The sequence below is a fragment of the Rhinoraja longicauda genome, chromosome 1 (genome assembly GCF_053455715.1).
Source record: "Rhinoraja longicauda isolate Sanriku21f chromosome 1, sRhiLon1.1, whole genome shotgun sequence".
Lineage (NCBI taxonomy): Eukaryota > Metazoa > Chordata > Chondrichthyes > Rajiformes > Arhynchobatidae > Rhinoraja > Rhinoraja longicauda.
In genome coordinates this window covers 60,223,742-60,355,225 of record NC_135953.1, presented here as the reverse complement: position 1 = coordinate 60,355,225, position 131,484 = coordinate 60,223,742, and the positions used below count along the sequence as shown (strand labels likewise).

The 131,484-nt window shown below is 41.7% G+C and overlaps 4 protein-coding genes across 9 annotated transcripts in view; 1 reads left to right on the top strand and 3 right to left on the bottom strand.

Moving 5' to 3' along the window:
* aasdh (aminoadipate-semialdehyde dehydrogenase) overlaps positions 1–9,096 on the bottom strand; it is a 28,566-nt gene extending 19,470 nt beyond the window's left edge. The window contains exons 1-3 of the mRNA XM_078398368.1: positions 8,615–9,096; positions 5,612–5,732; positions 1,938–2,275 (exon numbers count right to left, since the gene is read on the bottom strand). Coding sequence (XP_078254494.1) covers positions 1,938–2,275; positions 5,612–5,732; positions 8,615–8,889 — 734 coding nt within the window. The 5' untranslated portion in view covers positions 8,890–9,096. The remainder of the gene's footprint in view (positions 1–1,937; positions 2,276–5,611; positions 5,733–8,614) is intronic.
* A 20,826-nt stretch (positions 9,097–29,922) lies between these two features.
* On the bottom strand, positions 29,923–83,251 carry ppat (phosphoribosyl pyrophosphate amidotransferase). Its single transcript, XM_078398255.1, has 11 exons — positions 82,989–83,251; positions 53,079–53,145; positions 50,494–50,700; positions 47,331–47,443; positions 45,291–45,436; positions 39,814–39,892; positions 38,911–39,062; positions 38,249–38,376; positions 35,299–35,520; positions 34,997–35,117; positions 29,923–31,649 (listed from the first exon to the last, which is right to left on the bottom strand). Exons 1-11 carry the CDS (start codon positions 83,114–83,116, stop codon positions 31,471–31,473), a joined length of 1,542 nt encoding a protein of 513 aa, XP_078254381.1. The 5' UTR covers positions 83,117–83,251; the 3' UTR covers positions 29,923–31,470.
* paics (phosphoribosylaminoimidazole carboxylase, phosphoribosylaminoimidazole succinocarboxamide synthetase) lies at positions 82,995–101,822 on the top strand. 6 transcript variants are annotated; one of them, XM_078398292.1, is made up of 10 exons: positions 82,995–83,028; positions 84,295–84,330; positions 84,590–84,787; positions 87,151–87,329; positions 88,280–88,459; positions 88,540–88,653; positions 89,000–89,083; positions 89,773–89,953; positions 99,856–100,014; positions 101,321–101,822. In XM_078398292.1, exons 2-10 carry the CDS (start codon positions 84,315–84,317, stop codon positions 101,479–101,481), a joined length of 1,272 nt encoding a protein of 423 aa, XP_078254418.1. In that variant the 5' UTR covers positions 82,995–83,028; positions 84,295–84,314; the 3' UTR covers positions 101,482–101,822. The 6 variants fall into 6 exon arrangements, with proteins under 6 accessions (XP_078254418.1, XP_078254439.1, XP_078254397.1 ...); XM_078398313.1 differs by lacking the exon at positions 82,995–83,028 and adding an exon at positions 83,087–83,348; XM_078398271.1 differs by lacking the exon at positions 82,995–83,028 and adding an exon at positions 83,466–83,593.
* A 6,587-nt stretch (positions 101,823–108,409) lies between these two features.
* Positions 108,410–130,157, bottom strand: LOC144592935 (LON peptidase N-terminal domain and RING finger protein 1-like). The gene is made up of 12 exons (XM_078398242.1): positions 129,477–130,157; positions 124,975–125,093; positions 121,662–121,784; positions 121,050–121,193; positions 120,624–120,849; positions 120,075–120,168; positions 116,263–116,377; positions 115,110–115,231; positions 113,829–113,987; positions 111,698–111,860; positions 110,230–110,379; positions 108,410–109,528 (listed from the first exon to the last, which is right to left on the bottom strand). The coding sequence occupies exons 1-12, from the start codon at positions 130,057–130,059 to the stop codon at positions 109,364–109,366; spliced, it is 2,163 nt and encodes a 720-aa protein (XP_078254368.1). The 5' UTR covers positions 130,060–130,157; the 3' UTR covers positions 108,410–109,363.
* Between the last annotated feature and the right edge of the window lie 1,327 nt (positions 130,158–131,484).

Sequence of the window (131,484 nt, the reverse complement as noted above, 5' to 3'; positions counted from 1 at the left end):
GACTGGGGAGGGGGACAACAGGGGTCGTTGCGGTGGGGGCTTGGTGGTGGGGGAAAGAGGGGTACTGGGAAAAGGGGAGGTCCCACTTCCCCCCTCAACCTCTTCATCCCCCCTCCTTCCCACCTCCATCCCCACTCTCTCCCCCTTCAATCCCAACCTCCATCACCACTCAGCCCCTAACTCACCCGTCCCTCTTTCCCTCCATCCGACCCTCCCCCACTCCCTCCCCCCCTCCCTCCAGCCTTCCACCCCTCTCCCCCTCCCCCCTCCTTCCACCCTCCCTCCCCCCCTCCCGGTTACAATGGAAACCCTACGGGGACGGGCCCAACGGGGAAAGAGGGGTACTGGGAAAAGGGGAGGTCCCCCTCCCTCCCCCCTCCCTCCCCCCTCCCCTCCCCCCTCCCTCCCCCTCCCCCCTACCCCCCTCCCTCCCCCTCCCCCCTACCCCCCTCCCTCCCCTCCCCCCTCCCTCCCCTCTCCCCTCCCTCCCCTCCTCCCTCCACACCTCCCTCCTCCCTCCCTCCCCCTTCCCGCCCTCCCCTCCTCCCGGTTACAATGGAAACCCTACGAGGACGGGCCCAACGGGGAAAGAGGGGTACTGGGAAAAGGGGAGGTCCCCCTCCCTCCCTCCCCCCTACCCACCTCCCTCCCCTCTCCCTCCCCCCCTACCCTCCTCCCTTCCCCCCTCCCCCCTCCCATCCCCCCCTCTCCCCCCTCCCTCACCCCTACCCCCCTCCCTCCCTCTCCCTCCCCCCTCCCCCCCTCCCCTCCCCCCTCCCTCCCCCCTCCCTCCCCTCCTCCCTCCCCCTTCCCTCCCCCAACCCTCCCCCTTTCCTCCCATCCCGGTTACAATGGAAACCCTACGAGGACGGGCCCAACGGGCCCACTCGGTCTAGTCTATATACTAAAACTCTCGTTTGTTTGTTTGTTTATTCCTGAACTACAGCCAAAACGGTACACGTTAGCGCGGAAATTTTAGGCCCACCTTATTCACTGTCGTCCCTTTGGTGCTAATGGAAGAAGTTTCATTGAAATCGGTGTTATATTTTTTAAGTTATTCACATTTTAAAGTTTAAGTAAAGTTTAAATCCTAGGGAGGGAGGGGGGTGGAGGGAGGATAAGGGGGTTTGAGGGGGATGGTGAGGGGGGAGGGGAAGGGAAGTGGGAGGGGGAGGAGGGGAGGGGAGGAGGAGGGGTTGCTGTACCAATGCAGGTTTGGGCCCAACGGGTCCACTTGGCCTAGTAAGCACTAAATAAGCCATTTTAGGATCTCCTCCAAACTGAATGTTCTAAATAGTTCCTCTTGCTCTTTCCTTCCACCAGTAAAAAGGGAGAAATTAACAGTTCCCACACCTATGTAAAAATTTCCATTGATCCCTTCAAAATACACTAGCCAAAAAGATATGCAGTAGCGTGACTGACAAGAGGCCTTCAAATATATATTTGAAAGGAATTTCTTTAACAATGCCTTTTGGACAACTTTGTGTTATATCCATGCAGCAGATTCAGGCCATGAATCGCCTTGAGTCTCTTTGCTGTTGGTCAAACGCGGTGTGAAACCTGGTATGCAACGGCTACCACAAGCGAAGAAGAATTCCCTCAAAGACCTCTTCCATTCAGTGGTAACAAATAATCCCCAATCCCGAAGGAATGCTTCAGGTGATGATCATGACTGTTGGTTCCTATTCTTGTTCACCTGTTTTCCCATATCCTTTAATACCTTTGATTAACATTAAATCTTAAATTAACAATGGACTAACATCAATTATCAACAGCAATAGATTCCATGCTTCGAAACCTATGTTGCATCAAAGCATTTGTTAACTTCTCCCAAAGGTTCACTTCCCTCTACCCAAATTACCCTGATACTCTTGATATCTCGACATTAATAGTATCTACATTTGCCAATGTTAATAATCCCTTATGATTAAACTTACATGAGATGCTGTATATTGGGAACAATACATTGATGAGGTACTCGAACAATTTTTGGAAGTCCTGTAGTACCTGAAGTTTGCAAAATGTAGGCCACGAAACCATGGCAGTCCACATGTTTAGATGCATGATTTATTTTATCTTTGTCAGTAGTCTGTAATGTCTCTTCTTTTAAAACTCCTGCTTTGGTGTAAATAACATTTTCTTTGCTTCTGGGTTCTGAAGCAAATGAATCCACATTTGTCATCAGCCACTGGATCTTCACAAGTATTACATCCAGTTTCGGTATGTCACACTCAACATCAAAGCTCAACCAGCCTGACAACGAGTCTCTGAATTTCTGTAATACAAGACATAGTACAATATTATTTATTGTCTTGTAAAAAAAACCCAAAATCTATAATTATTTGATTAATGCAGTGCTGACTTAGATGGCTGCAACCCCCCCCTCCCCCCTCTCCCCTATAAGATAGAATGTTAATAAATAAATAAGAACACAACCTGATGTGCAAACAAGAATAAAAACAGAAAATGCAGGATATGGATAAGATCTGAGGAAAGAACATTGATTCATTTTTCAGCTTAAAATAGGCTTGGTGAGAATGAAGTTGTCTATTTACTCTGCCTAGGTCACCTGATTTTAGCTCAATTAGGTCTTCTATCAACCACCACTGTTCCAAATAAATCAATCCTGTCAATTACTTTCATAAGTTCTCCAGTATAGTCACTTTTTGTTTTCTGTGCCAATTTCAGTTCCAATTTGTTACACTCTCTTGGATTGCAAATGCCTCACTGTAATGCAGTGATAAGACTGCAGTACTTGCATTGTGGGTTAACCTTGCATAGTTTCAGTAATATATCCCTGCTCATATATTCCATGCCTCAGTTAATAATGGAAAAGTCATTCCAGTAACCACATTGACCTGTCCTGCTACTTTTAAGGGTCTGCAGATGTAGAACTCTTAAGGTCCCTTTATTCTTCAACACTTCTTAATATCCTCCCATTTATTGTATTTTCCTTTGTTATCTCCAAATGAATCAACTCAACTTCTTTGGATTGCCATCCAACCGGAGCATCAGTTAGTCTGTGGCAAGTCCCGATTGGAAATGGAATCTGTCCATTCCCTCCAGATGTACTATCCTCTGACCCACTGTGTTCCTCCAGCACTATTTGTTTTGATCAAGATTACAGCATCTGCAGTTTCCTGTGTCTCCATCTTTCTCACTGATTTCCTCCTCACTGTCAGCCACATGCTTACATTAAAACTAGGTTGTTCTCCTGACACCATGACACAAGGTTCTCTATCTATTTAATATACTTTGTCTTATAGTTGTTGTTGAACTGGCCAGCAACAGTGGTATTACCAGCGAACTTAAAGACAGAGGTGATTTGAGAGGTAACCAGAGCACCCAAGGTCCTGGGGAGAATGCTTAAATTCCATATTGATGGTATTAACGGTCATGATCAAATCTACGTCTCTAAAGTTGGGAGGCAGCAGCACTACATGCTGCGTCACAATGCTGTAACAGTAACTCCTTTTTTTTTGCTATGTTTATTGCAGATTTCCAGCACTAGGCAAAGTAATCTCAGGATAAGGCAGCTATTTAGAATAGAGATGAGAAGTACTTTATATTTGCAAAACACTTTAATGTTGAGTATACAAGCAAAGAAACAAAGGAACTCATAATAGACTTCAGGAAAACCAGTGCAGAATACGACACACTCTACATCAATGGGGTCTGTGTGGAAAGGGTACCCGCTTTCAGGTTCCTGGGTACGCACATAGCAGAGGATCTTACCTGGTCTACCAACACCATCACCACAGTGAAGAAGGCACAGCAGAGACTCCACTTCCTGAGGATCCTCAGGAAGACCAACCTGCAGGAGAAGCTCATGATGTCCTTCTATCGCTGCTCCATCGAGAGTGTGCTGGCATACTGTATAACCACATGGTATGCCAGCTGCTCAGAAAAGGACAGGAAGGCCCTTCAGAGGGTCATCACGACGGCCCAGAAGATCATCGGCTGCTCACTGCCCTCCCTGGAGCACCTGTTCAGCCTACGCTGCCTCAGTAGAGCAGGCAAAATAATAAAAGATCCATCCCACCCCGGCCACCGTCTGTTTGTTCATCTGCCCTCTGGTCGACATTTCAGGTCGATCAAATCCCAAACAAACAGACTTAAGAACAGTTTTTACCCCAGGGCCATACGAGAACTGAACACTACCTTCTGCACTAGGCAACACTGTTAAAACTTTTGTACTTAATATAATTGTTTTTATTTGTTTTTGCATTTATTGCATATATGTTTTTACGCACCGTCAGGATTGGCTATTTTTTAATTTCGTTGTACTCGTTGCAATGACAATAAATGAATATTATTATTATTATTAAAGAGGTCCTTCTGCAGTTGTACAGGGCCCTAGTAAGATCACACCTGGAGTACTGTGTGCAGTTTTGGTCTCCAAATTTGAGGAAGGACATTCTTGCTATTAAGGGAGTGCAGGGTAGGTTCACTAGGTTAATTCCTGGGATGGCGGGACTGTCGTATGTTGAAAGACTGGAGCGACTGGGCCTGTATACACTGGAATTTATAAGGCTGAGAGGGGATCTTATTGAAATATATAAGATTATTAAGGGATTGGACACGCTAGAGGCAGGAAACATGTTCCCGATGTTGGGAGAGTCCAGAACCAAAGGCCACAGTTTAAGAATAAGGGGTAGGCCATTTAGAACGGAGATGAGGAAAAACTTTTTCACTCAGAGTTGTAAATCTGTGGAATTCTCTGCCTCAGAAGGCAGTGGAGGCCAATTCTCTGGATGCTTTCAAGAGAGTTAGATACTCAATGATAGCGGAGTCAGGGGGTATGGGGAGAGGGCAGGAACGGGGTACTGATTGTGAATGATCAGCCATGATCACACTGAATGGCGGTGCTGGCTCGAAGGGCCGAAGGGCCTACTCCTGCACCTATTGTCTATTGTCGATTGTCTTTGGAATTCCCAGTGGAAACTGATAGATCTCTGGATGTCCAGGGAGTCAGAAGACATCTGGATTATGATATGGATCTTGATTAAGTGAATTTGAGGTGCAAGATGATCTTACTGAAAGATGAAGCAGAGACGGGGGGGGGGGGCACACACACACGACGACATTGGTTACTGCTGTTAATCCTTGGGTCCTTAGGAAACATGTATCCAAATTTTCTCTTGAAAGATTCAGTTTCAATGATTCTCTGTGTAAGGTATTTTATATTCCAAAATTGTATGTAAGATATCTCCAGCCTTCCTCAATATCTCTCCCTGGAGCTTTAGTTACAATTTGTTGTAGATTCTCCAATTGAGTGGAAATCTTTCCTCCTGATCAAACCACTTCACAATTCAGAAAACCCGAATGAAAATGATCAACAGCTGGGATCTATGACAAAATAAACATCCATAGGCTCTAAAAGAGAAGAGGCCCATGAACATGATGTAATACATAATGGCTACATTTTTAAAAACTGATCATGCCAACTAGTAAAACTAAAAAAGATTGTTTCAATTTTACTTTGAATATGCGAGGGCAATTAGTTCCGAATTACACAAATACAGATTAGGAATGCAATTCTTAAATTAGATTACACATGCATTTCCTAATGAATATTATTACTTCATATCTTTACAGCACAGTAACTCACCTGTATTATATCTTTCTGAATAAGGATGTACTTCATTTTGCACATTTGAATAAAATAGGCTGATAAACGAGGGGAACTTTCTGGATCAACGGGACAAAAAGCTGCTCCAGCTTGAAGAATTCTGAAAGTGCACAGAGACATCAAAAACATTACTTCTGAAATACTTACTGTCAGCCATATTTTGTATCATATAAAATATGGGTAACTAAAATAGCTTTCATTTCTTGTGATGCTTATCCATGAATTGGTTCCTTTTTCTGGATACTAAGGCTACTGTGGCTCACAGGCAAGGGCAACGTGGATAAAATATCTGGATAAAGAATGGGCGGCACGGTAGCGCAGCGGTAGAGTTGCTGCTTTACAGCGAATGCAGCGCAGGAGACTCAGGTTCGATCCTGACTACGAGTGCTGCACTGTAAGGAGTTTGTACGTTCTCCCCGTGACCTGCGTGGGTTTTCTCCGAGATCTTCGGTTTCCTCCCACACTCCAAAGACGTACAGGTATGTAGGTTAATTGGCTGGGTAAATGTAAAAATTGTCCCTAGTGGGTGTAGGATAGTGTTAATGTACGGGGATCGTTGGGCGGCACGGACTTGGTGGGCCGAAAAGGCCTGTTTCCGGCTGTATATATATATGATATGATATGATGAACAGTGAAGTCCCTATTACCTGCCATGGGGATTCACTTCAGCTATCCTGACAGCTGTTTACATCTCAACCCTGCTGATGCTAAGCTTCACTGGATGAAGTATACACTGCTATCAATAGCCTCGCAGCAGGCGAGACTCCAGGATCGTGTGTTGCCTCCCTGGCGCCAGGGTCCAGGATGTCCCGGAGCAGCTGCACAGCATCCTCAAGAGCGAGAGGGAGCAGCCTTGAGGATGCTGTGCAGCTGCTCCGGGATATCCTGAACCCTGGCACCAGGTTGGCACAAACGATATAGGTAGGAAAAGGAAGGCGGTTCTGCAACACAAATTTACGGAATTGGTAGAAGTCCGAAAAGCAGTACCTGCAGGATAGTGATTTCAGGATTGCTGCCAGTACCTCGTGCTAGTGAAGGTAAGAACAGGAAGATAGGGGAAATGAATGTGTGGCTGAGGAGTTGGTGCAGGGAGCAGGGATTTACATTTCTGGATGATTGGGGCCTCTTCTGGGACAGGGGTGACCTGTACAAAAGGGACGGGTTGCATTCCAGTGAGGCTATATGGGTTGAGCTGAGGAACAAAAAAGGGATGATCACCTTGTTGGGGGTGTACTACAGACCCCCGAATAGTCAATGGGAATTAGAAGAACAAGTGTGCCGGTGAAGCCATGTGTCCCAAACATTATGGTGCCCTGAAATGGGGGGGGGAGACGATGTATAAAGACAGCTGTAATTTCTACATGGTGAAACCAAAATGTATAAAAATGGCCTTTATTAAAAACTAACAATGTGCACTTTAACTACATATGATTTTTTTTCTATTACAAATCTCAAATTGTGGAGTACAGGGCAAATAAATAAATGATGGGTCTTTGTCCCAAACATTATTGAGGGCATTGTAAATGTTTCGGTCAAACAACTTATGTCAGATGTGGAAAAGTGAGGAAACATTTTCTCTGTACATTCTGTTTGCTGTCAGCGTACGTTTGGGCGGCACGGTGGCGTATCGGTAGAGCTACTGCCTTACAGCGTCAGAAACCCAGGTTTGATCCTGACTAGGGTGCTTGGCTGTACGGAGTTTTTGTATGTTCTCCCCATGACCTGCCCGGATTTTCTCGGAGATCTTCGGTTTCCTCCCACACTCAAAGACGTACAGGTTTGTAGGTTAATTGGCTTGGTATGTCTCTAGTGTGTGTAGTGATCCCTGCACATTAAACACTCTTGACTCTTGTACTTGTTTGGTATGATTTGATGGGATAGCACAAGACGTTTTTCACTATCTCAGTACATCTCACTATCTCAGTAAATCAGATATTTCACTATCTCTGTTAATGTGCAGAGATCGCTGGTCTGTGCGGACTCGGTGGGCCAAAGGGGCAGTTCCCACGCTGCATCTCTAAATTAAACTAATTCTCTGACTGATGAAGACAGATGTACCATATCTCTGAAGATCTGTCCTGGACCCAGCTCACTGATGCAATCATAGAAAAAGCAGGACAGGCAGCATCTCTGGAGACCGCACCTGGAGTACTGTGTGCAGTTTTGGTCTCCAAATTTGAGGAAGGATATTCTTGCTATTGAGGGCATGCAGCGTAAGTTTACTAGGTTAATTCCCAGAATGGCGGGACTGTCATATGTTGAAAGACTGGAGCGACTATGCTTGTATACACTGGAATTTAGAAGGATGAGAGGGGATCTTATCGAAACATATAAGATTATTAAGGGGTTGGACACGTTAGAGGCAAGAAACATGTTCCAAATGTTGGGGGAGTCCAGAACCAGGGGCCACAGTTTAAGAATAAGGGGTAGGCCATTTAGAACGGAGATGAGGAGTTTTCACTCAGAGTTGTAAATCTGTGGAATTCTCTGCCTCAGAAGGCAGTGGAGGCCAATTTTCTGAATGCATTCAAGAGAGAGCTAGATAGAGCTCTTAAGGATAGCAGAGTCAGGGGGTATGGGAAGAAGGCAGGAACGGGGTGCTGATTGAGAATGATCAGCCATGATCACATTGAATGGCGGTGCTGGCTCGAAAGGCCGAATGGCCTCCTCCGCACCTATTGTCTAACAGTACGGGTCAGGGGTCGTGACCTCGCCTGCCGAGCAAGGGCGCCTCTGTGCATGTAAACACTGAACTTTTTATTTGTTTATTATGGGGTTTACAGAGTACTGTGTTTTGTTTAAGGACATATGAGCATAGAACACTCTTAACTTGAAAGGACTGGAAGGATATGGGCCAGGAGGAGGCTCGGTTAGGCTAAGAGTGGGCAGCATGGACACGTTGGGCCGATGAGTCTCCCTTCCATGCCGCAGAGCTCGCTGTATGACAGAGTAACAGCTGCGAAACAAAAAACACAGGATTACCCCAAGATGCAGCTGGGCATGTTGACAGAGGGCTGGCAGTACATCCCAATCGCATGGCCGTGGGTGCCCTGGCAGTGCAGTTGCAGCCGCTGTCGGAGCGCCTCTGCCCGGCCGAGCAGCTGGCGGTAGGAGCAGCACCGCCGGCCCGCGCCCCCCGAGCCCGCGCGGCCGCCGTCGTCGTCCTGGCAAACTGCCGTCCTCGCGCCGTGCCGCGCCGCCGCGCGCGCCACCAGCTCGTGCAGGCCGCCGCCAACCGCCTCCGCCGCCTCGCACATCGCTCCCGGGCGACCACCCCAACCTCTCCACCCCACTCTCACTCTCACTCTCACTCTCACTCTCACTCTCACTCTCACACTCTCTCTCTCTCTCTCTCTCACTCTCTCTCTCTCTCTCTGCGACGCTACTGCAACCCCTCGTCTACATCAAAGACGGTTCTCTGACACAAACTCTCCCCCGCCAGAGTCCCACTCGATCTTAGTCCATTGCTGGGCCAACGTCATGACGCACCACGGCACAGAGGGGTGCCGAGGCTTAAGTCACGTGACTGAAGTGAGGGGACGGGGGTTCCCACGTGGGGAGCGGCGCTTCCATTCATCTTCATGTCCCAGTCTGCAGGAGTCCACACTGGGCAGGTTGGGACTGCAGATGCTGGTTTACACGGAAAATAGAGATAAAATCTGAAGAAGGGTTTCGACCCGAAACGTCACTCATTCCCTCTCTCCGAGATGCTGCCTGGACCCGCCGAGTTACTCCAGCATTTTGTGATAAAATGCTGGAGTAACTAAGTGAAGGAATGGGTGACGTTTCTGGAGAGAAGGAATGGGTGACGTTTCTGGTGGAAAGAGGAGTTCAAAAGGGTTAATTAAGAGGGGGAAAATAGACCATGAAAGAAATAGTAGGAATAGTAGGAATTAAAAGGTCCTTTTCAGAATGGCAGGCAGTGACGAGTGGGGTGCCTTAAGGCTGTGCTGGGATGGGACCCGTTATTTACAATGTATATGTAGTATATATAATGGTAACTAACTTTAAGTAAAGACCCATACTGGTACCAGCGTGTACTGAAAACCTGTGCTTGTTTCTATATACATGCTGAAGTCGTAATATTTGACAATATATTAATGATTTAGACGAAGGAATTCAATGTAAATCTCTGTGAGAGATGGGTAAAAAGGGATAATTGATTTAGACTAAGGATCCTGAGAAATAGCTGACTCGACAATACGACTCTGAGAAATAACTGACCAGACAGTGCTCGGCTAGAAAAAAACCCGTAAGAACAAATAGTGACAGACCAAGGACAAGTGTTAGAAGATAATCAGAGAACTGGGAGGAAGGCCAAAATAATCAGAGAGCTAGGAGAAGGGGAGGGCATGAACTACTCTGTGCTGCGTTAGCCTAATGAAATAAATGAATATTACTATGATGTGGAAGGCAACAGGGGCGGTGACGGTAGATTGTGCACCTCAGTGCTCCAATTGGAAGGAGCCCGAAGGGGAGGAATTAAAGGTGTAACAATTGTAAAATGAAGTGAATAAAAAGAAGGGATTTTTCCGACCTCGGTGTGTCTCGACAGGGGAGACACCCAACTCTGCAGACTTGCAAATAAAATACTTGTTTCTCTAGATTGTCTCGAGTATCGTGATTGTGAGCACTCACATTTGCATCTCACAAACTTGGGGGCTCGTCCGGGATCGCCATTCCGGCCGGCTGACGGGAGTATACGGAAGAAGGGAAGGTGCACCCCGCTGATTTCAGCGGTCTCAGACTCCTTGCTTGCCGTCAGCGGTTTGAGCGAGTGATACCTGGACCAGAGACTCGAGAAACAAGTGGGAGGACCAGGAAATCGCGAGGAGCTAAATCGAGTGATTCTTGTGCACAGGACCCGGGTAAGAAAACTGACTATTAAGTACTACTCGGGCGATTACAGCTAAGATCGGAGGGAATAAAAAATAAAAAAAAATAAAAAATAAGGAATTCCGATCGGGATAAGATCGGAGGGGAATTTCCGATCGGGAGGATGGGCAGTGAAAACGGAAAGCCCAAAGGGGAGGGGAAGGACGGTAAGCCCGACCCCCGCATTCCGCCTGATAGTCCGTTGGGGCGAATGCTGAGCCACTGGGGGCAGGGAAAAACCCAGGGATTGGAGAAAACAAAAATTATGATATTTGGGAACAGTAAAATAAACAATCAAGCACAGGTACAGATAGAGGGTGTTAACATAGAAAGAGTAAATGAAACTAAATTCCTTGGGGTGATAATAGATGAAAAAAAATTGCTGGAAATCTCACATTAAACATATCAACAGTAAAGTATCTAGAAGCATTTCAGTTCTGGCCAAAGCAAAACATTTCCTAGATAACAAATCACTTCGCATTCTGTTCTGTTCACTAGTTTCACCTTATTTAAGTTACTGTATAGAGGTGTGGGGAAGTACATATATAAGTTCACTACAACCACTATTCATACTGCAAAAAAGAGCCATTAGAATAATTTATAATGTCGGTTTTTGTGAACACACCAACTCATTATTTATAAAGTCTAAAATAATGACATTGTGGAATATCAAACAGCTCAATTCATGTACAAAGTGAGAAACAATTTGCTACCAAGTAACTTACAGGAAATGTTTTATGAAAGAGAGGGGGGGTATAATTTAAGGGGAACATTAAATTTCAAGATTCGCAATACTCGAACAACAATGAAAAGATTTTCTATATCAATCAGTGGAGTAAAGCTATGGAACAGAATGAATGCGGAATTAAAACAATGTTCAAACATCATCCAGTTTAAAGACAAATATAAACACATGATTTTTTCTAGGTACAGTGAGGAGGGGGATTAACAGTCACCAGGGGTCTACATATAATAACACATCATTATTTAAATAAGTATATCTATATGAACATATAAGGGTGTATGAGTATTTTTGTATTAATATCTGATACTTGATAAATATTGATTAGGGAATGGGGGTAGGATTAAATAAGTTCACACTTCTTCCTACTCCTTTTCGCACATGTAAAGTAATGGATGAAATTCCTTGTATTTCTTCTGTTTTTTTTGTTTATTTTGTTTTTTAATTGATGTCTTTTAACATGTTCGAAATAAAATAAAATGAAATGAAATGAAATGAAAAAGAACTAGACGTACTTAAATTGTTTAGAATAGAAGGAGAAAGGCTGAGGAAAGCATAGCAGGAAAAGAATACCACCCCGAACAAGGGTGAAAACCCCCCAAAACAGCATGAAAGTCAGGAGCTTCAGGAGAAAAAAATCAACTCTGTACCCCAGCCTATGGGACCCTGGGTATCCCCCTCCCTATTCCGGCCAGGACGGAACAATGCAGTGCCCTTTGGTAAAAGGGAATAGTGGAGATAGAGGGAGAAGTCACAACTTGGAACGATGAGCAAGACATAAAGGAATATAGACAGAGAAGGGGGCAGCGAGAAAAGGAAAGGATGAAGCAAGCACGGGAACTAGAAGCAGACATCAAAAGGCTGCAGGACCTCAGGGACCTCAGGGACAGAAAGATTTATGGGACCCGTCAGGCAGCAAATAAGGAGTATGAGGGAGACTGCAACGCAGAAACACAGGCAAGTAATCAGCAGGCATCAGAGAGAAGGCAAAACTGTGAGAATGAAGCAGAATTAGAAAGTGATGGGGAAAGAACAAGGGAGTGTAGAAGGGAAATAGAGGCATCCATAAAGCGCTTAGAGATAGAGATAAGGGAGATGGAAAAAGATATGGAAAGAAAAGAAAGGAAAGCCAGGGGTACGCCCAGAGAAGAATGAGGTGGGAAAGTATACAGATAGAACCGCAACAGGAGATGGTGAACGAGAGACAGGAGCTGAGGGGGAGAATGATGCCATTAATAGCCTTCGGGGTAGTGACTCAAAGGAGGGGGGGGGGAACCGGCAGCCCGTGGCAGTTTTATCAAAAATTTAAACCCATCTCAGTTTCTGTACCCGCCCGAAGAAAGAGAAAACGAGACAGGGAGGCCAGAACACTGCTGTAGTGATATAATAGATTTGCAGACAAAAGGTAGAGAAGACTTGGAAGAACAACCTCTGGCTGAGGGTAGCCGGTGGTTTATAGAAGGGTCCTCCAGATGTATAGATGGAAAAAGAAGGTGAGGTAACGGTCAGTGATTGAAGGCAGTGCTGAACAGATGAGACTTCAGTGATGTTTTGAATGTGGTGAGTGAAGAGGAGTCTCTGACGGTTTGGGGTATTGAGTTCCAGAGTGTGGGAGCAGCGATGGAGAAAGCCCTGTCCCCCCAGGATCTGAGTTTGGTCCGGATGGGAGGGGGGGGGGGACAGGAGGTTAGCAGCAGCAGAGCGGAGGGTACGGGTGGGAGTGTGCCTGTGGCGGAGGTCAGTCAGGTAGGATGGGGCCAGGTTATGGAGGGCTTTGTATGTCATGAGGAGGATTTTGTACTCGATTCTCTGGGGGATGGGGAGCCAGTGGAGATTGTAAAGGACGGGGGTGATATGGTCACGGATCGGGGAGTGGGTGAGTAGACGGGCAGCGGAGTTCTGGATGTGTTGGAGTTTATTGATGATTTTTGAGGGTGAACCATAGAGGAGGCTGTTGCAGTAGTCCAGACGGGAGGTGATGAAGGCGTGGATGAGGGTTTCAGCAGCTGTGGAGGAGAGGGATGGACGGAGACGGGCGATGTTTTTTTTAGGTGGAAGAAGGCTGTCTTGGTGATGTGTTTGATGTGTTTGTCGAAGGAGAGGGTTTGATCAAGGATGATTCCAAGATTCCGGATGTGAGGGGAGGTGGATACTGGGAAACCATCAATATTGAGGGTGAAGTTGTGGGTGGATTTGGTGAGGGTTTTTGGTCCAATGATGATGATTTCAGATTTGTCGCAATTGAGTTTGAGAAAATTGAATTGAAGCCAAGATTTTATTTCAGTGATGCAGTTTGTCAGGGTCGAGTGCGTAGCGGTGGAGATAGACTTGGTGGAGATGAGGAGCTGGATATCATCGGCATAGCAGTAGAACTTGAGACCATGACGGCGGATTAATTGACCAAGGGGGAACAGGTACAGGATGAAGAGGAGGGGGCCAAGAACTGAACCTTGGGGGACACCTTGGGGGAGGGGAGCATGGCCAAACAAGTCATAGGGGGTTGTGTAATATGTCAGAGAATCAACAAGAAAATCATGAGAGCAGTCCCAGGAGGAGGACAACCATTGGCAATAAGGCCCTTCCAAAGAATACAGATAGACTTCACTGAGTTGCCCCGACTACAAAGATGGAAATACCTGTTAGTGGTAGTGGACCATTTCACTAGATGGGTAGAGGCACTCCCTACAGCAACTGCCACCTCAGTCGGTAGCCAAGGTATTATTAGAGCAAATTATACCCAGATATGGGATTGTGGAAACAATAGACTCGGATAGAGGGACCCATTTTGCCTCCAAAACACATAAAATGATATGTGAAGCATTAGGAATTGAATGGAAATTGCATACACCATGGCATCCCCAGAGTTCCGGAAAGGTGGAAAGAATGAATGGCACCTTGAAGACCCAAATCACCAAGTTAATAGAGGAAACGAGACTCTCCTAGACTGTGCCTTCCGATAGCCTTGTTAAGAATCCGAACGGCACCTCGGAAAGACATAGGGTTATCCCCATATGAAATGTTATTCGGGCTCCCGTACTTAGGAAAGATAGAAGGGGTCCCAACAATACCAGGGAACGACGTGTTCCTAAGGAACTATTTACTGGCAGTATCCCAATCTCTTGCAGAACTAAAAACTAAAGGATTACTGGCCCAGAGCCCGCCACTGGATTTTCCGATTCACTCAGTCAAGGCTGGAGACTGGGTACTAATAAAAACGTGGAAGGAAGAAAAGTTGCAACCTAGGTGGACTGGACCCTACCTTGTGTTATTAACCACCGAGACAGCAGTACGAACAAAAGAAAAAGGGTGGACACACGCAAGTCGATTTAAGGGTCCCGTGGAGGCCCCACCAGACAATATCAGCCCATGGACGGTACGTGGAGGAAAGGAGCCATTGACTTTGGTATTCACCAAAACCCCGCACGGAAAATGAAGACTTCGTGCTGGTGGATCGGGTGCTGGGTGGTTACCCAGCTTGTGAGTAATGTAACATGCATAAAAATCACTATACCACAGAATAGAAGGGCTACCACCATCCCATTTGATGTATGTAGAGGAAATTCATGGTGTGGTTATAGAATGTATGTATGCACCCATCCCTGTAAAAATTGGCGCGAGGTATTCACTTCATCCAGAGATGGGTGGCAAAAGTCCACCTATCAAACTGATAGGTGGAGAGTATATCAAAACCCAAACGAGGGATTGCCAGGACGTGTATATGTAAGCATACAGAGGGTTCAAATAAAGGAAAGTGGTAGGTATTGGATATGTGCAGACAGAACAGGGAAGGACGCATGCCTGAGGTTTGAAATAGAGGTAGAATGGGACGGATATATAGTAAAATATGAGGATAAGGGGGAAATGTTCCAGAAAGATGACAGTCAGAGTAGGGATACCTGGGCAACCCCAGCACTACCGGTAGTCAGCAATGTCACCACGGTATATGAGCCTAAGGATTTGAAGATAATGATAGTAACAGGAGAGATAGAATTAAGGCAATTATATGAGGAAGGAATACCAACAGGGGAAAAGGGAACCAACACCTGGCTTACCTGGATGATGTACACGGCCAGAAGTATGTAACAAACCAATTGTTATGCCTGCGCCGGAGCTAAGCCTCAGCTGGTCCCGGTACCATTTCCCCTGAATTGGAGTAGGACACCTGGGGCTATGTCATGTATACTACAACTATTCACGAATCCCATACCAAGGAATGAGACCTGCCAGAGCTACCATTACCTATTCCCGGCTAGCAACAACAACACGAAGGGCCAAAGGAAAGACCCTCGACCTCCCCCATTCACCATTCCCCTAGGGGACGAGGGATTTGAGTGCTTTTCAAGATATAACCCAGATGGACAGGAAATGGGGGAGGTGCTAAACTGCAATCAGACGTATAACATAACAGCTGAGGAACAGGGGTCACTGTTCAGTAGCTCCTGGCTGATAAAGCAGATAGTCAGTAGAGCCGATGTCTGGTGGTGGTGCGGAGAGGATACCCTGTGGCCCCGGCTACCAGGGTCATGGACGGGAACCTGTACCCTTACACAACTAATGATGCCCTTCACCATAGCAGTAGAGCATGCGGTCAAACTCAATGAAGGAGGCCGACGACAAAGGAGAGAGGTGAGAGCATCATTTGACACACACATCTATATCGATGCAATAGGGGTGCCAAGAGGGGTACCCGATGAATTCAAAGCCAGAAACCAGATAGCTGCTGGCTTTGAGTCCATACTCTTCTGGTGGTCCACAATTAATAAAAATGTGGACTGGATCAACTACCTATACTACAATCAACAACGCTTTATAAATTACACTCGAGATGCGGTTGAAGGATTAGCGGAACAACTGACAGCTACCAGCCTAATGGCCTGGCAAAATCGCATGGCCTTGGACATGCTACTGGCTGAGAAAGGGGGGGGGGGGTGTGCGTAATGTTTGGAGAACAATGTTGCACCTTCATCCCCAACAACACTGCTCCTGATGGGTCCGTGTCAAGGGCCCTAGCGAGTCTCACCTCCCTGTCTATCGAATTGGCCGAGAATTCTGGAGTAGACACCTCCTGGACCAAGTTTCTAGACTCCTGGTTTGGGAAATGGAAGCACATCTTTAGATCAGCCCTAACATCAGTGATAGTTATGATGGGGTTGCTATGTCTATTCGGATGTTGCATCATTCCCTGCATACGGGGGTTGTCTCAGATTGATAGAGGCAGCTCTGACAAAGAACGACATCGCCATGATGGCCTTTAGAGCACAGCATGACCAGCAGGACGAATATAGAGAGGCAAAGGCTCTGCTGCTAGCACTAGAAAAGGAGGAAATAGTATAAATCAAAGTAGCGTGGCATAAGAAAAAGGGTGGATTGTGAGAGATGGGTAAAAAGGGATAATTGATTTAGACTAAGGATCCTGAGAAATAGCTGACTCGACAATACGACCCTGAGAAATAACTGACCAGACAGTGCTCGGCTAGAAAAAAACCCGTAAGAACAAATAGTGACAGACCAAGGACAAGTGTTAGAAGATAATCAGAGAACTGGGAGGAAGGCCAAAATAATCAGAGAGCTAGGAGAAGGGGAGGGCATGAACTACTCTGTACTGCGCTAGCCTAATGAAATAAATGAATATTACTGTATGATGTGGAAGGCAACAGGGGCGGTGACGGTAGATTGTGCACCTCAGTGCTCCAATTGGAAGGAGCCCGAAGGGGAGGAATTAAAGGTGTAACAATTGTAAAATGAAGTGAATAAAAAGAAGGGATTTTTCCGACCTCGGTGTGTCTCGTCAGGGGAGACACCCAACTCTGCAGACTTGCAAATAAAATACTTGTTTCTCTAGATTGTCTCGAGTATCGTGATTGTGAGCACTCACATTTGCATCTCACAATCTCCATGTTTGCAGATGACACAAAGCTGGGTGGCAGTGTGAGCTGCAAGGATGCCTGAGGTTGCAGGGTGACTTGGATAGGTTGTGAGAGTGGGCAGATGCAGTATAATGTGGATAAATGTGAGGTTATCCACCTTGGTGGCAAGAACAGGAAGGCAGATTATTATCTGAATGATGTCAGATTAAGAAAAGGGGAGGTGAACGAGACCTGGGTGGCCTTGTATATCAGTCATTGAAAGTGTGGTGCTGGCTCAAAGGGCCAAATGGCCTCCTCCTGCACCTATTTTCTAAGCATACAGGTACAGCAGGCAATGTTCCCAATGTTGTGGGGGGGGGGGTCCAGAACTTTTTCCACCCAGAGTAGTATCTATGGAATTCTCTGCCATAGAAGGCAATGGAGGTCAATTAACTGGATGTATTCAAGAGAGTTTTTTCATATTTCATATAAACATAGCACAAAAAGTAAGGAAATTTGTGTTTGGTAGATTATTTCTTTGCTGTAACAATGCTCCTTGGCAATAAATCTTATACCGTTGGAAAGCCTGTTTATTTCCCTTTTAAATGGTGCCACATTTGTAAGGAACATGCTTTTGTGGGATGAGCAGCAGAGCTGAGTATGTGGGTTGCGCCCATGAAAAATCTGCCAAATCTTCTCTGCCAATGCCAAACAGCTTATTCTGCCATTGACTCTTGTTCGGTGTTGTTTGGTGGATTGGATGATTGAAGTCTGAAGAAACAAGACATATTGGCAATTTAACAATTTATTCATTTAATAAACAGGAGCCTCAGTAGCGTGTGGAAGAACCATACACAGCCACAACAGCCTGGCACCTCCTCCTCATGCTGGTCACCAGCCTGGTCACACACTGTTGTGGGATGGCATCCCATTCTTCAACCAGCATTTGTCGCAAGTCAGCCAACGTGGTTGTGTTGGTCACTCTGGCACGAACAGCACGCCCAAGCTGATCCCACAAGTGTTCAATAGGGTTGAGGTCAGGACTGCTGGCAGGCCATTCCATCCTCTCCACTCCCAAATTCTGGAGGTAGTCTCTGAGAAACCCTGCTCTGTGGGGGCGAGCATTGTCACCTTGGAGGATAGAGTTTGGTCCCAGACTGTGGAGATATGGGATTGCCACTGGTTGCAGAATCTCATCTCGATATCTCTCTGCATTGAGATTGCCTCCAATGATGACAAGCCTCGTTTTTCCAATGAGGGAGATGCCGCCCCACACCATCACACTGCCTCCACCAAAAGATGTTACTCTATCGGTGCAGCATTCAGCATAGCGTTCTCCGCGTCTTCTCCACACTTTGACCCTATGATCCAACTGCCGTAGGCAGAATCTGGACTCATCGCTGAACATAACGTTCCTCCACATGTTCAGGTTCCAGTGCACGTGTTGCCGACACCAGCGCAAACAGGCTTGACGGTGAAGGGCAGTCATGGCAGGCCTCCTGGCAGCCCTATGAGACCGGAGATCGGCTGCGTGCAGTCTGTTCCGAATTGTCTGGGCAGAGAGCCGTCGGCCATATCGTCCTGCAAACCTTGACTGCAAATCTGTAGAAGACAGCCTATGGTTCCTAAGTGCTGACAGGGTGAGGAAACGGTCTTCTTCGGGTGTCGTCTTCTTGGGACGCCCACTTCGCGGCCTGTCTCTGACATCCCCCGTTATATGGAACTTGGCCTTCACTTTGGAGATGGTACTAGGGCTCACTCCAAATAATGCCGCAACTTGGTTTTGCGGAACACCAGCTTGAAGTTGCCCTATCGCACGGGCCCTATCCAGATCAGTCAAACGTGGCATGCCGATTCTTGGAGCAGACACCTACTGACCACTGTAGCAGGGCCCATGCTCACAGATGCTGCCAATCAGGTGCCAATCAGGCACCTGATTGTCAGCACCTGGGGGTACCAGAAGCTCAAAACAAGAGTCAATAGCAACAGCAGAATAAGCTGTTTGGCATTGGCAGAGAAGATTTGGCAAATTTTTCATGGGCGCAACCCATATACTCAGCTCTGCTGCTCATCCCACAAATGCATGTTCCTTACAAATGTGGCACCATTTAAAAGGGAAATAAACAGGCTTTCCAACGGTATAAGATTTATTGCCAAGAAGCATTGTTACAACAAATAAATAATCTACCAAACACAAATTTCCTTACTTTTTGTGCTATGTTTATATACAGCCGGAAACAGGCCTTTTTGGCCCTCCAAGTCCGTGCCGCCCAGCGATCCCCGCACATTAACACTATCCTACACCCACTAGGGACAATTTTTATATTTACCCAGCCAATTAACCTACATACCTGTACGTCTTTGGAGTGTGGGAGGAAACCGAAGATCTCGGAGAAAACCCACGCAGGTCACGGGGAGAACGTACAAACTCCTTACAGTGCAGCACCCGTAGTCAGGATCGAACCTGAGTCTCCGGCGCTGCATTCGCTGTAAAGCAGCAACTCTACCGCTGTGCTACCGTGCCGCCCAGTTAGATATAGCTCTCAGGGCTAATGGGATCAAGGGATATGGGGAAAAAATAGGAATAGGGTACTGATTTTGGATGATCAGCCGTGATCCTATTGGATGGTGGTGCTGGCTCGAAGGGCCACGGCCTACTCTTGCACCTATGAGACCCTTTTTCAGTCTGTAGAAGTGTCTCAACCTGAAATATCACCCATTCTTTCTCTCCAGAGATGCTGCCTGTCCTGCTGAATTACACCAGAATCCTGTGTCTCTCTTCAGAGTCTACACTAGTATATGTGTGTGTGTGTGTATTTACATATATATATATATATAGGAAGGAACTGCAGATGCTGGTTTAAACCGTAGGCACAAAATGCTGGAGTAACTCAGCGGGTCAGACAGCATATCTGGATAAACGGTGACGTTTCGGGTCGTGACCCCTCATCAGAGATAAAGGCCTGATTGGTGGAGTGCTGCAGACATAGTTGTCCTGGAAGGTCCTTCCTTCTTCACAGAACTCTGGAGCTCTGTCAGAGTGACCATCGGGTTCTTAGTCACTTCTCTGACCAAGGCCCTTCTGCCCCGATTGATGAGTTTGGCCACGCAGCCAGCAGTATGAAGAGTCCTGGTGGTTCCAAAGTTCTTCCATTTAAGAAAGACAGAGGCCACTGTGCTCCTCGGGACCTGCAATGCTGCAGAAATTGGTTTAAACCCTTCCCCAGATCTGTGTCTCGACACAATCCTGTCTCGGGGGTCTACGGACAATTCCTTCATGGCTTGGTTTTTCCTCTGACATGCACCGTCAACTGTGAGACCTTATATAGACAGGTGTGTGCCTTTCCAAATCATGTCCAATCAATTTAATTTACCACTGGTGGACTCCAATCAAGTTGTAGAAACATCTCAAGGATAATCAACGGAAACAGGATGAACATAGGCTCAATTTTGAGTGTCATAGCAAAGGGTCTGAATACTTATGTAAATGTGACATTTCAGTTATTTCTTTTTAATTACTTTGCAAACATTTCTAAACATCTCTTTTTGCTTTTTTATTATGGGGTATTGTGTGTAGATTGATGGTAAAAAAAAGAATTTAATCCATTTTAAAATAAGACTAATGCTACAAAATGTGGAAGAAGTGAAGGGGTCTGAATACTTTCTGAATGCACTATATATCTAAATTTATATACTAAAACTCTTGTTTGTTTGTTTGTTCCTGAACTATAGCCAAACGGTACACGACAGCACGGCGATTTTAGACCCACCTTACTCACCATCATCTCTTTGGTGCTAATGGAAGACGTTTCATTGAAATCGATGTTGTATTTTTAAAGTTATTCACATTTTAAAGTTTAAATGTAACTCCAAGGGAGGGGGGGGGGGAAGGGAGGATAAGGGGGGTTCAGGGGATGGAGTGGGGGTGGGAAGGGGGTGAGGGGAGGGGGGAGGAGAGCGTGCTGCACCAATGCAGGAGAGGTTTGGGTCCAACGGGTCCACTTGTATATATATGTGTGTGTGTATATCATTGAGTGATAGTGTCGAAACAGGCCCTTCTACACCAACTCGCCCACACTGGCCAACCATGTCCCACCTACACTGGTCCCACTTGCCCGCGCTTGGGCCATATCCCTCCAAACCTGTCCTATCCATGTTAGATGCAAAATGCTGGTGTAACTCAGCGGGTCAGGTAGCATTTCTGGAGAGAAAGAATGGGTGACGTTTCGGGTTGAGTCCCTTCTTCAGGCTGAAGAATGGTCTCGACCTGAAACATCACCCATTCCTTCTCTCTAGAGATGCCGCCTGACCCACTGAGTTACTCCAGCATTTTGTGTCTACCATCGATTTAAACCAGCATCTGTAGTTTTTTTCCTGTCCTATCCACGTACCTGTGTTTCTTAAACAAATGGGATAGTCCCAGGCTCAACTACCTCCTCTGGCAGCTTGTTCCATACACCCACCGCCCATTGTGTGAAAAGGTTACACCTCAGATTCCTATTAAATCTTTTCCCCTTCACCTTGAACCTATGTCCTCTGGTCCTCGATTCCCCTTCTCTGGGCAAAAGATGCTGTGCATCTACCCGATCTATTCCTCTCATGATTTTGTGTACCTCTATAAGATCTCCCCTCATCCTCCTGCGCTCCATGGAATAGAGACCCATCCTACTCAACCTCTCCCTATAGCTCACACCTTCTAGTCCTGGCAACATCCTTGTAAATCTTTTCTGAACCCTTTCAAGCTTGACAATATCTTTCCTAAAACATAGTGCCCAGAACTGAACACAATATTCTAAATGCGGTCTCACCAACGTCTTATACAACTGCAACAAGACCTCCCAATGTCTACTCAATACTGACTGATCGAGGCCAAAGTGCCAAAAGCCTTTTTGATCACCTTATCTACCTGAGACTTGACCTTCAAGGGACCATGCACCTGAACTCCTAGATCCCTCTGCTCTACAACACAACCCAGAGGCCTACCATTTGCTGTGTAGGCCCTACCCTTGTTTGACGTCCCAAAATGCAACACCTCACACTTTTCTGTATTAAATTCCGTCAACCATTCCTCCGCCCACCTGGCCAATCGATCCAGATCCAACTGCAATCTTTCACAACCATCTTCACTATCTGCAAAACCACTAACTTTTGTATTATCAGCAAACTTGCTAATCTTGCCCTGTATGTTCTCATCCAGATCATTGATGTAGATGACAAATAGTAACGGACCCAGCACCGAACCCTGAAGCACACCACTAGTCACAGGCCTCCAGTCCGAGATGCAACCTTCCACCATAACGCTCTGCTTCTTTCCATGGAGCCAATTTGCTATCCATTCAGCTATCTCTCCTTGGATCCCATGTGATCTAACCTTCCAGAGCAGCCTACCATTCGGAACCTTGTCAAACGCCTTACTGAAGTCCATGTACACAACATCTACAGCTCTGCCCTCATCTACCTTTTTGGTCACGTCTTCAAAAATATCAATCAGATTTGTGAGACACGACCTCTCACGTACAATGCCATGCTGACTATCCCTAATCAGCCCTTGCCCATCCAAATGCCTGTATAACCTATCCCTCAGAATACTCTCCAGTAACTTACCAACTACAGATGTTAAGCTCACCGGCCTATAGATCCCAGCATTTCCCTGCGGCCCTTGAAAAGAGGCACAACATTTGTCACCCTCCAGTCTTCTGGCACCTCTTCTGTATTTAAGGACGACTCGTAAATTTCAACCAGGGCTCCCGCAATATCCTTGGATATATCTGATCAGGGCCTGGAGATTTGTCTGCCTTCAAACACGACAGCAACTTCAGTCCTTGGACAGTAACCCTGACTGCTCTCAAGACACTTCCAGTGACTGCTCCAATTTCCTCCGTCCTATCGTCTTTCTCCTCGGTAAATAGAGGAGAAATACTAATCCCATCCCAGAGGAGAAACACTTGCCCATCTCCTGTGGCTCCACACAGAGGGGACCTCTTTGATTCCTGAGAGGTTCCCCACTCTCTCTAGTTACCCTTTTCCCCCTTATGTATTTATAAAACCTTAATGCTACCCGCCAGAGCTATCTCCTGCCCCTTTTTGCCCTTCTGATATCCTTTTTTAGATTATTCCTTAGTTCCCGAAACTCGTCCAGGGATGCACTTGATCCCAGCTGCCTGTACCTCTCCCATGTATCCTTGTTTTTGACTAACCTCAATTTCCCTCAACATCCAATCTTTCTTACATTTGCCTGTTTTGCCCATTCTCACGGGGACGTACACCCTCTTTCTTCAGTACACTTTTAAAATCAAACCACTTGGATGGTGTTCCTTTCCCCTCAAATAACCTGCTCCATTCAACTTGAGCGAGACATTCTCTCATACTCTCAAAGTTGGCCATACCCCAGTTGAGCATTTTTAACACATGGACCTTCTCTGTCCCTATCCATAACTATCTTAAACCTAATCGAACTGCACTGGTACCAAAAGGCTGCTCCACACACACGTCATTAACTTGCCCTTCCCAATACTCGATCCAGCGTTGCCATCTCAAGTGTGGGGGCCTCAACATACTGCTTAAGAAAACTCTCCTGAACACTTTTGAGGAATTACACCCCATCTAAACCCTTAACACTATGATTTTCCAGTCTATATTGGGAAAGTTAAAATCCCCTACAACAACAATAACCTTATTTGACCTGCAGCTGTCTGCAATCTCACGGCACATTTGTTCTTCTAATTCGGGGGTCTGTAGTACACCCCCAACAAAGTGATCATCCCTTTCTTGTTCCTCAGCTCCACCCATATAGCCTCACTAGACAAACCATCCGTAACGTCACCTCTGAACACAGCCGTGACATCCTCCATAACAAACAATGCAAACCCCCTCCTCTTTTTCCCTGATCAGTCTCTCCTGAACATCCTGTATCCTGGAACATTGAGCTGCCAGTCCTGCCCCTCCCTTAACCCGGTTTCAGTCATGCTACAACATCCCAGTCGCTCGTGCCTATCCATGCCCCAAGCTCATCTGCCTTACCCGTCAGGCTCGTTGCATTAAAATACGTGCAGTTTAAACCAACCCTCCTTCCTCGCTCTCCGTCTTTCACCTGCCTATTCTGTCCACTGAGCTTTCCTACACCACCCTCCATACCAACTTCTAGCCTCTCACATGCCTCTGTCCTGTACGAGATCCCACCCCCTGCCAATCTAGTTTAAACCCTCCCGTGTAGCATTAGCAAACCTATATATGCACATATATTTTCAAACACACACACACAGTTCGAGGGTTGAGACACTGGAGATTGTAGATACTTCAATTTAAGCAAAAAATAAACCACTGAAAGATCTCTCCCGGGCCTGACCAGATATACCCGAGGACACTGGGTGGCTAGAGAAGAAATTGCAGGTGCCCTAGCAGATTTTTAAAAGTCTTTATTCAATACGGGTGAAGTGCAGGAAGACTGGGGTGTGGCAAATGTTGTGCCTCTATTCAAGACGGGCCTCAGGGAATAGCATGCGAACTACAGGCCAGTGACCCTAACATCTGCAGTTAAAAAGTTACTAAAGTATTCTGGAGGATAAAATATACATGCATTTAGATAGACAAGGACTGATTAGGGATAGTCAGCACAGTTTTGTACGTTTGAGGTAGTGTCTCAAGGCACTGACTGAGATTTTTGAAGAGGTGACCAAAAAGATTGATGAGGGCAGAGCTGCAGACACATACAGTGCCCTCCATAATGTTTGGGACACAGACCCATCATTTATTTATTTGCCTCTGTACCCCACAATTTGAGATTTGTAATGGAAAAAAAAATTACATGTGGTTAAAGTGCACATTGTCAGATTTTAATAAAGGTCATTTTTATACATGTTGGTTTCATCATATAGAAATTACAAGTGTTTATACAGTCTCCCCATTTCAGGGCACCATAATGTTTGGGACACAGCAATGTCATGTAAATAAAAGTAGTCATGCTTAGTATTTTGTTGCATATCCTTTGCATGCAATGACTGCTTGAAATCTGCGATTCATGGACATCGCCAGTTGCTGGGTGTCTTCTCTGGTGATGCTCTGCCAGGCGTGTATTGCAGCCATCTTTAGCTTATGCTTGTTTTGGGGGCTAGTCCCCTTCAGTTTTCTCTTCAACATATCAAAGGCATGCTCAATTGGGTTCAGATCAGGTGATTGATTTGGCCACTCAAGAATTGAACATTTTTTAGCTTTGAAAAACTCCTTTGTTGCTTCAGCAGTATGTTTAGGATCATTGTCTTGCTGTAGAATTAACTGCCGGCCAATGAGTTTTGAGGCATTTGTTTGAACGAGCAGATAGGATGTGTCTATACACCTCAGAATTCATTATGCTACTACCATCAGCAATTGTATCATCAATAAAGATAAGTGAGCCAGTACCTTCAGCAGCTATACATGCCCAGGCCATAACACCCCCACCACTGTGTTTCACAGATGAGGTGGTATGCTTTGGATCTTGGGCAGTTCCTTCTCTCCTCCATACTTTGCTCTTACCATCACTCTGATATAAGTTAATCTTCGTCTCATCTATCCACGAGACTTTTTCCAGAACTGTGGTTGCTCTTTTAAGGACTTAAAACTGTAACCTGGCCATCCTATTTTTGCGGCTAAGAACGTGGAGAGATTGTTTTGTCTCGACTTTATTCCCGAGAGTGGCAGCAACGAATAAAGTGTTTTTTTCTTTTACAATAATGGCAGATTTTTCCAAAAGCGGGGCACATTTCACGGATCCCTGTATGTGAGCCACCGGAATTGGTGGTTATTGATGATTTTGGTGGTAGCTTTCCCTGGCGCAGCCGGTGGCTGGCGCTGAAATTGGTGAAAGGCATTGATACTGTATGTGGAGTGGGGTCCGGGTCCTAGAGACTTGGTGTGGGTGTCGGTTAGCTCACCAACAAGACAGGCACGCTCGGCTTTAACTAGAATGAGCTCCTCGACCCGGAGTAATTCATCTCTCTCCTTATCATTCAGGATACCGTACACGAGTCTGCCACGGATGAGGTCATCGCAAATTGGCATCTGCCAGCGATGTTCTTCAGGGAACTGAGTAGGATTCGACTGGTTTGTCTTCCTTCTGGTTCCGTGAAAAGAATCTGTGGTGCTCCATGACCAAGTTGGTTCGCAGCTGGCATAGCTGTCGGAAACTTCTAAGGAGACACACTGGGTGTCGTATAGATTCGGCAGGGGTCACAACGTTTCCCGCGCCATCAAGCTCAGCTGGTGCGTAGTGGAAATCCTGTGCCCGTAGTGTGGCTTGTGCCCACCACGTTGTGGAGAATGGAAGCTTGCACATCAGCGGGTGTACCATGGTGAGCCGTGTGGATGACCACTCCATATTCTGCTTCAAAGATACGCCAATGTTCAGTGAGGTCCCAACCAAACACTAACAGGTCAGGCTTACGAAAGGCACCAGCCATGGCAGGAAGATAGTACAAACAAAAAATAAAATCAGGCAAATCAAATGGAGAGGTGGTCCAAAACTTCTGACACCATGTTTTGTAATCAATCCATTACAAAGTATTAGGTGAACCATAAAGCATGTATTGAAACCCAGTGAACAATAATGTTGCACTCCTCGAATCAGTTTACAGACTACCAAACTAAAGGGACGAGCAGGCTGTTATCAGTGGCTGCAGTCCTATTCAAATCCCGGACTGGACTACATGGCGGAATGTGTATCTAGCATAAGATATGTGGTGAAGGTTATATTGACAGAGATAAATGTGGTTGATCTACACCAGTTGTTTGCATCTTGCAGTGTAGCCTCTGTATTTCTGTTCATGAGGTCTTCTGCGGACAGTGGTCATTGGCAAATCCACACCTGACTCCTGAAGAGTGTTTCTGATCTGTCGGACAGGTGTTTGGGGATTTTTCTGTCATCAGCTGTGGAGGTCTTCCTTGGCCTGCCAATCCCTTTAGGATTAGTAAGCTCACCAGTGCTCTTTCTTCTTAATGATGTTCCAAACAGTTCATTTTGGTAAGCCTGTTTGGCTGATGTCTCTAACAGTTTTATTCTTGTTTCTCAGTCTCATAATGGCTTCTTTGACTTTCATTGGCACAACTTTGGTCCTCACCGTTGATAAACAGCAATAGAAGTTTCCAAAGGTGATGGAAAGACTAGAGGAACGACTAGGTGCTGAGAGCTCTCCTGTACCTGCATTTAGGGGGCATTTAAACACAGCTGAGCAATTACAAACACCTGTGAAGCCATGTGTCCCAAAACATTACAGTGCCCTGAAATGGAAGGACTATGTAATTACTACATGGTGAAACCAAAATGTATAAAAATACCCTTTAATAAAATCTGACAATGTGCACTTTAACCACGTGATTTTTTTCTATTACAAATCTCAAATTGTGGAGTACAGAGGCAAATAAATAAATGATGGGTCTTTGTCCCAAACATTATGGCGGGCACTGTATATGGATTTTAGAAAGGCATTTGACAAGGTTCCGCATGCCTTGGAAGGTTTGATAGCATGGGATTCAAGGAAAGATAGCTGAATAATAATAATAATAATAAACATTTATTTTTTATAGCGCTTTTCCAAATGCTCAAAGACGCTTTACAAAAACAGTCAAGACATAAAAACAAACAGACAAACTATCCTGACAGAGAAGCGGCGAACAAATAGCGCCAGCGTCCTCTCACGTCAGGGTCCGGCAGTAGACAATAAAGAACACAAGACACACAATTACAATTTTTAACACAAACAGCCATCACAATGATTGCTCCAGGCACACCCTCACTGTGATGGAAGGCAAAGAAAAGTCTTATCTCCTCATTCTTCTCCCGTGGTGCCACGAGGCGATCGAGGCTCCCGACTTTTGAAGCCCCCACCGGGCGATGGAAAGTCCCAGGGCCGAGCCGGCCGATGAAAGTCCTGAGCCCCCACCGGGCGATGGAAAGTGCCGCGGCCAGGCCACGCAGGGCGATGAGGGGCCTGCGAGCGGGTCAATCAAACCTCGCGCTTCGGGGCGGTCGAAGCTGCTACGGCTGGAGCTCCCGAATGCCGGTCGCCAGCCAGGGACCTGCGAGCTCCCGGTGTTGTGGTCTGCAGGGCCCACGGCCGAAGCCTCCGAGATGGTAAGTCCAGGCCCTGCGACCGGAGTCTTCAAGGTCGGTCCCAGCTGGAGGCCGCCGACTCCACGATGTTAGGCCGTAGCGCGAACGGAGACACAACACAGTAAAGGTCGCATCTCCGTTGAGGAGATTAGAAAAAAAGGTTTCCCCCACCCCCAACATATAGAGTTAAAAATAAATCAAAAGAAACATTTAAACGATAACAAAGACAAAAACAAAAAATAGACAGAGACTGCTGGTGAGTCGCAGCTGCAGAACGCAGCCACGCCCCCTATAGAAAATAGGATGGATAGAAAATTTGCTTCATGTAGGAAGCAGAGGTTGATGGTGGATGGTTGTTTTGCAGACTGGAGACATGCTCAGGGATTGGTGCTGGGTCCATTGTTGTTGCCATCTTAATCAATGATATGGATAAGAACGTACAAGACAAGATTAGCAAGTTTGCCGATGATACTAAAGTGGGTGGTATTGTAAATAGTGAAGATGATTGTCAAAAATTGCAGCAGGATCTTGATCGGTTCGGCCGCTGGGCTGAGGAATGATGGAATTTAATAGAGAAATGTGGTGTGTTGCATGTTGGGAAGTCTATCAAAGGCAGGACCTACACATTGAATGGCGGGCCTCTGGTGAGTGTTGTAGAGCAGAGATATCTAGGAGTGCATACCTAAGACAACCTCCCAGTTTGGATTATACGATGTTGTTAAGCTGGAAAGGACACATAAAAGAAAAGATGTTGCCAGCACTCGAGGGCCTGAGCTAAAGGAAGAGGGTGAGTAAACTAGGACTTAATTCCTTGGAGTGCAGAAGGATGAGGGATGATCATATCACAGATTATTTTACAGAGTACAGGAAATCATGAACCATAGGTTTAAGGTGAGGGGGGAAAGATTTCATAGAAACGTGAAGAATAACTTATTTTCTACTACACAGAAGGTTGTGTGTATATGGAACGAGCTGCCAGAGCAGGTAGTTGAGGCAGGTACTATCATAATATTTAAGGGACATTTGGACAGGTACATTAATAGAATAGGTTTAGAGGGTTATGGGCCAAACGCAAGCAGGTGGGACTGGTGTAGATGGGACATGTTGGTCGGCATGGGCAAGTTGGGCCGAAGAGCCTGTTTCATGCTGTAGGACTAACTCTGCATGCCAAGCAGTATCTGTGGGGGCAAAGAATGTTTGATGTTTTAGGTCGAATCCGTGCATCAGGGTTCATTATCCGAGTATTTACATTGGAAAAAAAAATCCACTAATGATGCTCAAGCAAATGCATTGTCTGACAACACACAATACCACGTTTTGAGCAGCTGGCCTACTCCTTTCCCAAGGGCAACTAGCCCTAGAGAAATGTCCCCATAACAAAAAATAATTAAAAACAGACTGGAAGGTGGATATGTCATGCCTCTGTTTAAGAAGGGCTGCATGGAAAAGTCTGGGAATTATAGACCAGTGAGCTTGATATCTGTGATCGGCAGATTACTGGAGATTATTCTGAGGGATGATATTTCTTTGAAATACAACACTGTTATTGATAGGAAAATATTGCTGTTAAATATACTAACAGCAACAGTTTAATTGTTTAAATTGCATCAAGATATTGGGGTCGAGTTTGTTGCTGTTCTTGAGTAGTACCATTTGATCATGGAACTAGACAATCTCATGGTTTCACATTTTACCTGAATAGATAGTACACCCGACAATCTACATTCTCCACCTACTGCACTGCCATCCCACATATAAAACTAAGACTGTCATACATTTGTACATCTGAAACAAATTGCTTCTCATCGATGAGATCAATAATAGACTGTCATTTCCTTTCAAAGGTGTTCTTTAATCTAGTTTTTCAAGCATTTAAATATTTTATTTAAAATCCCACATGAAACCAGAGTATTATTCATATGCAAAAATATCAAGCTTCTTAAAAAAATCACTTTCATCTTCATTCATAATATTGGACAGTATCATACACACGCATCTGAAGCTACTCGTTGTTCAGACTAAAAGGATGGAGTTAAATGTTTTACGTAACTTGTTATGCAGAACAAAAATTACAATTTACAATTTTCCACCATGGGTTCAATATATCCAATTAATGCTTAAAGCCATAATATTGAAATGCAAAGTGATTTACAGTCAGAAAATAAAATTTGATTTCATTTTGTTTTACAGATAAATATCGAAACATGATGCATTAAAACAAAAATTGGACTTCCAGGAGTTCTAAAAGTAAGAATTATTTTGTCAATTAATTATCAGTAATGATTATGGGACAAAATTAACTTAGAAAGCTTCAGCATTCCAGGGAGGCGGTTAAGCCCACGATCTACATCTTTCATATGAAAGTAATCTTCATATTAGACAAAGACAGCATTACATTCTTAATGTACAATGATTGATAACTATTTTAAAATAAAAATACAGGAAATTAAAGGTTTTACTTCACCATGTGAGGAAAATCCTTGTAATCGAGAACAAAAGGCACATTGATTTGATATTTATAGAACATCCAGTTGTACATTAAAATTAAATAGCCACTTCCACTAAGTTAACCACTTTTAAACTATGTCACAGCCTTTGGCAATTTGAGTAGATAATGAATTAGAGAGCAGTCAGTACAAGAGTATTTGGACACAAAATGTACAATAAATGTTTAACTCAACTGAATGAAGTCTTGCTCTTCAAAATAAAATTGAGTTTGTCATGAAACTTTCTTTACCCAACCTCACCATCACCTTGATCTGGTGCCATGTTAAACAACATCCTCCCATTAGTACACATGACAAGCTATATTGCAAAATGTGACCATTAAAAATTGAAACAAAACAATGAAGAAATGTAAAACATATACAAGCATTATCCAAGATCATTACAAACTTGAGTTGCTCTGTTAGTTTAATACTTTTTATACCATAATTTCAAAAATATTGAAGACAACAACTGAAAATGCAGTTCTTTGTTGATAGAATGACTTCAAATAAATCCACTCTCCTGAAACAAGCAAGATCCGTCAAAATTCTACAATGTGATGGAGGATGTAACTGAGGATACAGATTTGTGTGTGCATAATGTAAATAATTCTGGCACCACCAAGAAAAGAATGTTTGGAATTAACTGGAAGGTGAATAAAAACATTCAACTGATAGTAACAAAAGAAACATATCTGGATGTTGAGCACGTTCTTTGATGTGGATGCTGACCTGAGCACATTCTTTGAGGAAAATTTTAAAATCTGCAAAAATAAATGTACTGAATAATAACTACATAAGCAACTTTACCATTCAAGCTCCACAGGGTACTTTCCTGTGAGACAGGCTGTACAGTGACCCATTTGCCTCACTGATTTTTTGTCATTTCCAGTATTATTTAATATGGAATTTGTTTGCTTCTTAATTCCCTCTTGTATAGAAGATATCAATCCATCAACAGAGAGATAAACCACACTATTTGCACCTTCAAAACAAAAGAAAAATAACATTTTAAATGCTTATTATCCAAAAGCTTTGTGAAGTTGCAATCTGTTATGCAATTTTATTATAACTATATAAATAAAAGCTACAGCACTTTCCATGATAGAAATCATACAATATGAATGGAAGAAGTCAGCAGTAATTAAAGCATTTTACTAAAAAGTATTGTTAATTAAGAACTAATGAAAGTCTCAGATCTAATATTGTTTATATAGTATATCAGAATAAGAAATATTCAGAGAAAAATAGTATATAAAACTCCAATTAATAGAATTGTTTATTTGGATAAATTTACAAGAAAATGTATGCATGTTCACATTGACCATCATGCCCTCAGAGGATGCCCTCCCTCACATTTGCAAAAAAAAGATAATCATTAAACAACACAATATAAACAAGGCAACTTCACCACCAATAACATGGGTTATTTCTCTGTAACATAAGGCATGCAATGATTCCTTATGTTAATAAAGACTTGCAGGTATGTAGGCTAATTGGCTTGGTAATTGCAAAAATTGGGAAAATTGTCCCTGGTGTGCAGGGATCGCTGGTCGGCGCGGACCCGGTGGGCCGAATGGGCTTGTTTCCGCGCTGTATCTCTAAACTAATCTAAACTAAATTTGTCTTACTGATTTTTTAAAATAATTTTCAGTATCATTCAAAATGATATATTAAACAATAGACAATAGGTGCAGGAGTAGGCCATTCAGCCCTTCGAGCCAGCACCTCCATTCAATGCGATCATGGCTGATCACTCTCAATCAGTACCCCGTTCCTGCCTTCTCCCCATACCCCCTCACTCCGCTATCCTTAAGAGCTCTATCCAGCTCTCTCTTGAAAGCATCCAACGAACTGGCCTCCACTGCCTTCTGAGGCAGAGAATTCCACACCTTCACCACCCTCTGACTGAAAAAGTTCTTCCTCATCTCCGTTCTAAATGGCCTACCCTTTATTCTTAAACTGTGGCCCCTTGTTCTGGACTCCCCCAACATTGGGAACATGTTATCTGCCTCTAATGTGTCCAATCCCCTAATTATCTTATATGTTTCAATAAGATCCCCCCTCATCCTTCTAAATTCCAGTGTATACAAGCCCAATCGCTCCAGCCTTTCAACATACGACAGTCCCGCCATTCCGGGAATTAACCTAGTGAACCTACGCTGCACGCCCTCCATAGCAAGAATATCCTTCCTCAAATTTGGAGACCAAAACTGCACACAGTACTCCAGGTGCGGTCTCACCAGGGCCCGGTACAACTGTAGAAGGACCTCTTTGCTCCTATACTCAACTCTTGTTACGAAGGCCAACATTCCATTGGCTTTCTTCACTGCCTGCTGTACCTGCATGCTTCCTTTCATTGACTGATGCACTAGGACACCCAGATCTCGTTGAACTCCCCCTCCTCCTAACTTGACACCATTCAGATAATAATCTGCCTTTCTATTCTTACTTCCAAAGTGAATAACCTCACACTTATCTACATTAAACTGCATCTGCCATGTATCCGCCCACTCACACAACCTGTCCAAGTCACCCTGCAGCCTTATAATAATAATAATATAATATTCATTTATTGTCATTGCAACGAGTACAACGAAATTAAAAAAATAGCCAATCCTGACGGTGCGTACAAACATATATGCAATAAATGCAAAAACAAATAAATACATAAATACAATTAAATACAATTATATTAAGTACAAGATTTTTTAACGGTGTTGCCTAGTGCAAAGGTAGTGTTCAGTTCTCGTATGGCCCTGGGGTAAAAACTGTTCTTAAGTCTGTTTGTTCGGGATTTGATCGACCTGAAACGTCGACCAGAGGGCAGATGAACAAACAGACGATGGCCGGGGTGGGATGGATCTTTTATTATTTTGCCTGCTCTACTGAGGCAGCGTAGGCTGAACAGGTGCTCCTCACAATTCACACTACCCCCCAACTTAGTATCATCTGCAAATTTGCTAATGGTACTTTTAATCCCTTCGTCTAAGTCATTAATGTACATCGTAAATAGCTGGGGTCCCAGCACCGAACCTTGCGGTACCCCACTGGTCACTGCCTGCCATTCCGAAAGGGACCCATTTATCCCCACTCTTTGCTTTCTGTCTGTCAACCAATTTTCTATCCATGTCAGTACCCTACCCCCAATACCATGTGCCCTAATTTTGCCCACTAATCTCCTATGTGGGACCTTGTCGAAGGCTTTCTGAAAGTCGAGGTACACCACATCCACTGACTCTCCCTTGTCAATTTTCCTAGTTACATCCTCAAAAAATTCCAGTAGATTTGTCAAGCATGATTTCCCCTTCGTAAATCCATGCTGACTCGGAATGATCCCGTTACTGCTATCCAAATGCTCAGCAATTTCGTCTTTTATAATTGACTCCAGCATCTTCCCCACCACTGATGTCAGACTAACTGGTCTATAATTACCCGTTTTCTCTCTCCCTCCTTTCTTAAAAAGTGGGATAACATTTGCTATCCTCCAATCCACAGGAACTGATCCTGAATCTATAGAACATTGAAAAATGATCTCCAATGCTTCCACTATTTCTAGAGCCACCTCCTTAAGTACTCTGGGATGCAGACCATCAGGCCCTGGGGATTTATCAGCCTTCAGTCCCATCAGTCTACCCAAAACCATTTCCTGCCTAATGTGGATTTCCTTCAGTTCCTCCATCACCCTAGGTTCTCCGGCCCCTAGAACATTTGGGAGATTGTGTGTATCTTCCTCAGTGAAGACAGATCCAAAGTAACGGTTTAACTCGTCTGCCATTTCTTTGTTCCCCATAATAAATTCCCCTGCTTCTGTCTTCAAGGGACCCACATTTGCCTTGACTATATTTTTCCTCTTCACGTACCTAAAAAAACTTTTGCTATCCTCCTTTATATTATTGGCTAGGTAAGAAAATGGAGATTAATGTTTATTTTATTATTAATATTCCTCCATTTCCTTTCCTCCATGCAACTCTTACCATCAAAACTACCACTCCAATGTATTTTCTATGATCAAAAACTAAAATGGAATAGGAAACATACACTACTGATGCTGGAATCTGTAACAAAAATAGAATGCTTGTAGAACCCAGTAGATCAAGTAGCAGCTAAGGAAACAAAATATGTGAGTCAACGTTTCAGGTTAAGATACTGCATCAAATGTGCCGATGAAGGATTTTTCATATGCAATGCACCGGACCTAAAGAAAATTCCAGTAGAATTTCATTACTTCATACCCAATTAACTCCTGTAAAACAATGGGAATTCTGCTATGTTGTTAACAGACTGTTGAGCTATGTGCTTTGCGATGAAAAGTATAATAATTTGTCAAACCTAAATATCCTGCAAGATCTTCAAATTCTGGTTTGTTGGCAATCAGTTCTTCTTTTGTTGGAATGTTGATTCCCATGTAACAAGGGAATCTTATTGGAGGCGAAGCCACACGAATGTGTACCTATGAAAGCATTTTGATAACATTTAAAAAAGCAAGTCATCATTTTGAAAGCTAAGTAAAGCACTTAAAAGCTATTAAACATTGAGATAATTGATAAATTATTTTTGCAATTTCATATTCTGCAGGTAGTACGACCTGGACTAATTTTTTTTAAAGTAACATTTCCCAAGGCATCCTTTACCTCTTTGGCTCCTGCTTCCTTTAAGATTTTAATAATTGGAGAAATTGTATTTCCACGTACAATCGAATCATCTATTAGCACAATCCGCTTTCCAACAAAATTATCACTCAGGGTTCCAAATTTTTGTGCCACTCCAAGTTGCCGCAATCTTGTATTTGGTTGAATGAAAGTTCTGCCCACATAACGATTTTTGCACAGTACTTCTACATAAGGCAGTCCTGCCTGTAAAGAAAAGAAACAATAAGCAAACCACCCAAATTATTAATACCACTGTAAGATTTGAGAAGTTTTCCTTCATTCTGAAAGCAACACCAAACCAAAGAGCTGCAGTTTGGACATTTTAAACGGGAGACTGGGGCTGATAGCGGAGAAAGGCTGCGGTCAGTTTACCAGGGGATGTCACAATCTGTGGGTCCTAAAATGGCCGCAGGACCTCGTGACCAGCCACAAGAGCAAAAACCTTACAGCCCAGTCTCTAGGTTTCTGCAAAGCCACGGCCAGAACAATGGATGGATATTGGCCATGCAGAAACCTGCGAAACCAGGTCGAAGTCCAGACACTGGGGCACTGACATCAGCATACTCACAATGCCCCAAACCGACCTACACAGTTAATCTCGTTAAGGGGGCACAATAGCCCATAGAAAACTACCTGGTAGGTGATGGGAAACCAGTTAAACCCATCACCTCGCAACGAAATACCAATTAACACCGTCTGGCCATCCCCGGTACCCCCGGACATAAGCGCAGATCAAAGGGAAAACTCAATATATATCTTTGAAACACAGAGATCCCGAGATCTGGCGGGAGATAGGACGGGTCAGAATAGTATAACTGGCCACGACTTTTGGGTTTTAAACTCAAGAAGAAATACTTCAAGAAGAAATACTGGAAGTCAAACGGATGCAGGAGGAAGAAAAGACAGGCAAGAAGAAGCGAAGTGCAAGAGAGAGGAACCGGCACGCAACTCGAGAAGAAATACTGCAAGAAAACCTGCAAGGAACGCAAGAAACGGAAGGAAGAAACTCAGGGGACAAGCACGACCCTCACGGAAAGCAGCGGAGAAGCAGCACGAACAGCCAGTAACCCCAGTAATAGCCCCATGGTGAGCATGTACCCCGATCCTGCATATCCTGGACATAGTTTAGTGTAGAGGGGAGGGTGGTTTGAATAAACGTGGGTGTGTAAAGGAATATGTGTTGGTCAATTTTGCGATGTGTCGTACGTTCCCCATCTTACAGTCGTGTATATGTCTTGTAGAACTGTGCGTTTTAGAATTCAGAGTAAAAGGTATTCATGTATATGTCTTGTAGAACTGTGCGTTTTATGATTCATAGTCAAAAGTATTCTTATAGATATGTCTTATAGAACTGTATAAGTATTCATGGACAATAGTCCCAAGCGCTCAATAAAAGCCTTTTCCATTTAAACCCATGTCTTCAAATCTGGTCTGGTTGAATTTTTCTGCACTATAAACGCTCCTGCATCTAAGTCCAGTGTCTAGAACCGTAGGGGGTGAGTGTGTCGAACCACTCACGGGGAACCAGTGTGCGCGGCCTGGTCAAGGCACGGGGACCTTAGGTCGGGCGAAAGCTCGGCGCAGAAACCCCTTACACCACCTAATTTTTATCTCAAAAAAATTCTTGATCATTATGGTACTTGAATTAACAGCCAGGAAAGGGAGAATAATTCCTTTTTTTCTTAAGAATGTTAATTTATTATTTGAGGAAGCCTTTACAATTATTTGAGTCACTGAAGCCAACTGATACTGCACCTATGATACTGCAGTGTTACACAGTCAAAGTGAAGCAAATAAAAAATAATGAGGTATTTTAACAGAAAAGGGTTACTGAGACTTGGTAGGCTTAGATTTTTTTTAAAGTCAGAAAACATGGGAAATGCTGACTTTCAACTCACATTAAGTTTAATTTTTGTGTGCACTCCAGTAAATATAAATGATCTGAGATTTTTGCATTTTGATTACTAAAATATTCAAATGCGGTAATGCTACCAAATATACATTAATTAAGTAGAAATGATTAATTGATAAATCTTCACTTTATGTGTTGTCAGTTGTATATATAAAGTGTAAATGGCATATCACTGACAAACTATCTAGTTCACACCTAATTTACTCCAAATCCAAAAGAAAAAGCAAAGTGATGAGAAATAAATAAGACATAGTTTTACCCATTATTACTTTAAAAAAGTTAAATTCTGATAACCTATTTAAATGTTGCTGATGAGATTAAGATTAGGTGCAGTTCCTTTTAGATTATTGACCTGAATTTCAATCTACAGGGCATGACTGCATTTTGTTGGTGAAGTAATTGTGAAACATCGTGAACACTGAAGATAGTAATTGAGTCAGAATCACATCAAAAGACTAATGAAAATGGTAAAACAGATTAAATTAAATTCAAAGAGAGAAAATAAGCATTTTAGTAAGAATCAACAGTGATCATTGAAACTAAATTATACAATTTTAAAAAAGATACAGGATGAGAGAGATCATACATGTTCTTGTAAAGAGTTGGACAGTTCAAACAGGCCATTTAAAAAAACATGCAGAATTCATGGCGTTATTAATAAAAGACAGCACACGAGTAAATTGCGAAATTAGGTCTTCAGAAAACCACAATTTGAATGATGTATTCATTTCTGCACACTACTCTTTGGGAAGGAGTTAGAAGGTACAAAACAGATTCATGGAATGAATGGTATAAATGATAAGATACTAAAAATAACAAGGAGAGACTGGAGCACCCAAGGGTGTTCACTTTGAAGTCAAAATATATAATTCAGATTGCAAAATCATGAAGAGTTTTTGGTAAGATTAATAAGAGAATATTGATTCTCTAATTAACTTGAAGCCTGCTCTGATGTTTATAGTTTTATGTCTAATTGGACTTCCTTTGATGACTGGGTTGTGTCTGGAACTCTCTACATACCTCTTGTGCGTAACCAAGTGCTGCTGGAGTTGCTGATTCTGGAACTGTGCTGACTACGTCTGCATCAACAGGTGCCTCAATAGCAAGTTGCCGCCCGCAACGCTGCCTGACTGTATACACCATCTGTCCTTATGAATCAAAAGGAAAATTATATATAAATGACTACCACTCAGCTACACTGATATAATATAAAATCATGTAAAAACAAAGAGCAAAATTGTGATAATTTTTCTTTGCCTTAATAAGAATTATTATTATTTTTGTTTAAAAGGCCATTTTAAAAAGCATTTGTTAAAAAAAGGTTTTTGTGTGGTAGTTTACATTGGAAATAGAGGTTTTAGTAAGATGTCATGACAATAAATGCAAGGTGTAATGTCAACAGAGTTTTATTCACAAAACCATTGTATTAAACAGAATTATTAAAAGCAGCACGAGCTAAAATATAATTACTGCAGCAGGTAAGTGTATTCAGATTGAATTTTTGATCATTTGAAGGGCAACGCATTAATACAAGTAACATTTATTGCTAAGTTTTAAAAACATCTCATAACTACAACAATGTTGAAAATTTAGTAAATGTAAACCAGATTATATTTTATAACTGGACCCATATGAAAAATTAAGTGAAACTCCAAAGCATTCTGCTAAAAGTTCATAATTACCTTCAAAAATAGAATCAGGTCTGGCAAAATAGACATACTCAAAGATACAGAATGCAGGTGGATCTCCCCCAGCCCTTGGTACGACATCAAGTGTCTGGATTCCATTCTTAGAGATTTGTACTATTTCCCCTGGTAATATTTCACGATAATATCTCGAAAAACAAAAATAATAATACTCATGACGGTTTAATAAATATCAATATTCTGAACTTCATTTAAAAATGGCATCAAGGCAGTAATGTCAAATATAAATTAGAGGCAAATATAAAAGTATTCCTGAAGATCAGCTGCATTAATTGTTCCAATCACCTTTTCAACAGCTTTGATCATGAGATCTTATGAAAGTGGAACAAGATTGAACTTTATTGCCTTCCATCACAGTGAGGAATGTGGCATCCACTCATGTGGATGTTTATGTTAACTTTTATGTGGTTGTGTGTCTTGTTGCTTTTCACTTAGTATGGCTGTATGGTAATTCAAATTTCACCGTACCTTAACTGGTACACGTGACAATAAACTATGCTTGAAACCTTGAACCTGACGTTCCACTCTACAATTTGTGAAAATACTTTCTAGACTTTACTATGATTGTTTTTTTAAAAAATCACTACACTTCCAAGGTTTATTATCCCGAAGCACATTTAAACTATCCTGAAATGAAAAAAAAAGCTCTAAAAATATAAGGCTACCTTCCTTTACCTAGTTAGATTTGTTATTTTTATCAGGATATACAACGATGACAGAATGCAGAGGATTATTTTAAATAATCCAAACTGTAACTTAGATGTTAAGTATGCTAGGCAAGCTACAAGCCTGCAGATGCATCAGCATGATTTAAATTGTAAACAAATTAACACTTATGTATTTGTCTTAAAACCCCTGCCGCCTTTATTAATGCCTTACCTAGCTCCAATAGATTGGAAACTACACGATTCCGAAGAAACCACCCATCCTTCAGTTTCTGTTTCAATATCTGGTTCTCCTACATTCAAAAGAAAAAGCACAAAAATATCCCAAAACTTCTGACAATTGTTAAATTTCTAAATAGCTAAATTTGACATAATAAAAATAATTCAATTCAACTTCAACAGCAAGGTTTGATCTGAAATGAAAGCACTACAACTTTTAAAAGACTGTAAATCTGCCCGTCTGAGGAAATAGAAAGGGCCCTTCCTAGCCTCTTCAACCTTAACCTCTGTCAAACCTTAAATTACCTGTTGTCAAATCAATAACCACCCGGTGGCGCCAGCAATGGCTGCCTCGCCAACCATCTGTCTGTCCTTTCCTTCTTTGTGTTTAAATAGTATGTGTTAAATGTGTGTTTTTAGTATTCTTTAGCTTGTTTTACGTGGGGGGTGGGGTTGGGGGAAACTTTTTCTAATCTCTTACCTCGACGAAGATGCAATTTTTTTCTGTATTGTATCTCCGTCCGCACTGCGGCCTAACATCGAGGAGTTGGCGGCCTTTGCTGGAGACCGACTATTGAACGCTCCACCGTGGGGAGTATACGAGACTTCAACATCGCGGAGCCCACGATCCCTTTGCCAGGGATTGACCTCGGAGCTCCAACCGCGGGTACTCACAGACTTAACATCACGGAGCCCGCGGTCTCTGGTCAGAGACCGACATCGAGAACTCCAAGCCGCGGGAGTTTAGACCGCCACGGCGCAGGAGTTTCGATCGTCCTGACGCGAGTGCTTCGACTGCCAGCTGCAGGAGCTTTGATCGCCCCGATGGGAGAAATAAAGAGGAAGGGGATTGGACTTTTTTGCCTTCCATCAGTGAGGAATGTGGGGAATCCGTTGTGGTGGATGTTTATGTTAACTTCTATTTATTTGTGTCTTGTTGCTTTTGTTTTCATATGGCTGTATGGTAATTCGCATATCACTGTACCTTAATTGGCACATGTGACAATAAAAGTCCTTTGAATTGTCTGATAGCAAGTCCTCCAAGTCAAACTTTTCCCCCACTTTTTATGGACCAAGTGCAGGCAAGTGGGACTAGTCTAGCTGGGACATTGTTGGCCGGTGTGGGCGAGTTGGGCCGAAGGGCCTGTTTCCACACTGTATCACTCTATGACTCCATGACTTGGTATCTTAGACAATTTCTATCCTTTATTCCCCAAACTTCTGCCAAGGCCATCTACTTAGGCTTAACCAGGACTTTCTTCACATCCTGTTTTAACCAGAACTGAGCTTTAACTTTGCATGAGGACAACGATGAAAAGTTAGCAACCTTTAATTGTTAATTGATTCTTTCTCCACAAATGCTGTCTGACCTGTTTGAGTATATCCAGCAGTATATGTTATTTTTGGTGCCCAGGATCTGCACGATATAACTCACTATTCTTTCTGCTTGATAATTTTCACTTGAGTGGCTGAATGTTCTAAGCATCAATTCCTCCATTGTTCCTTGACACCTTACCAGTTCAATGTTATTCAATGCAAGAAAAAATGAAAAAAAATTAATAAAGTGCAATATTAATCACTGCTTCATACTGAACTTTATTTGTTAGTTTGATGACTTGTAAAATATTCCTTTTGTGATATCACTACTTGGCAATCTCAATTATTACTTTGTCTTGGAACCATCTGCTAATCTCACCAAACTGCATTAGATTTCTGAAACTACAGCTCAAAATTTTAGATGGGGAAGGGAAGGGAGCTGACAGATTACAGAAGTGGTTAACCAGATCATAACCTTTGAAAAGTGGAAGCTTGGCTGACATTAAAAATCAAGCATAATTTGTTGTAAGATCTCCTGGGTGGTGAACAGCTTATCTCCATGATGGAATCTCCGATGAGAGAGCAGACTATTAAAAGTGCTACTCCACTTTTACAGTTAAAGATTTTAGAGTAACTAAAATCACAGGTTAGTTATACTTTTTTTGTAGTGGTACTCTAATGCTGGACCAGAAAAAAGACTTGGGCAGTCCTTGTGTGCGACTCAGCCTTTTGAAACGGAAAATCGGTGTTTTCACATAGTCCTGATGTCCAAAGCTTCCAAAGAGAGGCTTTGAACTTTTATGTCAATATTTTATACCCCACTGTGACCATTACTCGCACGACTGTTCAGAGAAATTACATGAATACTTCATGAAGCTTCGTACGAGAGTAATTTGGGTTTCTTTCTCAATTTATTTGGTTATCATCCCAAGATTTCCACCATGGAAACTATATCCTGCCATTCCCTCTCTGATGAATATGACTAATCCGACACATCATACATGCAAAAGGTTATACTATTACTATGAATTGGAAATAGTCATCCAATATCATGTTGGTCAGTCACTAAATCATTACTCTCAGTCTAATCAGGATATAATTTTTATAGTATTTTTAGTATTTGAACAATTGTTCATCCCAGTTTGGCAAAAGAATAAATCAGGGAAGGTAGTGCATCCGTGGCTAACAAGGGAAATTAGGGATAGTATCAAAACAAAAGATGAAGCATACAAATTAGCAAGAAAAAGCAGCCTACCAGAGGACTGGGAGAAATTCAGAGTCCAGCAGAGGAGGACAAAGGGCTTAATTAGGAAAGGGAAAATAGATTATGAAAGAAAACTGGCAGGGGACATAAAAACTGACTGCAAAAGCTTTTATAGATATGTGAAGAGAAAAAGATTAGTTAAAACAAATGTAGGTCCCTTGCAGTCAGAAACAGATGAATTGATCATGGGGAACAAGGACATGGCAGACCAATTGAATAACTACTTTGGTTCTGTCTTCACTAAGGAAGACATAAATAATCTGCCGGAAATAGCAGGGGACCGGGGGTCAAATGAGATGGAGGAACTGAGTGAAATCCAGGTTAGTCGGGAAGTGGTGTTAGGTAAATTGAATGGATTAAAGGCCGATAAATCCCCAGGGCCAGATAGGCTGCATCCCAGAGTGCTTAAGGAGGTAGCCCCAGAAAAAGTGGATGCATTAGTGATAATTTTTCAAAACTCTTTAGATTCTGGAATAGTTCCTATGGATTGGACAGTAGCTAATGTAACCCCACTTTTCAAAAAGGGAGGGAGAGAGAAAACGGGGAATTACAGACCAGTTAGTCTAACATCGGTAGTGGGGAAAATGCTAGTCAGTTACTAAAGATGGGATAGCAGCACATTTGGAAAGTGGTGAAATCATTGGACAAAGTCAGCATGGATTTACGAAAGGTAAATCATGTCTGACGAATCTTATAGAATTTTTCGAGGATGTAACTAGTAGAGTGGATAAGGGAGAACCAGTGGATGTGTTATATCTGGACTTCCAGAAGGCTTTTGACAAGTTCTCACATAAGAGATTAGTATGCAAACTTAAAGCACACGGTATTGTGGGTTCAGTATTGATGTGGATAGAGGACTGGCTGGCAGACAGGAAGCAAAGAGTAGGAATAAACGGGTCCTTTTCAGAATGGCAGGCAGTGACTAGTGGGGTACCACAAGGCTCAGTGCTGGGACCCCAGCTATTTACAATATACATTAATGATTTGGACGAGGGAATTGAATGCAACATCTCCAAGTTTGCGGATGACACGAAGCTGGGGGGCAGTGTTAGCTGTGAGGTGGATGCTAGGAGGCTGCAACGTGACTTGGATAGGTTAGGTGAGTGGGCAAATGCATGGCAGATGCAGTATAATGTGGATAAATGTGAGGTTATCCACTTTGGTGGCAAGAACAGGAAAGCAGACTATTATCTGAATGGTGGCCGATTAGGAAAAGGGGAGATGCAACGAGACCTGGGTGTCGTGGTACACCAGTCATTGAAAGTAGGCATGCAGGTGTAGCAGGCAGTGAAGAAAGTGAATGGTATGTTGGCATTCATAGCAAGGGGATTTGAGTATAGGAGCAGGGAGGTTCTGTTGCAGTTGTACAGGGCATTGGTGAGACCACACCTGGAGTATTGCATACAGTTTTGGTCTCCTAATCTGAGGAAATACATTCTTGCCATAGAGGGAGTACAGAGAAGGTTCACCAGATTGATTCCTGGGATGGCAGGACTTTCATATGAAGAAAGACTGGATAGACTCGGCTTGTACTCGCTGGAATTTAGAAGATTGAGGGGGGATCTTATAAAAACTTACAAAATTCTTAAGGGGTTGGACAGGCTAGATGCAGGTTGTTCCCGATGTTGGGGAAGTCCAGAAAAAGGGGTCACAGTTTAAGGATAAGGGGGAAGTCTTTTAGGACCGAGATGAGAAAAAAAAATTCACACAGAGAGTGGTGAATCTGTGGAATTCTCTGCCACAGAGGGTAGTTGAGGCCAGTTCATTGGCTATATTTAAGAGGGAGTTAGATGTGGCCCTTGTGGCTAAAGGGATTAGGGGGTATGGAGAGAAGGCAGGTACAGGATACTGAGTTGGATGATCAGCCATGATCATATTGAATGGCGGCGCAGGCTCCTGCACCTATTTTCTATGTTTCTATGTTTCTATAATTTTTATAGTATTTTTAAGCTTCCTCACAGATTAGATGAACCAACCAACATTTTATAAAGTCATTCAATTCCAAATTTCCTTCAATGATGTTTGAAACAATAAAGCCCATAATGGAATGGAAAGACCAAAGGCACAAGCATCTTCTCATTAAGACTTTAAAAAATATATACATTTACCATCATGAATAGGGTTAATTTAATCCCACCAGAGTCCCAACCGGCATGCTTCAAGTAAAAGTGGGGACCCAATTGTGTCAAGTGATTCGAATACACAAAATTTGAACATCCCAACACTCCATTCTGAAAGACACTGAACTTGGTAGAAGAACTTTTTATTTCCACTCAATGCAGCAGTGGAATTGCTGCCTTTCAGCACCAGACACCTGAGTTTGATCCTGACCGCGGGTGTTGTCTGTACAGAGTTTGCACGTCCTCCCTGTGATCACATGGGTGTTCTCTGGGTGCTCCAGTTTCTTTCCATGTCCCAAAGATGTACAGGTTTGCGGGTTAATTGGCCTGTAAATAGCCCCTAGTGTGTTGGATGCCAAACTGGGATGATATAGAACTAGTGTATGGGTGATCGTTGGATGGCGCAGACTGTAATGGGCCAAAGGGCCCGTTTCCCCACTGCATCACAAAATAAAACTATAACTGATTTTCCTGCAGCTTGCGAACAGGAGTGAAGTCTGAATTTTAAAATCAAGTTTGGCATCTTTTTATAAATGAGAAAAGGACCCAAAGTGCTGGAGTAATTCAACTCATCAGGCAGTATCCCTGAAGAACATGGATAGGTGACATTTTAGGATGAGACCCTTCTTCAGACTGATTGTAGGGGATTGGATGAGGAGGGGGGGTGGGGAAGAAAGCTGGACATAAGAAATTGACATTTTCCCTTAACACATGTCATAAAAAAATTAAAACCACAGGACAAGTTTTAATTCTGAACAAAATGTATCTTACCTGAACTCTGCAGCTTTGAAACCGGCACAAGACAGCCAATGCATAAGGGACGATTTCCATAAGGATCACGAACAGCATATATTACATCTTTATGCATAAGCAGTATTGAGTAAGAGGTAGATGTTGCAGTCATCAAATTTCTAATCCTAGAAATGAAAGCCAGATTTGGTTTTAAAACTATTTTTCTCTCTTCACTAGTTCTCCCTTTTTCCCCACAGAGGAATCTGATAATTTCCCAGCATTTTTAAATTTTTATTTCAGCTTTCCAGTCTCTGCTTTTTCTTAAATTTTCATCGTTCAATCTAGATAAACCAAGAAAAGTTCATCAAATATGAAACTTTTATTGTTCCTCACTCGACAAATCCCACCTGACCTCTTGGGTATACCCACCATTTTCTGTTTTATTCTGATTTACAATTTCAGCAGCATTTACCTTTTGGCTTTTTCTTTTTTTTATTCTTGGATTTTTAAAAATATTCGCTTTCTCAATCATTCTTAGTCAAAACATTGGAGATATATTCTAAAGTGATCCCTTTTAATTTGCTAACTTGCATGCTAAATTTGCTCTTTGGCAATTACATTAAAATATATGTATGAATTTGAGTATTATGATCAATTTCATATGATTCAGGTATCTTGCGATCTGCACCCAGCATTGCTCAATATGCCAATTCACTGGATTTGCCACGGAACCTTTTACAATGTTCCAAATTATGGAATGTAAAAAAATACATGATTCCCCTTTCAAATGTCTGGAATGAAAAGGATTGTAGCCCTATTTTTAAATGAGAGTATTCTAAACATTAATTATATCAGACAGTGAAAATAAGTCCACTTTATATTGCAAGCCCTGCGCTTGTAAATCTTCTTGCTTTCTATACTACATTTATTCGCGAGTTACAAGAAATTTTGTTATCTATTTCATGGCAAACCTTCTTTGTAATTCACGAGTGCATATAATTTTTATAATCTTTGTGAACAACCAGCATGATGTTACTTCTCACTCATCAAGGCTTTGTATCAAGGATAATGTCAACAGATTACACCGTGCATCATGCCAGTTGCATGGGTTTAAACTATGGTATTGCAATACTGAAGTTCACTAGTGCGTGTGTAGCAACAGGTAAATCTGCAACTCATATCATTGTAGGGAAGGTATTTGGGTCAGTTAACAATTTTTCTACTACCTGAATGTTGAGTGAGGCATTCAGTTACATGACAAAACTTGCTTCAACAAGCATTGTCAACTAAAGAGAACTACTTTTATGCAACTTTAACAAGCTGTGTTATTTATTTTAAATGAAGATTATTCCACAATTTCTGCAAAATTCTTTTTTTCTAATAATTGCATTCAGATATTTATTGCACATGTAAAACTTAACTTACATTTTCTTTAGAGCTAGGATTGCACAAGTGTAATTAGCAAAATATAAATGTGAAAAAATCATAATGAAATGTTTATCCCTCTGCATAATCTTTCAGAATCATGGCATAAACTATGAGATATTTATGTACTTTAAAAAAGTATCAATGACTGCCAGGTTGTTACTACCCTCAGTATATTGCAATATCATGTTAAGTTGTAGTATTTACCAATCCCCTCAGGTTTTTTTGAACTGAACTTGTTAAAATATGTTTATGTTTAAAATGGCAGTGGAAAACACCAGCTGAAAAACGAAGACATGAAATTGTTTTTTTTTTTAACATTACACCATGACTTCCTATTTGAATAAAGACACTTAATGTAAATTTACTTTAAAAAAAAAAGTTATGCACATAAAGAAGGTCAATCATACATTTTAAAGCCTGGACAGAAAATCAGGAAGAGAGCATGTGATCAGTTTAATTATAAAAAATTGTTTATCCTCAAAAGCACCAAATGCATTATCACTGCCGGCACAAGCAGCTTTTCTTAACTACTGTGGGTCTTAGCCAAATTTATGTCAGCGTTATGCCAGGGTGTGTGTGTGTGTTTTTTTAAACAGATATTGCATTATTGCAAAATAAACCAAAAATGTTCTGGAAAATGGTTTCCTCTACCTGGCCACCCAGTCAGGTGTATCGGCTTCTTCCTTTGGTGGGGTCAGAGCTAGAAGTTGCATAATAAGCTCACTGTCAGAACTGGTTGATAAGCCAACCCCATGACGTAGCACCTGCAATATCAATTGAGAAGTTAGTTATTTTATTCCACTCGTAACACACACAGGCGCAAAATGTAAATTCACCATTCAATAGGAAGCCTTGAACTGATTATTACTTACACTGGGAGAACACAGAGAAAAAAGGAGCTCCAACCTTCAATGTTTTAATTTTTTCCACCCAACCCTCGTCTCTCTGAACGCCCGAATTTAAATAATTTTAACTAGAAACACCAGCACTTTTTTCTAGCATCATGCACACAAACAGAACTTACCAAGTGGAGTGACATTGTATGTATTCTGGACTAATCCAGAATCAACAGGCTGCATTATCATTGCTGCAAGATGCACATGCGTGGTAAGAAAGCTAGAAGCGAGAGGCAGGATAAAGTGTGGCAGGTAATAGGTGTATGCTAGTGAGGGAGGGATTTAGATAGGCACATGGATGGAAAAAAGGCCAGAGATAAAAACAAAAGTGGATTTCCCCCCTTATGTTAGAGATGGACTTGGCAACTGTTTTGCTGAACATTTGCACTCGGTCCGTCCGCCAAGGCCTACTGGATGTCCAGTTTGCTAATATTTTTAAACTCCCTTTCCCATTTCCACACTGACCTTTCTGTCCCATGCCTCCTCCATTGCCAAAGTGAGGCCACACACAAACTGGAGGAACAGCATCTCATATTCCACTTGGGTAGCTTACAACCGAACTGTTTGAACACTGAATTCACCAATTTTGTGTAAGCTCCTTCTAACACCCACACAATCTCTCCTCTCTTCTCCCCCACATTCCCCTTTTTCCTTCCCCCTCCCCTCCCACGTCCCACATAGACTCCCACCTATTTCTCCCTCCTGCTTTTCCTCGTCTGGATTCACAATTCTATTCCAACCAATTGCCCTTCAAAACATCACCTTTTCATGGTCTTCAGAGATGTTGCGAGATCTGCTGAGTTACTCTAGCACTTTGTGCTCTTTTGTATATTACCCAGTATCTGCAGTTCCTTGGTTCGACACTGTACCATTGCTCCATATCATCTGTACTTATTGGCACGAATCAGCAAGGAATGACCATTGCCTCGTGGAATTCCCGAGAACAAAGAGGTATTCTTATGGTGAATGGTTAAAAAGTTAGCTCTATATTCTTTAGTTTAAAAGAACAAGGGGTGATCTTATTGGAACATGACAAGTTAGATGTTAAATGTTCCATTATTGGGGGAGCGTGAATGAGACAACATAATTACATGATAAGGGTAATCAAGTTTCTGGGTTTAAATATCACCAACATAAGGTCATAAGTGATAGGAGTAGAATTAGGCAAATTAATGCTTTTTACAAAGAGGGCAGAAATTATTTAAAAGCAATCAAATTAATACTAACTTAGAACATCTCATCCGCCAAATGTCCATTCTGCAATTAATAGATTTAAATAAATCTCCTGAAACTGATGAAACCTGTGGGAAGTAGAAGCCCTCTAAACTTTTTTCTCCTTAATATTGGAACCTGAACTCCTCTTTGCGCGTCTGAGCACCATATCAGACAATCCATGGGCAAGAGATACCTTATCAACTCTGTAGTGGTAATGATGAGGATGAGACAGTATGACAGGTTTGTGATAAAGCAAGCAAAGGACAAAGTCGCAAGACTTTGAGTAAGCAATACATGGGGATGCAGGAAATATTTTTTTAATGCAGCAAATAGAATGGTAATCAACTTGAACTTGTTGTTTATGAGGTGGGTGGAAGCAGAAATAATCAATGATTTCAAAAGGAAGTTGAATAGACACAATGGAAATAAACTTGCACAACAATGGGACTGACTCCGTTACAGAGAGCCAGCATGGACTTGATGATCCAGATGGCCGCCTTCTGTTCAGTTACAATCGCAAAAAAGCATGGATCATCTTTGCACGGGCAATGCTTCAATTTGAACATTCCCAATGCAACAGTAGAAAGTTTTCTGGCTAAATTTGCAATGGAGTTGATGTCTTCTCAGAGGATTATACCATAGACAATAGGTGCAGGAGGAGGCCATTCAGCCCTTCGAGCCAGCAGCGCCATTCAATGTGATCATGGCTGATCATTCTCAATCAGTACCCCGTTCCTGCCTTCTCCCCATACCCCCTGACTCCGCTATCCTTAAGAGCTTGAATGCATTCAGAGAATTGGCCTCCACTGCCTTCTGAGGCAGAGAATTCCACAGATTCACAATTCTCAGACTGAAAAAGTATTTCCTCATCTCAGTTCTAAATGGCCAACCCCTTATTCTTAAACTGTGAGTATACAACTCAGATTGCAACGATCACAAGGGGATTGCAGGAATGTTAAAAATGAAGTTCTATTTCCCTCTGATTATAAATATCTGTACAATAATTTGCTGTCTTGGATAAATCATACATTTACTACCCACACACTAGTTCATGCGATCACGAAGCAGTGACTGACAATCACACGAGACTCTCTTCAACACGATCACAGAGCTTCTTACTTACAAGAGTCCATTAGTTACAGTGCCTCAATGAGTTCAAAGGATCCTTTATGTTCTAATTTTACAATAGACAATAGGTGCAGGAGTAGGCCATTCAGCCCTTCGAATTTTCAGTGACCATAGACACATGAATGAAGGATTAATATAACAATAAGATGTTAAATTGCACCAGGCATTACTTTATTTCCAGTACTGTACTTCAAAGCTTAGTAAAAGCGTGGCCAGACAGAAACAGTAGCTGAGGAACTGCTTTGGTCATTGCTCTCATCAGTAGCTACCACAAACGGTTGCTTTGGAATATTGCTTATTTCTCATTTGTTTGAAAATACAACAGATGTGTGTTCAGGTTTGAGAAATTTGAGGCAAGAATGCCACAAAATGAGTGTTACTTGCCAACAAACGTCAAACTTTTAAGTAATGAAGTACAGCCAAGAAATGAAGTTTGGATCTGGACCCAATTTCAATTATCCATTGCTGATCTTTTGTGTTGTGAAGAGATGACATTCAGCAAAAGGTGAATAGTTCAAAATGCAATACTTCCTTCAATCATTAAATCATTACACGTAATTAGATCAACGTTGTACCTTCATTCTTAATTGTTTTGCATTGACCAATTCTCCATTGTGAGCTACAGCAATCTTTCCATGAAGCGTTTCCACCACAAATGGTTGACAGTTCTGTAACTCAGAAATACCCGATGTAGAATATCGCGTATGTCCTATACCCAGATTTCCACTGCGAAGCTTTTGTATTTGTTCTTCATTAAAATTACTGTTTACAAGGCCCATTCCCTATGAAAAAAAAACACATTTTTAGATACTCTTGATTTCCGTAATTTTAAACTCAAAATTGTCATAGATTTGAGGAGGTATAAAACATCTCTAATTTGTGTAAATGACAATTCATTTTTTTCTCCGATTGAAAATTTATTGGAAATCTTACTTAAAATATAAGCAACTACATTTAATGCACATGAACTTCAAAGTTACATTTTTATTCCGAAAAGTACTACTCCAGGATTTAATAATACATTTGGAAATAACAGCCTGTTTCAACAATACTTTAAAAATCATGGCAATAAAAGTTATTGCTACAATTTCTTCCAACACCTAGAATTGCATTCATTTTAGAGGATGTTTTTGGGGGAGTACAATGGAGAAAACAGTACGCCATAGACGTAGCAAGTCATTACCATCTTTTAACTGACGAGGCAGAGACTAAAGTTCATCTTGGAATATTTTTGTCTTTCTTTTTAAAGTTATAGTCTTGGTGATGAAAGTATTTACTTAAATCTAACTAATCACAGTTGCACAAGTTATTGATGGAATAGTTTGGGTACTGGATTTGTCTCCAAATTTGTTTTAGCTGTATTATAAGAAAAATAAAGTTCTACAAAATTACAAGTCACCTTGGTATTTTTATTATAATTGAAACAGGCCAAGTGAATGGGCAAGGACATGGTAGAAGACATGTAATATGGAAAATTATGAACGCACACACTTTGGTTGGAAGAAAAAGGCATAGTATTTTATAAATGCTGATACCCTGAAAGATATTGGTGGTCAGAGCAACTGAGGTGTTCTTGTACATGAATCATTGAGGTTAACATATAGGCTCAGCAAGTAATTACAAAGGTAAATGGTATAATGTGGTTTCTTGCAGGAGTATCTGAGTACAAGAGTAGAGACATGTTCCAATTACACGAGTCCTGGTGACATCATACCTGGAATGTCATGCTAACTATAATTAGAATATAGTGTAGGAAGGAACTGCTGATGCTAGTTTAAACCGAAGATAGAGACACAAAATGCTGGAGTAACTCAGGTAGGCAGCATCTCTGGAGAGAAGGAATGGGTGACGTTTCGGGTCGAGACCCTTCTTCAGACTAGTCAGAGGAAAGGGAAACGAGAGATATAGACGGATGTAGAGAGATCAAATGAACGAAAAATCATTTCGCTAAATACCTTTGTTCAGTCCGCCTGGACCTACCTGATCTCCTGGTTTCCAAACACTTTAATTCCCCTTCCCACACCGACCTTTCTGTTCTCAGCTCCATTGTCAGAATGAGGGTAAACACAAATTGGAGGAACATCTCATATTTCGCTTGGGTAGCCTGCAACCCGGTAACATGAATATTAATTTCTCTAACTTCAAGTAACCCCTGCATTCTTCTTCTCTCTCTCTCTCACTCCCCACCCAAGTCGCAACAGCTTCTCGTTCACACCTAGCAAACAGCTAACTATGGCCCGTTTCCTTTATCACCGTTACTTTTTTGCATGTCTTTCATTCATTTCTTATATATCTCTCGACAACAGTCTATATTTCTCGTTTCCCTTTCCCCTGACTCTAGTCTGAAAAAGGGTCTCAACCTAAAACATCACCTATTCCTTTTCTCCAGAGATGCTGCCTGTCCAGCTGAGTTACTCCAGCATTTTGTATCTATTTTAGAATATCAATTTCAGGTTTGGTCTTCCTACATAGCTGCAATAGTAGAACAAGGAATAACAGTATGAAAATAAGGAGTCAGTCTTTGAGGGCAGTGTTAAGGAGGCATTTATTCAACCCGAGGGCAGTGATCTTTGGAAATTTTCTGCTGAAGAGGATTATTTATGGGGGCTCAATCTTAGAGTATATTCAATTCATAGATTCATCAAATTTCATACAATAAAGAAATCATGGTGCATTAGATTAGTAGAAGAAACGTAGCCAAGAGATGAAGTATGCTTTTCTTTTTTGAATGGTAGAGCAGATACGAGGGGCCGAATGGTCAACTCCTGCATCTATTACATAGCATGAAGCCTTCCAGAGATGGATAAGAAGCTATAATTCCCCCTCCCCAATAATGTGCCTTAAAAGCACATTTTACATACTGCAATAGCTTTGCAAATAATCAAAATTGGCTGGATTTAAAAATTAAGAATTGTATTCCTTAGGGAGCATTTCTTCACAGGTCAGCAACAATTTCCTTTACTTCACTGCTGACAACAAATGCTGGGCCTTGTTTACATTTTTCCTTGATTATTAGCCTGTAGGATTTTAACTCCTGGGTGATCCAGTGAAAAGAAGCTACCAACATGAAATTAGTTTGGACATTGAGCAAACTGTTAAATCCATCCAATTAAAAATTTTAAGTTGTAAAGATCAATACAATGTAACAAGAAAGACATACCTTGTGTGTCATGAATAACGGTGAGGAACTCCCATTACTTGTCACAATTCCAGCACTTTCCTGACCTCTGTAAAAAAAAAAAATCAGAAGTTTCAACAATAATAATGTACATGGCTTGGAAACGAGATCTAGCGATTTCACACTGAAATTCAGTGACCTCATAAACCTCAAATTTCAGAGTGGAATTGCATGCCATTTTAACATTATCCAATAATAATAGTGCACAACTAATATGCAGGAATGACCTTTATTCAGAGGGAATCTCGTGCAAAAAAAAGACTCCAACATGATAAAAAAATATTCTAATGATTCTGTGCACACAATGCTGCTTTCATTTTTTTTGCTATAGCTGGCATAATTGCACAATTCTATAATTTCTCCAAAACCTGTTAGTTTGAAACAATACAAAACATTGCAGCAGAGTAATAATTGCAGTACTTAAATAGATCTCTTAATAGATTATTTTTTAATATCTACTGTAGAAATTTTGGATTTCTCTGCTTAGACAATTGTATTCCTTGCTGCTGCCTGTAAAGTTGATATTCAAGATACTTTAGAGCATCTTAGAGTATACATTTCATCTATAAAATTAAGATGTAATCCTGAAAGTTACTTCAGATTACTTTAAATTAAAACCAACATTATTCCTTTAGAAAAACACAAAGTGTTGGAAGAATGAATCAGGCAGAATCTGGGGAAGGATTGGATAGGTGATATTTCGGGTCTAGAGAAAAACTGAAATAAAAACTTGGAAAAATTCTCAATAGGTCAGGCAGTATTTGTGGACATTTTTAGCATTTCAGGAATTAACCTTTTATCAAAACTAGGAAAAGCTTAAAATAACTGGTTTTGATTGGCAAAGAAAGTGAACAAAAGAGATTGTCTGTGATTTGGTGCAGACCAAGGGAGAATGCATGATGTAAATGGCGGTGTCCTTAGTGAGTGGTAAAGGCTTGTTAACTATAGCTGATCAGGCTGGAGACAATGCAAAGGTAGATGAATGAGGACAGAGAAGAGAGAAAATAAACATAGGGAGTCAGAAGATTTATTTGGTTCAGAATACAATTGTCAATGCTGACCAACCAGGATGTTGACAGAGGGGATTCACTGAAAATAATGGTGTTGGCATGGTCAGACACTCATCGTTCTACAACTGTAAAGATTATTAGAATTGTTCAACTTGAGGCAAGGCCAGTACTGGACCACATCAATATTACAGTGAGGATGTACTGAGGGCGTAACACATTTGCGCTCAAGTATTTCTCGATTACATTTGCGGTGAACTGGCTACTAAAGGAGAGCATAATGTGATTAATAGTTTGGAACACCTATTCCATACTTATAGCTGAAAATAGTGAGAAGCACAACAATTACTTTGAAAAAAGTTTTGAAATAGTAGTAAGCTCATACACATTACAGGTATTACATCAGATGTTGCCAAAATTCAGAGAGAAAGTAGGGTAGGTTTATTGTCACGTGTACCGAGGTACAGCAAAAAGTTTTGTTTTGCATGATCGCCAATCAAATCAGATAGCACAATACATAAATACAATCAAAACAAAGGGGAAGATACAGTTTGCAAAGTATAGTTCTTAGCATTTGCTGGTCGCATAGGGTGGAGAGGGCTCTGACAGGGAGTCCAATAATTTTGGAACAGACTTTGGCTGTGCTCTGCAGGCGATTTCTGTTCTGAAGGCTGATGGAGTGGAATCAGCAGGTGAAGGAGAACGTGATGACGCTCTCAATGAAGGAGTAGTAAAACGTGAGGATGTCCATGCTGACCCCAAAGAAGTTGAGGTTCCTCAGGAGATACTGCCGCTGCTGGCAATTCCTGAGGATACCCACTGTGTTGGAGACAAATTTCATCAGGTTGTCAAAGATTGTGCCCAGGTACTTATATTCCTCAACAATCTCCACAGGCTTCCCGTGGATAGTGGTGATGACTGCCGCAGCCAGTTCCGTCTGCTTGTTGGAGAAGGTCACTGCCATCTCCTTGGTCTTGTTGACATTTAGTTCAAGACAGGAGTTGTCGCACCACTCCACAAAATCATGAAGAGCTGAGCTGTGGTGCTGTGAGGGGCCTGAGAGCAGAGATAGGAGAACTGTGTCATCAGCGTACTTGACCAAATGACAGTTTGGCTGGGTGGACCTGCAGTCAGTGTACAGAATGAAGAGCAGGGGTGAAGGACACAGCCCGGCGGGGAGCCAATTGATGTGTAGGAGGTTGGAGAAGGTGTTATTGACCATAATGATCAATGTATAATGATCAGTATTTGTGAATGCTCATTCTTCATTCTACTTCCAACAGAACCAGTCTTTAGCATTGCAAGTTGATCTAATGTCATCTTGAGGAACACTGTCTCATCTTCAAACCAGGCATTTCAGAGTCTTCATGTCTCAATATATTAAAAAACATCTTGTATGAAGAGCAATTAGTGTTTGTTCCTCTCCTGGTTTGTCAATGTTCATTCTTTAACTCCTTTTTAAACCTCTTCCAGACATAGTTTGTTATAAACTGGCTTTTGCCACTCTCTTTTAGCCAGCACAGCGGCGCAGTAGTAGATTTGCTGTTTTGCAGTGCCAGAGACCTAGGTTCGATGCTGACTACTGTTGCTGTCTGGACAGATTTTGTACATTCTCCCTATAAACCCGTGGGTTTTCTCCAGGTGCTCTGGTTTCCTCCCTCATTCCAAAGACATGCAGGTTTGCACGTTAATTGGCTTCTGTAAATTGTCCATAGAGTGCAGAATAGAACGAGCATATGGGCAATTGCTGGTTGGCATGGACTTTGGTGGACGGAAGGGCCTGTTTCCACGCTGTGACTCTAAACTAAGCACCACCACTCTGATCATTCATTCGTTTTCTTCGTCTCCACCCTAATATTGATCTTCCCTTCCATTCTCTCCAAAACCATAACTATCTCTGCAACTGAAACTTTTGTCACTCCTTTGAAGTAAATCTCAAGCAATTTCCACAATGATTACTAATGTCATGTAAAATTTTGAGAAACAATCCATTAGGAAGAGAAAACCAAATATGAGATGAAGCAGCACTTCCTACTTGGCAATTATAACTAATTCCATATTTGCCTTCACCAAATCAGAGATGGTTGAATGAGGAAGATAAAAGGTCAAACACAGTCAAATGTAGTCCATATTTCACATCAGGGCAGTAGAGTCGGAGTCGTGGAGTCGGAGTCAGAGCAATTTTGGTGCTGCTAGAGTTGGAGTTGGAGTCGAATACACAAGAAATCAAGGAGTTGGAGTCGGGTGTTTTGGGTATCCACTCCACAGCCCTGCCTCACATGCACCCTTCATGAGATGCCTATGACTGCCCTGACATTCAGAAGGCAATGGAGGCCAATTCTCTGAATGCATTCAAGAGAGAGCTAGATAGAGCTCTTAAAGATAGCGGAGTCAGGGGGTATGGGGAGAAGGCAGGAATGGGGTACTGATTGAGAATGATCAGCCATGATCACATTGAATGATGGTGCTGGCTCGAAGGGCCGAATGGCCTACTCCTGCGCCTATTGTTTATTGTCTATTTGTGCTGGTATAGCTTTCAATGCCCTCATAACTTCATTGCCACATCTTGCACCGGGTTTTTTATCCGGTTTTTCGCCTCTCCCAGGAGATCACTCGGTTCTTTTGGGTGGGCAGTTGGAGCGGTTGGAGTAGCGGCCGGGCGGTAGGTTTAGTAACCGAGCGCGGGGCTTTGTTTGGAGAGTATGACTGCCAGGGCAGTTTTTTGTTCTGGGTGTCAGATGTGGGGAATCTGGGAGTCTGATAGTCTTCCAGACATCCACATCTGCGCCAGGTGTGACGAGATGGGGCTCCTAAGGGACCGTATTAGGAACCTGGAGCGGCAGATTGATGACCTCCGTCTGATCAGGGAGAGTGAGGAGGTTATAGATAGGAGTTACAGGGAGGTGGTCACTCCTAGACCACGGGAGGTAGACAAGTGGGTCACTGTTAGGGGGGGCAAGGAACAGAGGCAGGGACTAGGGAGTACCCCGGTGGCTGTACCCCTTGGAAATAAGTACTCCTGTTTAAGTACTGTTGGGGGGGACAGCCTACCTGGGGGCAACGACGGTGCCCGGGCCTCTGGCAAGGAGTCCGGCCCTGTTGCTCAGAAGGGTAGGGAAAGGAAGAGGAGAGCAGTAGTAATAGGGAACTCTATAGTGAGGGGGTCAGATAGGCGTTTCTGTGGACGCAGTCGGGAGACCCGGATGGTGGTTTGCCTCCCTGGTGCCGGTGTCCGGGATGTGTCTGAGCGTGTCCAGGATATCCTGAAAGGGGAGGGAGAGGAGCCAGAGGTCGTGGTACATATAGGTACCAACAATATAGGTAGGATAAGGGAAGAGGTCCTGAAAGGAGAATTCAGGGGGCTAGGAAGAGAGTTAAAAAAAAGGACTTCCAAAGTAATAATCTCAGGCTTACTGCCTGTGCCACGCGATAGTGAGAATAGGAATGGAGTGAGGTGGAGGATAAATACGTGGCTGAGGAACTGGTGCAGGGAGCAGGGTTTCAAGTTTCTGGATCATTGGGACCTCTTCTGGGGGAAGTATGACCTGTACAAAAAGGACGGGTTGCATCTGAACCCGAGGGGAACCAATATCCTGGCGGGGAGATTTGCTAAAATAACTGCGGAGACTTTAAACTAGTACGGTTGGGGGGAGGGACTCAAACACAGATAGCTAATAGGCAGTGTGTGAGGCAGGAGGCAGAAAAGGGAAACACTCAGACCCAATATGTAGGAGAGAAAGAAGGGAAAAGAAATAAACTGAGAATAAGAAATGATGAGTCCCTTAAATGTGTATATTTTAATGCTAGGAGCATTGTAAGAAAGGTGGATGAGCTTAGAGCCTGGATTGACATCTGGAAGTATGATGTTGTGGCGATCAGTGAAACATGGTTGCAGGAGGGTTGCGATTGGCAATTAAATATTCCAGGATTTCATTGTTTCAGATGTGATAGAATCGGAGGGGCAAGAGGTGGGGGTGTTGCATTGCTTGTCAGGGAGGATATCACAGCAGTGCTTTGGCAGGACAGACTAGAAGGCTCGATTAAGGAGGCTGTTTGGGTGGAACTCAGAAATGAGAAAGGTTTAGCAACACTTATAGGGGTGTATTATAGACCGCCAAATAGGGAACGAGAATTGGAAGAGCAAATATGTAAGGAGATAGCAGATATTAGTAGTAAGCACAGAGTGGTGATTGTGGGTGATTACAATTTTCCGTATATAGACTGGGAATCACATTCTGTTAAAGGGCTGGATGGTTTGGAGTTTGTAAAATGTGTGCAGGATAGTTTTTTGCAGCAATACGTAGAGGTGCCTACCAGAGAAGGGGCAGTGTTGGACCTCCTGTTAGGAAATGAGATGGGTCAGGTGACGGAGGTATGTGTTGAGGAGCACTTTGGGTCTAGTGATCATAATGCCATTAGTTTCAATATCATTATGGAGAAGGTCAAATCTGGACCAAGGGTTGAGATTTTGGATTGCAGAAAGGCTAATTTTGAGGAGATGAGAAAGGATTTAAAAGGAGTGAAATGGAAATTGTTGTTTTATGAAAAGGATATAATAGAGAAATGGAGGATATTTAAAGGTGAAATTTTGAGAGTACAGAGTCTTTATGTCCCTGTTCGGTGGAAAGGAAAGAATAATAATTTGAAAGAGCCGTGGTTTTCCAGGGAAATTGGACACTTGGTTCGGAAAAAGAGGGAGATATACAATAAATATAAGCGGCAGGGAGTAAATGAGGTTCTTGAGGAATATAAAGAATGTAAAAGGAATCTTAAAAAGGAAATTAGAAAAGCGAAAAAAAGATATGAGGCTGCTTTGGCAAGTAATGTAAAAGTAAACCCCAAGGGGTTCTACAGATATGTCAATAGCAAAAGGATAGTGAGGGATAAAATTGGTCCATTAGAGAGTCAGAGTGGACAGCTATGTGCTGAGCCGGAAGAAATGGGGGAGATATTAAACAATTTCTTTTCTTCGGTATTTACCGAGGAGAAGGATATTGAATTATGTGAGGTAAACGAAACAAGTAGAGTAGTGATGGAAATTAGGAGGATTAAAGAAGAGGAGGTACGGACACTTTTGAAGAATATAAAAGTGGATAAGTCTCCAGGTCCTGATAGGATATTCCCTAGGACATTGAGGGAAGTTAGTGCAGAAATAGCAGGGACTATGACGGAAATATTTCAAACGTCATTAGAAACAGGGATGGTGCCGGAAGATTGGTGCATTGCGCATGTTGTGCCTTTGTTTAAAAAAGGTTCTAAAAGTAAACCTAGCAATTATAGACCTATTAGTTTGACGTCTGTGGTGGGAAAATTAATGGAAAAGATACTTAGGGACAATATATATAATTATTTGGATAATCAAGGCCTGATTAGAAACAGTCAACATGGATTTGTGCCTGGAAGGTCATGTTTGACTAATCTTCTTGAATTTTTTGAAGAGGTTACCAGGGAAATTGATAAGGGCAAGGCTGTGGATGTTGTCTATATGGACTTCAGTAAGGCATTTGACAAGGTTCCACATGGAAGGTTGATTAAGAAGGTTAAATCGTTGGGTATTAATAGTGAGGTTGCAAGATGGATTCAACAATGGCTGAATGGGAGATACCAGAGGGTAACGGTTGACAATTGTATGTCAGGTTGGAGGCCAGTGTCTAGTGGAGTGCCCCAAGGATGTGTTGGGTCCACTGTTGTTTGTCATTTACATTAATGATCTGGATGATGGTGTGGCAAATTGGATTAGTAAATATGCAGATGATACTAAGATAGGTGGAGTAGTTGATAGTGAGGTAGATTTTCAAAGTCTACAGAGAGACTTGGGCCTTTTGGAAGGGTGGGCTGAAAGATGGCAGATGGAGTTTAATGCTGATAAGTGTGAGGTGCTGCATTTTGGTAGGACAAATCAAAATAGGACGTACAGGGTAAATGGTAGGGAATTGAGGAATGCAGTGGAACAGAGGGATCTGGGAATAACTGTGCATTGTTCCCTGAAGGTGGAATCTCATGTGGATAGGGTGGTGAAGAAGGCGTTTGGTATGCTTGCCTTTATAAATCAGAGCATCGAGGGTAGAAGTTGGGATGTAATGTTGAAATTGTACAGGGCACTGGTGAGGCCGAATCTGGAGTATGGTGTGCAGTTCTGGTCGCCAAATTATAGGAAGGATGTCGACAAAATGGAGAGGGTACAGAGGAGATTTACTAGAATGTTGCCTGGGTTTCAGCACTTAGGCTACAGAGAGAGGTTGAACAGGTTGGGTCTTTATTCTTTGGAGCGTAGAAGGTTGAGGGGGGACTTGATAGAGGTTTTTAAATTTTTGAGAGGGACGGACAGAGTTGACGTGGGTAGGCTTTTCCCTTTGAGAGTGGGGAAGATTCCAACAAGGGGACATAGCTTCAGAATTGAGGGACAAAGGTTTAGGGGTAACATGAGGGGAAACTTCTTTACTCAGAGGGTTGTGGCTGTATGGAATGGGCTTCCGGTGGAAGTGGTGGAGGCTGGCTCGATTTTATTATTTAAGAGTAAATTGGATAGGTATATGGATAGGAGGGGATTGGAGGGTTATGGTCTGAGTGCAGGTAGATGAGACTAGGTCAGGGAGAATGGTCGGCGTGGACTGGTAGGGCCGGACAGGCCTGTTTCCATGCTGTAGTTGTTATATGTTATATATGTTATATGTTATAGGAAGAGTCAATAAAGGTCTTTCATTATCAATGATATTGAAAAACAGTAAAAAAACGTTCAAATATACACCGATCAGCCAAAACATTATGACCACTGACAGGTGAAATGACTAACATTGGTTATCTTGTTACAATGGCACTGTCAAGGGGTGGGATATATTAGGCAGCAAGTGAACAGTCAGTTCTTGAAGTTGATGTGTTGGATGCAGGAGAAATGGGCAGGAGTAAAGACCTGAGCGAATTTGACAAGGGCCAAATTGTTAAGGCCAGGCGACTGGGTCAGAGCATCTCTGAAACAGCAAGGCTTGTGTGGCGAGTACCCACTGACAGTGGTCCGAGGAAGGACAAACCACAAACTGGCGATAGGGTGTTGGGCGCCCAAGGCTCATCGATGCGCGAAGGCAACGAAAGCTATTCCATCTGGTTCGAACCGACTGTGGGAAGACGTCAAGCCGGTGGAGGGAGTGTGATGCTCTGGGCGATGTTCTGCTGGGAAACCCTGGGTCTGACCATTCATGTGGACGTCAATTTGTCACCTATCTAAAAATCGTTGCAGACCAGGTACACCCCTTCATGGCAATGGTATTCCCTGATGGCAGTGGCCTCTTTCAGCAGGATAATGCGCCCTGCCACACTGCACACATTGTTCGGGAATGGTTTGTGGAACATGATGGTGTTCACGGTGTTGCCCTGGCCTCCAAATTCTCCAGATCTCACTCTAATTGAGCAACTGTGGGATATGCTGGATTGACAAGTCCGACCCACGGCGGTTCCACCTCGCAACTTACAGGACTTGAAAGATCTGCTGCTAATGTTTTGGTGCCAGATACTACAGGATACCTTCATGGGTCTTGTAGAGTCCATGCCTTAGCGGGTCGGCGCTGTTTGTCGGCACACGGAGGACCAACAGCATATTAAGCAGGTGGTCATAATGTTTCGGCTGATCGGTGCATAAGCATAACTTTAAATGCAAATAAACGGCGCTGCGCAGCAGCTGCGGCTCACCTGCAGCGTTTGTCTTTTGTGTTTTATGTTGTTTTTCGTCTTAATTGTAGTGTTTAGATGTGATGTAGTGTTTTTTGTGGCTGTGTACTATGTGTGTGGGGGGGGAGGGGAAACTGTAAAATTGTCTCTTCCGAATGGAGACGCAACTTTTTTTCTGGGTCTTGTCTCCGTTCCCGCTGCGGCCTACCATCGGCCAAACACCTGGAGCTGGCGGCCTCCACCTGGGACCACCTGGGCTCTGGTTCGCAGAGCCCGCGAACCGGACTTACCATCTGCGGAGCTGGCTGCCTTCGGAGGCTGTGGTGGCGCTGCGAGTGCTGCTGCGACTCTCCTTCGGAGGCTTCGGCCACGGGCCGCGTGGATATCGGAAGCTCACAGCCCTCTGGGTGGGGGCCGACATCGGGAGCTCCGGCAGCGGCAGCGTCTTCGCCCGCCCGAATCGCGGGACTTGGGTCGGCCCGCCGCGGAAATAGGCCACGGGAATTTTCTCCGCCCGGCGGGGGCTTCAATGTCGGGAGCCCCGACCGCCCTGACATGGCAAGTTCAACAGCCTGACCGCGGGAGAAGACGGCAGGGGAAGAGAAAATACATTCTGGCCTTCCATCACAGTGAGAAGGTGACTGGAGGAGACTCACAATGATGGATGTTTCTTTTTAAGTTTTATGTTGGTTTGTGATTGTGTGTGTAATTGCTTATTTTTATTGCTCTTATTGTTGGACTGTGGGTAACGGAATTTCGTCCAAAAGACTTATTTTTTTGGACGACAATAAAGGTTATTCCGATTCTGATTCTAAAGCTGACGTGCATTCATTTGTGTTTAAAATAATGATAGGAGATTCATTGAAAGATAATCTGATGCAGGTTTTCCCAGCTTGGGTGTTCTAGAATCAAGTCACATTCTCAGGTTATGGGGCAGGACGTTAGACATAAACAAGGGTGGCGAACTTGTAGAATTCTCTACCATCGAAGGTAATACATCTGAATATATTTATGATGGAGTGAGATTTCTCAATGCATCAAGTATGGGGAGAGAAGAGCATGTTATTGAGATAGTAGATCAACCATGGATTTAGCGGATGGTTGCTTTGCCTTAGAGATGAACGGACTCTCCTATTTTCCCCATAACAAACCACTCAGCCTTTCCATCCATGCTGGTCGCACACATTCAACTGAATAACCAGCAGACTGTTGTGTTCAGCCACTCACTCATCTTTGTGCATTATGCAACTGCCCCTGGACTTGGGCAGAAGTCCAAAACATACTGACATGTATACTGCAGCTTACTGCCTTCTACAGAACTATCATCTAGCAATTAGCATGTTCTAGCAATACACTTTATCTCACTTTTGAAATATAATTATTTTATCCAAGAATTGGTTTGGAACAGAATAGTTGAGCATTTGTAAGCAAAATAATCCCAAGTAAAAGGCTCTTGATAGCATGGCACATTGTCTTCTCCAACATCACTGATGATTGTGTATCTATTTATGATGGTAATCAGATTTGTGCTGTTTTTTTTATGGACAGGATGTACCTGAACACCATTTTCTAAACTTTGTGTTGTAGCCAAATTTACAGCTTAGCCAGAGGCACATTTAGCTCTGCATCAATTATTTAGTGTTGACTACTCTTTATTGTTTTCAACACTTTCTTGATATTGTGGAAAGAGCATGCAGCATTGGAGAATCCAGAAGAGGTTTACGAGAATGATAGTGTTAACATATGATGGCCGTTTGACAGCACTTGGCCTGCACTCACTGGCATTTAGAAGGAGGGACCTATTGAAACTTATCGAATAGTGAAAGGCCTGGATAGAGTAGCTGTGGAGAGCAAGTTTGCACTATTACTCCTGCTAACACGGTCTTGGACAAATACATCTGCAATGCACTGGTTACATTAACTGAGGTTTTGCTCTTTAGGATATGATTGTTTAGAAGAAAACATACAGCCAATTTCATACAAAGCATCCCTAGTTTCCAAACTTACAAGTTCCATATGCTGTACGTACAAACGAGTTAAAGCCATGGTGAGTTTTCAAGAGCTGGTCATTTAAAAACCAGTAACTAAATTTGTAAATTAGTTAATTGAACAGCAAATAAAAATAGGGCTTGCTCTAGGGGAAGTGGCCTTGTTGAGGTGAAGTGCCTTGGTGAGTAAAGTGTGAGTCTTTGGCTCGAGAGTGCTGAGTAAAAAGTGAGTCTTTGGCTCGAGAGTGGCGAGTAAAGTGTGAGTCTTTGGCTCAAGTCTTCGGCGAGGAGGCTACACTTGATTGAAATTTGTGATTTTTTTTGTGCACTGATGAAATGGCGGGCAAGTTGGTACAATGTGTTTCCTGCATGATGTGGCAAGCCAGGGACACTGCTGGTGCTTCGGCTAACAACACCTGCAGAAATTGTGTCCAGGTGCAGTTCCTGAATGAACGTGTTGGGGAACTGGAGCAGCAGCTGGATGACAGGGCCATCTGGGAAAATGAAAGATTCATGGACAGGACCTACAATGAGATTGTCACACCAAGGATACCGGAAGAGCGAAGGTGGGTGACTGTGAGAAAGAGGAGCAAACGTGGATTGCAGGAAACCCCGGTGGCTGTACCTAATGAAAACAGGTACACCCTCTTGGGAGCTGTCAGGGCAGAAGACGCTTCCAGTCCGAGCGCCGTACAGGTCGGTGGCTCCAATCCAGCGATGAGACTCGGCCGGCGACACTGATGTCGGGCAGAGCCATAGTGGTGAGTGACTCCATTGACCGAGGTACAGACAGGGGATTCTGTGGCGGCAGGCGAGACTCGAGGATGGTCTGTTGCCTCCCTGGGGCCAGGGATCAAGATGTCTCAGACCGACTTCAGAACATCTTCGAGAGGGAGGGTGAACAGCATGTGGGCACAAACGACGTTGGGAAGAAGAGGAAGGAGGTTCTGCAATGTGAGTTTATTGAGTTAGGAAGAAGGCTGAATAACTGGACTTCTAGGGTGATTATCTCTGGATTTGCTTCCAGTACCTTGTGCTGGTGAGGATTACACCTTAACTGGAGGGGGACCAGCATTCTGGCAGGCGTTTTTCTAGTGCTACATGGGTGGTTTTAAACTAAATGTCGGGGGGAGAGGAGTTGACAAATTGGGAGTATAAGGATGGAGTTAAAGGGGAAGAGAGTACAGGAAAGGTTATGAAGGACACCCGAATTAATGGGACGGAAAGTTCAAGATGGGAGAAGAGAGTAGGGACAGGTGAAATAGGAACCGGTGTGAGAGGGGAGGTGAATACTATATATGAATGCGTAAAGTATAAGAAATAAAGTGGAAGAGCTTGAGGCTCAGTTAGAAATTGGTAAGTATGATGTTGTGGGAATTACAGAGACATGGCTGCAAGAGGATCGGAGCTGGGAACTGAATATTCAGGGGTATACGTCCTATCGAAAAGACAGACAGGTGGGCAGAGGGGGTGGGGTGACTGTTGGTCAGGAATGAAATTCAGTCCCTTGCGAGGGGTGACCTAGAATCAGAAGATGTAGAGTTGTGGATAGAACTGACAAATTGTAAGGGTAAAAAGATCCTAATGGGAGTTATCTACAGGTCCCCAAACAGTAGCATGGAGATAGGGTGCAAGTTGCATCAGGAGTAAAAATGAGCATGTAACAAAGGTAATGCTACGGTGGTTATGGGAGATTTCAACATGCAGGTAGACTGGGAAAATCAGGTTGGTACTGGACCCCACGAAAGGGAGTTTGTTGAGTACCTCCGAGATGGATTCTTAGAGCAGCTTGTACTGGAGTCTACCAGGGAGCAGGCAATTCTGGATTTAGTGTTGTGCAATGAACCAAATTTGATAAGGGAATTCATGGTAAAGGAACCATTAGGAGATAGTGACCATAATATGATAAATTTAATCTGCAATTTGAGAGGGAGAAGGGAAATTCAGAAGTGTCAGTATTGCAGTTGAACAAAGGGGACTATGTTGGCATGAGGGAGGAGCTGGTCAAAGTTGACTGGAAGGGACCGTAGCAGGGATGACAGTGGAATGGCAATGGCAGGTGTTTCTGGGAATAATCCAGAAGATGCAGGATTATTTCATTCTAATGGGGAAGAAAGATTCTAAGGGGAGTAAGAGGTGACTGTGGCTGACAAGGGAAGTCAAGGATAGTATAAAAATAAAAGAGAAGACGCATAACATTGCAAAGATGAGCGGGAAGCCAGAGGATTGGGAAACTTTTAAAGATCGACAGAAGGTAACTAAAAAGGCAATACCGGGAGAAAAGATGAGGTATGAAGGTAAGCTCGCCAAGAATATAAAGGATAGTAAAAGCTTCTTAGGTATGTGAAGAGGATAAAATTAGTTAAGACAAATGTGGGTCCCTTGAAGACAGAAACAGGTGAATTTATTATGGGGAAGAAGGAAATGGCAAACGAGTTGAACAGGTACTTTGGTTCTGTCTTCACTAAGGAAGACACAAACAATCTCCCAAATGTATGAGGGGACAGAGGAAAGAGGGTGACGGAGGAACTGAAGGAAATTCACATTAGAAAGGAAATAGTGTTGGGTAGACTAATGGGACTGAAGGCTGATAAATCCCCAGGGCCTGATGGTCTGCATCCCAGGGTACTCAAGGAGATGGCCCTAGAAATCGTGGACACATTGGTGATCATTTTCCAATGTTCTATAGATTCTGGATCAGTTCCTGTGGATTGGAAGGTAGCTAATGTTATCCCATTTTTCAAGAAAGGAGGGAGAGAGAAAGCAGGGAATTATAGACCAGTTAGCCTGGCATCGGTGGTGGGGAAAATGCTGGAGTCGATTATCAAAGTAACAGGATCGGTCCAAGTCAGCTTGGATTTACAAAAGGGAAAATCATGCTTGACAAATCTTCTGGAATTTTTTGAGAATGTAACAAGTAAAATGGACAAGGGAGAGCAAGTGGATGTAGTGTACCTGGACTTTCAAAAAGCCTTTGATAAGGTCCCACACAGGAGATTAGTGGGCAAAATTAGAGCACATGGTATTGGGGGAAGGGTACTGACATGGATAGAAAATTAGTTGGCAGACAGGAAACAAAGAGTAGGGATTAACGGGACACTTTCAGAATGGCAGGCAGTGACTAGTGGGGTACTGCAAGGCTCGGTGCTGGGACCGCAGCTATTTACAATACACATTAATGATTTAGATGATGGAATTCAAAGTAACATTAGCAAATTTGCAGCTGACACAAAGCTGGATGGCAGTGTGAACTGTGAAGAGGTTGCTATGAGAATGCAGTGACTTGGACAGGTTGGGTGAGTAGGCAGATGCATGGCAGATGCAGTATAATGTGGATAAATGTGAGGTTATCCACTTTGGAGGCAAGAACAGGAAGGCAGAATATTATCTGAATGGTGTCAGGTTAGGAAAAGGGGAAGTACAACGAGACCTGGGTGTCCTAGTACATCAGTCACTGAATGCAAGCATACAGGTACAGCAGGCAGTGAAGAAAGCTAATGGCATGTTGGCCTTCATAACGAGAGGAGTTGAGTGGAGGAGCAAAGTGGTCCTTCTGCAGTTGTACAGGGCCCTGGTGAGACCGCATCTGGAGTATTGTGCGCAGATTTGGTCTCCTAATTTGAGGAAGGACATTCTTGCTATTGACGGAAAGCAGCGTAGATTCACAAGGTTAATTCCCGGGATGGCGTGACTGTCATATGATGAAAGAATGGAGCGACTGGGCTTGTATTCACTGGAATTTAGAAGGATGAGAGGGGATCTTTTAGAAACATAAAAAATTAGAACAAGGTGTTGAAGTGGAAGAAGAAATTACACCTCAGGGTAGTGTCTCAAGCGTTTCAACGCGAAGATCTAGATGTAAATCTGGTTCTGTAGCCAGTTCAACTACGAGGGTCTCTGCTCAAATGGAAGCTGAAGCTGAGATGGCTGCTCTCTCGCTAGAAGCTGCCGCCTTAGAGAAAAAATATGAGATTGAGGAACAAGAAGAACAGCTGAGAAGACAAGCAGAACAGCTGAAGAGACAAGAACAGCTGAAGAGAGAGGCTGAGAGACAAGAACAGCTGAGAAGACAAGCAGAACAGCTGAAGAGAGAGAAGGAATGGTTGGAAATAGCCACGAAGCTGGCAGCTGCTGGGGCAAGGAGGGACATACTGGAAGGCCAAAGATCAAAATGCAGCTCGAGAGTATCTCAGAAGAAGAGTTCCTTAATCCAAGAAGGAGCTACTAAGCTGGAAACAACAGCTAAAGTCAACCCACAGCCAGAGCCAGTCTGGTCTCGTGACGCCAAACTGGCACTGAGTAAGTGGATGGCCGACAAAATTAAACCGAAGCAACCTACCTTTGGGATGTCTGTTAAGGCTCGAAAAGAGCCAACCCAGTACTCTTCTCAGAGGCCTATTCATCAGCTACCTGCACCCAGCCAGAGACAAACAACTGATTATGGGACTCGTGACATTTATCTGGATCGACCTGCACTAAGCCAGGGATTTCAAAATGAATTCTATGAATTGGTAAGGAATCAAATGAGACTCAGCGAGCTCACGGTTCAACAAAATCTTTCTGTCACCTTACCCCCAATGGATATTCCTAAATATAATGGTGATCCTTTACAATATGAAACTTTCATAGTAGCGTTTGAAGAAGGAGTGGAAATAAAAACTACAAGTCACAGAGATCGCTTACGATTTCTGGAGCAATACACAAGCAGATATTCGAAGCAGCTTATTAAGAGTTGTCGACATTTGCCTGTGGATGTGGGCTATCAAATGGCAAGAGAGTTGCTTGAAGGACATTTTGGTAACAAACAGAAGATTGCTAACGCATACATGACAACGGCCTTTGCTTGGTCAGTTATCAAGGCGGAAGATGTGAAGGCTTTGCATGAGTTTGCGATATTTCTTAGGGCTTGTTGTAATTCAATGAGAAATAGCATCCACATGGAAGAAATGAATGTTGTTAGTAAAATGAAGGCTATCGTTCTAAAACTGCCCTATAGGCTTAGAGAAAAGTGGAGAGATAAAGCAGGCCTGATACAGGAGGTTGACGATAGAGAGGCCATGCTTCCTGACCTGGTGAATTTCATGGAAAGAGAAGTACAGTTAATGTCAAACCTACACAATGGGAATATTCAAGATCCTAAACCAGCAACTGTCAAAAGCTCTACCTTTACTAAAACAAAGGGAAGATCAGGACCTAAGGAAAACCGTTTTGCTGCTGCCGTAATACCCGTAGAAACGAAGGACGTAATAAAAAAGGATGTATCTACCGTTAAGCCACAAGGGTTTTGTTTTTCATGTAATTAAGTTGGTCACACTATAAGATGGTGTCGAAAATTCAAGAAAAAGGAATATAAAGATAAGATTGACTTCTTGAAGGAGAAAGGAATCTGTTATGGATGTCTGAAGAAAGGACACATGGTTAAAGACTGCAGGAATTGGATAACTTGTAATATATGCAAACAAGTTCATCCTGAATTGCTTCACATTGAACAGAGGAATACGGACGAGAAGCCGGAGCAAATGGAACAAAAGGAGAAGCCAGCTACGAGTGATGTTGTGCCTCACCTCAGTTAAATGCACATATTGGGGCCGGGGTAGAAACCTGTATTTTCTCCATCTTACCAGTACAGATAAGGAGCAGCGAGGGGAATACAGTGTTGCAAACATATGCATTTTTGGACAATGGAAGTTCAGCTACCTTTTGCACAGAAAGCTTGATGAATGACTTCCGGTGGCGCTATGGAGGGCTAGAGGGTAACGCCAGCCAGCTCCTCGTAAAAAACGGAGAAAAACCGGGGATAAATCGACCTACCTGCTGCCTGCTGTCGCTGCAGTGATTGCACCGATTGTTATAAGTGACGCTATCAGGCGCGCGACTTATAATGTATACACAGCACAGCCCACCCGCGGATAAAACGAAAAGTCGGGCTACCAGGCAGAATCCGCGAGAAGGCCTGACTGAAGCCTCGGCCTCAGGTAGGACGTTATCCCAAGAAGATGTGACGGGGAAAAAATTGACTAAAAAAGCAGAAGGTGAGGAACTCAAAAGCTTTATTGCAAGTGAGATTGCTGGTTTGAGGGAAGAAATAAAGCAGATGAATGTTGCTGGGGAAATAAAAAAAATTAAGGAGGAAATGAAGGACTTAAAGCTTGAGACTAAGAATATAGCAGTGGATTTGAAGAATGATTTGTCGAAAGAAATCTCTGAAATAATATTTGGACTATCAAAGGAGATGAATGAGAAAATTAAAAATGGGAAAGTTGAATTTGATGAAAGGCTGAATCCTGTGGAAAAGGCATTGAATTACCAGACGGGTGTTATAAAAGACCTTGAAGACCTAGCCGAAACAAGCGCTCACACTACAGCAAAACTCGTTACAGAAAATCAACGTCTAACTGATATGATGGTCAAAATAAATGAGAAATGTATTGAATTGGAAGGTCGCCAGAGAAGACAGAATTTAAGAATTGCAGGTATCCCAGAAGGGGAAGAGAAAGATCAAGATATCCGAGAATTCACTGCAAATTTACTGCAAAAAGTTTTATCTCTGGACCAAAAGCCTCAACTAGCCCGAGCACATAGAGTGATGAGACGCCAGACAAGAGTAGGCGCACCCCCAAGACAAATGATAATAAAATTACAAAACGACTATGTTGTGGAGGAGATAATGCAAAAAGCATCAAGAAACAGAAAGCTTGATTTTAAGGGTCACAGTATCAGCATTTACCGAGATTATCCAGCAGAGGTTGCAAGGAAACGAAAAGCATTCAACGAGACCAAAAGTATTCTGAGGGAAGTGGAGGATTTGAAATATGGTGTGAGTTATCCTGCTACCTTAAGAGTTACTTATGACAAGAAGGAATACTTTTTCTCCGACCCTGTGAAAGCATTGGACTTTGCCAAGAAGTTTAGGTCATGAGAAGATGCCTGATCCCTCATCATGAATAAATGACTTTGCAGGACTGCATGGAATTGAATTGATGACTAAAGAAGCTGAGAAAGAAGTGGATCGGAAATTCTGCCATGGATACTAATAACTGCGCTACTAATATAATTAACTAATGAATACTAAAATGATACCGCGGTATTTTTAACAATTAGAATCAATAATTATTACTAATGACTAATACTTACTTATAAAGTTACTTATAATGGAATGATTAGAGGTAAATACAGAGCTGGATCTTATATGTTATGTTTGGAAATCTGCTCTCTTTCCTTTCCTGCTAGTAATTTTCATTATCATTTTTACTTTTATTGTTCCTTTAACTCTGGGTTTTATTATTTGTATCATAACTCTTCCGACTATTGGAACTTGATATACCCCCGGTAAAATATTGCTATGGAACACAAGTTCCAAGAAACAAAGGGGCTGGATAAGTTCGAAACATCAACTACGGAAGTCGGTAGATGGGTAGCCATGCTAGTATGGCTAGCACTAACTGCACTAACATTAGATGTAGTTTTTTCCTTCTTTGTGCACAATACTAATTTCTTAATCTATTCTCTTTTTTTTTCTATTACAAACTATCATTATTATTTTCAGTTTGAACGGAGTTATAAATTGGAGCAAAGGAGATATATATGTGAGAGGCATTTAAGAGTCTTAAAATTCATCTATTCAGTGTTCGGGTACGGGGTCGGGTCTGTTGAACTGAACCATGGGCTCTATTATAGACCCCCATAGACAAAAAAATGCAAGATTTAAAAATGAATACGGGGAACGAAGGAATAACGTTTTGCAGTTGGAACGTTAAAGGTATTAATGAACCAATTAAGAGAGGTAAAGTATTAGCACATTTAAAAGCAATTAAAGCTGACGTGATTTTCATCCAAGAAACACATTTAAAAAAAGATGCTGAGCATAGGCTGAAAGCTAAATGGATAGATAAAACATATCATTCTTCTTTTACACATAAATCAAGAGGCGTAGCAATATTATTTCGGAAAGGTACTTTATTCAAACATACATCAACTATAACCGATAAGGATGGCAGATACATTATTGTAATAGGAGAATTAAATGCACAAAAAATGATTTTTGTTAATGTATATGGACCAAACTTTGATAGTCCACTGTTCTTTAAGAAAATATTTAACTGCATTCCGGAAATGGCACAACATAATTTAGTAATTGGAGGAGATTTAAATTGTACTTTAGATTCCTATTTAGACAGATCAACAAGACAAAGGAAAACCAAATCACATTCCAGTGACTTATTAAATGCATATATGGACACTAGTAATATTAAAGATGTTTGGAGAGTGGAAAACCCAACTGGACGAGAATACTCATTTTATTCACCTGTACATAAAACCTATTCAAGAATAGATTATTTTTTGGTCGACGCTAAACTTATCTCACTTACTTATAATTCAAAATACCATAATATTATAATCTCAGATCATGCACCTTTAACATTCATGATTAAATTAAATGGAATGTCCGAGAAACAAGCATATTGGAGATTTAACCCACAAATTGTGAACGAAAAGTCATGCCAGGAATATATTATTAAACAGATTCAAATATTTTTTGAGGCAAATGACAACCCTGACACACCTATTTCTCTTATGTGGGAAACGTTTAAAGCGTATGTTCGAGGTACATTAATTTCTGCTCAAGCTTTTTACAATAAAGAGAACAGGATTAAGCAACAAACATTGGAAAGTGAAATCAAACAACTAGATATAGAAAATGCGAGAATGCCATCTACTCTAAAATATAATAAAATTGCGGTATTGAAATATAAATTAAATAAAATGTATTCAGAACAAGTAATAAAACTCTATCAAAAAACAAAACAATTACATTTTGAATTTGGAGACAAACCACAAAAACTATTAGCACGTCAGTTACGAAAAATGGAAGGGGAAAAAATAATTCATAAAATTAGAACAGAGACAGGAGAATTATTAAAAATGCCCAAGGACATAAATGATAGATTTCTCCAATATTATCAGAGCCTTTATTCAACTAAAACCGTAGCACAATCAGAAGGAATAGCAGACTTTTTAAAAAAATGTAATTTAAAAGGTTTAGATTCAAACGATAGAGAAGTATTAGAAAGGGAGATTACGACAAAGGATATTGAGGAGTCTATTGGTTCTTTAAAAAATGGTAAAGCAGTAGGACCAGATGGTTTAGGCTCCGAATTTTATAAAAAATTTTATGATTTGCTTAGCCCACGTTTACATAGACTGTATGAGTATATATATACTCAACAGAAACTTCCAGACACTCTAAATGAATCTATAATAACACTCATTCCTAAAGCTGATAAAGATCCGGAAGATCCGGGATCATACAGAGCAATTGCACTTTTAAATACAGATCAAAAAATTTTAACTAAAATACTAGCGTATAGATTAAGTACAGTGATGAATAAATTAATACACCCTGACCAAACAGGCTTCATTCAGAAACGATACTCATACTATAATCTAAGAAGATTATTTAATATTATATATTCCAAGAGAATTATTAATGAAGATCTAGCAATAATCTCACTTGATGCTGAAAAAGCATTTGATCAGGTTGAATGGTCTTATTTATTTTCGGTGATGGAAAATATGCAACTAGGGGAGAAATTCTGTACATGGATAAAACTGTTATATACAAATCCCACGGCCAGAATATTTACAAACCAAAGGTTGTCATCGAAATTTAGCCTATCTAGAGGTTGTAGACAAGGATGCCCGTTATCCCCATTATTATTTGCGCTTGCTATTGAGCCACTGGCAGAAAGAGTTAGGGGGCATCCGGAAATACATGGATATAACACAAAGGACACAGTGAATAAAATTTCTCTATACGCAGATGACGTATTAATTTACATCACAAAACCAGAAATTAGTATTCCAAACCTATTAAAGCTAATAACCCAATTTGGTTCATTTTCAGGATACAGAATAAATTGGAATAAAAGCGAAATTATGCCAATAAGGGAACATAATAAACAGATAATACAACAATTTCCATTTAAAATAGTAAATGAAAAATTTAAATATTTAGGTATCTATGTAACTAAGATATATACATCATTATTTAAAGCAAATTTCCCCCCATTACTGAACAAACTACATAAGAATATTCAATATTGGAAAACACTCCCTATCTCAATGGTTGGCAAAATTAATGCCATAAAAATGATTTTTTTACCGCAAATATTATACCTTTTTCAGACAATTCCGATATATCTGACAAAAAACTTTTTTTAAAAATTGGACTCTATTGTTAATGATTTTATCTGGGATTATAAGAATCATAGGATAAACAAAAGACACTTGTGTAAATCAAAAATAAATGGAGGCCTGGCTTTACCCAATTTTTTGTTTTATTTCTGGGCAGTTAATATTAAAAATATGAATTTCTGGTTGGAAGAAATAGATCATCAACCAGACTGGTTAAAAATGGAAAAGGAAGATTGTTTACCTTTTGATATTGGTTCGATATTATTTGCTACGTCTAAATTAAACAAAAAAATTTATAGGGAAAACCCTATAATATTTAGTGCTACACGAATTTGGAAACAATTAAAAAAGACATTAAAATTAGATAATTTATCACTTTTTCTTCCAATTGTGAATAATCCTTTGTTTAAGCCTTCATGGGTAGACGGGGGTTTTACACAATGGAAGGATTATGGAATTAAAAATATGGGACAACTTTATAAGGAAGGCACCTTTCTGACATTTCAGGAGTTGCAACAGACTTATGGTCTTCGTGGAAATGATTATTTCAGATATCTTCAACTTAGAGATTATGTAAAATCGAACTCCCAAAATTTTCGAATTAGAAATTCAGAAATTCTTGATGAATGTTGGAACAAACATCCTAATACAGAAAAATTAATATCTTATATATATAATATCTTATTAGACAGTGACATTCCCTCCACGGACTTATACAGACAAAAATGGGAAAAAGAATTAAACCAAGTAATTACGAAAGATACTTGGGAAGAAAGTTTGCAACATATACATCAGTGTTCACTAAACGCCAGACATTCTCTAATACAATTTAAAGTAATACATAGGTTACACTATTCAAAAACAAAACTACATAAAATTTTCCAACATATCTCACCTAAATGTGATAAATGTCAACATTTAGAAGCTACATTATTTCATATGTTCGCAAACTGTATAAAAATTAAAAAATTCTGGGTAAATATTTTTAGCATAATATCTAAAGTAACCAGCACACAATTGGACCCAGATCCAAAATTAATTATACTCGGAATATTAGAATTAAATCAAACATTTAGAACAATACAAAGAAACTTTATGGATTATAGTTTAATAACGGGAAAAAAATTAATTCTAAAATTTTGGAAAGGCCCTACGGTCCCCACAATCAAAATGTGGATTATAGAAATGACGGAGACCTTAAACGTGGAAAGAATCAGATTTTCCCTGTTGGACAAACAGGAATTATTCATTGGAATATGGTCTCCTTTTATTGATTACTTAAAGGGTCAGAATGGTTCAGCACAGGAACCTGACTAGCACTCGGACTAAAGAATGGATGAAATGCTATACTTTGAAATGTATGTATATATCTCGAATGAAGTTTTTGTTATTTTAATAAACTTTTCCATTCTTCTTTAACTAACTTTTTCCTTATCTTTATAATTTGTTTTTGTTTTTGTTTTTATTTTGCTTCTCTCTCTTTTCTTTCTTTACTTCATCTATTTCTTTAGTTCTATCTAGTTTAAAAAAAAAAGGGGGCAAAATGTATTGGAGACAATATAATAATAATTGACAATATTATCAATTTAAAAATGTATGACTGTAAAGATGTACCTATCTCCAATAAAAAATTTATCTCAAAAAAAAAAAAAAAAAAAAGAAAGCTTGATGAGAAAACTGGACGTTACATGAGAAAAGGTTAAGCTTCTCTTGAACACCATGAATGGTCAGAAATGCTACGATAGTTATCATATCACGTATGGAAATATCTAGTCTGGAGGAAGACATTTTTATACAAATATCTGATGTATTTACACAAGAGACTATGCCCGTCTCGCATCCAAATATACCTAAGCAAGAAGACTTGAAAAAATGACCTTACTTGAAGGATGTCAAGATACCTAAAATAAATTCTGATATCGATCTACTTGCTTTGAATGCTTTGAAGGCATTAGAACCTAGAAAGGTTGTTACCAGTCAAGGAGATAGACCGTTTGCTGTGAGAACCATGCTCGGATGGGTTATCTATGACTCCCTGAGAAGGAACAACAAAGGCAGGAAAAGGAATAACTATACTGCTGCTGTCGTCAATCGAATATTTATTGTAAATCTAGAGTTGTTGACCAAGCAATATAATCACGACTTCAATGAAAGAACCAGCAAGGAACCAGAAGAAATGTCCAGAGAAGAAGTAAATTTTTTGGAAATTATGAATCACTCAGCAAAGATGATAGAAAGACACTATTGCCTAGACTTACCTTTTAAACAAGAAAGTGTTAGTCTGCCGAATAACCGTTGCATTGCAGAACGCATTCAGAATCTGAAACGCAAGTTTGGCAAGAATACGAAATTTCATGATGAAAACCGCTGAGGACAATAAAGCTCACTTTCCAGAAGAAGTGACAAACATGGTAAAGAGCAATATCTATGTGGACGGTTGTTTAAAATCCATGTCTATAGAACAAGAAGCAATTCAAATGGTAAAACATTTGACTTTCCTCTGCCACAAGGGAGGATTCATGCTATCGAAACGGATTAGCAACAGCCGTGCAGTATTGGAAATCATTCCACTAGATAACAGAGCCAAGGAGACCCGGGAGTTGGATTTGGACAAAGACAATCTGCCCATGGAGAGAGCACTGGGATTGCACTGGTGCGTTGAAACAGATGTGTTCAGGTTCAGAATCTCGATTCAGGATCGACCATGCACAAGACGGGGCATCCTGTCTGTGATTGGTTCTGTTTACGACCCTTTGGGATTTCTTGCACCATTTACACTACCAGCTAAGTTAATTTTGCAGGATCTCTGTAAGAAGAAACTTGGATGGGATGAGAGTATAATGCAAATCTTCTCTCAGCGATGGACAGTGGTTAGAAGATCTCGACAAGATCTCGTTCAGAGTGGACATATGAAGCCTACAAACTTTGGTCGAATCAAATTTGCACAGCTGCATCACTTTTGTGACGCAAGTGAAAATGGTTTACGGTACTGTTTCATATCTGAGACTGGAAAATGATAACAATGAGGTACATGCTACATTCTTAATGGGAAAGGCCAGAGTGGCACCATTGAAGCAAATGACGATTCCCAGAATGGAGCTTACAGCCGCAGCCTTAGTTGTCAGAATTGACAAATTGCTGCAAAAAGAACTGCAGCTTAAGCTGGAGGAATCTACCTTCTGGACTGATAGCATGACAGTGCTTAAGTACATCAATAATGAAAATAAACGCTTCCTAACATTTGTCGCAAACAGGATCTCTTTTGTAAGGGATGCTACTAATGTATCACAGTAGAAGTATATTAATACCAAGGAAAATCCTGCGGATGAAGCCTCTAGAGGATTAACAGCAGACCGCTTCTTAAGCAGTAAGAGATGGATCAAAGGGCCAGAGTTTCTCTGTAAAACCAGACCGAGAATGGCCAAAGTTTAACCCGGAAACTGAAATCTCTGCTAATGATCCGGAGATCAAGCAAGACATCTTAGTGAACGCCATTATTAAGGACCCATTGGATTCAACAAACTATTTAATTACCCATTTCTCATCATGGAATAAGTTGAAGACTGTGGTGGCTTGGTTTCTTAAATTAAAAACAATGCTTTTGCAGTGGACTCATAAGAGAAAGGAAACTCAGGCTGCTATGAGTAGCTTTGAAACGGATCCTGGCAAGCTGAAAGGAAAGTTGACAAAGAGATGCAAGTCTTTAAGGCATCATATCGGGGACAGTGTTTATGTCCGGATGATCTTTTTAAGGCAGAAAATGCAGTTATCTCCTTCTGTCAAAGACAGGAATATAAGGAAGAGCTATCAACATCACAAACTGGTGAACATGGTGTTAAAGGAAGTGGTTATTTATACAGGCTTGATCCCATACTGGATAAAGGACTTCTGAGAGTTGGTGGTCGCCTAAATAAACTAGCGATGCCTGAAGAAGCTAAGCATCCTATTATTCTCTTGAAGGACTTTCATATTTCAACATTGCTGTTACGACATATTCATGAACAGTCGGACATGGAGGAAGAAATCACATGTTGTCGAAACTTCGCAAAAGGATACTGGAGATCATGTCAGACGTTAAAGGTTTTGTGCATACTGTACGACGTTAGACTAAGGACAACATCTTGGTAAGACCAATAACCAAGATATGTCTGCTTCTAGAAGGTGAAGGAGAAGATTGAACAATCGCTAAAGAAGTTTGAATGCCAAAATATAATGCATATTACTTTTGTTTTTGATAAATAATAAGCTTTTATAGCTCCTTTTGGTATCTATTGGTAATTGCTTCGTTATGTACGCAGAACAATTAGGGGCCATAGGTGTGTAGGAGCCATTTACGCTTAATTTAGTTACTGTCATTGTATTATGGCTAAGTTTAATATTTCTAGTTTCTGTCTTTTTTGCATACTTGTGGGTGTGATTTGATACGTAATGGGGAGTGTCTACATGGGAGGAGGCTAGCGTAGCGACAGAGATTGTGGGTCAGTTTAGTCTCGGAGGATGGAGAGAATAGTTTTTTACCACACTCACGTCTGCCACACTCACGCCAGCTACACTCACAAGGACCACACGGTAACGACTACACGGTTTTTACTGTATTGTTTGAAGAAGAAACAATTGATAAGAACAAAAAGTTATGAATTACTCTTTGATTTGTGCTACTTTAATAAAGACCAATTAATCAAGAAACAGCGTTTGGAAGATTCGTTTTTGTTATCTCAGAGTGCGGTGTGTGCGTAAGCTATACCTCCATTCCATCCCTGAGCAGTAATGGCTATCGAAGTTGGACTGAGAAGGTATAGAAACTGCCATTCCACGGTTATTAAAATTTACAACAGGCTCCTGATCAGCTGGGCAAGTGGTCTGAAGAATACCGAACGGAGTTCAATACAGATAAGTGTGAGGTATTGCATTTTGGGAAATCAAACCAGGGCAGGACCTTTACATCTGAAGAGGTAGTTGAGGCAGGTGCAATAAGAATGCTTAAAAGACACTTGACGGATACATGTATAGGAAAGGAGGTTTAGATGGATATGGACCAAATGCGGGCAAATGTGACTACCTTAGATGAGGCATCTTCGTCGACATGGACAAGTTGGGCCGAGGGGCTTTTTTCTGTGCTACATGCCTCAGGATAGTATCCAACTTGGGGGAGAATCTGCATTCACTGGATGCACCGATTGCCATCGCCCTTTGAGGTGGCAGAGATCACAGATTTGGAGAGGTTCTGTCAGATAAACTGAAATATGTTTTATAGCATATATTGAAGTAATGAGAGACTGCATATCTGAAAAAGGGTCTCTCCCCAAAACATCACCTATTCATTTTCTCCAGTAATGCTGCCTGACCCACTGAGTTACTCCAGCATTTTGTGTGTATCTTCTGAAGGTTTAAGATGGGGATGGAAGACAACCGAGCAGGCATCTTTGTTCTGGGATGGCAAGCTTCCTGCAGGTTACTGAAGCTGTACCGTTCAAGCAAGTGAAGAAAATTGCATCATGTTCCCAATTTCTAGCTTGATGTATGATACGCTTTGCGGAATCAGGGAGCAACTAAAGGGCCAGACCCACTTAGGCGATATTGTAGGCGACTGTCAAAGTCGTAGCAGATCGCCAAAATGTTCTTTTACCCTACGACAATGCCGAGTCAGGTCGATACAAGTTACTTTTTTTGTGAAACTAGCACCTGGCTAAGAGATTACACTGTCTTCGGAAACATCGCGAAATTCCCACGCTTATCAATGCTTCTCCGGCGACCTAATTTTCGCTGAAATCACTGACAAGTCTGTAATTACTTGAGAGTTTTGAAATATAACATCTTGCCCAGGTTACTCGAAAACCAAGCTTCACGGTAACAAGGCAAAAACTGGAATGACTTTCAGTTTATTAATAGCAGTATTAAGAAATTTAATTTTAAACGTGGTTAAATGGATTTTTGTGCAGAGTGTGGGCATTCTTTGAAAATGTACGGCAGATGCATATCTGGTTTTTGGGTTACATATCTGGGTTGGGAGCCTACTTTAAAAGTAGAACGGAGATGAGGAAGAACTTTTTCAGTCAGAGAGTGGTGAAGGTGTGGAATTCTCTGCCTCAGAAGGCAGTGGAGGCCAGTTCATTGGATGCTTTCAAGAGAGAGCTGGATAGAGCTCTTAAGGATAGCGGAGTGAGGGGGTATGGGGAGAAGGCAGGAACGGGGTATTGATTGAGAGTGATCAGCCATGATCGCATTGAATGGCGGTGCTGGCTCGAAGGGCTGAATGGCCTACTCCTGCACCTATTGTCTATTGTCTGATGGCCATAAACATCGCGAAATTCCCATGCTTACCTGACTGTCAAACTGTTGCCTCCAATCTACCTGTCAAATGTCCTGACGGTAAATAAATTGGTTAAACACAAGTATTTTATGGTATCTTCAAATGACTTTAGTTAATTTAATATTACGTGCTTCTAAATGCATCTAAGACAACCTAGCAAACCTGGGGACAGCATGCGACAGCGCCCGCAATAAGCGACAATATCTGGCAACAAGCAGCTGTCGCCGAGAAATTTCTATCGACGTGCCAAGATCCACTACGATTCTTTGAAGACTCCTCACGATCATGCCCGCGACACCCCAGCTAACTGTCAGCGACAGCCTAGTCGCCGGCAGTCGCCTAAGTGGGACAGATCTTTTATTTGTCCTTCTTTTAGTTAAGGTATTTTATGTTGCTGGTCTAGTTGAGCTTTGGGATGATGGCAACATTCAGATATGAATGGTCAGGGAACTTTGAGATGGTACTTGTAAATTAAATAAAAATACAAGGAAATGGCACACAGGGATCAATATGTAGTATTTAGTCAAAGTAAGGCAAGAGAAGGTTCATGTGTCCGTGGAAATATTTGGCTCCACTGGTGCATATTTAACTCTAGATTACACAGGTGATTCTAATACACTTGGCCAGAACATTTCATCCAAGTGCATGTTTCATCCAAGTGCTCGTTTCATCCAACATAAGAATGCAACAATTTTTTCTCATTCTTAGTATATCAACTCTCTATTTCATATATTCATATATTTTAGTGCTAATACTGAATGTTATTTTACAAATGTACAGCCAAATATCCAAAAGGTATGCAAAAAGTTGATTTTAACTGCAAAATATTAAGTGAATGTTGCCATTGACCATTGCTTCCTGTTAAAAAGCCCAAAGTACAACAGTACCATTTTACTTTAATACAACTTCCATTGATGTCAAAATGGCGCTATGATAAAAAGATGGTCATCTGAAATATTAACCCTGCTTCCTCCTCCAGAGATGTTGTCTGATTTGCTTTTAGTTCAAATGTTAGCACCTGTATTATCTTGATATTGAAATACATACTGATGAATATAAATCAGTGCAGTATTTCTCCCCTTCACATGTGTCTGTTCCCATCAGCATGCAATAACACTACAAGAACAAAAAATAAGAAAAACACCAAAGCAACTCATACTGCAACTGTGGAGAGAAATAAACAAGTTTGGAGTCGGAACCCTTCAGACTCTAGAAAATGTTGTTTGACCACCATCAACACTTCGTATTCTTTTAATTTTTTTGTAAACCAGCATCTGTGGCACCTTGTGTCAACATTAAAAGAACATTATACAACACTCCCCCCACACCCCCTCCTCCACAGGCCACCTTCTGCTACCCTTATGTTGAAAGAAGGAACTGCAGATGCTGGTTTACACAAAAGGACACAACGTGCTGGAGTAAATCAGCAGGTCACGCAGCCCCTCTGGCAAACTTAAACAGGTGACATTTTGGGTCGGGACATTCTTCAGAGCGCAAAGTCAACCGATAGACACAAAAAGCTGGAGTTACCTAGCGAGTCAGACAGTATCTCTGGAGAAAATGAATAGGTGACGTTTCGAGTCGAGACCCTTCTTCAGACTGGGAGTCAGGGGAAAGCTTCGGTTTAAATTAGCAGTTCCTTCCTGCACATGTTCTCCACAGATGCTGCCTGACCCGTTGAGTTACTCCAGCACTTTGTGCCTTCTTATGCTGCTTGCCCGGCTGATTATTTCAGCAATGTCAGGTTTAATTTCAACAATGTGTACGAAGAAATTGCAGATGCTGGTTTCTACCGAAGATTGACACAATGTTGGAGTAAAAGAAGGGTCTCGACCCAAAATGTCACCCATTCCTTCTCTCCAGAGATGCTGCCTGACATGCTGAGTTACTCCAGCATTTTGTGATACCTTCGATTTGTACCAGCATCTGCAGTTATTTTCCTACCCAAAATGTTGGTCAGGCAGCATCTCTGGAGAAAGGGAATATGTGACTTTTCTGCTCAGAACCCTTCTTCGGAATGTCTATCTTAATTTCAACAATATTCCGTGTGAAGAAGGGTCTCGACCCAAAATGCCTCCAGAGATGCTTCCTGTCCAGAGATACATAGACAATAGGTGCAGTAGGCCATTTGCCCCTTCAAGCCAGCACCACCATTCAATGTGATCATGGCTGATCATCCACAATCAGTACCCCGTTCCTGCCTTCTCCCTTGATTCACTTGTACTTCATTTGTCAATCCATAAGCAAATTGATCAAATAAAATATCTTATCAACCCTCTGCAGAAGGAAATAATGTGTATAATATGTACCAGATGAGGGGGTTCCACTGCCTAGTAAATAAAAAAAGTAGCTAAAGCCCTGTGTGTTGAGGTTTCAGTTGCACCAAAAAGTAGAGCAAAAAGGGGAACCTAAAATAGATCCTGCCATGAGTTTACTTCAAGTGTGGTATAAAATGACCATTATCTGGTCTGGTCATTTTACTTGAAGTAAACACATGGCAAGATCCCCCGCTGAGTTACTCCAGCATTTTGTGTCTATCTTCTCTTTTAGGAGTTTGCGATAAGAAGAAAACAAACAAAAAAACTTCAAGCATTTCCCCACGAGATTAAAGGGCCAATTTGCACTTGCACAAAAGACCAAGGGCGAAAACATTTTGCAAGCCGCATCCGGGGATGTCGCGGTGCAGCTGCCGCGGGGCCGCGCTCTGCTGGCTCTGGCTCTGGCCGCTTACCTGTGTTGCAGCGCCACCAGTCCCAGGGTGATAACATGCGGTACGTCCAAGTGAGTGGGCCACGTGCCGGCCGCCACACAGCCGAACACGCCGCACTCCTCGCCGATACCCGCCTCTTCAAACTCCATCACTCCCGACTTCAATGATAACCAGACAGAGAAGGGAGAGGGGAAAACACAATATTCCCGCGCACTCCGCTCGCGTTCACTCTATTCTGAAGAAAACACACTGGCTGCTCCTCGCCGCGACGGCGCATGCTCGCTTACCCAGCCGGCTTGGGCCGCACCAACACCTGCAAGGGGGTTCTCGTGCAAAGGATATCTGAGTTTGTTGGAGAATTGGCGTCAATATTTTTGATCTGTAATTGAATAATGTGATTAATGTTCAGTTAAAACGTTTTTTTTAACCCCACTTCTATGAGAAGATCGCCTTTTTTTTTGTCCCCCCGAGGTCTTGCAGCTTACTTTTCCTCCTCTGCACCCCCTGCGGCGGGGTTGGTGCGGCCCTCACTTTCCTCGTGGTCGGGGACTGCGCGCGGGAGCTGACGCAGCGGGTTCGGCACATGTTTGAAGTGGGGACGGAGAACAGTTTGGTGGCGCCGCCAGGTAGTGTAGTGTCGTGTAATATAATGGCTGCAGCGCAGCGACAGGACAGGTGTGCAGCCAGGAAAGAACTGTAGTTGCTGGTTTACACCGAAGATAGATACAAAATGCTGGAGTAACTCGGCACCAGGGCGGGCAGGGTCTCTGGCGAGAAGGAATGGGTGTCGTTTCGGTCAGGCACCCAGTCCTTCTCTCCAGAGTCGCTACTGTTTGTCGCGACAGTAGCGCTGGCTGCCTGCCTGAGTTGATCTGCTCGGTGCCCCCATGGCATGCCATGCACTCCACGAGATTATGTTAGCCTGCGGCTCTCCAGGAAACCCGTAATATCTTTTTTTGTAAGTGCTGGGATAGTTCAGCGAGTCCGGCAGCATCTTTGGAGAAGGTGACTTTCGGGTCGGGACCTTTTAGGGACATGGATATCCATGTTCTCCTTCTGAGCCGCTGCCTGGCTGAGTTACTCCAACACTTCTTTGTGTCTTTGTAAACCCTTGACACCTGTCTTTTTTCTTTTAAAAAGTGCCGACCCGCTCCTTATCCAGGCCGATGACCAGCTGTGAGTGTCGGTTTTGTTTTGCCGTAGGCCAAACAAGCGACCCATTTGATTAAATGTGTGCCTACCAGAAGCCGAACGGCTGCGTGGGTTGTACACACGTGGTTGTGTGTAAGAAAGTGTAACTGAAAATTGGTTTTATTTAATATTTCAGAGTTGAAAATTTGACCAAAGATGGAGAAAATTGAAGGTAAACTCGTGCTTTCCTAATTGGTTGATAATTTCTCTCGCTTTCTGTCTATACCGTGTTTAAAGTGCTTTGGGGGAGGGGTAATTTCTCCTCGAACACCATTGCTGTTTTGGCTGCCCTCTGTTGCTCATCCTGCAGACGGAGTCCGTTCACATTTGGTCTCCCCAACAGTCCTTGTCGGTGTTACTCGGTTTGACGCGAAAGTACAGTTTCGGTATTTGTTGATCTCTTAACATCTCATCGTTGAAATATTCCTCAGGACTCAAAATAGGGAAAAAATTGAATGAAGGCAAGACCAAGGAAGTATATGAACTGCTGGATAGCCCAGGACAAGTGTTAATCAAGTCAAAGGACCAAATTACAGCTGGAAATGCAGCCAGGAAAGATCAGATGGTTGGCAAGGCTGCTATATCCACTAAAACCACGGTCTCTGTCTTCAAGTTACTGCAGGATGCTGGTAAGAACAAAGCAAACTTGTTTCCCTCCACACGCTTCACTGAAGATGGGAGCCACAGGTATAATAATCAGCCAAGGCATTGGGACAAAACACAGAAGTGCTGAAAGAACTCAGCAGGTCAGGCAGTATCCAGGGAGTGAATGGGCTATGTTATTAGATGGGGACCATTCCTCAGATTGATAAGAGAGGAAGCTGGAAAAGAGAGGCAGGGTGGGACAAAGCATGAAAAATGATAAGTGGATACAGGTTTGTAAGATATTACGGTTTCAGCAAGTGGATAGAAAAAGCACAGGTTTTCAGTACACGCTGATGCCAGTATGGGTCTTTATTTTACAAAAGTACACTGTACTCGTATAGTCACAAGACTGATAAGATATAGAATATATCACATGACAAATCATACCATTCTAGTAGTCAGTACTTAAAGTTACAGTTACCATTATATACACTACAAGGTTGGAGGGGGGTGATTGGCAGATGGGTGAGGTAAGTGTCAAAGCTAGAGGTGAAAAGGAGACTAAATGATATTGGATATGGAGAGCAGGAGTGAAATAGAAATCCAGACGGTGGAATGTGAGTGGGCAAGGGACAGGAAAAAGGGGAGATAAAAGGGAAGTGGAGTACTCGGGGATGGAAGATGCATAAAAAGGATGGGATAAGGAGCAGAATAACAGGGTGGGGTTGGAGATGGTGGAAGAAAGGGGAGCACGTGTGGGTGGTGGGCACAGGAAAAAAAGGGTAGTGGGGGGGTACTTGTTGAAGTTGGAGAATTCATTGTTAGTATATTAGGTTGTAAATCACCCAGGTGGAATATGAGGTGCTGTTCTTCCTGTTTGCATGTAGCTTCACTCGGAGGCCACAATGGAGGCCAAGGAGAGAGGGAAGAAGAATTAAAGTGGTTAGCAAATGTGAGGTCCAGCAGGGCTTGGCAGGCAAAATGGTCGCCTGGTCCATGCTTGGTCTCTTTAATGTAAAGTAGGTTACGTTACACTGAATGCCATAGATGTGGTTTGCACGAATTGGGATATGTTACTGTTGTACAAAATGCTGGTTTGGTCGCATTTGGGTTATCGTTTTCACTCTGGTCACCACACTATCGGAAGTATGTGATTAAGCTAAAGAGGGTGCAAATAAGATTCACAAGGATGTTGCCTTGATTGGAAGGCTTGAGTTATGGTGAGATTAGATCAACTGGGTCTGTCCTTCATGGAGGGATAGAGGCTGAGGTGACGAGGTATATAAACTGAGTGGGATGACATAGTGAGGGTGCTTAAAACTGGAGACCATAGGTTTAAGGTGAGAGGCAGGAGATTTTCAAAAGGAATCCGAGCAGTATTTGAACACAGCAATAGATATCAGGAATGAGCTGCCAGACGATGTGGTGGAGATAGAAACAGTGACACCATTTGGTGGTGGCAGCCTTGCCAACGTTTTCTCTCGTCCTCTTCTTTTGTTGTTTTTAGTCTGTTAAATGTATGTTTTAGTATATCTTTAGTTTTGTATTATGGGTGGGGGGAATCTCTTTTTATCTCTTCCTCAATAGAGATTTGACTTTTCCCTATCATATCTCTGTCCGCACTTGTTGGGGATCAACTTTGGGAGCCCCAACCGCGGGAGCCTGCGGACTTAACATAGTGGAGCTTACGATCCCTTTGTCATGGATCGACTTCGGGAGCTCCAACTGCCGCGGGAGGTTTGACCGCCCCAATCGCGGGAGCTTCGACTGCCCCGACGCGGGTGAAAAGGAGGGAAGAAGATAATATGTTATTGCCTTCCATCACAGTGTGCTGTGGTGGATGTTTATGTTAATTTTTATGTAGTTCTGTGTCTTGATGGGTTTTTTGTTATGACTGTATGGCAAATCAAATTCTTTTATGTTTTTACATACTTGGCTAATAAATTAATTACAACATAATACAATTTAAGCGACATCTGGCCGGATACGATTGAGAATAAAGGGATATGGAATTAATGCAGGCAAGGTGGATGAGTAGAGGTGTGCATGATGATTAGCATGGACACGGTGAGCCAAAGGGTCTATTTCTATGTTTTTGTCTGGCAATACTTTGTTGCTGGTCTTTTTGGAGAATCGCCATCTCTTCAATGTTCATATCGATAATTATTTCTAAGATAGACACAAGTAGCTGGAGTAACTCGGTGGGATAGGCAGCATCTTAGGGGAGGAATGGGTGACGTTTCGGGTCGAGGGCCTTCTTCAGTCTCGACCCGAAACACACCCATTCCTTCTCTCCAAAGATGCTGCCTGTCCCGCTGAGTTACTCCAGCTTTTTGTGTCTCTTTGGTTTAAACCAGCATTTGCAGTTCCTTCTTACACATTGATAATTATTTCTGTTGTTCAAAAGGGATAAAAACGGCATTTGAGATGCAGTGTGGAGAAACTGCATTTGTAGCAGCAAATTGTCACATGATTCCAATTGAGTGGGTTTGTCGAAGAGTTGCCACCGGCTCTTTTCTGAAAAGAAATCCTGGTGTAAAAGAAGGCTTCAAGTTTTTGCCTCCAAAGATGGAAATGTTCCTTAAGGTATTTGTAACACTTCAATCTCTTCAGCCTGACTTTTTGTTGTTGCTCTTCCTTTTATATAGGTAGTCATCATTTTATTTCCTGTAGTTGTGTATAGAAACAATGCAACAATACTCTTTCTATGCAGTTCAACACTAAATATATCACTCTAACTTCGGTAAACTAATACCATGGAGTATTTTGCATTGACTTTGAGAATTGATTTTTTTTCTTTTGTAAACTTGGAATTAACTGCTTTTTCAAACATTTTTCCTAATGTAATACTGCGAAGTAGAGGTGAAGATCGCATACTCAGTAATGCTCACTGTTTTGGTACCTTTACTTCTGGGCTGGCAGGCCATTGTTGCAAATAAGTCAATATAAAGTCTTTTGTATTATAAGACTTAAAAATAGTTGATGAAATTACAGGTGGACCCAATACATGCACATTTTGGGTGTTTAGAAATAGTGTGGAAATGGACCCTTCGGCCCACTGATTGTGATCACTGTACATTAGTTATATCCTACACACTAGGGACAATTTACAGAAGCCAATCAACCTATGAACCTGCACATCTTTGGAATGTGGGAGGAAATCGGAGCACCCTGAGAAAACCCAGGGAAAATATACAAACTCTGTACGTTTAGTGTTGTAATTGTTGAAGTGAAGTAAAGCTAAGAGCCATTATCTGTGGCTTGAGAAATTTTTGTGTACAATGAAATCATGACCCATGAGGTTGAGGGATAAATATTGAATAGGGCCAGGATCATCACAATATTCCCAGTGACCTTTTTTTGCCTAAAAAGATATTTGCCTCAGCAAATATCTGATAAACAGCATCTTCGGCAATATAGAAATCCGTCTGTTCTCCAGCCAACTTAAATTTTGTGCTTAGAGCAAGAGTTTTGGCGCCCTTGTTTTATGGTAGGAAATGCCTTATTAAATAACTAATTTGTTCAAATTCTCTTAGGATGATGCTAACAATGACCCACAGTGGTCTGAAGAACAAGTTATTGAAGCTCGGTTTAATTGTGGGGGGCTGCAAATTGAGAGATGTGAAGTGGACATCATGAATCGCACCACTTTGGCTGTGTTTGAGATATTGGAGAAGGCCTGGGCAACTCAAGACTGCACACTTGTGGATATGAAAGTTAGTAATCATCTTGCTATAAAATAAGTCGACTGAATCACTGGTTTCCCATGAATTAATTGACAACTTGTATTCCACAGGTGGAGTTTGGGGTTTGTGCTGGTACCACGGAAATTTTGCTTGCTGACGTCATTGACAATGATTCCTGGAGATTATGGCCTTTGGGGGATCGGAGCCTTCAAAAGGATAAACAGGTTTGCATTTAATCAGCAGATGTAACATTTTTAAATTAGGTTGGTGTAAAGACCCTCTATGGAGTCTCTGATTTTATCCTAAATCCCCAATCTCTAATATTTGGCAACATGGTTGAAGATTTTGTTGAAGAGACTGGGGCACCTGTCAGAGGTGAGCATGGAAATGGCAGGGAGATCTCAAGAACTGGAATACCTCAAGGTTTCCTCCTAGATCAGCAAGACTATTTCTGTCCACTTCTGCGCTCTCCTGGATAGTCTTTCATTTTATTAACATACAAACAAATGAATTGCCCTTTTTGCCTATTTGTGAAACTATTGTGTTCAGTTTGTATTTTTTGCTTGTCAGGTTTATCGTGATCTCAAGGAAGTGACTCCTGAAGCTCTGCAGATAGTCAAGAGAAACTTTGAATGGGTAGCGGACAAAGTACAGGTATGTCAAAGTTTCTTCAACTTATCAGTCATAATGAAGCTTCTATGAAAGATGTGATGTTTTCTATGGTGAAGGAGGGCCTCATGTCTGAGTCCATATTTGTCTGTCAACCCAAAGCATTGTACTTGTATATTAACTTTGGTAAGAGCTAACAGGTGTAAACAGGTGATCGATGCTTGGCATGGACTCGGTGGGCTGAATGGCCTGTTTCCATACTACATCCAAATTAAATCTTGATGTCAATATTTGACATTCCATTTACAACACTACTATCTTCTCTCTCTCAAAGTCAGTTTACTGTTGTGTATTTCAAATCTCTAGTCTCTTGCATTCTATTGTTCTACTGAATAACCTTTCAGTCTTTTTATTCTAACGTTAAGTTGATTTGAAGCTCTGCCTATAATAATCTGTGTGGGTCTATGATAGTACCCATCCTACAAATGTTCAAATTTAACATTTTGAATCTATTATTCAAATAACTCCCATGGACTCCACTTCCAGTCTTTTGCCTTTGTGAAATGCTGCTTTTCTTTTTCAGATTGTGCATTTCCTAGTTTCTTTTTGACCCACAATTGATTATATTGCCATCAACCATCCAAATCTTGTAGTGAAAATCTTAATGTTACATTTTTCAATAAATTGAAAGAAAAACTGTATTAATTTGGTAATCTATTCAAATATCTGTGCAGAACCTGCTGGTGACAAAGACCTCCGTAAGAGTGGTGGTGATCATGGGATCGCGTAGTGATCTTGGGCATAGCCAAAAAATAAAACAAGCATGTGCAAATTATGGCATACCTTGTGAACTACGCATTTCATCAGCTCACAAAGCTACTGATGAGACACTGAAGATTAAAGCAGAATATGAAGGTAAATAGAGAATAACATTTTGTCGAGATTAAATCATGGGCGTAAGGTGAAAACTCCAATAAACTTCTTTTTTTTGCTACTGTGAATAAGGCCTCTGACCTTGTAGGTGATCATGTACAATCAGAAATATAAAAAACCTTATTTGTAAATTCCTGTGCTTTTAGTAAGTGTGTATATACAACATTCATAGAGAAGGGTCTTGACCTGAATCGTCAGCTATCCATGTTATCCAGAGATGCTGCCTGACCGTCTCGAGTTACTCCAGCACTTAAATTTTTTTTTTTTTTAAATACAACATTGAATGTTGCTTATAGGTGGGAAGAAGATTATTTCATTGATCACCCCAGGATGATTTTATCTTTGGGGAAAAATAAGCTGTTTGCAGTCAACTGCTCGAGCAACCAATCTGAATTGGCTGATACCAAAAATGTTCCCGTTAGCTCTGCCAATTTTCCGACCTTGCCTCTGCTTTTCACTTCCAAAGCAAGACTATCTGTAACCTTGGCCGTGTCACTACTCCAAGCATCTGCCAATCTAATGCCCCTCATCCATATCCCTCTATCACTGGCTCGGCTTTGTCCTGCCCCACCTCTTTTCAAACTCCCCTCCTTGTTGATGATACCCTCTAATCCAGCAGCAGATTTTGGTAAATCTTTCTGTGCCCTCTCAAACCTCCACATCCTTCCTGTAATGGGGTGAGCAGGTGATACAATATTCCAAATGTGGCTTATCCAATAAGGTGCAACATGACATTCTAACCCTTGTACTCAACACCCCAGTTGATGAAGGAAAATATTACCATACACTTTCTTTACCACTCTTGCCTACTTTTGTTACCACTTTCAGGGAGCTTTGTAGTTGGAATCCAAGATCCCTCTGTACATCAATGCTGTTAAGGGTTGTGCTTGCTTTGCTTTGCTTTCGCCTTCATTCAACCTCCCAAAGTGTAGCACTTCACACTTACTCAGATAATTTCTCTGCCTGTATCTGTAATGTTCTAAATCATGCAATATCCTTTGACAGCCTTCCTCATTGTGCACAACTACACCAATTTTGGTGTTATCGACAAACTTACTCTCATCTACATTTGCTTCCAAGTTGTATCACAAGCAAGGGGTCCTAATGCCATTCACAGACTTCCCAGCCGCAATAACACCTTTCCACCATTACCCTCTGCCTTCTATGGGTAAGCCAGTTCTGAATCTGAACTATCATGTCACCGTAGATTACGTGTATTGTGATCTCTGGAGCAGCCTATCATGAGTAATGTTACCAAATGCCTTGGTAAAGTTCATGCACATCCATTTCCTCACCTTCGTGAATCATCTTCGTACCTCCTCAAAAACAACCAAGTTTAAAAGACATGTACAAAATCATGAGAGGAATAGATCGGGTAGATGCACAGAGTCTCTTTGGGCAAGAGAAGGGGAATCGAGGACCAGAGGACATAGGTTCAAGGTGGGGAAAAGGTTTAATAGGAATTCGAGGGTTAACTTTTCACCCAAAGGGTGGTGGGTATGGAACAATCTGCCAGAGGAGGTAGTAGAGGCTGGGACTATCCCATCGTTTAAGAGACAGTTAGACAGGAGTACATGGATAGGACATGTTTGGAGGGATATGGACCAAGAGCAGGCAAATGAGAGTAGTGTAGCTGGGACACTGTTGGCCGGTGTGGGCAAGTTGGGCCGAAGGGCCTATTTCTACACTATGACCTGCATGCACCTCAATGCTGACTGTCCCTAATTAGCCCAATGTCTTCCAAATGAGTAAATCTTATCTCGTAGAATCTTTTCCCAATAGCTTCCCTACCATTGACGTGAGGCTCACTGGCCGAAAACTTGCTGATAATCTCCCCCTTCCCATCTTAAACAAAGGAACAACATTGGATACTCTGATCTTCCGGGAACTCATACTAAAGAGACCTGTGCAATCACCCCTCTTACCTCTATCAATAACCTATTATAGATCCTCATAGGTACTCAGGATATAAACAATAGGTGCAGGAGTAGGCCATTCGGCCCTTCGAGCCAGCACTGCCATTCAATGTGATCATGGCTGTTCATCCACAATCAGTACCCCGTTCCTGCCCTCTCCCCATACCCCCTGACTCCGCTATCATTAAGAGCTCTATCTAACTCTCCACCTTAATGCTTTTTCAAGAAGCCCATCTTTTTGTTCACAGACTGTCCAACATATTAGTATATTCACACTGATCTTGCTGTCCTCCATGTCCTGGTGAATACAGATGCAAAGTACTCGTTTAGAACCTCACCTACTCCCTCTGGCTTCATGCATAAATTCTCTCCTTGAATGGTACATATAAAAGCTTTGGTATTTTCTTCAATCCGATTTACTAGGTTTGACCATTCCAATCATAGAAACATAGAAAATAGGTGCAGGAGTAGACCATTCGGCCCTTCGAGCCTGCACCGCCATTCAATATGATCATGGCTGATCATCCAGCTCAGTAGCCTGTACCTGCCTTCTCTCCATACCCCTTGATCCCTTTAGCAAAAAGGGCCACATCTAACTCCCTCTTAAATATAGCAAATGAACTGGCCTCAACTACCTTCTGTGGCAGAGAATTCCACAGACTCGCCACTCTCTATGAAGAAATGTTTTCTCATCTCGGTCCTAAAAGATTTCCCCCTTATCCTTAAGCTGTGACCCCTGGTTCTGGACTCCCCCAACATCGGGAACAATCTTCCCGCATCTAGCCTCTCCAACCCCTTAAGAATTTTATATGTTTCTACAAGATCCCCCCTCAGTCTTCTAAATTCCAGCGAGTACAAGCCCAGTCTATCCAGTCTTTCCTCATATGAAAGTCCCGCCATCCCAGGGATCAATCTGGTGAACCTTCTCTGTACTCCCTCTAAGGCAAGAACGTCTTTCCTCGGGTTAGGAGACCAAAACTGCACACAATACTCCAGGTGCGGTCTCACCAAGGCCCTGTACAACTGCAGCAGAACCTCCCTGCTCCTAAACTCAAATCCTCTTGCTATGAATGCCAACATACCATTCGCTTTCTTCACTGCCTGCTGCACCTGCATGCTTGCTTTCAATGACTGGTGCACCATGACACCCAGGTCATGTTGCATCTCCCCTTCTCCCAATCGGTCACCATTCAGGTAATACTCTGCTTTCCTGTTCTTGCCGCCAAAGTGGATAACCTCACATTTATCCACATTATATTGCATCTGCCATGCATTTGCCCACTCGCCTAATCTATCCAAGTCACTCTGCAGCCTCCTAACATCCTCCTCACAGCTAACACTGCCACCCAGCTTCGTGTCATCCGCAAACTTAGAGATGTTGCATTCAATTCCCTCGTCCAAATCATTAATATACACTGTAAATAACTGGGGTCCCAGCACTGAGCCTTGCGGTACCCCACTAGTCACTGCCTGCCATTCCGAAAAGGACCCGTTTATTCCTACTCTTTGCTTCCTGTCCGCCAACCAATTTTCTATCCACCTCAACACTGAACCCTCAATACCGTGTGCTTTAAGTTTGTATACCAATCTCCTATGTGGGACCTTGTCGAAGGCCTTCTGAAAGTCCAGATATAATACATCGACTGGTTCTCCCTTATCCACTCTACTAGTTACATCCTCGAAAAATTCTATAAGATTCGTCAGACATGATTTGCCTTTGGTAAATCCATGCTGACTTTGTCCGATGATTTCACCACTTTCCAAATGTGATGCTATCACATCTTTAATAACTGACTCTAGCATTTTCCCCACTACCGATGTTAGGCTAACTGGTCTATAATTCCCTGTTTTCTCTCTCCTTCCCTTTTTAAAAAGTGGGGTTACATTAGCTACCCTCCAGTCCTCAGGAACTACTCCAGAATCTAGAGTTTTGAAAAATTATCACTAATGCATCCACTATTTCTGAGGCTACTTCCTTAAGCACTCTGGGATGCAGCCTATCTGGCCCTGGGGATTTATCTGCCTTTAATCCATTTAATTTACCTAACACCACTTCCCGACTAACCTGGATTTCCCTCAGTTCCTCCATCTCATTAGACCCCCGGTCCCCTGCTATTTCCGGCAGACGGTTTATGTCTTCCTTAGTGAAGACAGAACCTAAGTATTTGTTCAATTGGTCTGCCATCTCCTTGTTCCCTATGATCAATTCACCTGTTTCCGACTGCAAGGGACCTACATTTGTCTTAACTAATCTTTTTCTCTTGACATATCTATAAAAGCTTTTGCAGTCAGTTTTTATGTTCCTTGCCAGTTTTCCCTCATAATCTATTTTCCCTTTCCTAATTAAGCCCTTTGTCCTCCTCTGCTGGACTCTGAATTTCTCCCAGTCCTCTGGTATGCTACTTTTTCTGGCTAATCTGTATGCTTCATCTTTTGTTTTAATACTATCCTTGATTTCCCTTGTTAGCCACGGATGCACTACCTTTCCTGGTTTGTTCTTTTGCCAAACTGGGATGAACACTTGTTGTAGTTCATCCATGCGACCTTTAAATGCCTTCCATTGCATGTCCACCGTCAATCCTTTCAGCATCAATCGCCAGTCTATCTTGGACAATTCACGCCTCATACCCTTAAAGTTACCTTTCTTTAAGTTCAGAACACTTGTTTCTGTATTGACTTTGTCACTCTCCATCCTAATGAAGAACTCTACCATATTATGATCACTCTTGCCCAAGGGGCCTCGCACAAGACTGCTAACTAACCCTTCCTCATTACTCAATACCCAGTCTAGAATGGCCTGTTCTCTCGTTGGTTCCTCGACATGTTGGTTTAGAAAACCATCTCTCAAACATTCCAAGAAATCCTCTTCCTCAGCACCCCAATCTATATGTAGATTGAAGTCACCCATTATAACTGCTGCACCTTTAGTGCACGCATTTCTAATTTCCTGCTTGATGCCATCCCCAACCTCACTACAGCTGTTAGGTGGCCTGTACACAACTCCCACTAGCGTTTTCTGCCCCTTAGTGTTTCGTAGCTCTACCCATATCGATTCCACTTCCTCCAAGCTAATGTCCTTCCTTTCCACTGCTTTAATCTCCTCTCTAACCAGTAACACTACCCCACCTCCTTTTCCTTTCTGTCTATCCCGCCTGAATATAGAATATCCCTGGATGTTGAGCTCCCAGCCTTGGTCACCCTGGAGCCATGTCTCCGTAATCCCAACTATATCATAATCATTAATAACTATCTCCACATTTAATTCATCCACCTTATTACGTATACTCCTTGCATTGAGACACAGCCTTCAGGCTTGTTTTTACAACTCTTACCCCTTATACGATTATGTTGAAAAGTGGCCCTTTTTGATTTTTGCCCTGGATTTGTCTGCCTGCCACTTTTACTTTTCACCTTGCTACCTGTTGCTTCTACCCTCATTTTACACCCCTCTGTCTCTCTGCTCCTGCTCCCATCCCCCTGCCACATTAGTTTAAATCCTCCCCGACAGCACTAGCAAACACTCCCCCTAGGACATTGGTTCCATTCCAGCTCGGGTGCAGACCGTCCTGTTTGTACTGGTCCCACCTCTCCCAGAACTGGTTCCAATCAGAATAATTACTTGAGAGTTTTTGCAAGTTTCACTCCTTTCAGGCCTGTAATCTTAAATATTTTTTACCGCAACGTGTAATATTGTGTTTAAAAGATTTTAAGTATTTTAGCGTACAGAGAAGTCCAAATACGCCATTGTAACTAGAAACTCAATAATAGTTTTTAATTTATTGTTGCTCGAAATTGATTAAAAATGTTAGACTGGGTGCTGATTTAAATGTTATTTTGTGATAACCCTTAATACTAGCCATCGCCATCAAAACGTTGTTTATTTCAAGTGTTAATTTTGTCATTTGATAGTTTTGTTTTGCTTTCAAAACTTAACTGTTTTATGACTGTAACAAATCACCATGCACAGTTGTGTTTATAAGTTCTTCAGATGTATTAATTGCATCGAGTGCAAAGAAACAATGCTCACAAAAGTTTTATTGTTTTTCTAAATGTATGCTTTGTGCCTTTTCTCTTTGATTTTTAAATTCTTAACATTCTGAGTCAAGTTACCCCATCTCTTTTGCAGATTTAGCAATTTCTTATCAGCTTTGTTTGCTTTTTCAGAGACTGAGTTACTCATTGAATGTGCATTAACACTAATTGTCTAGAATTCTGTCATAAATTATTGTTTGCTTGATTTCAACATTTTCTGTTTCCAGTTTCTCTTTATCAATGTTTCGCCATTAATTTGCTAATTTTAATTGTCGTACTTCTTAAGGTTCTCCTTGTTAGATTTAATGTCCTCGCCTGTTCCAAGTTATCCATCATTTTTTAACAGAAGATCACAGACACTTATATTAAGTTAGTGCCCTGACTTTTACATTCTATAAATTTTAAGCATGACGGGCCCACTTGGCCTAGTATATATATATATATATATAATATATATATATATATATATAAAACTCATCTTGTATATTTATTTATTTGTACCCGAAATACAGCCAAAATGGTGCACGATAGCGCAACAATTTTAGGCCCACCTTACTCGCCATTTACTGTGGTTCAAATGGTTGTTATATTTTATAAGTTATTCACTTTTTAAACTTTAATAAATCCCTTTTCCACTTGCCCTGCCTGTCAGCCGCACCTGCGCAGTAATACCTGTGTTCAACGTCACAATGGGAACCCAACGTGTGCACCTGTGCAGTTGGGGCCCCGTTGATCTAATACTTATGTAAGATGGCCGCCGGATCCGCGTTTGCAATCAAAGGGCGCTGGTTGTCAGCCGGGGCTTCTTCCCACTCAAAGCAGTCGCCGTCGAGTTGCCTCTGCAGGAGAGGTTTGCACCCAACGGGTCCACGGGTTGCTCTGGACACCGCGATGGCCACCTCTCCCCTTTCCTACCAGAGCCGGGGGAAGACTCCCCGGCCGGCAGCAGGTCCACGGGTCGTCAGTTGGGGGAGGGTTGCCGGGCCTGCAGGAGAGGTTTGGATGGAGGGTTGCCGGGCCTGCAGGAGAGGTTTGGACCCAACGGGGGTTTCTGGGCACGCAGGAGAGGTTTGGATCCAACGGGTCCATGCCCGTCTAGTTATATTTAGATGCTTGACCTTAAATCATTGGTCTATTTGCATTGCCATAAAATATTTATCTTGGTATTAACAATTTTTACAATACTATTCCGTTGTAGCAATAATGCTGAAACTGATGTATAAGAAACACTTCAAATTACTTTAAAATGTTGGATCATTTAAGTTAGTTCTTAGAACATTGACTCTCCAACATAATTCCACCTACCTTTCTGCAGCTTGTAATTTGAGTATTGCTGTATACTAATGCCTTTGTTATAATACAGGACTTTGCTACTTTAGACTCTTGTGTTTATAATGTCTAATTGCGATTGTTTTATTAACAATTGAAGGTAATGCAAAAAGGTAAATATTGCCTGAAACATGACAAAGTGAATGCTGCATGTAGAATTTTTTTAATTTGAGTAATTAAGGTACATAATGTAAGTATCTCAAGCTTCCAGGCAGCTTCTGTTGGGAACACCAGGCCTTTTCCAGCTATGATAAAGGAAGACTTTTCATAGTTGAAGTACTAAACAAAAAGCAGATTGTCTAGCTGTAATAGTATCACATGCCTTCCGTGAAATTATATTCTGCTTAGGCCTTTCACTCGCATGCTTTTTGATTGGTATTCACAGTTGATTATCGTACAATGAGGCAGCTGTGCTGCAAAATATTTGGCCGATAATCAGAAAAGTACATTGGGCTACATTTTATTTTGGTATTTCTTAATTTGCAACTTGATTTGAAAGCAAAATGAGTTCCATAAGAAGTTTCTACTCTTGTGATCTCAATTATGTTCATTATTTATAACTGAATACTTGTGCGTTTCACCTCCTCTCAGCTTTTATCTACCCAAGTTGGAATCCTGAACTGGTGTTTCAACATCAGAAAATGCTGGGGGGAAACCTCAAGGTCAAACAGCATCTCTGAAAAGAGAAAGTTAACTGGTTAAATAAAAGTAATTTTATCTTCAGCTTTACATCTGCAGTTTTTTCATTTACTGGTGCGCAGACAATATTTCTGAACAAAATGGTCCTGCAGTAATCCACTGACTGTCTTCGTTTGTTTCATAATCTATACTCAAATACATTTTCTGGAATTTTATCTTTTTATTTGACTTTATGAAATCTCTCAAAAGGCACGCCCTAGAATCGCATGCCAGCATCATGGCCATTTTGTTCCATTGTTAACTTGTGAAACTGATGTGACTTTTTCTATTTTGAAGACCAATTTTTCCGTCAGGAATGTGGTGCTGCCCATTCATTGATTTCATTTACTATACTGCTATCTTTCTCCCTACCCTCATTCTTTTGGCCCCTCTCTACTGCTCCCCTTAATCTCTGTCTACATCACAGGGGACAGACTTTGACTGATGTCTACTACAAATCCACAGATTTCCAATTACCTTGATTGCTACTCCCATTCTGTCTCCTGTAAAGAGGTCATCCCCTACTTTCAATTTATGTCTCTGCAGTATGTGCTCCCAAGATGAGGCTTTTCTGCTGTAGGACCTCAAACATGTCCTCTTTAGTAGAAACATAGAAAATAGGTGCAGGAGGAGGCCATTTGGCCCTTTGAGCCAGCACCGCCATTCATTGTGATCATGGCTGATCGTCCCCAATCAATAACCCGTGCCTGCCTTCTCCCAATATCCCTCGATTCCACTAGCCCCTAGAGCTCTATCTAACTCTCTCTTAAATCCATCCAGTGAACATGGATTCCCCCCCTACCCCACCCAATCACAGATGGATACCTCGCTTGCATCTTTGTGTCCTCTAGTCTTGATCCCCTGCCTCTCAGATGAAATAAGGATAGTCCTCCTGGTGCTTGCCTTTCACCCCACCAGCTTTTGCATCTAACTCGTCATTCTCCAACATTTCCGCAGCTTCATCAGGATCCCACCCTCCATCCTGACCACTTTCCACAGAAACCACTTCCCTCTGCGACTCTTTGGTTCACTCATCCCAAAGCACCCCCTTGCAGATACTTTCCCGCAACTGCGGGTAATGCAACACCTCTTCCTATACCTCCTTCCTCTCAACCATCGAGGGACCCCAGCGGCCTTTCCAGGCAAGACAGAACTTCACATGCGCCTTCTCTAACCTCGTCTACTGCATTCGGTGCTCCCAACATGGCCTCCTTTTGGTGAGAACAAGCATAGACTCGTGACAGTTTTGCCAAAGACTCGTGTTTGGTCTTCTAAGGCCTACTGGATCTTCTATCTGCTAACCATTTTAACTCCCTTCTCATTCCCATACTGACTTTTCTGTCCTAGTCTGTCTCCATTGCCGGAGTGAAGCAACATGCCTCATATTCCCCTTGGGTAGCTTACAACCTAACAGTATGAATATTAAATCTTCCAGTTTTAGGTAACTAGCCATCAACTCTCTTCCCTGTGCCCAACCTGGATGTACAACCATTTTTCTTCCTATGTGTCCCTCTTCCACCTATGGCTCTTCTAGCATCACATTTTGTACCTCTTCTCTTCTGATCTCACAGCTTTTTGTTTTCTTCCTATCTCTAACCTTTGTCCACCCACTGTCAAAGCCCCCTTGTTGGTATCCACCTAACACCTGCCTTTATCCTACCCCACCTCTCCAGTTTTCATCCCCCTACTGTTATCAGTCTGAAGTAGGGTCCAGACTCAAACCTAGATGCTGCCTGACTTGCTGAGTTATTCCGGTTTTGTTTTTTGGGAAACCAGTTCTACATTCCATGTGTTTGCATATTTTTAACTCTCATTTGTTTTTGGTTCGTTTACATTTTAAATTTGAGATGCAACATGAACTTGTGGTTAAATATGAAGGACTGAATCTCTGGTGGCATTTGAGAATCACCCTTGTTTCTTAACTTTTAGGTGATGGTGTTCATACTGTATTTGTGGCAGTTGCTGGTAGAAGTAATGGTTTGGGGCCAGTGTTGTCTGGAAACTCCACCTGTCCTGTAATAAACTGCCCCCCCATATCTGCTGATTGGGGTGCTGAAGATATTTGGTCATCGTTGCGAATGCCCAGTGGTAAGTTATTGGAGATCCTTTAGGGAGCTCCTTAAGTATTGTGTCTGGTCGCTACTTAATGTAGTATTCTTTGCACTGAGAAAGTGCACAATGAAAGGAGAAATTTCTTGATAAATTCTTTTGGCAACTTCAACATCTGCCGGTGTTTTCAGTGTCACGATTGTAGCTCTACCCAAACTGGTTATATAAACTGATCAAACATGCAAACACATAATGCGACCCTATGTCATGTGGCATTGTAAGTGGCTCTATCAGTTAACCACCGAACATATCATGTTAACCACCACATGAGGCATCAAACTAGTGAAGCTAAAATACCTGGAGCAAATTCACTGCATCCATTGCTTCTGAATTACCATGAAGCCTGTTGCAACATACTAGTTACTAGGAGAACATGAGATGGGCAACCCAATTCACAATGAACAGTTTTAAAGTTTGAAGCGATAAAATTATAATATATATATATATATATATACACACATACATATCTATATGTATATATAATATATATACACACACACATATATAAATCTAATACAAAAAGTGTCACCATCTGTTTTGACTCAAAATGGAAAGAAATATTGTGAAGAGTGGGAATTGGGCTTTAAACTGAAGAGAGGGAAAGAAACAAGCGGATATGGAACTTGAGTAATTAAAAATGGGGCTGATGTCAACCAGATGTTTTGAATGGTTGGAGAAGCTTAGCAAGTAAGAAATGGGGTTTAGATGGAAAAATTAGTTTGCATCTGAAAATTATATTGAAGAATCAGTGAATGTCATTGAGGACAAATGTTTATAAATGAAGCTTGTGTTAAGAAACATACACTGTTGAGTTTTTGTTCAGAAAATGAGAAGAGAACTAGTGGTTGTTTATTTAGATTTTCAAAGCTCATTCAACAAGATGGCACATAACAAACAAAACTGCGAGTGGGATTGGAGCTCATGTATTAACATGGATTTAGAAATGCTTCATACTTAAGCAATACATGGGTCACTCTCTGGTTGTTATTAATAATAGGGAGTATCAGAGTGCATGGGTCTTTGATATTTGCAATGTACGTCAACAGCTACCTCTTCAGATGTATCTGAAGTATTGTGTCCTATTGTTTTTTCTGCAACCTTTCCCCCGTAACAGACTGTTCATTGATGCTATGGTAAAATTAGGGAAGGCTCATTTAGTGTTCATCATTGTGGTTAGAGTGGAGAATTGAGTGGGGTGGTGGAGTGATACATAATATTTTTTTTGCTGCTGTTTTCTTTGTAGAAAAGATGAACACTTTCTAATTGTACTACATTGTTTTTCTAGGTCTTGGCTGTTCCACTGTTCTATTTCCTGACGCAGCTGCCCTTTTTGCTGCTCAGATCTTTGGTCAGTTTGATCATTTGGTGTGGGCCAAGCTACGGGCAAACATATTGAGCACTTGGATCTCATTGAAGCAAGCTGACAAACAGTTAAGAAACCAGTGATCGAAAAGTTGTACCTTCGGAGAAGTTCAGCCACATTTGGAGGATCAAGGATGCTAATTTTGAATTTTCAAATGTTTATCTTTGTGTAATTCTGATCAAGCATTATTACATTATTGAAAACACTATTTACACAAATGCTGCAATTGCTGTGAGTAGAATGGATGAGGTTTTCATTAGTTATTTGGGAAAATGATTTTCAAAACTCCATATACATCTTTTATAATTAAAATGCAATATTAGGAGTTTATTCAACTTCTTGCTTAAGTTGCTTCTAGATGATTCCAATAATGTTCAGTGATTACAGCTGTCAATTTATGAATAAAGTTAGTTGATTCCTTCAATGATTATGATCATTTTATTTCAATAACTGCTAAATAAATATCAGAAATTCTACTGTTCATGGGGAAACATTTTGAAATTATATTGTTCAAGTTAACCATCACATCGCTTTAGGTAAACTGCAAAGAAGTGAGCTCTTCAGCAGCACCTCAGCTGAAGCACATTCTACCTGTATAGTCCCTGCCCAGTTCCAGCCATAGCTAATGGTCCTTGCAACCCCCAATAAATGTAGATTTGTTTATTGTCACGTGCACTGCAGTACAGTGAAAAACTTTTGTTGCATGCTGACCAGTCATCGGAATACCATACATGATTACAATTGAGCCATCCAGTGTACCACTACATGATAGAGGGAATGATGTTTAGTGCAAGGAAATGTCAAGTAAAGTCTGATTAAAGGTAGTCCAAGGGTCTCCAGAGGTAAATGATATTACATCATGGTGAATAATGGCTTCTGTGGCTAATTTAAGAACAGTATGTGTTCTTGTGAAACACCAACTGAGCTGGAATTCCAATCAGATAAATATGGAGCAGGTTTGTGGCTAGAGCAGCAGGATGCACTGGCCGTTATAATATCAGAGTGCAAAATTGTTCAGGGACTTATTCATTGAATGATTACTATTTCTATTGCTGTAGTTTAATACATTGTGGGTACGGTGGAATTTTCCTTTGTAAATCAATTATAGAAAAAAACAAACATAGGTAATGTAAAATGTCACAATTTTTTATGGAGGTGTGACTGCTTAAGTGCAAGTAGTGGGAAAATCTTGAAAGACCTTCAATCACCTGATAACTGTTAGAAAGAGTGCTCAGTCTTTGCTTAGTGCTATCACAGTTCCTTGCTATAGGGCATAGTTGTAAGATGAAAGATTTAGAGGACCTGAGGTAGTTTTTTCACAGAGCGGTGGGTATGTGGAACTAGTTGTCAGAGGAAGTGGGAAAGGTGGTGCAATTATGACATTTGAAAGACATTTGGATAGGTACATGAACAACATGAATAGAAAAGGTTTTCAGAGATTTGGGCCGGATACAGGCCTCTATGCCAGTCTATATTGAACTTGCTCAGGAAAGCAGCTTAATTAGCATGGATGTATTGTGTGGATGGGTCTATTTCCATATTTAACTGATGACTTTGATTTGCTGTTTTCACACTCTTCCACCCCTTGGCTAACATTGTTTTCAGCTGCATGCATCCCACTCCCCACATAGTTTCCGGTTAGTAGTGTTTTTATTATACAATAATTTTCAATTACATGCTAGGCGATTGAATACAATTTCCATGGTTTACAGTACTTTTGGTACATATTTGAAAAGCTATTCGTATCAATATTCTAAAAGCTTTTATGGATCAAAGAGACATTTAAGGAGCCTCTTTTCAAGTTTTCGGGAGACCCCATGTGGCTAAACATGCTTTAATACACTACTGTCAATAGCTATTCTGTTTTTCAGACCATTCTGCATTCAGCTTGAAAACTTGGATCTCAACATAGAAAATAGGTGCAGGAGTAGGCCCTTCGAGCCTGCACCGCCATTCAGTATGATCATGGCTGATCATCCAGCTCAGTAACCTGTACCTGCCTTCTCTCCATACCCCCTGATCCCTTTAGCCACAAGGGCCACATCTAACTCCCTCTTAAATATAGCCAATGAACTGGCCTCAACTACCTTCTGGCCGACATGTGCCTCACCCCCCTCCCCTCGGGAACACAGGCTGAAGGGAGCCAGGTGGGGAGAGGGACATTAGTTTACAGGACGACCAGTTGGAGGCAACGACTGCAACAGGCCTTTGTGGCCAGTTGCAGCTGGGACTGTAAAATGGCACCTCTAGCATATGGACTCTGGGCTACTAACTGAAGGGATTGTGCTCATGTTTGGGGATAGTCTTGCTGATCTGTATGGTATTTGGTAAACATGACAATAAATAAATCATTGAACCATTCAGTTTGCTTTGTGGGGAAATGGTTCCACCCTGAAGTTATACATCAGCTCTAGAACAATACTTACTACCTATTTTTAAGAGACTGGCAAGGCTCAATAAAGTCAATTTGGACACATTGCCTAGGCTCCTTTATCCTTTTGATTTTGTGATATTCTGGGTTATTAGCTGTATGCACCAAATAGTTCTTTAGATAATCCTCTGTATCCCCCACCATCCCATTTTGTAACTCAATTCTCAGTTGTAGACAGCAGTTCACTTGTACCTGCTCCAACCTGTAAGATTTGAGAAGTTTTCCCTCATTCTGAAATCAACACAAAACCAAAGAGCTGCAGTTTGGACATTTTAAACGGGAGACTGGGGCTGATAGCGGAGAAAGGCTGCAGTCAGTTTACCAAAGGATGTCACAATCTGTGGGTCCTAAAATGGCCGCAGGACCTCGTGACCAGCCACAAAAAAGGTAAAAACCTTACATCCCAGTCTCTAGGTTTTCTGCAAAGCCATGGCCAGAACAAAGGATGGGTATTGGCCATGCAGAAACCTACGAAACCAGGTCGGAGTCCAGACACTGGGGCGCTGACATCAGCATACTCACAATGCCCCAAGCCGACTTAAACAGTTCATCTCAGTGAGGGGGCACAATAGCCCATAGAAAACTACCTGGTAGGTGATGGGAAACCAGTTAACACCCATCACCTCACAATGAAATCCCAATTTACACCTTCTGGCCATCCCCGAACGCAGATCAGAAGAAAACCTCATACATATCTTTTTGAACAAAGAGATTCCAAGATCTGGCGGGAGATAGGACGGGTCAGAAACTATAACTGGCCACTACTTTTGGGTTTTAAACTCAAGAAGACGGACAGGAGGCAAGAAGCGCAGAGAAAACCGGGTTCGAAGTCAACTGAAGTCAAGAAGAAAGTCGGAAAGAAGAACGGATGCAAGAGAGAGGAACAGGCACGCAACTCGAAAAGAAATACTGCAAAAACCGAACAGCCAGTAACCCCAGTAATAACCCCATGGTGAGCATGCACTTCAAATCCTACATATCCTGGACATAGTTTAGTGTAGAGAGGAGGGTGGTTGTGAATAAACGTTGGGGGTGTATTAAAATATGGGTTGGTCAAGGTTGCGATGCGTCGTGCGTTCCCCATCTGACAGTCGTGTATGTGTCTTGCAGAACTGTGTTTAAGAATTCATAAGTAAAAGGGTATTCGTGTATATGTTTTGTGGAACTGTGTTTCAAGAATTCAGCGAAGAAGGTATTCGGATATATGTCTCGTGGAACTGTGCTTTTAAGTTTTCAGCGAAAAGGGGTATTCGGGTATATGTCTTGTGAACTGTGCGTTTTGTGATTAATAAATAAAAGATATTCATGCATTCGGTATGTGTATTATAGATATGTCTTATCGAACTGTATAATAAGTATTCATGGACAATAGTCCCAAGTGCTGAATAAAAGCCTTTTTCATTTAAACCCTGGTTTTAAAATCTGGTCTGGTTGAATTTTTCTGCACTATAAGAGCTCCTGCATCTAAGCCCAGTGTCTAGAACCGTAAGGGGTGAGTGGGTCGAACCACTCACGGGGAACCAGTGTGCACGGCCTGGTCAAGGGATCAGAGCAAGGCACGGGGACCTTAGGTCGGGCGAAAGCTCGGCGCAGAAACCCCTTACAAACCTCATCTACTGTATCCATTGTTCAAGGTGTGGACTCATACATTGGCGAGACCAAACATCGACTGAGTGATCATTTCTCTGAACACCTTCACCTGGACCTACCTGAGCTCAGTTGCCAAACACAGCTAATAATGGCCTGTTTCCTGTATCATTGTTACTTTTTTGCATTTCATTCATTTGTTCTATGTATCTCTACACCTCCATCTGAAGAAGGGTCTCGACCCAAAACATCACCCATTCCTTTTCTCCAGAGAAGCTGTCTGACCCGTTGAGTTACTCCAGCTTTTTGTGTCTCTGGTTTTCAACCAGCATCTGCAGTTTCTTCTTACACTTTAATTCCCCTCCCCACTGACATTTCTTTCCTGGGCCACCTTCATCGTCAGTGAGGCCAAACACAAATTGGAGGAACAGCACCCAATGGTATGAATATTGATTTCTCTAACCTCAAGTAACCCTTGCATATCCTCTCCAATCCCTTCCCCACCCGAGTCGTCTTGTTGAGTCTCACTGTCTGTACTCGTTTCTACCTAGCCCACAGCCTGTTTCCTTCATCATTAATTTTTTTGCATATCTTTCATTCATTTGTTCTGTATCTATCTTATATCACCATCTATATCTTGCGTCTCCCTTTCCCCTGGCTTTGAAGAAGGGTCTTGATCCAAACGTCACCAATTCTCCAAAGATGCTTTCTGACCTGCTGTGTTACATAGAAAATAGGTGCAGGAGGAGGCCATTCGGCCCTTTGAGCCAGCACCACCATTCATTGTGATCATGACTGATCGTCCACAATCAGTAACCTGTGCCTGCCTTCTCCCCATATCCCTTGATTCCACTAGCCCACAGAGCTCTATCTAACTCTCTCTTAAATCCATGGCCCTGCAGCCCACCGAGTGCATGCTGACCATTGATAACCCGTCCTCACTGGGATATACTAGGAGTGACATACAGAGGGCAATTAACCTCCAAACCCTCATGTCTTTGGGATGTGGTAGGAAACCGGATCAACTGGAGGAAACCCATGCAGACAGGGGAAATGCACAAACTCCATGCAGACAGCAGCCGAGGTTAGACAATAGGTGCAGGAGTAGGCCATTCAATGTGATCATGGCTGATCACTCTCAATCAGTAACCCGCTCCTGCCTTCTCCCCATACCCCCTCACTCCGCTATCCTTAAGAGCTCTATCCAGCTCTCTCTTGAAAGCTGTTGTCTGTCTTTGGTTTAAACCAGCATCGGCAGTTCCTTCCTACACCTGTAGACCATCACCCCTGGCACCACAGCCAATTACATGAACTCCTACCCATATGCCACCACCTTTCCCACTGAAACTCAGTTCAAGTGGGCATTTACTTTTAAGGATATTGTGATCTCCACTGTCTACAATTGTCCTGAGGTGTCCATCAGGCTTTTTCTCTGGAAGTAAAACCACAACCATAATCCTAACTAGATCAATTTGGAGCACACTCCATATGAGGAGGAAACACAATCGGATCATTCTGCATATATACACTCTATATTGGGCAATGAGTAGGAAGCAGTTTAGTAACTTCCCCAGTAAAATTTCACATCCTGTTTTCTTCCCCTTTTCCACATAACATGTGTATTTATGGATGAATCAATTTATCAGAGCAGTTTGTGACATATTCCAGAATCTGGTTGAATTTGGTTTGACCTCCGCTCACACCTTAGTAGGCACATATGCAGGCAAGAAATAGAAAAGGTATGTGATAGTGGGGAGTCAGCAAGTTTAGACAGTCTCCTGGATTTTGCCCTAGAGCTTTTATAATATTAATGTAAAATAGCAGGTTTCAACAAATGTTTGAAATATCAGTCATCTTATCACATGGTCCCTTAGTAAATTTACAATTCTACTGCTAACTCAAACAGCAGTAACACAGCAAATCTTAATTATTCAGGGTAATGGCAGGCTTGTGGGGAAGGTGGGTTTAGCTCAAGGGTCCACTACTCTTTAGCGAGCTCAGCATACCAGTGCTGATAATATTGGTGCAGACAGTCATATAGCACAGAAACAGAACCCTTGGCCCATGCCAACCAAGGTACCCCACCCACACACCCCACCTGCCCGTATTTGGCCCATATCTCTCTAAACCGTTCCTATCCCTGTATCTGTCCAGATGTCTTTTAAATGTTGTTACTGGTATCTACCTCCTCTGGCAGCTCATTCCATATACCCACCAACTACCCTCTGTCACAAAATACTGGAGTAACTCAGCAGGTCAGGCAGCATTTAGGAGAGAGGGAATGGGTGACCTTTCAGGTCGAGACCCTTCAGATTGAAGAAGGGTCTCGACCCAAAACGTCACCCATTCCCTCTCCCCTAGATGCTGCCTGACCTGCTGAGTTACTCCAGCATTTTGTGATTCCTTCGATTTGTACCAGCATGTGCAGTTATTTTCCTACCCTCTGTCAGTCACTCTTCCCTTTGACAAAAACAGACACCAAGTGCTGGAGTATCTCATCAGGTCAGGCAGCACCTCTGAAAAACATGGATAGGTGGAGTTTCAGACTGGAGTCCTGACCCAAAGCATCACCTATTCATGTTCTACAGAAATACCCACTCAGATACTCCAGCACTTTGTCTTTTTTTTGTAAACCATCATCTGCAGTTCCTGGTTTCTATTCTTCCTGCTGATATTGTTACAATTGCTGAGGTTAAGTTTTGTAAACAGATCAAATGACATTATTCCATTTGTGAAAAGCTGAATGGGCAAATAACCATTCAACAAATGATAATAGCAAAAGTGTCAAGTAAAATAATGCATCTAGAATAGAATATCCAAAATCAAATAGTGTGTCACTACAGAATAAGATAATCAAGGCATCTCTCCTGTCATCAACATTAAGCGTTAAGTCACAGTAACATACATTAGGGTTAAACTGTAGATGTGGCAAAATGAAACTTTGATTTTATATAAATAACTTGAAAATGGTTCTCTCATTTTTTAACCTTTATTTTATTCAAAAATATACAAGCTAGATGGAATTTTGTATAAATCTTTCACAAATGAGGAAGTCAACACTTGGCACAATTACCAGCATCTGGAAAATTACAACCTCATGGAATATACAAACCATCACATGACCAAATGAACTGTGACCAGTCGATAGAATTGCTTTTTAAAACAAAAACAGCTTTATAGTTCACTTAAGCAAACAAATACATTAGCTAAATTAAGCTATATTAAATTTATAAATCCAAATCTTAAAAGCATCAAGCCGTTAAGGTTTGTTAAACAAGGATTGTAATTAAAATCTTAAGTAATGATGCACAGTTATAACTGCATAGTACAGTGGAACATTCTAACTTTTCTTATTTAGAAAATGATGTAATTGAGAATTTGGAATCCTAATGAAAAATATGCATTGTTTGCACATTGGGATGATAAACCACATATGCTGTGATTTTGGTTAATTTAGTTTGTTTACTGAAGGAGAAGCAAATCCAGACAGGGTTCATTCATTTGACCATTATACATTGAATCTTGCCTGAAAGTGGACATATGGCATCAATGGATAGGACCAATTGGGAATGGTTTTATGGTCAACGAGCCTACTGCATATCAAAAGGAAACAGTCACACATGCAGTGAAGGCTTGTCTGCACCCATGGAACCATCACTTAACAATGGAAAATACAACAAATTTGAAATATCCATTCAAATCATTCTGAATTTTCAAATTTATGATTCTCTTGCCTAGAGATCAGAACACCTACAATGAATTCACCTCATCTAGCAGAGATCAAACGATCAGTGTAATACAGAAGTCATAGAATTCTGACCATTCAAAAATGGTTTATTACAATCTTTCTTGACCAAGAATTATGTTCTCTTTCTATTTACATTTTCCTTTCTTTCGTACTCTGAACCAAATGATAGATATCACATTGTTCAAGTGAATTTGGATTGTCACTTGGGTTGATCTCTTGCACTGGAGAAATACATTAAAATGTTCTGAATTTTAATTAAGCGATTTTTCAATGATGTCATGGACAACACAGATAACTGGTATCTGGGATCCACAGGAAGAACAGCTAGAAGCCACCAACACCAAGCAGGTCCATTTGGAGGTCCCTAAACACAAGTAAAACATTTGCATTTATAAATTTTTCAAACCTGGGAATATCCCCAGAATGTTTTACATTCATCAAGTACTTTTGTTTTTGTTATAGTCACTGCTAAAATATACAGCAAATTACAAAAATCAAAAGCTCCATAAATACTTATAAGATTTAACCAAACATATCATCTGCATTGATCAAGGCATTACATTATTTTAAATGGTTATTCAAGCGTATCTACCTCAGAATGAAAGCCCACTTAATCCTGCATAACAAACTGTCCATCTCACATTACCTCACTTAAACCACACTTTCAGCCTACTATCTTTAGTTTATTTTAAATCTATCTGTCGCACAACTTTAAAACCTTTTGTCACTCAAATCTCCCTAATTCTTGACAGGTGTTTGATTTACCAATTACAGTAAAGTGCCATGGAACTTAGTTAATGGATTCAAAATTGCTTTGGAATATATTCTGCTACATAATAGTTAAATAATTGTTGGTATTATTTTGAAATAACATCTACATACAACAAGTGAATTTTACAAAAGTCTTATTTAGTTAATTTTTTAATGGCAAGTAGTATCAATATGCAAAGAATTTGATGAGCCCACATTCATTGTGACTTCCCGAGTTAAATACAATGGTGAACAAAGCACAATACAATTCATCCATATATCCATTTCAAGAAATTTACATTCTACGTATAATACCTGGATATCTTCATCCCTCTTTGGCATTGGTCCAAAATGCTGAAGGATTTGACTACGGAATCTGCTCTTCAAGTTTTGAAACCAGTTGCAAGCTTGTACATATACCTCTTCATGAAGATCAATAAGTTTACCCAACACCTTTCCTGTGACCTGTAAATACATTTAAATATTGACTTTTAAACTTTTCCAATACACATTGCCAGTCGGTGATATTAAAAATGCTGAAAATAAAGATACACCAATTATTTATATTAATTGGTGATCCATCATAGCATACACTCGTAAGCATGATCAAAATGAAGCTCACATTAATTATGTAGGACCAACTTTGCAGTTATTAGTTATTTTTGTTTATTAATATTATTACTTGTATCCTGCTGTAGTCTGGACACTATAGAGTTAATGCAATGCTTACGTAGGGGCTGGGCATAGCCAGAGTGCGGGGCTGTTTGGTACGTGCGGGAGGAGAGAGTGTGTGTGTGCCAAGGAGGTGCTGACAGAGGGTCAGCTAGAGGCTCCGCCAATAGATATTAGCCAAGACATAATCACCTGTTTTATTAACAAGAAGATTAATACAAACTGTGTCGAAGTTATATCTGGCAATTCGTATCGATCGCATAGACTGAGGTAAGATATGGAATTTTACCTAGCAAATTAATAACCAGTCGATGACAAGAGATATGCCAATATGTTTATTGCACCTTCAAATAAAGAAGACTAACTATCAAATGTCGAGGAGGATCTCTGTTATTATTTGTTCGAGTCATTACGTTTATCGCTCACCCGGTCTATGCAAGTGGCAGCTTGGGAGCTAATTGATAGACGAGAAGCTGGCCGCTATAAATTATAATGGTTGAATTTCAGCACTGCAAAAATAAGATGCATGAACAGTTGTTTTAACGTCATTGCACACAGAAAGAGGTCTAAAACACCAAACTGTTACTTAGGTTGTAAGAGGTGCAAGACATGCAAATATTAAAGGACCAGCAATTTAAAGGGATAGATGGTGTAAAAATGCTGGAACAAAATTAGACATTTTCTTGAACACCATGATTCGAATAATAAACAAATACATGTGCCTTGTCAGAGAATTTGGATGTGATCTGTATTTCCATTTCCAGTTAATGACTTGCTCTTAAGGTGGTATGGGTTGTGAAGGTGCTAATGAATTTTTGCAAATCTGTCAAACTGCATTCCATGGACTGTGCACACTTCAGCCATAATGCATTGGTGGCGAATGGGCAGATGTCTAGGCTAGTCTAGGATTAGGTTATTTTGCTTTATTTTTATAAAATACATAAAACCTCTTTAGATTTAGAAATCCAGTTACAGTTAGAAGGCTTTGTCCAATGACGTTAAAGAAAAATTCAAGGTCAGGTCAATATTTACCATACATTTAAGTTAGAGATTCCCAGCATTCCAATCTTGAATTTACAATATGTTGTTGAGAGCTAGAAATAATTATTACCTTTACATCTTTTAAGTATTCAATGTTGGCAATGTAATATCCATCTTTTTGCCCTCTTTCCAAAACCTTGAAACAATTTCCTCCAACAGTGTTCACAACTGATCGTCCATCAGGAAGGAAGTGAATGCTTCTAATGTGCAACATGCAGCCATAGTCAGAAAATCTATAAGCAAAAGGAATCAATTTCATGTAAGAACCCAGGATGCATTGCCCTTTGCTATTCCCTATAACATAGAACATGCTAGATTGTTGTCTAATCAAAAAGTCCACAAATCTCAGAGGTAATGAACCATGATGATTTTGCATGTCACTTTGTAAATCTATATGTTATAGTTATGAAATGTTCTTGTTTTGTACAGTAGCTGAACTCCACATTTTAAACCTTAAATATTTTATAAACAAGTTTGGACATCTCAACCAAGCTGTAATTTCATAATCTTATACAATTTCTCAGTGCACTGTTTGTTAAAAACAAATCCTACTGCTTAAGTCTTAAGACTACTGAGCGTGAAGGGTGCACACATGGTTCTTTACTGGTACAAACAACTACATTCAATACTTACAAAATATAACCCCACAATTTAAAAGAGATAAGATTGTATTTCAATAATTATAGGGAAATACTAGAGAATAGTAAAGCATTTGATAAATTTATAAATTATTAGTAGGATTAGACAAAATCCAAATGGCTTAGTGAGAAATACATTTTCTGGAGGATACAAGTAGAATATGTAAGAGAAAACCAATGGATATGATGCATTTAGAATTTTAGAACTTTGATAAAAGTTCCATTTGAGGTCAATATGCAAAATTAATTTGGGACTGGGAGTAATTACTGGCATAAGATGACAATTGGTTGACAGACTGAAAACAGCAGGAGTAAATGGGACTTTTTCAGATGGCAGTGGTCAATGTTTGGCTGCCAATAACTCACACAAGTGATATTTTTTTGAGGGAATTTTTTAAGTTTGCCAACATGAAACGGTGAAGATTAGTTGCATGTTGCATGGGCAAGTATCATGAAATTACAGAAAAGCAGAGTAACAATTTAAATGGTGTAGAATAGGAAATGCAAAACAACCTGGGTGATCCTGTGCACAAGATGCTGAAAGCAAGTATGTAGGTGCACAAGCAGTTAAAAACCCAAATGGCAAGTTGACATTCAATGCAAATGGTTCCGAATAGAAAAAGGAATGCTTTACCCATAATTATACAGGGCCTTCATGAAACCAGAGTTTTGTCTCCTTGCTCAAAAAGTATACTTGCCATAGAGGGTAGCAAAGGTTCACCAGATTGATTCAGTGATGAGAAGATTATAGTAGGAAGTAAGGATGGATCAACTGGGCCTATATTCATTGGTGTTTAGAACTGGGGATCTCATTGATAATTACAAAATTCTGACAAAGCTAGATAGCTAAAATGAGGGGGGTCAAAGTCTTGGAAAATAAAGGGCAGAGCCAAGGAGAAATTTCTTTAATGAGGTGTACCTGTAAAATTATTTATTACAGAAGGCGGCTAATAGCAGATCATTGAATATATTTTAAATTGATATCTAGACCCTAAACAACATCAAATGCTTACGTTTAAACAGTAATCACCAGTTCTAGATTCTCCCGGAGCAAACAATCCCTATTCTACGAAACTATTATTTCACTCGTGTTCCTATTTACTCAAACACCCTGGCATGCGCCTAACCTATCCAATCTCTAGCTGTACAGAAGCTGTAAATTCTGCAAAGCTTCCACTAACATCATTCAATACTGAGAACAGTAATGTTCATTCTATTTTGCTGTTTTGCATTTGTATTGCACTATGGCCCCTGGAGGCACTCTGTTTTGTCCCATTTGTTGCATGATCTGTAAGGAGTGGAATGACAAATAAACTAAACTAATAAACATAAGCCTCATTAGTGCTCTGTCAAACTGAAACATTGTATTCCACTGAGCAGTAAACAGCATTTTTACACTTCAGCATTGCATGCTGCAAATTTGTACCTTTAAAAAACTATACCATTGACATCTTTTGTTGGGTTCAATGTCCCAAATTTTGAATACACTATTTTGTGAAGTCATGGACAACAGATAACCAGTATCTGGGAATCACAGGAAGCCATAATTAATTTCAAACATACCCATTCTGTGGGTCACTGATGCACATTCCAAATTGTTTTGTACCCGTATCGATACATCTTCGAATCATTAGCCTATACCGCGGCTCAAAAACATGAAGTGGGCATGGCACGGTAGGATACGCCATTGTGCACACAAAAATAGGTATATTCTTGGTCAAACTGAAAAAGAAAAAGATAATTAAGATTCCACAGTTTGAATTCCAGTAAGTTACATCCCTTTATACACCAAAGCAAAATTCATGAATAAACCTCACATGCTCATAAAATTAACTACATTTAGATCTGTTCATAGTTTTAAGTGGTCACCCACAAAAAACAACATTTAAATCACAGTTCATGTTTGAAGTCTATATTGACCTGGAAGAGATCAATTACAGTTGACTGCCTGTGGCAAAGAAATATTGATGATTCTAAACTGTTTTTGAAAGAAATCAAGAACTGCAATGCAACAATGTGAAATAGGTTCCTTACTTTACATTACTGATAACAAACTATTTTTGGTTTACATTTAGTAAAATATCATACGTGTCCTAGCCTGGAGGCAAGCAGAATCAGTAAGCAGTAATCTTGCCCTAGTCAAGTTCACCAGAAATTGAAGCATGGTTGATACCCCAATGCAATGCTGTCAGGGAGCTGCAATATTGGACGCAATAGGTATTGGATCTGTCACACTGAGAGCCTATCAGCTATCCCAAATGGATACAGGAAAAACGTTTTTTTTTTATTCAGAGGCCGTGACTGTTGATTCCAAATCATCCCAGAATTAAGGAGATATTTGAGAGTCAACTGCTTTTTGCGCAGTGAATGTAATTGTTCTTTAATAATATTTTGGATGAAACCATGAAAGACACAATTCCCACCATTTCGAGTCCACTCAGAGAAATTTCAGGTCTAATTTTCCCACTTGGACAATTTTTCATTGCACACAAGCCAACTAGTACATTTGCTTGCATAATATACAAGAGTAAACTACCTCTAATGAAAAAGAATGTGCTGGAGAAACTCTAGAAGGTCAGAAGCATCAGTGCAGGGAATGGACAGAGGACATTTTTTCATTTGGAACCTTCTTCAGACTGATGGAGTAAAGGGGGGGGGGGGAGCTCAAAAAGAGGGAGGTAGGGATGGGGCAGAGCCTGGGAAGTGATAGGTGGATACCATTCCCACTAATTGCTCTATTTCTTCAATACTTGCATCATAGTGAATGTAAGCTACTTTTTTTTTTTAAGGACTTTTCTAAGACACGGTACAACAGAGTGACATTTGTAATTTACACCAACTTACCTTGCAAGTTCAGCAGTTTCTTCATCATGAACCCTTTGTCTTTCACACAATTCTTCAGGAAGGTACTTAGCAATCAATTGTTCCAAAATATAGGTGACAGTGTATTTCCTCTTTTCAAGATACTAGAAATATAAAATTTCATTAAAGAAGATCTTAAAATACTAAAGCACAAATGCAAAGGAGCATTAATTGACTTAAATTTATTCACTAGTTTATTTTTGTGTTATTTGAAAAGCAATAAAAAAGTTATCACTAAATGCTAAGTTTAGCAATCTAATCAACGACATCTGTAGTTGCTTTATGTGCAGCATTGGTGCCTCTTGTATAAATGCAGTGAGCAGTGGTTGGTTACATAGGTAATATTTAATACTTTGCATAAGGTTTGCATTTTCCATTTGTAGGGGAGATAATTTCACCTCCCATACCATCTTTAAACTTGATTAAATGCAAAACAGCCTTCTGCTCATGGGGAAGCCGGACAACTCTTCACAGGGCCTTCAATAATATAGACACAAGAGGCTGAAGAAGCTGGAATCTTGAGCAATAAAAATCAAATGGCTAGAAGAACTCAGCAACTGTGAAGGCAAAGGGATGATTGACATTTTGCGTCGAGATCCCAAAATCAGGAGCCAATCATTTGTTTGGTTAGGAAGGTACAGACTAAACAGCTAATATTCATAATACAAAAATGTTGCAATTGCAAAAGAATGATGTCTTGGTGTACGAAGAACTGTTCTGCAGTTATTTATCGAGGCTAAATGTTGGGGGAGAGTTGCGATTAGTTTACTCCGCATTTGGTGGTTTTAACCCAAATTGTGAGTGCTCAGTGTTATAATGGGCATGTTCTATTCTACAACACAAGTATATTTGATGAGAACATGATGACTGTGTGAACCAGGAATGTAAAACTTTGAATTCAATAAGTACTTTCCAAGCCTTATTGAGCAAAGATTGACAGCCCTCCATCCAAGGACTGGAAGTAATTACCAAGTTGTTAAATGGATGCATCCAACTGGTGTAAATGAATTGGAGAGACCCTTAAATTACATATAAACGTGATGGTAAACTATAAATAAAGACAATATGCATGATTTCATCTTAATTGAATCTCACTATTAAATGTAAAATAATAACCTCAATCACATAAACTTACTTCTTTTAGATTATCTTTACATAGTGGACACATGGGACTATGGTCCAAACATCGTTCCAAACAACCTTTACAGAATGTGTGGCCACATGGTGTAGTGATAGGCTTCAAAAACAATCTGCCAATGTCATAATTCACAAATAAACATTTAGAACCTCATTAAATGCAATAGCTTTTCATTCATCTGGACCTCAATGACAAGAACAGCAATTATTGTCCATTTTTATTTGCCCCTTAAAGAGGAAGTTTGGACGGCAGTGGCTTGATAAGGCATTTCAGAGGGCACTTTAAGAGTTAACCAGATTCCCATGGATCTGGAGTAGATCAAATAATTAATGGAGTTGGGGAATAATCATAAACATCACTAAAATAAGCATGCTGGATCAGCAGACGTCAAAAGATGATATTTTAAAATAATTTGCATCAGTCACGGGGGAAACGCGTCAGTCACGAGGAAACGCGTCAGTCACGAGGAAATGGCAGATGAGTTGAACAGGTACTTTGGATCTGTCTTCACAAAGGAAGACATGAACAATTTCCCAGGTGTACTGGTAGCAAGAGGACCTAGGGTGGCGGAGGAATTGAAGGTAAATTCACATTAGGCAGGAAATGGTGTTGGGTAGACTGATGGGACTTAAGGCTGAGGAATCCCCAAAGCCTAATGGTCTACATCCCAGGGTATTTAAGGAGGTGGCTCTAGAAATTGTGGATGCTTTGGTGATCATTTTCCAATGTTCTATAGATTCAGGATTAGTTCCTGTGGATTGGAATGTTATCCCACTTTTTAAGAGAGGGGGAGAGAAAACAGGGAATTATAGACCAGTTAGCCTGACATCGGTGGTGGGGAAAGATGCTGGAGTCAATTATAAAAGATGAAATAGCGGCACATTTGGATAGCAGTAACAGGATCAGTCCTAGTCAGCATGGATTTAAGAAGGAGAAGCCATGCTTGACTAATCTTCTGGAATTTTTGGGGGGATGTAACTTTGAAAATGGACAAGGGAGAGCCAGTGGATGTAGCATACCTCGACCTTTAGAAGGCCTTTGATAAGGTCCCATATAGGAGATTAGTGGGCAAAATTAGAGCACATGATATTGGGGGTAGGGTACTGACATGGATAGAAAATTGGTTGGCAGACAGGAAACAAAGAGCAGGGATTAACAGGTCCCTTTCAGAATGGCAGGCGGTGACTAGTGGGGTACCACAATGCTCAGTGCTGGGACTGCAGCTATTTACAATATACATTAATGACTTAGATGAAGGGATTAAAAGTAACATTAGCAAATTTGCAGATGACACAAAGCTGGGTGGCAGTGAAAACTGTGAGGAGGATGCTATGAGAATGTAGGGTGTCTTGGACAGGTTGGGTGAGTGGGCAGATGCATGGCAGGTGCAGTTTAATGTGGATAAATGTGAGGTTATCCAATTTGCTCCCCGTTGGATTGCAACCTTGTCATGGTCGGGGAGCTTGTGTGTCTCAGTGACCCCTAGAGCTATGCCAGCGGGAGATTCGTCTCCTGTTAGGGTTTTCCATGCTGGACAGGTCGAAGGGTAGAGACGAGATGAAGAGCGATCCACTGGTCCTCCAGGTTGGGGGTTGAGCACAGGGCTAACAACCCCGCCTCGTAAAATGAATATGTTACGGAAACAACAACTGAAGGAATCAACACTACTGAATTGACCTGGGGTAGTGTCCAGAAACTAGCCCAGAACAGACAGGAGTGGAGGACCTTCGTTGTTGCCCTACATGCCAGGAGGCATAATGGGCAGTAAGTATCCAATTTGGTTGCAAGAACAGGAAGGCAGATTATCTGAATGGTGTCAAGTTAGGAAAAGGGAGGTCGATTCTCTGGATGCTTTCAAGAGAATTAGATAAAGCTCTTAAATATACCGGAGTCAAGGGATATGGGGAGAAGGCAGGAACGGGGTCCTGAATATGGATGATCGGCCATGATCACAGTGAATGGCAGTGCTGGCTTGAAGGGCCCAATGACCTACTCCTGCACCTATTGTCTATTGACATGTACAAAGTTTTTACTATATAAAAGGCACTCAGCAGAGTCTATGAATAGACCAAGTGGCATACAGAAAATGTTGACAGTAGAAAGGAAATTGAAGAGGCTAAAACAAATAAAGACAAAAGGTCAATGTACATAAAAATAGGACAGGATTTCTGAAAAAGCATGGCTCAATTTACAGCTGAAATTTGAAACAATTTAGAGCAACCAAAAATGCCTTTTCTGCAACCCAGAAAAACGGACGAAACAAGTAAAATTAGCAAAAAACAGGATTTTAAGCATAACAACCATACCCAAAATATGAGGAAGACCCAAATGATCACTATTACCCATATTATTGTCACATGTACCAAAGTACAGCGAAAAGCTTTTGTTGTGTGCTATCCAGTCAAAAAGATATTTCCATGATTACAATCAAGCTGTCCAGAGTGAATAAAGGAAAAAGATACAACATTTGGTACAAGATAAAGTCTGATTAAGGGTCAGCCAAGACTCCAATGAGGTAGGTAGTAGCTCAGGACCGCTCTCTAATTGTTGATAGGATGGTTCAGATGCCTGATAACAGCTGTGAAGAAACTGTCCCTGAATTTGGAGGTATGCTTTTTCAAACTTCTGTACCTCTTGCCTAATGGAAGAGGGGAGCAACTGGGGTGAGATTGGTCCTTGATTATGCTGGTGACCTTGCCGAGGCAACGTGAAGTGTAGATGGAGTCAATGGAAGAGAGGTTAGTTTGTAACTGCAAATTCTTGAGTCCTTTCTTGTTTTTGTTATTTTAAGGGCGGCACGGAGTTGCTGCCTTACAGCGAATGCAGCGCCGGAGACTCAGGTTCGATCCTGACTACGGGCGCCGTCTGTATGGAGTTTGTACGTTCTCCCCGTGACCTGCGTGGGTTTTCTCAGAGATCTTCGGTTTCCTCCCACTCCAAAGACGTACAGGTTTGTAGGTTAATTGACTGGGTAAATATTAAAATTGTCCTTAGTGTGTGGTGTGTGTAGGATAGTGTTAATATGCGGGGATCGCTGGGCGGCGTGGACTCGATGGGCCGAAGGGCCTGTTTCCTGCGCTGTATCTCTAAATCTAAAAAAAATCTAAAATCTAAGATGTGTTAAAAGTATGTTTTAGTGTTCCTTGGTTTGTTTTATGTGGGGGGGGGGAGTTGGGGGAAACTTTTTTTCAATCTCTTAACTTGACGGAGATGCGATTTTTTTCCGTATCGTATCTCCGTCCCTACTGCGGCCTAACATCAAGTAGTTGGCGGCCTTTCCTGGACACCGGCCCGGCGATCATGCCGCGGGCGCAGTGCGGACTTTAACATCACGGAGCTTGCAATCCTTTGCCGAGGATCAACTGTGGAGAGCTCCAAACGTGGGGCCTGTGGACTTTAACATCGTGAAGCCCGCGGTCTCTGGTAAGAAGAGCCCGACTCGGGAGCTCCATGCCACAGAGTTTTCAACCGTCCCGACAAGGGAGTTTCGATCATCCTGACACGAGGGGATCGGACTGTCAGCTGCAGATGGTTCAACAGCCCCGACCGCGGGTGAACAAAGAGGAAGATGATGAACGTTATTACCTTCCATCACAGTGAGGAATGTGGTGAATGTATATGTTAAATTTTATTTTACGTGGCTGTGTCTCTTGTTGCTTTTCACTTAGGATGTCTGTATGGTAGCTCAAATTTCACTCAATCTTAATTGGTACATGTGACATTAAATTGATCTTGAAATCTTGAACTTAGAACAACTAACACAGAAATTGACATTTATAAGATGAATATATTCATTGAAGATTTCTTACCTCATGCAGAGGGAACATTCAAAGTCTGATACATCTACCAGATCTTTTGTTATTGTACTCTCAGAACATAATGAATGGTACAGTTCTTCAGTATCTAAATAAAGACAAATTGTAAATGAATTTTATATGAAGTGAAATTTTTCATAGATCACTTTTACAGCTCAACACAACTATTTTGTATATGGTAGTCAATAATTAAATAGTATATTAATCCATGTTTATGCAAGTCTTTGCTCATTTGCATAGCAGTACAATTCAAGTTTTCCCAGATTATTAGTGGAAGACAAAAGGTCCTGTCAAGTGCAGCATGCTTCATTTCTATTATCACGTTACTGTTTAAAACTGTAAACAGAAAAATGAAAAAACACTGTGCTATTGTTCTAAAGTAATAAATATAAAGTATTAAATATTAAAGTCACATTTATTAAGCAGTTACAGTTCAGGTACGAGAACAGCACGTGATTTGATTTCAATCTACATCTAAAATTGCCACGTTTCATAAGCAGCATGCGTTCTGTAAAATGGCAGAAAATTTAATGAACAACAAACCCTGTTTTTGGTGTTTATTCTTCCAATCAGCAATATCCTTCACTTCTTGATCACTGAAAGACAGCGTTCTTTTCATGTTAATTGTTTTCTCTTGGCCTGAAAGCAGTGGAGCTGAAGAAACACTTTTGAATCCAACATTTTTCTCCACCAAATGTGGCAATTGAACCAAATCTGACCGATTCAGGCATGCTTGCTCTTCCTTCCCAGTGTTTGATGCATTAGACATCTGATTCACAATAAGATTTTGTTAGTGAAATCGGATGATGAACATTGAATTGTTAACACAAAAAAACCCAATACAGATGAGGTGCTAAAAAATCAAGATGCAGAAGATTAAATTGTAGAAAATAATCAAGAGTAAAACTAAATTCAGCCAATGAATTAAAGTGCAATAGTTTAGTGTAAAATAAAAATCAAGAAACTCACTTCATTTTTTAACTTGGTTGAATGAGACAGAATTGGACAGCAGCCAACAGCAGTAGATAATTGCACTGTCAAATCTTTATTTCTACTGTGCAGTAATCCTTCTTTGACACTCTCAGGTCCAGGTAACAGCAAATGTGATAAAATCTATTTGTGAATAAACATAATGTTACAATACTAAAGTATTCATGCAATTTATAACACAAGAATAACATTCAATTTGTCAGCATAATCCTGTTAGTTCCATTATCCCACTCCTTATTTTCCTGTACTCCTGCAACTTATTCTCTTGCACATGCTTATCCACTTTTCTGATTCTTTTTATTGGCCATTAATCCATACGGATAGCACCCATAGTCGGGATCAAACCCGTGTCTCTGGCGCTGCAAGCGCTGTAAGGCTCTACTGCTGCACCACAGTGCCATTCCCTTTCACCATTATAAATCCATGTTTTTTTTAAAAAGAAATGTCATCCTTACCAAAATAATAATTTTATATAAATCATCCATAAATATTAGCAATATGCCTGGAGGGAATTTAGCGCCTCAACTGCATTAACTACCAAAAAGCAATCAATGCATGTCAAGTCCTTAAAGCTCGGGAACATAAAAATACCTTTTCCAGTTCTACTTTTGCTGGTGTAAAGTTTTCATCGAAGGCTAAACAGTGAAGAAGGGATTGTATCGCATCATCAATCCGGCCCATCAAATGTAGAACTCTAGCTTTTCTAAAATATCCCTGAAAGAGTAAAACAGCTTTTAGACAAACTTGCTGTATGTAGAGGGTAACATGCAAAGGCTACGACAATCTGGAAATGAAACTGGCAATAACAAACTTCTGATGAAGTCTATCTTCCAACACAACATCTTTTGGTTAGTTGCATCAAAATTGAAACATTTATATAATCATTGTGTACGGGTTTTGAAATAAATAATGAATTTGAATTATGATTAATCATTTCTACTTTACACCATGTGTAGGCTATTTCAAATTATGAAGTCATCCAGCAGTAGGTTAATATTTTGAAATAGGATACAAGATTAAGGATTTTAAAAAACTGATTGGGAGTGTTGTATAAAAAGGTAGACATAACACATATTACAACAATACTACAATAAAATGTGTATTGTGAAGGTCAAACATGCTTTGTAACAGTTATGGTTTTTCTGCTTAACTATCCCACTTAACTAAAAAAATGCTGTAACACATACTTACACATGGATCTGAACAATTTAACAGCTTTAGTTTAGCTAGATTTGTAATAGAAAAAAATCATGTGGTTCAAGTGTACATTGACAGATTTTAATAAAGGCCAATTTTATACATTTTGATTTCACCATGTAGAAATTACAGCTGTATTTATACATAGTCTCCCCATGTCAGGGCACCATAATGTTTGGAACACATGGCTTCACAGGTGTTTGTAATTGCTCAGGTGCGTTTAAATGCCTCCTTAATGCAGGTATAAGAGAGCTCTCAGCACCTAGTCTTTCCTCCAGTCTTTCCATCACTTTGGAAACTTTTATTGCTGTTTGGCAATATGAGGACCAAAGTTGCATCAATGAAAGTCAATGAAGCCATTATGAGGCTGAGAAACAAGAATTAAACTGTTAGAGACATCAGCCAAACCTTACACTTACAAAATCAACTATTTGGAACACCATTAAGAAAGAGAGCACTGGTGAGCTTACTAATCGCAAAGGGACTGGCAGGCCAAGGAAGACCTCCACAGCTGATGACAGAATTCTCTCTATAATAAAGAAAAGTCCCCAAACACCTGTCCGACAGATCAGAAACAATCTTCAGGAATCAGGTGTGGATTTGTCAATGACCACTGTCTGCAGAAGACTTCATGAACAGAAATAGAGGCTACACTGCAAGATGCAAGCCACTGGATATCCACAAAAAATAGGATGGCCAGGTTACAGTTTGCCAATAAGTACTTAAAAGAGCAACCACAGTTCTGGAAAAAGGTCTTGTGGACAGATGAGACGAAGATTAACATATCAGAGTGATAGCAAGAGCAAAGTATTTTTGATATGCGTGACGATGGCTGTCACGGTGCACTGCTCTTGTTGTTTTGTCTGTGTTTGTTCGTTGTGTTGTCTGTGAAAATCCCACAAAGATCACTTTCATGAGAGAGGTACTCATTAACATCAGATAAACGGTACCGCCAAACATTGTTCCGGATTTCTCTCACTCGCTGGATTATTGGGACACACTTATTGGCGGGGCTGTGGCTGTGTTCAAGGTCTTGAAACAGAGGAGGTCCCGGGGGAAAGCGCTCTGGAGCACTCGCCCGACTCCGGCGACGAGGATTACGCACACTGCTCCCCAGTATATTCCTTGCAAATCTAAGTTCTCCCAACAACAAAGTGGACGAACAAACAAGGACTTCTCTCGAGCCGCTGCCCTGTGCTTCACCGAAACCTGGCTGTGTAAGTCAACCCCAGACAATGGGCTGCAACTGGCTGGCTTTCAACTATACAGAGCGGACCGCGAAGCAGAGGCTGCGGGGAAATCAAGCGGTGGAATATGCTTCTATGCTAACCAGGGCTAGTGCAGTGACATCATGGTACTGTGTAACCTCTGTTCTCCCATTCTGAAATCTATTTTTATATATTGCAGACCCTTTTATTCTCCGAGGAAATTTACCTCTTTAATTCTCCCTGGGTGCATATTCACGTACATAGGCACAAAAGCAACTAGCCCCCAACACAAGCATAAGCTAAAGATGGCTGCAATACAGGCCTGGCAGAGCATCACCCGAGAAGACACCCAGCAACATGAATCGCAGACTTCAAGCGTTCATTGCATGCAAAGGATATTGCAATAAAATACGAAACACGACTACTTTCATTTACATGATATTGCTGTGTCCCAAACATTATGGTGCCCTGAAATGGGAGGGGACTATGTATAAACACCGCTATAATTTCTACATCGTGAAACCAAATTGTATAAAAATGGCCTTTATTAAAATCTGACAATGTGAACTTTAATCACATGGGATTTTTTCTATTACAAATCTCAAATTGTGGAGTATAGAGGCAAATAAATAAATGATGGATCTTTGTCCCAAACACTATGGAGGGCACTGTATTTTGCTGAACAGCAAAAATATTTAATTGTTAGATTACTCCTGAACAAATCCAAAGGATTTTATATTGGCAAACGTACTAACATTGACATGATTGTTTAATTACTTGCATTTTAACAATTAGACAGGTATGGATTAACTGTAGCTCAAAATGTTGGATACCGTATGGTCAAAGCTTCTTTGATGTTCAGGTCAGGAGTGTTCACGGTTTGGGCATATTGCAAGGGAGGTGGCAAAATATGGATGTGGATTTTAATTATCCTGCTTTAGATAAAGATGGAACAGCTATACTTTTGGACAAAAACAAAGGCAAATATCAGTGCGCACCCACCATTAGAACTTCCAGCTCTTCATTTAAGAGAAAGATAGAATTTTAAGCATCTTGTTAAACTAACAAAATCGGCAAATGAAACTTTCTCTTTCAAAAGGTGTGAAGATAATGCAACATTTCTTTAGACTCAAGAATCTGCAAATGCTGGAATCTTGAACAATAAAACAAAGTGTACAACTAACTCAGCTGGTCAGGGAGCATCTCCAGAGAACATGGATTGGTGACATTTCATGTCAAGATCCTTCATCTGCCGCTTATTCATGTTCTCTAGAGATGATGCCTGACTCGCTGAGTTATTCCAGCATTTCTTTAGTATTGAAATGATAACGTTTTAAAACTTGCATTTAAAGTGATCTTGATTTATATAGTATGTCTAAGTAAACACTTAGAAGATATAATGAAAGAATTAGGCTGATCAATTTAACTACATTGGGCAAAAATGAATTTCATTAGCAAAGAGAAGTTCCAAAATAGTTTTTAAAAACTGTACAACGTACCTCTGGCCAAGCAGGCATTCTTGAACATAATGTTTCAATATCTTCCATTGCTTCTTTGAATAGTTGAAGACCAGCATATGATTCAGCCCTGTAGCTCAGCAAGACAATATCATTGGGTTCTAAATAAACGTACAAGTACTGTTAGATATCAAAAATGGTATTTAAATTTCATAATTCAGTATACAACTCAATAAAACTAAATATTTCTGCTCAGACCATCATTATTAAGGTTGGAATGGATCAACTGTATTCCATAAGTTTAGTTTAGAGATACAGCGTGGAAACAGGCCCTTCGGCCCACCGGGTCCGTGTCGACCAGTGATCCCCGCATATTAACTGTATCCTACACACACTAGGGACAAAGTTTTACATTTACCAAGCCAATTTACCTACATACCTGTATGTCTTTGGAATGTGGGAGGAAACCGAAGATCTCAGTGAAAACCCCCACAGTCACGGGGAGAACGTACAAACTCCGCACAGACAGCACCAGTAGTCAGGATCGAACCCAGGTCTCTGGCGCTGCAAGCACTGTAAGGCAGCAACTCTACCGCTGCGCCACCGGCAAGAATTAGTGGGATTATGCAAGGGAGTGGTGTGGAAGGCATAACATCAGAGCAGCTATCGACCTCATTGCAGAGCTGTATGCTCGACCTATCATCTATTTAACAAGTAGGAAACCACTTCTTACAATACTTTTTACATTATTTATTCTCTTGCACATTTCTATTTTGCTTGGCACACTTCAGATATCCATCAACACTATACACACTGGGTCACATTAATATTCAAGAGCTCCACATTGCTAGAACTCTAGGCAATGTATGCAGAGTATCAATTTCTGCACAATTTTGCCTCTGTAAAACTAAAGTCTTTAGAGTTGCTGCTTTACAGCGAATGCAGCGCCGGAGACTCAGGTTCGATCCTGACTACGGGTGCTGCACTGTAAGGAGTTTGTACGTTCTCCCCGTGACCTGCGTGGGTTTTCTCCGAGATCTTCGGTTTCCTCCCACACTCCAAAGACGTACAGGTATGTAGGTTAATTGGCTGGGTAAAAATGTAAAAATTGTCCCTAATGGGTGTAGGATAGTGTTAATGTGCGGGGATCGCCGGGCGGCACGGACTTGGTGGGCCGAAAAGGCCTGTTTCCGGCTGTATATATATGATATATGATATGATATGAAGTCACATCCCAAGTGTTCCTTTACTGCTCCTACCAGTCCACTTAGATTCTCTCTCCATTTCCTCATTCTTCCTCCCCCACCTGGTTTTATGTGGATCGAGGATCCACAAACCTGTCATTATCGATGGGATGGTGGCGGAGAGAGCAAAAAAACTTCAAATTCATGGGCGTGTTTTTTTCTGAAGATCTGTTTTGGACCTAACACATTGGAACTATGAGCTGGATGACTTTGGAATTGTTCGGGAAAACTAGAGTCATAAATAAGAGTGATAGTAAGGTGGTCACACCTGATGTATAGACAGAAAGTAGATGGGTGACCACCAGGAAAGAAAGTAGGCAGAGTGCAGTAATCCCTTGTGGCCAGTCCCCTTGAAAACAGGTATACCCTTTTTGATACCGTCAGGGGTGGATGATCGCTCAGCAATCGGATCTGCGGCACCAGACCTGGCTCTGAGGCAGTGGTGAAGGGCAAAGACAGCAATTGTGATAGGATACTCATTAGTTTGAGGGACAGATGTGAAATTCTGTGACTGCATCTGGGACATCAGGGTGATGCCTGACCTGCTGAGTTACTCCAGCACTATGTCTCCTTTTTTTGGATGCCAGTTGTAAATTTGGTCAAAAAAAGGAAGCACTTACAAGATTTAGAAAGAAGAAATCAGACGAGGCCTTTGAGGAATAAACAGGAAAGAACTCAAGCAGATAATTAGAAGGGCCAAAAGGGACCGTAATGTCACTGGCAAGTCAGAGTTAAGAAAACCCCAAGGCTTTTAGTACGTAATCAATGAGAAGTTAGGACCACTCAAGGATAAAGGAGGGAATATTATGCTCATGATGGCGGCGAAGTATTAAACAAGTACTCTGCTTCTGTATTCACCAAGCAGAAAGCCACAGAGGACACTGATCATTGTGGGGAATACTAATGAACCAGGGTGGTTTAAGATTAAGACGGAAGTGGTGTTGGGGCTCTTGAAGAGCATTAAGGGCCAGGGCCTGATGGGATCTATGCTGGTTGTTCAATGAGGCAAAAGAGATTGCAGGGACCTTGACTAAAAGATTTTTGTTTCTTCTCTCGTGGAGACACGGAGGACCGGAGAGCAGCCAATGTTGTTACTTTAAGTAGAGATAATCCAGGAAATGATACGCTGGGGAGCCTTACGCAGTGGTAGAGGAGCTATTGGAGAGATTTATTTTGTATGGAATTCGCTTGCATTTGGAAAAGAATGGACTAATTAAGGTCAGTGGGCATGGCTTTGTCCATGATAGGTCAACTTGATTCCAAATTTAGAGTTAGTTGAGGAGGTGACAAAGTGATCAATGAAGGTAAGCTAGTGGATGTTGTCTACATGGATTTTAATAAGACATTTGATTACGTTCTTTATAGTAGGTTAATCCAGAAGACTAAGATGCATGGTATGCACGGTGGCCTGGTTGTTTGGATTCAGATCTGGCTTACTCATTTGAGACAGAGGGCTGTGGTGGAAGGATGTTATTCTGAGACCCGCGGAGTTCTGGGGAGATCTGTACTGGGTTGGATAGTAGGTTTTCAGATGGTACAATTGGTGGAGTTGCGGTCAGTGAAGACTGTCCAAATATACAGTGGGATATAGATCAGCTACAGAAATGGAGGGAAAATTGGCAGATGAAGTTTAATCCGAGCAAGTGCGAGGCATTGCACTTTGGGAGGTTGAATGCAAGAGGAAAATATGCAGTTAATGACAAATCGCTTAACAGCAATGATGTTTAGAGGGCTTTTAGGGTTCAAGTTCATAGTTCCCTGAAAGTGGAAACCCAAGTAGACAGTGTGGTAAAGGAGGTGAAGAGTATGCTTGCCTTCATCAGTCGGGACATTAAGTATAAGAGTCAGGAAGTCGTATTGCAGCTTTATACGACTTTGGTTATGCCACATTTGAAGATTTGTTTGTAGTTCTGGTCATCCCATTGCAGGAAGGATATGGAGGCTTTGGAGAGCATGCAGAAAAATATTTACAGAATACTGTCTGGATTAATGGGAAGATAGACACAAAGTGCTGGAGTAACTCAGCAGGTCAGGCAGCATCTCTGGAAAAAAGGATAGGTCGTGTTTCGTACCCCGAAGAGTTCCGACTCGAAACGTTACCCATCCTTTTTCTCTAAAGATGCTGCCTAACCCGCTGAGTTACTCCAGCACTTCATGTCTATCTTCAGTATAAACCAGCAGTTCCTTCCTACACATACAGGATTAGAGGGCTTTAGTGTAAAGAGGGATTAGACAAACTTGGATTGTTTTCTGTGTAATGGGGGATGAGAGGACTTGATAAAAGTACATAAAGTTATGGCAGGCATTGATAGGATAGAGTCAGAACCTTTTCCCCAGAGTGAAAATGTCATAGACTAGAGGACATAGCTTTAAAGTGAGGCGGGCAAAGTTTAAAAAGAGATTTGTAGGGCTAGTTTATTTTTACACAGAAAGCAGTGGGTGTCTGGAACGCTCAACCATGGGTGGTTTTAGAGGCAGATATGATAATGGCATTTTAGAGGCTTTTGCATACACACCCAGATATGTAGGGAATGGAGGGATGGTGATTATTTATGGATGGTGGAGCTTAGTTTAATTTAGTATCTGGTTCAGCAGACTTTGTGAGCCAGACTTTTAGATCCTGTGATCTAATTATGATAGTACATTGGACACAGAATGCTCACCAATATAATTGTATGACACATTTGATTGCCCATGGCAAGATATGGCTAATGTCACGACAAACAGAAGGGTCTCAGTATGGACAAAACTATAAGTACAAAAACTTTACATAATATAAGTAGGTCAATTCCATGAGATCAGAATATTCTGCCTTGTCCCCTTTTCTAATCTCCAGAAAATTCCTGTTTCGAAGGCAATTGATGACGGATTCTCCACATGCCTAGTCTAGACTAGGGCACAGCATCTAAAGATGAATCAAGCTAACACATTTCTCATTTCATGATATGTCATTCCAAGGGTTTACATAACGAGCCAGGCGTTTCCCTGGAGAATGAATTTAACACTCATTGGGGGTCCGAAGAGAAAAAAAACGTATACATAAAATAAAGTTGTTAACTTCCTAAAAGAGTGAACTCCTGCCGAGTGTCCCTCCCAAGCCGGTTACAAAACTCACGCAACCGATGACTTCAGTTCAGTTATGCAACCTTATGGTCGGTGTACTGTTACACAATTAGATCAGTCCCTGTCAACAAGCAGAAGAATGCAATCCCAGTAAAGCTTAAAGATACCCAGAAAAACAGCCTCTCCGTATATTAACCTTCCGCCCCACTCTCCCCCCAAACTCGTCCGGATACTCACTGGACGACCACTGGTCCAGTATCGCCAACACCTCAGGGTAACGGCCCTGCGCCAACAACTCATCCAGCCTGAGTTTGTCCCGGGCTCTGCTGACTTCGGCCGAGAACCATTTGGTCATCAGATGACACAGGATTACATTGGAGCGCAAGGAGCGGGCATCGATCGCCGCCACCTTCTCCCCGCACAGCCGGCACCGCGGATTCCAGCGAAGGCAGAGCCGGCACCAAGTGTGGCCGCAGTGCAGGGTGACCGGGTCACCAAGCGGCTGCCGGCAGCCGCCGCAGTGTACGAGGTCCCCAACTGGGGCCGTGCCACCGGCGGCGGGACTCGGACCTCCTGCCGCTGCTCGGCGTTTGAAGCCGAGCAGTAAACAGTCCACCAAGCCGCCCAGCTGCACGGCTCCGTGGCCCCCGGCCAGCGAGCACCGCTCCAACACCTCCCGCAGCCGCTCGGCCGACACGGCAAGCGCCCCGCACTCCCAAGGCTTCTTTGTGGCCGAGGAGCTGACCACCCCGCTGTCGCAACTCCAACTTTGTCCGCTGACGAGCGACGGGACACCATCTTTATCGCGGCCGGCCGACATGTCCGTGCGCTCGGTCGGTGGGTGGGTGGGTCACTCAGTCCCCAGGCGAGGGGAGCGCGAGCTTGTGTGGAGCCGTTCGCGAACGTCCTCTCCCAACCGCCGCCGCCGCGTGACTGCAAGCGCCGCGCCCCATTGGGCGAGAGAGGGCGGGGCGGGCCGCGCGTCGCAGTTACAAAACAGCTGCGGCAAGTTCCATAATATCCGGCTTGGGACGGGACCTGCACCGGTGCGTCCAACACCCCCTTAATCCAACACCTCCTTAATCCAACACCTCCTTAATCCAACACCTCCTTAATCCAACACCCCCCCCCCTTACCCCCCTTACCCTCCCTTTACCCCCTCCCCTTACCTCCTCCCATACCCCCTCCCCCTACACCCCCCCCCCACCACCCCTCTGAGATAGCTCTGGCAGATACGATTAAGGAGAATCCAAAGAGATTTGATGGATATCAAAGGGAAAATTATTAAACGAGAAAGAATAGGTCTTCAGTGTGTGGAGCCACAGGAGGTGGACAAGGTCCTCTATTGAATATTTCTCCTTTGTTTTTACCGCAGAGAAAATCATGAAGATAGGGGATCATGGGACAGTTAATGTTGATGTCTCGGAGACTGTCTGTACTACAGGTACTAAATGTCCTAAGACATATGAAGGTAGATAAATCTCATAGGCCTGATCAGGAATATCTAAAGACACTGGGAAGCGAGAGAAGAAAAGTTCTGGTTGAGATATACAAATCATTGTTAAACATGGGTGAGGTGCGTGAAGACTGGAGGGTTGCTAATGATGTGCCTCTAATACTAGTGGGCAAGGCAATCTTCTCCTCATTATCACCCACTGTTTCAACAGTGGACATTAAACACTGGGGGAAAAAAGTGTTAACAGATGAATTAAACAGGTATTTTGCTTCAATCTTCACTCAACACACTCTGCCTCAGAAGGCAGTGGAGGCCAATTCTCTGAATGCATTCAAGAGAGAGGTAGATAGAGCTCTTAAGGATAGTGGAGTCAGGGTGTATGGGGAGAAGGCAGGAACGGGGTACTGATTGAGAATGATCAACCATGATCACATTGTATAAGAAAATAACCAGATGCTGGTACAAATCGAAGGTATTTATTCACAAAATGTTGGAGTAACTCAGCAGGTCAGGCAGCATCTCAGGAGAGAAGGAATGGGTGACGTTTTTGGGTCGAGACCCTTCTTCAGACTGATGTCAGGGGGGCAGGACAAAGGAAGGATTTAGGTGGAGACAGGAAGATAGAGGGAGATCTGGGAAGGAGGAGGGGAAGAGAGGGACAGAGGAACTATCTAAAGTTGGAGAAGTTGATGTTCATACCACTGGGCTGCAAGCTGCCCAGGCGAAATATGAGGTGCTGTTCCTCCAATTTCCGGTGGGCCTCACTATGGCACTGGAGGAGGCCCATGA

What these genes read in the sequence shown, in the direction of transcription:
- ppat (XM_078398255.1), bottom strand. Translation starts at nt 83,116, where the DNA reads ATGGAGTTTGAAGAGGCGGGTATCGGCGAGGAGTGCGGCGTGTTCGGC. An exon ending in CTGGTGGCGCTGCAACACAG is followed by an intron (nt 53,146 to 82,988) that starts GTAAGCGGCCAG and finishes TTTTTTTTACAG; the next exon opens with AGGTCAGGAAAGTGCTGGAA. An exon ending in CGTTATTCATGACACACAAG is followed by an intron (nt 50,701 to 53,078) that starts GTATGTCTTTCT and finishes TTTTTTTCATAG; the next exon opens with GGAATGGGCCTTGTAAACAG.
- paics (XM_078398292.1), top strand. An exon ending in AGATGGAAATGTTCCTTAAG is followed by an intron (nt 87,330 to 88,279) that starts GTATTTGTAACA and finishes AAATTCTCTTAG; the next exon opens with GATGATGCTAACAATGACCC. An exon ending in ATCGTTGCGAATGCCCAGTG is followed by an intron (nt 100,015 to 101,320) that starts GTAAGTTATTGG and finishes TTGTTTTTCTAG; the next exon opens with GTCTTGGCTGTTCCACTGTT.
- LOC144592935 (XM_078398242.1), bottom strand. Translation starts at nt 130,059, where the DNA reads ATGTCGGCCGGCCGCGATAAAGATGGTGTCCCGTCGCTCGTCAGCGGA. An exon ending in GAATAAACACCAAAAACAGG is followed by an intron (nt 120,169 to 120,623) that starts GTTTGTTGTTCA and finishes GTCTTTATTTAG; the next exon opens with ATACTGAAGAACTGTACCAT. An exon ending in ATCAGTGACCCACAGAATGG is followed by an intron (nt 111,861 to 113,828) that starts GTATGTTTGAAA and finishes TTTTGCTTATAG; the next exon opens with ATTTTCTGACTATGGCTGCA.